We start from the raw sequence: 142807 nt of genomic DNA, 5'->3' as shown, positions 1-142807 counted from the left end.
AGACTGTCTCTTGTCAAAAACGACCGATCACGGATTGTTCCTGTCTATTGATGCTTTGAACTTAATACAGTGTGATATACCTGTCTATAAGTGCTTTTATTTATTTATCGTGTTAAAAATCATGCTATAAATTATACATTTATTAAAATATACATCACATTTAAGAAGTTACTTTCATTTAAATGGGCTTACTAGAGCGTCAATACACAATTCCGCGTGCTACGTCGAATTTCCCAGCAGGGCCCTAGCCCCTAATAGCAGTCGGCAAAATCCGTGCACAGTCCAGATATATAGTGGTCTATCCCTATTCCTGGCGGGCTCCGCCGGGACAAGAAACTGGCGGGGGGGGGCCGATTCGGCCCCCCCCCCTGAGATCTCGAGAACGAAGCAAGATAGCGACAAGCGGTAAACGGCATCGGATACGCACGGCCAAGATCTACAATTTTTACAAAGGTCATTTTCAGGTCAGGTCAAAGATGACGTCACAGGGGTCGAAAAAGTCAAAATGGCGGCACTAGATATGGAGAGAGTTTTTCTCGAATAACTTTCGAATTAGTCAAGATAAGAACAAACTAAGGGCATCATCGTGATCCTCTCGTCAATCCGCATCGAATGATATATATGTTGACCTCGAAAGGTCAAGGTCAAAGGTTGACCTCAGGTCACGTGACCTCGAGGTCATCATGTATATCATTCGATGCGTCTTGACGAGCTGAACACAATGAGACCATCCACGCGTCTGTATCTTGTTCCTGTACGGAGTTATTGGTCAAAAACCTTTGGTGACCTTTGATGACGTCACATGACCTCACAGCTGCCCAACAGCAAAACAGACCTCAAGGTAGTGAAGGTTGATCGTATATGAAGTCATGTATGGTATATGGGGCCATTCCGACCCGTTTTAGTGGTAAAAACAGGGAGTTGATTTTTCCCCCATTGACTTATAATGGGGAGGTCGCGAAATTGACCTGACCTTAGGTCACCGATATCAAAATTCCGAGATATACAAATTGCACATACTGGTACCCTAACTAAACCCTGAAGAGAAGAAATTGATCGGTCAAAAACTCTAGCTCTGGCGTGATTGCAAACTTTTCTGAGGTAGCGTCACCAAACCGCCTCTGGTGACCTGACCTGAGGTCAGATTAACTCAAAATTTTCAGACCTGTTGCGTAGAAGCCTTTTAGGAAAAGTCAGAAAATTTGAGCTTCCTAGCTCAACGCGTTTGGGAGATATACCTAACCAAAAAACCTCAGGGGGGGGGGCTCCTGAGCCCCCCCCCCCCCCCCCGCCAGGAATAGGGCTATGTCCGGACATAGGCGAATAATTTTACTTCGTGATTTATATGATGCATATTTTCCAGAATTGGAGGATCAAAAGCATGCGATAGCATGCTTTTGCATCCGGAAATTCCCATTGGTGGGTCGCTGAAAAAAAGTTCGGCCAAGCCTGTTTGTCAGTGAGTGAGTATGTGAGTATGTGAGTGAGTTTGTCCAAGCCTTTTTGGACCTGGAGTCAAAATGGGTGGACCGATCGGGACGAAAGTGGGACCGTTCGACTCGTCTCCGGCGAGGTAAACTTTTGGTACTGGCCTCGGTTCGCTCAGTGCTTCGTGGCACATGCTATTCCGCTTCAAAGTTTCGGTGACACGAAATTTTTTTGTCAAGGCTACAGGTCAACCCGAGGTCACGGACAAAGCCACACTGGCGGGACACATCGGTAACACCTTGAACCAGTTTCCAGGGGGGTCACCGTCTGCGAGGGGTGCAGGCTGCACGTGCTGGGGGCGGAAAACCGTTTTGACGTGAGGTCCTCTGGCTCAAAGAAATTTTGAGCTATCAACCTCAAAATCGGTTCAATGGTAGTCTCAGGCAAGGCCTCCAAAATAGTGCACATTTGGTTGAGCTAAACTCTGTGGTGCACGAGCTAGGTACGTGCAAGCCGATTGCACCCCTTCGTGCGTTGCCACGCCTGCAGGGTAAACGGCCGCTCTAACTGGTTCAAAACTTGCAGGTCATAAGAAGAATACATTGAGTCGTAACATTCCGGCGAGATAATATCCCAGGGGTGCAAGCTGCGCGTGCGGGGGGCGGATAACGGTTTTGACTAGGGATCCTCTGATCCCGGGAAACGTCGATCTAGCGACACAAAAGTCGGTACACTGATAGAACTAGACACACGCTACATGATGTTATGAAAATGACTGCACTGGGGTGCCTGGGACATGAACTATGCACGTGCAGTTAATTCATACCATACTGTAGGAAGATATCCGCACCAATCTCACGTGCTTCGAAGCATTTTTGGGATGTTTCGTTTGGTTTCAGGTTCAGTCCAGGCTCAGTCTGGGTTTCGGTGGTTTGGCCCGGTGTGTGCCCTCAGTACCGTTCCTCCAATTCTGGCCCAAGGCAACGCAAGAGCGCTGCCGGCATCTAGTCTGAGACACATTCATTAGGAATAGGATGACAAGCGTAAATTATACATACCGTAACCTTATTAACCATCGCACTTGTGGGGAGGGGGAGGGGGAAGGGGTCGGATAAAACCCCATGGTTTTCCGCTAATTACTCGCGCAAAAAGCGGCCGATAGCGCCGAAACTTTCGGTGCCCTCGAGATCATCAATTTTACATCTAACCTAAAAATTTCATGACTCTGACCCAACTGACCTTTGACCTGTGGCATATTTCTCGAGACCATGTTTGGCCGGAATCGCGATTCGGCGTACCTATGCCAGCTCACATTATCCGCGGTTTCCAGTCTTTTTGTGGTTTTAAACGTTCAAATATGTGAAATGATGTTGGTGCCATGCATAATGGTGGGTGTCAAGGTCACGTGAAGGTCAAGTCAAGGTCATTGACCTTTTGATGACCTTGGTTCACTTTTTCGAGTTTTAGGTACTTGTTTCTAGGGTAGTTTTTGGTGCTGATTTCGATTTTAGCAGCCATTTGAATATTTACGAAATAGTTCTGGTGCCTTCGTTCCATGTTACGAAGCTATCAGTAGTAGGTGACACTTCTATGGATGGCCGGCAGGACGCCTACTAGTTGATCTAACCTGACCTGACCCGACCTGGCCTAAATGCATAAAGACATCGTCTGTGATCAAAACTAACATGAAATTCGTGATCAGCACCCCAAAATACCCCGTAACACCCTAACTTTGCGAAGTTTCAAGAGGTCTCGATTTCCCAACTTTAGTTGGGTCATTAAACTGACTTGGAAAGTCAGCTTATGACCTTGGACTTTGAAATTGGATATATTCGGCCTCATTTCGTCATAGGCAGCACGCTTGACTTTTCCGCGAAGCTCTAGCTTGATCAGGGGCCAAACGGCTGAGCGGGGGGTCCAATTGAACCCCCTATACTATGTTGATTATGCACATTTACAGGTAAAATTCTCACCAGGACACACCAGCCAACATCTGTGCACAATCTGGCTACAATTCTACCTATGGTTTGCCCTCTACGAATAAATACGTGCTAGATCGGAAAAATCCCCACTGTGCGGCGGCGCGGCGGCGCGGCGGCCGGCGCACTGTAGGCTGGCAGCCTGAAAAAGCGCTAGAAATTCCCCCAAACTGACTGTCCGCAATATGAGCAAAATAGGTATCATTTAATCCCAAATTGATCGAAGAATGCGATTCCGATGCTAGTTTTGCCCTAAGGTCAAAATTGAGGTCGTCAGTTGTCACCAAACACAAGACAATTTAGACTCTCTGTAGGCCACCACATTTACCGATTTTAATGATGAACTTTAGTGGTAATTTATTAGTTGACCAATCGTCGTTTTGAACGAAATTTCCTGTCAGACTAGTTCAGGGCACTGTTGTTCACTGTGCCAACATCATTCTGACATATTGCATCGCTTTTCTGCAAGATAAGCTAGCTGTTTGCAAGCAGCTGCAAGACGTAATTTAAAATCATATCCAATTTTTTAATTAGACTTTTATAAAAACGTTATTTCGAGCGGCTAAAAATGAACATTTCATACTAGCCTCTGATTACTCATCTTTTGTTCCATATAGGTGCTTTGCTGCTTTTCCCTGCCACTTTTCGAGATATGCGCCAGTAAACCACAAGATGTAGGGGCAATTGTCACCTCGCCGCTCTACTGAAGGCCCGGCGCTCTTTAAAACGCTGGAAGTTGTGAAAAACAAACGCTTATAATCTAAATGAAATATATGTCCCTGAGCTCAGAATTGATCAACGCACACAATGCTGTCAACATTTCTGGGCCAAACTAAAAAAATTCAGTCATTATTAACCCCTAAACACAAGTCAGTGATAATCAACAACAACTTGCTCTTTAGCTAGACTTTTTGTGAAATGTTATTTCGAGCCGTTAAAAATGGCCATGCCATACAAACCACCAATCATCTTTCTGTCATGCCCTACTCGCAAGTTTTGCTAATGCCTGCTACTCTTCGAGGTCACGTGACCTCACTATTAAAAGTGAATGGGGAAATAAGGAAACTGTTGTTTTTGCGCATGGAATGATTTCAAACTATCTCAAGCACACGGAATCGTGATTTCGTGCACTCCTTGCAAGATCCGATGCTTTACTTTTGCATTTTTGACCTTCCGTGACGTCATTTATGACGTCACACCGGTCATAGGAGTTTCTCGTCAATAACTCATGATCAAATTGAGCCAGCGACTCGGGAAAGCCACCAATGGACTCGGGAAGACCTCCCGAATCGAATGATATGCGATACGACCTCCTTCGATTGAGTTCGTGGCCTGATGGGCTCTGAACTGACCTTGACTCGAGGTCAATACCTTAAGTTGACCTCACCCGAACAAAAAGTATACCATTCGACGCGCCTGAGCCAGGCGAACACGATGGTGCCAAAATCGCTGCTCTGCGGCCATTTTTTGCGAAATTATTTGCCAAAAACCAAACCCTACCTTGGGCTTTTCGACTTCACCTCAGAGGTTACCGGTTGACCTGGGACCTTAAAATCGGGTATCAATCGTTCCGCCTTGAAACGGCGCACACGCTTGTTTTTTCCGCGAGGCTCTAGCTCCATTAGGGGCGAAACGGCAAAAAGGGGTCGTACCAACCCTCCCCCCCCCCCTCGGCCGGCCGAGGGGGTGGGGGTCCGACAATAGGTCCGGCGAGGGTTAAGCAGCCCCACTTCGTTTTTAGCATGTTTGCTTGTCACTGAGATCAACAACTCAATCACAAATAATTTCTAGCACTTTTCCGGACCCCCGGCCCAGTGTGCGGCGCTAGCCGTTACGCGCCGCCTGAATTGTAGACTGTGCCGGGGCGGGACGGTTCCGTCTTTTCATCGCGCTCCTTACCGCTGATGATATTAGATTCGCGTCAAATTCGGTGAGAAGACTGAGAAATGTACTGGCAATCATATGGTCAAAGAATTTTCAAAATCGGCCGGTAACAACTTGAGTTATGAGTGTGTAAACACAAAATTGTGATTGCCGCGTTTCCCGCGTCGGCCGATGCCGCTTCAGCCGGCGACATCTTACCCTTAGCAGGCTTCTAACTGCCACATTTATTGTTGTATTATCTAGAAATTCACCATACATACTCACAAATGTTTGCTCTTTCGTATAGTGAAAGTTTTAAAAAATCGGCCGGTAACTTTTTGAGTTATCGGCGTGTAAGCGCAAAAAAGTCGCTAATATGGCAGATTTGAGCACATTTGACCTCATTTGACCTTGAAGATATATCATGAAATTCACACACAACAGAGTTCCCCATGGCCCCCACCTACCCTCCAAATTTCGTCTTTCTAGCTCCAGTGGGAGCTGAGATCTTAGGGGGGCGACATCCGCCCCCCCCCTTCCACTGGGCGCAGTACTCGCAACCCTTCCACTGCGCGTGTTAACCCAAGGCTGGCGAGTAAACCGGTGTTTTACGGGTATCCCTATCCGCAACCATTTTTAACCACCCTCCCAGGAGTAGTGCTAGGTCCCATTGCGGTGTAGTCGTACTTGCTCTGAGCGGATATAACCGCTGTCAGCGAACAAGTCCGCTGAGAGCAGGGACGACTACACTGCAATGGGACCTTACTAGTGCTAGTGCTAGGTCCCATTGCGGTGTAGTCGTACTTGCTCTGAGCGGATATAACCGCTGTCAGCGAACAAGTCCGCTGAGAGCAGGGACGACTACACTGCAATGGGACCTTACTGTACTCCTGGGAGGGTGGTTAAAAATGGTTGCGGATAGGTGTACCCGCAAAACACCGGTTTACTCGCGGGACTTAGGTTAAATTGTTTTCAGTGTGATCGTTCAAACGGCTAAGAAAGATCAGCCCATTAGCAAGTGGCACAGTTTTCACAGACGTTGAGGCTGTGTCACCACATTCAGTCTTGAGCGTTGATAACCAGTACAACTGCGCACGGACGGCCGTGGCCTGAGCCATCCCTTGCTGACGCCAGCTCCTTTCGATATCTCGGAATTATGGCACGAAATCAGATACGGCAGGCGACAGTGACATGGCTAGCAGCATTATCGGTAATTTTTGGTCAGGATATTTATCCATGTCCAATAGTGTGATCAATGTGTTTCCCGACATCAAATAAAAAAACTTCAAGTTTCGCCAATCCAGACTGCGCAGTGCGCACTACATTTATACCTATTGACGAGGGAGTGAGTAGATAAATTTAATTGCCCGTCAGTTTTACAGATGTCTCGCATGGAAGAAAGCCTCCAGTCTGGCAAACGTATGGAGACCTTTGAGAATCAGTGCATTTTGGAAATCTCGTAAGTATTATATATAATCGCGAAATTGAGGCGCACGTAATTAATTGCATATATCATGGCATTCTCGCTAAAGAAATAAAATCCCTGCTCAATACCCCCCCCCCCCCCCCCCCCCAAATACCGGTGACGTCTGTGCCTACTATACAACAACCGGGCAGCACCGTTTGGAAAAACGGGACCATTCGAACACCGGTCCGAGTTAAGATCTATTTACATGGCGCGGAACTATGCAGGTGTTTCACGAAGGCTGCATGTGTGAACGACATGGATAAACATGCTGTTCGCATCAAGCTACATAAAGGTAAGGCTCACCGCCTACCGAAGCGATTGCTGGATGTGTTATTAGACGGAACACTACAGGTGAGGCCACCGTTATTGCCGTTATAGATATGCATTATCGACAGAAGTCGCGGCGAAATATCATCAGACGCCGGGGTGTCCGCAATGGGGCGGCACGTGCAGGCCGTAATCAATGGGACCCGGTTTTCCTATCACGGAAAGGACTTATAGCAGTATGGCCGGAAATACACCCCGATCAGCCTCGTGTAGCATCGCTACTCATTGCTTCGGGGACCTTCCCACGAATTACTACATTTTGAAAGGGTTTGAAGATCTGCTGCTGCCCAACAATCATCTGTATGAACAAATTAGGTAATTTGGTAGCTTTTTCGACACATGCAACACGATTACATGCGTACCCGGGGACCTTACAATTTACAAAACTCTTCATTTACTTATTAGCCTCGGACTGTTTGTAAATGATATATAAAGTTTGCAAGGCTGGAGTCAGTAAATGACTGGAATGGTGGAGGAGTTAACTACTACGGGTCGACGATGCAATAGAAGAACGGTGGATGAGAGAGGGGTCATTCTGTCAAAAGAACCAGCACATGGATTGCTCAGCGCTCTCCATCAGGAGTACCTATATGTTACGAGGGACACGGTCCATCTTGTGACCTTCAAACAACTCGGGCTCAGACCCGCCCAACCGTCCTCCCCCGTTACGGGTCTGCTCTCCCCTCTCCCGCTCCCCCTCCCGCTCTCTCCGGTTGTGGCCTTGGACCTCACGCATCAGGGGATGACACCATATATCACGATTCGACACCTCTGGGACAGGTAAGTTCGTAAATCAACCAGCGTGCTGCCCGACGTTAACTGAGAGCTTTGGTAAAAAGGCAATGGCGTTTCCTGTTTGTTTGCCCACGCTGAACGCACTGGACCTGGCTGAAGTAGAAAGACAATAATTCAAACCAGACGCTCAGGGCCAGGCGTCATCATTTACCGATAGAATACAACCTAGAGGAATCGTCTGAGTTATTTGATTGACCTGCCCTTTTTGTGATAATTTGAGATGATGTGGTTAGCGATCGTGCAGATATAGGTAGTTCATTTTTTGATAGGATGACATTAGATTAATGCTGAAAGTGAACATTATGACATTGTGGATCAGTAGCGGCGGAACACCTTCAATTAATGGGGGGGGGGGGGCACTGCCGACTTTTGGTCTCATTCTTTCCATGCAACGCCCATAGGGCTAATGTTAAAATGCCCAAATCAAAGGGGGCACGGTGCCCCGGTGCCCTCCCCGTTCCGCCGCCTATGTTATGGATCCTTTGATATGTAACTGAACTTAAAGGGACCCTCCCACCTTCAAAAAAAGTTAATGAATTGGCATGAAAGTGATGTCGCTCGGTTCAGAGAGAGCGAAAACGAATGTCTACCAAATTTCATCAAAAAATATTCACCGGTTTTCAAGATATAAGACTTTTACTTTTGTTTACTTTTTGGGTTCTCCGCTATTCCTAGCGACTTTATTAGAAAGTGCGGCACTTGTTGCGCGCCAAGCGGCATATACCACCGCGTGCTACCAAACGTTTTAGTAAAAGATTTAAAATCGTTAGATCTGCGCTGACGTCAAAAATTCTAAGGGGGCATCCCAATGCATTAGCCCCTTAGAATCCGAAAACTGCAAGTTTGAAATTCGATATCTCGGAATTAAGGCATTTTTCGATGTTGTGAGTGCCATAACCGGTATTTTCAGGCCATGGCCACCAATTTGGCTATCTCAACTCAAAACTAATGTTAAGGTGGGATGGTCACTTTAAGTTTAGGGTAGACATCACAATTAATACAGTTCTGCCACAAACGATTGCGATAGATAAAGCATGTCAAATGTTCACTGTAACAAGAGTGGAAGCCTCGGTCTCGGTAGGTATATCAACTGATATACATAGATGTGGACAAACAGGTGAAACAAATGGGCGACCGCACACCTGCCGTTTTACTGTGTGATTATAACATCCGAGCGTGCCACTGCGCTGTTGGTACAGCACATGTCGACCCCTTGTTTTTGTTTATGGGGACAATAGCCGTGCGATTGGTCCTATTGTCCCCTAGTCCGCCCCGCCCGCGCCCATGGGCGGCGCCGCTGGCCGACCCCAGGTCAGCTCCGTCGGCTCGCCCTTCTCTCCCCTGTTTGTATTTGTTTAATTGATAATTGCCGTTTTTTGTGCGCGCCAATGTGTGATGAAATGTCACTAATTGCTGCCAGACCGGAAGCACGCAGGTTGATGAACCGATAGCGACGCCCTGGCAGCTACGCACAGGTGAAAATTATCGATTTTGGCGGGTTTTTGCGCGCGGCTGGCGTTTATTTGGCGCCATTAGAGGTTGGGCGGCGCGCGCGCTCGCTCGCCTGTGTCGGGACAGCTATCCGTCAGGGGGCGGTCACTCACCCGTTCGCTGGCCAGTGACAGCGGCAGGGTAGGTGGGGAGGAGCCGCGGCTGGTCACGGCAGGTCAGCGTGAGGAGGACCACTGCTGGACAGGCGAAATCGGCATAGGAGACGATTATCTTCCACACATCTAATGACAAAATTTGGATGGTGAATGATAAGCAGTTTATTTCTAATAATCAGGTGTGTGGAGCCGGAGCCGGAGCCGCCGGAGCCGGCACATTTTTGCCCGGAGCCGGAGCCGGAGACGGAGCTGCCATGACATTTCACCCGGAGCCAGAGCCGGAGCCGGAGCCGATTTTTTTTTCTCCAAAGCCGGAGCCGGAGCCGAAGCTGTTTGAAATTTCCACGGCTCCGCATCCCTGCTAATAATTATATAAACATGCATATAAAATGTTTCATATAAGATGAATGTTGTCCCCTACGCTCATTAATTGAACAATAGCATTGGATGTGTTTTTAGGGAAAGGCATAAGCCGTCGATTGGTGACCTCTATCGTGCGCCTTTAGACGTGCTTGAGGGGCACGCACCACCTTCCAAAGATACACATAATTAGCCATTTCTCTGAAATGAGGGCGTTTGACACCACCAACACCTGCTCGGCTGTACAGTTGTAGCCCCCCCCCCCCCCCCCCACCTCTGGAGCACCTGGACCCCGCGCGTGTCCTCCCAGAGATCACCTGCCCTCCTACCCCGGGGCGCCCACCTTTCGCTAACGACCCCTGTGACCTCGGTGACCCAAGAGGGGCGCGTGCAGAGCGCCCTTCCGGTGAGCGGCCACTTCCGTCCGGCGAGACGCCGCTCAAGACGAGATGATCGCCACTTATACCGGGTCTACCGGAAGCGGTGTGGAGTGCTCGGGTAGCCCGGGGGCACAGCTGACCGCCCGAGGGCTCTGCAGAGCGACGGTCACCTGCGGGCGGCCGCCGCCGGCAGCTGCACTGAGGGCAGCGTGTGCACGGGTAGCCTGAGGCGGCGCCCGAGGCCTGCAGAGTGCAGGGCCCGCATAATGCGGCGTTACGGGGCAGAATGGACGACGCTAGGTGCAGGCGCAGGTGACCGCCTTTATTGCAGGTGACCGACGCTAGCGTGAACAGCAAGCGAAAAAACGCAGGTGGTTAGGGGAGAGTGGGGAAAGATGCCCAGGCTATGTCATATATTATTCGAAAATGACGATGGGAAAGCAAAAACTTGGAGTTTCAACGAAAGCCGACATCATTTTTCTCCAAAAATATCACACTTTCGTGCCTGAAATATTAAAACTTTTTTTGCTATTAAGCATTTTCCTGAGGAAGTGAAAGGGGGCATCTTACCCCACAGGGTGGGAAAGACGCCCCCTGACGTTGGGAAAGATGCCCCCTGCACTATAAGTGACATAAATGGGCACGTGAATCGCCTGAACGAATCAGTAGTCCCTTCGAGCCTGCAGTAGACACCAAACGTCATCATAAGGGCCCTCAAAAGTATTCGTAAGGGGCTTCAGAGGTCATCGTTAGGGCCATCATAGTCCAGCGCGGCCAAACAAGCCTCCGTGGTGGCGTTCGGAGACCACTGTGGGGCTCTTATAGGTCTTCATGATGCTTGAGGGCCCTCGAGCCCATCGTGGGTACCTCCGATGCCAGTGCGGCCCGTGGGGCCAACGTGGGAGCCCTCAAAGGATGTCGTGAGGGGCCCTGGAGCCAATAATGGGGCCCACAGAGGCCGTCGTGAGGGCTCGCAGAGTCAGATGCCGCCCAAAAAGTCGCTATGTGGGCCGAGAGACCGGCATGGGGAGCACCCGACCGTACTGGACTCTCAATAGTCCCAGATCGGCTTTTGTCTACATCACAAGTATGTAATAAATGATTTGACGGGCTGTTTGAAGGACAGCCTACGGATTTAGGGGGGCGTCTTTCCCCATCAGGACAGGGGGCATCTTACCCCAAGGTACCGAAGTAACATTAAATCAGTACAATTTGTTAGCCATAAAACTACATCCTGAAACAAACTGTTTGGGACACAGTACACGCGTGCTAATGTATCATGACTATAGCAAGGGACGCAAAAATTATTTACCTTCTTTGATATTTACAATGTTCTGACACCAAAATATTTTTTGAAAGCAGCAAATAAAAAACATGCAATCATCAGCCAGCCGTTGCCCAACTGAGCTTTGCAATTTTTTGTGCAGTTAACAAGGCAGGCTTCCGCTTTACGCTAAGAACATTAATTTCTAGGTCCGATTCTTTGTTTCGCCGCTAGAGGGGGTGGGGCGTCTTTCCCACCCTGGGCATCTTACCCCACTCTCCCCTACTAATGGAAAACGGAAAACACGGACGGAAGAAGCAAGTTTTGTATTGCTAGGTGTTATTACATGGATGATAAGAGGACACAAAATGTGCTCTTATGCGAAATGACATCCCGCTGATGAACATTGAGGCTCGCAATGCCCTTTGAAGTTCGCAGTGCTGTCTGAAATTTGTGTGATGGTCTGAGGACCGTAGTGCTTGCGTTATTTTATTAGTTCTGGCTAAAGTTCCTAGCGTTTATCCAGTTGGCGAGCCGCTGGACTGTCCGCCCGGACCACGGAGAGTCGGACAAACCACGGACAGACCTGGACCACGGACAATCGGACCGGCCACGGACAATCGGACCACGAACAGTAGGACCACGGACAGTCTGCCAGGACCACGAACAGTCGGACCTACTACTGACAGTCGGATTGCGGACAGTTGGACCTGGACCACGGACTGTCCGCTCGGACCACAGACAGTCCGCCCGGACCACGGACAAACGGATGTGTTTGCTCGCCAGGTCCATTATTCGCCGGCCGTCGGCAGCACAGAGGCCAGGGTCTGAGGGGCGCGGTAGATAGCCGCCCGGCCGCTCCAATTAGGAGCTCCACCAGCGGAAATGAGCCGACAGCGTCCGTCCAAAGGAGGCCTATCGCCGCCTCATCTTGGCCGACTGTTTTTGTTCGGACGTTTCTTTCCGTCATCAGGAGGGGACGGGTGCTGCCGGTCGACGGACGAGTCATCGCAGAGCTTCCTCAGGACGGCACGGGTGATGTGGAGATGCGATGTGATGGGATATTAAATTTCTAATTGTGATGTTCGTGTGCTGGGGTGGAATGTTATATAAGATGTTGTTATGTAATGTAGCTGCCAGGTGATGACGTCGAATGACGAAGGTTTTCTTCTAAGCTTCTCAATTTATTTCATCTAATCTTATCTCATTTTCATCTCATCTCATCTCATCTCATCTGTTCTAATCTCATCTTCTCAGCGTTCAGTGTGTACCTTTGACAAGAATTACGATTGTCGTTGGCCATTGTGAGGACGAGAGACATCCCTGCCCTTCGCTCTCGCATCTCATGGAGCTCAGTAATTACGCTAAATTATCGGGCATTAATGGAGACACGACATTCCTCCCACGAGTGTTGTTCCTAATTGTGAGCGGAATGTCAAAATAAAGCATTACGTTGATAAATTAAACAAAGTAGGTACATACCATAGATGCAAACAATGCATCACACTCTTGAAACCCGTTTCTGTTTACATGCCGCAACTGCTGGTATGCATATAATCATGGCTAAGATATTACAAGAAATGTGGCGAACTCCGGAGAAAGAAGAGCTACGAAATGGTTTGATGAAAAGCTATTGCATTGCATTGGCTTCGATGTTGTGGACTGATGCTCGAAACTAATTTTCCTAATTACGAGTACCTATCATCTTGTTTTCATTTCGCATGCTATGAAAATGATTGCCTGGCAATGCTTCTTACCCGTGGTCATACACACCTAACACGCAGCAGGTCACATTTCGTCAATATGCCCTGTCTTTACAGGAACCCGTGCCTGCCCCTCCCCTCTTCCATCCTCCCCCCACCCCTCCCCCTCCTGTCCTCGAGGCACCCTCCCTTGATGACTCTCCCCCCCCCCCAGCAGTGCCGTCAGTGTGTGAGGGGGAGGAGGAGGGGATGTTTTTGCTCGGGGCCGGAGCGGTGGCCTCTCCAGGTCGTGGTGCTAAAGACCCGGTGCGTTTGGGGTGAGTAGGGACACCTTGCTGCCGCTGCCTCCGCTCGCTGCCGCCGCTCGCTGCTGCCGGTCGCTGCTGAAGGGAAGCGGGTGGCGCCAGCAGCAGCGCTGTTTTTCGGCGACGTTTTTGTTGAGAAACTGGAGCCGGAGGCAGTCCCAATATGACCCCTCTGGTGTCCGCCTGTGCCCGCAGGAAGGGAGCGAGCGGGCTGGGTGACAGTGCACGCGGTGTCACATCACCCGACAGCTATAGAGGCGGGCCCGCCCCGTGCAGACCTGCACACTTCTTCGGTTTCTCTCTGGCTGGCATCGGAAATGCAGCAAAAAGTTGGTGAATTAATTTGATATGTGCAAAAGCGCTGTCGGAAATGAATGCAAGAAACCTTCCCCCAAGCACCGTTTCAAAAATGATATAATTGGTTTATACGACAAAACATCACGGACTGAGCTGAAAATAAAACTAAGAACGATATTAAGGGCATTTTTATGTAACCATAGCCCATGCACGCGCCTGTGAAAAAGCTGACCCGTCGCGGTTAATTGAATTAATGCAATCACTGTGCACTGTGAAAGATGTGCTACGATTTTGTAACTTGTGATGGAATGAATGATATCTAATGGCTCTGGCTGAGGGGATTTATATCACTAATCTTCCAGTTTCTTGGTTCAGCCACCCCAGAAACCACCTCATCAGTCGGCGCGATTTCTATGGAGTCGGCAGTCCGTTCCGATCAATTATGGCGAGGTCTGCTGTCGGCCGAGCCATGACAAGTCACGTGCGCCATCCCGGAACGGCGTACACACTCTCAAAGGGCGGTCACTGGAGTGGAAACGGAACCACCACTTCCGGAGGTGCGCCACTGAAATTAACTTGTGAAAGCTATAACAATAGGCATGACTTATCCAAGTAGTCAAGTGTATCGCTAGGAATAGCTTTTATTGTCGTTGGGACAAATTTCCAGGTAATATCGAGTACTATTTAAAATTGATTATGCAACTCGTCTATGAAATAGTAACCGTACCTATTCTTTGTCTCATATTTTACCTTCTTCGCGTCCTTCGCTCATTCCGACAGGTCCCTGCCCTGTCTAAGTCTCCCAGTAACTGCATCGTTTGTCGTCCCTACCACATTGCTAACCACCACTTGTCTCCCTAACCTGCCTCAGCCGCTCCCTGATTTCCCTGTTGCCTCTCTTTTGTCTCACCCACTGCCTCCGTCCGGGGCCCTCTTGTGGCCGCCAGCGGGGTCCGCCGGCCCTCCTGCCGGAGTCGTCATCGAAGCGGCACGGTGGTTGGGGCGGGGGCAGCCAGCCGGCACAGACGCTCCCACGGAGGTCGCCGGGCTGTGACGCTGCCACCCACCCCTGCGCGGCCATGGACAGGTCTCGGAGGGAGCTGCCACCCACCCCTCCGCGGCCATGGGCACGATTTGGAGGAGCGCTAACGCTGCCACCCACCCCTCCGCGGCCATGGGCAGGATTTGAAGGGACCGACACGGCACCACCCACCCCCGCGCCGCCATGGGCAGGGTTTGGAGGAGCGCTAACGCTGCCACTCACCCCTCCGAAGCCATGGGTATAGACTAGAGTATGGAGCTGGGAGGGGCGTAGAAGCTGCCACCCATCCCCAGTGCGGATGTGGGCAGGGCTTGGAGTTTTATGTAAGGGGCAGACAAAGTCCGTTCTTCTCTAACCCGAGGGTAGGAAGAGCCAGTGAACCTGTCTCCCACCCTTCTGCGGCCATGGGTTGGGTTGGAGGGTCGCTGACGCTGCACGACATGGCGCCACCCATCACTCCGCGGGCCATGACCGGATGGTGGGTGAGGTGAGGTCAGTGGCTCTTCATGGCTCCTCACTCAGAGTGGGGATTGTTCAATCACGCTCATGTGCATGCGGAAAATAAGTCACTCATTTATTATTTTGCACCGATTTCATTGTCAACATGATTCTAGAGCACTGCTCAACTTGAGTGCACTGTCAGTAAAAATCAAATATTGCGAAGACACGCGTACAAGATAAAACTTGTTGATGTTTTGCTTCACTAAATGTTGTTGTAGCCATCCCAGACCCACGTTAAAAGATTGTAACTTTGACCATGCAAGCTGCATTACCCCACGAACGCTTGTCTCCATCGTCGTTAGCGAGTCAGCATTAGATCGGCAGGCACTAATGTGGCGACGCAGCGCCAGGCCAGGAGGATCCGTCGTCGCTTCACAGTCGTTGCCGCCGAGAGCAGACCAAAGCCAGGTCCAGCGCTCTGTCACTGCCCCTCAGTGCTTTGAGGTGCGAGTCCCCGGGACGTCAGAACCCCGGGACGGACGGGCGGGGCCTCGACAGGTGTGACAGAAGGGAGACAGGTCGGCCACAGGTGGTCACCGGCGCACAGTGTGGCCGAACACCAGTTTAGCGCGAATTTACTCCCAGCGCCGCTCGGATCCACTGAAAATGGTTCCCTGGTTCCAAAACTGACATTCACCCCTCGCCGGACCCATTTGATTTTCAAAATACGCAAGGGGGGGCGTATACGACCCCCGTCGCTGTTTCGCCCCTGCTGGAGCTAGAGCCTCGCGGAAAAAGAGCGTGTGCGCCGTTACGAGACACATCGACTGGTATCCGATTTTAAGGTCTCAGGTTAACCTGTGACCTCTGAGGTCAGGTTAAGTGCCCCAAGGTACGGATTCGTTTTTTATTAATAACTTCGCGAAAAAATGCCGCAGAGCCGCAATTTTGGCATCATTGTGTTCGCCTTGCTCAGATGCGTCGAATGGTGTACTTTTTCTTCGGCTGAAGTAAACTTAAGGTGTTGACCTCGGGTCAAGGTCAGGTCAGAGCCCCCAGATCACGAAGTTGGTCGAAGGAGGTCATGTAGCATATCATTCGATTCGGCAGGTCTTCCGGAGTCCATTGGTGGATTTCCCGACTCGCTAGCTCAATTTGATCGGGAGTTATTGACGAAAAAACTCTAATTACCCTAGTGACGCCATAAATGACGTCACGTAGGGCCAACAATGCAAAAGTGAAGCATCGTACCTTGCAAGAAGTGCATGAAATAACGATTTCGTGTGCTTGAGATAGTTTATTAGGCTGGAGCCTGTCCGGCCGCGCCGGCCCCGACCTTAGTCAGGTCACGCCGGGCGGCCGACTAGACATGTTTAAGGCTGAATTGACGGCAAATAGGCAAAAACTGGCAGCGGAAACTTGCTCGCTTATGTTCAGAAAGGTGCGGAGAGTTCAGCCATGCCCTATTCGTCATATCCATTTTTATCCATTTTGACATTTTTCAACTTCTTTATGAAATACTATCGTGAGACGATACACATGCAGGGCTCTTGTTCTAACTCATTAACCCTCGCCGGCACAGGCCATTTTGAGTCCTTCGACGGCACAAGGGGGGGTTGGTACGACCCCCCCCGCGTTTGGCCCCTGATCGAGCTAGAGCTTCGCGGAAAAAACGAGCGTGTTGCCCGTCACGAGAGGAAGCCGATGATACCCAATTTTAAGGTCCTAGGTCATCGGGTGACCTTCCAGGTCAGGTCAATGACCCGAAAACCGGGAAAATCGGGACCTGTTAGAAAGTCGTAAAGTGTGGCTGCTATGTGGTTTTCCGGGGTGCTGATCACGAATAACGTGTTAGTTTTGATCAGAGATGATGTCTTGAAGCATTTAGACCAGGTCGGGTCAGGTCAGGTCAGGTCAACCGGTAGGAGTTGTGACGGGTATTCGTAATACGTGTCAACCGCCTCGGACAGCTTCGTAACATGTTACGAAGGCACCAAAACTACTTCGTAAATGTTCAAATGGTTGCTAGATTCGAATTCAGCTCCAAAAACTAGCCTAGAAACATTTAAAACTCGAAAAAGTGAACCGAGGTCACCCGAGGTCACCAAAGGTCAATGCAATGACCTGACCTGACCTTCAGGTGACCTTGACACCCACCCGAATGCATGGGAGCAGCATCAAATCACATGTTTGAACGTTTGAAACCATGAAAAGCTTGCAAACGCGCGGCTAATGCGAGCCGACATGCGCCGAACCGCGATTTCGGCCAAACATGGTCACAGAAAAGAGGTCACAGGTCAAAGGTCATTAGGGTCAGGGTCATGAAATTTTCAGGGTAGGTGTAAAATTGATCAATGCGAGGGTACTGAAAGTTTCGTCGCGTCGGCCGATTTTTACGCGAGTTATTCGTGAAAAACCTTAGGGGGGGGGTTGCATCAACCCCCCCCCCCTGTGCCGGCGAAGGTTAAACTCAAAAACCATTCATTGAAAAGCTACCATGATAGTAGAAACAGCTTCATCATGAATTGTGTTATCCGGTGATATGCTATTTTCTCATATATCTTCTCGAAACTTCCGTAAAATATACATTGAAAACTGGACATATTTATCAGTACCATAGCCCGATTTCAGGAACCGGAGCGTTGGTCTACTTTCGGCAGGGATATACGTCCTCAAATGGTAAAGTGGCTTAAAAATAAGGTTCTATCCGATAACTTCAGACAATTTCCTACCCATTGATAGGTATAAGTAACAGTTTATTGTAAGTCGTTTTTTTTATTAAATTCGCGCTAATCTGGTATTCGGCAAGACCGTGCGGCGGTACGGCGGGTCCTGCGTAAACTGGGGAGTAGGACGGCGGCAGGGCGATTGGCGATGGTTTGGTCTGATAGGGATACAGTGGGGTAGTAGCGTCCGGCGGTAGAGGACTAGCCATAATTCAGAGGACCAACCACATAATTAGAGTCCTGAAAATCCGTTCAAAGAAACATAGAAATCCCTATTTGAGAACATTCGATTTTGGTCTCTGTGTAACAGAATTATATCAATTTCCATGCACAGTTTGGTAACTGCAGATCCTCTTGCTGTTTAATTGTTGCAATATGTAAATACCTGTAACCGTATGGGGAACTATGACAAGGTCCTTAAGCTCTCCATGTCCGCCGCACCAGTGCCCCTCAGAGTGTGAGCTCTGGTCGTGTGTTTCGCAGCCTCGTGTCACACGGTGCCTTCGGCTACATGATGTATTTGCTGCTGCTCGATGGAAGCCAACTTAATTGCCTGAGGCCATCAACCATGGCAGAGTAACGAGTCATAACCACTAAATATCCGTGGCAGTGGGCGACTGATTTAATTGCCCGAGACCAGATAACCAAAACCATGAGCCATAACACTTGACAATACCATGGAGGTCTTGGAAGCCTAATATCAGATCGAGTAAGGCCCTGATATCGCCCAACGTACGACCATGCAAAAGACCATGAACTAACGATCACAGCGTCTGCGTTCTGCGGTCTGCAGCCGAGCAGCGGCCGCTGCCTCAGGACAATTAGCCGGCGGCCGGCGAGCGCTGCGGCCGGCGCGGCGGGAGCAGGTGCCTGCTGTCCGCCCCAGGGCCCGGCGTGGGAGCGACCAGCGCCGTGACGAGCCAGGATGGCCGCCGGCGGCGCCGGCAGCGCTCGGCGCGCGCCGCCGCCGCACGAGTCAAGGTGGCCCCGGCCAGCCAAGTGTGACCCGACATCCGGCGGCGGCGGCCGGGCACGCGCCGCCCCCGCCCGCCGCCCCCGCCGCCGCCCGCCGCTGCCGCCGCCGGACTGTCATGGCGCCGCGTCGCCTCAGGCGCGGCAGCTGGCGGCGCAGGAGCCGCCGGCCGGTGAGTGGCCCAGGGCTGCATGGAGGCAGGCGCCCGAGTTCATGAGGAGACAGGTGGGGAAACGCGAATGAAAAAAGATGATTATCGCAGAAACAAACTGCAAATGCATGACAGCCCTAAATAAAAACGTGCAAAAAAATAAATTAAAAGCACAAACAATAATAGCGATATCCACAGGCCTAAGCATCATGCTATAAAAGTAAAACATGCGGGGGCGCAATGCTGGTCAAGATACATCTGATCACTCATTAGTCCAGGGGCGCGGGAACTACTTTCCGACTGGGGGGGGGGGGGAGCACACCATAATAGAGATCAACCTAGGGTACCCCCAAATCTAGTTTTCTCACCGGTTTTAGGCCACTTGTTTTTCATCCCTCGGCTTTTTCAACAAAAAAGAAAACATTTGCAAAAAAAGTGTGGTATTCCGTCCCAAAGCTGTGGGGGCACCGCCCCCACGGCCCCAGAGTTGGGGGGGGGGGCGAGCTGCCCCCACTGCCCCCCCCCCGGCTCCCGCGCCTATGCTCATTACCGTCCGCCAAACCACAACATATGCAGTGGCACTAAACTACGTAAGTACTCATGAGTTGACACAGTAATTATAACGATAATGAGTGCACACATTTCCTCTCCGAGCATGGACAGAACATCTAAATGTCCGCTGCTCAGCACTCCTAAATCCACGAGCTAAAGCAGACCTCATATATGCATGTAGTGCCCAGTCCACCGTCGGAACTCCTGAATTCCCGAGCTCCAGCGGACTCCTGTGGGTGGACGTTAGTGGTTGGACAATGGTCTCCTGATTCCCGGAGTTCTCAACTCGCGGCCATCACTGGTGGCGGCGCCGCGGGCCATTTCTGCACCTGCCGGTGTCCACGTGCGCCGTGCCGTGATGGCCACCGTGGGAGCCGCGGTGACTCAGGGGTCAGAGGCCGGTCACGGCGGCCGGCGGAGGTTCCCACGGCGGCTGACGCACCGACCGCACTGCGCCGCGGCGGGCGGGCCGCCGAAACCGCTCCGCTGAGCCTTCCGTGGATCCGGGCGTGATTCACGGCACGCCGACCAACAGTGACGGTTTGGTCCAACGGATGCTCGATTAACGAGAACAGTGCCCCGGAACGAGAGTTTTGGGTGGGACGCCTGCAAACACATTGTCAGCCATGGGGCGACAGCAGGCAGCGGAGCTGGCAACTGAGGTTCCGTGCTGATTATCTTATCATTACTTCTTATAGATCTGAAGAAAACTAATCCTGCACTGCTGATCATAGTCATTTTTCCCACACGCATTAGCTGTGGGTACTGGTTTCATTGGAATGTGGCCAAATAATATTCTAATCTTTATCCAGTAGCGTAGCAGACAATTTATGCTGATTGTTCTTTGTCACAGAAGTGCTATATGACGGTCAATGTAGTCGCTGCTCTTTTATTGTTACTTTTACGATGCAGATAACTACATTAGGCCAACATAGTCAATTAGGAACTATCGAACAATCGATCTCAAAGTGGAGCAGTGTTCACGATACCAATATAACGTGATCACAGGTGAACTAATTCCATTGGATTATGTGAATAATGTTTGGCAGTAAAGCCATCCTAGAAAACTCTAAACAACTCAGGCTGTTCATGTGGGTTGAATGACTCTGCTTTTCATTTCCGTGAACAAACGAAGAAAAATGAGCTGAATGTCTCGCAGTTGGAACATTATCATCTCAATTCATATAAACTTTTTGTACTTGATTTGTATCTTTTGTATTATATTTGCTTATTGCTTCAATACTTTTTAATGCGAATTCAATAAACATGGTATAATAAAATGTGATGCAAACAATACGAGCATTTACGAAGTAAGCCAACTTCTTCTACAAGTTGCGTCCTAGTTGACCTATGCAGCTCTCGCTGACACTACTTGATACCCAGCATTCCTCCTGTCTCTCTGTTGGCCGTCAGATGCGACGGACCGCGACAGTTTTAGACAATGACATATCTGAGATGACGCCCACTGCATGCGTGACGAGCCTTATTAGTACTGCAGGAGATCGGCAGCGGGGTGAGCAGATCAGTTATCTTAATGACTGATATCGGGTCAGCTAACAATCCCAGAGGCCGATGCTTGGACCGACGATTTCTGTTCACGAATCTCAAAGATGGCTACGTTGCATATTACGTATTGGGCCTTGGGTGCTGCATATTGTTCGTATCGTTACTTTCCGAGTGGTATGTGATGATATTTCAAAATAGCCATTAAAATTGCTCTCGTGTTTCTGTGGTCTAACGGCGCCATTGCTAACAAGATTTAATATATAAAACATCCATACTGGTGAGCCAGTATGGGGAGCTGCGTGGAGAAATTACCCGGCCACAGTCATGCCTTCATTGATCGCGATAATCAGATGCGACGGCTTGCAGCAACCGATTCAGGTTTGCCATGTTTGCGCAAATCGAAGGCAGGCAATTAACGGACGGCTTTTTGTTCGAGTGGTTACGGACGTCGACAGACTGACACCACCAGAGCTGTCTGGAATCGAGACATGAACTGAGAGCTACGGACGGGGAGCGGGATTCCATTTAAAGTTGGTAGCTGAGAGGATGCTAATTTGCCTAACTCATTTGCCGATGGTAGCCGAGGCTATGCATGGGCGCCTGACTTATGCGACTACCTTGGCTATAGATGACAAAGAATAAAAGATGTATCATATAACGGACTATAATAGTCGACGATGGTAAAACCATTTCAATATTTGCTAGCGATGAATATTGATGAGCTTTAGATGTGTAAAATGTGCTGCATCAGCGCTAACTCAGGAACAGGCTAACAACTTCTAAACGTATTCGCGTTGACATTTGACCCAGTATTTTATGCCAATTGCCGCAAATAAGCCAAAAGACAGACTAATCATGGCGATCCAAAGCAAACGGGTAATGCGAAATGCATTCAGACGACTAAAGAGTGGTTTTAACAAGCACAGCTCATCCAAGGCCAAGAGCGCGGCCGGGTCGGTCATTATAGCGAAGTTGTGGTCAGGTGAGGGGCCGGTCTGGGCGCGAACTACTCTGCTCACCCCATGTGACCGGTGAGCAGTGACCTTGTGACACCTGTCCGGCGCGGCCACTTGTCTCGGCGCCGCGGGGCACGGCTCAATCAGGACTCCCGCAGTGCAGCCGACGCCGGCAGCTGGCCAGCGAGAGACCTCAGACCGGCCCGGTCAGCCGGCCTGACCCGGCGCTCAGCCGGCGCCGGCGCGGTCCCCGGCCTCCCTGGGGAGTCGGCCCCTCATGGCGCTGATGAGTCTTCAGTCAGTCAGCAGGCAGTCAGCGGAAACTCGGGCCAGGCGAGCACCAGAGCTCTACAAAGTGTTGAATTTTGCTCTGTGTAGTTGAGTATGAGTATATAGCTGTAACGTAGCTTTAAAAGTATAGAAATGTTAGGATTCGTTTGAAATTTTACTGCATTTCAATACCTTGAACACACATTATAATGAGAAAAAGTACCAAACAGGACGCAGCAAACAATGCCTCTTTTGGTTTACCACCCGATCACGTCTCATTGATGGCTGCAAAAATATTTGCAATGCCCTGTTATCTAACAGTTTCATCACAACGGCTCAATTTTTGCTTTAATTTCACTGCAAAGATGAGTCACGAATACCTTGCATCTTGATTAAAAACGATCCTACGGGGAATAAACACGAGTGTCGAATGGCCGCCCATAAAACTTACTTTCTCTACGCTCGGACATGATGATGATGTGGCTGATGATGATGACCAAAAACCTTGGCTGCAGGTCGTTTGGCAGCGTGCAGTTGGCCCGGCCAGAGGGCACGGCATATGGCGACCGGACCGTCCGTCCTCGGGCCGAATCGACCCCGACTGGATCCCAGAAGAACCCCGGTCGCCGACTCCTCTGCAAAACGGCTGGGCAGCCTGACCGTGATCAGACTCAGGGAAGCTCGGTTTCGAGCGGTCCTATCCTGACTGAACTTAGGTCCGTGCAGTCAGTTACAGGCAAAACAATCGAAACCCGGTCACGCATAGCGCAAAGTTCCAGCAGGGAACTCGGACTTTGGCAGAACACATGGTTATCGTGCAATTCCAGACGATGTCAAGTGAAAACTACATGTTGCTGTCGATTCTCAACTTCCAGACGAACTACGATCAGGGGGAGGCACTCGCCTTGGCCGTATATGGGCCAGAATGTCTAACGATTTCCGCCATGTTGTGTATACCAAAGTCTTGAAAAGTTGATCACTGCAATCAAACTGCAAGCATGAAGCAGCAGCACTTTTGAGTAGTGTACCTCTCACTAAACTGCACCTCTGCTACCGTACATGCAATTTATATGTCTGGTATACACAACATGGCGGAAATCGATAGACAAAAACAAGTCACCAATGCTCCTTCCAGTATATATTAGAGTTCAGTGACTACGATAAACGAACTCCGGGTCTGTCTTACCCCAGACGGAGCCCGATCACATCATGAGACGGGCCCTGCTTTATGTAGTTGTAGGAAATGTCTCATCGGTTCCGTTTTGATGTACCCCATCGTGCGCCCTTCTGGTGCACCCCGGCCCTATGTTCATCCCCAGCCGGTCCTACAGTCGGCAGCAACAGGCGACCAATGCGCACCGTGCACCCTTTTGGTGCACATTGGCCCAAACTTTAGCCCCCACCGGTCCTACAGTCGGCAGTAACAGGTGACCAATGCGCACCGTGCACCCTGCTACGCCGTTGCATGTCGGACGTTCATTAGGAGGTCTAATTTCGACGGGCGCTAGTCCGCCGCGTCCGCGGTCTGTCGGCGGGACGAGCGGCGCCCCAGCTCCTAGACTCTCCCTCCCTCTTCCCCTCTGTCCCAGCAAGACCCGAGCGTCGACATTGTGTTTGGCAGCGGGAGGGGTGGCTGCTGCATCACGAGCTTGGCTCTCGCATGGGCTTTTTTCTGATTAAGCCATTGCAGACAGTAAAATTGTACCTAATGAATGGTGACGCAGCCATTATTTTAGATACTATCACCGGTCATCTTGCTATTATTGTTCCGTTATTTAGCATTGTCTTCCATTGTCTTACTTGGATGTTTGAATGTTTCTTTTTACTCATGCATACCAGCAGCGTGTAAATTAGCTGAATGCCGTGAATACCCACCGATGGAAGATACTCAACCCATCCACCCTTTTCGCTATGGCAGGATTACTTTCACAATGACTGAGGCTCTGCATCCTTAATGGATTCAGCTTAAGCACACCTCGCTCCAAAATTAAGTAGGTATATTCCTGATTTGGACAAGCCAACTGCTGAATACAAACATTCTTCTATTATGTTTATGTATTTTAGTCAGAATACCATTTTCTCTCTAAACATAGCCAATTTATTTTACTTATTTCAGCGTCAAAATAGCGTGAGTTAAGTAAAAGTCAAAATAGCAAGCAGGCATCAATACCAAACATGCCCGTATTTTGCTACAGGCTTACACTACTAGCAGGAGCCAGACACTTTTATTCTATTTCATGGTCATTCAGTTTTGAGGCCCAGGGTGTTTGGCGGCTGTCTATTTTGAGCTGCTCCAGCCACCACACTCGGCTCTTTTTGCATTTTGATAGTCAATTTCTGCACCAAACACACCTAGCCTTTTACGATTGCTTGGGTTTTCACCATTGTTGTACGTGCTAGCATTATAGTTGCTTAAATACATTGCTGCGCAGATAGGCACGCAGCTGAAATGCTTGTTTCCGAGAACAATTTCATTTATACACATTGCCCAGCAAACTTATCGTGGTTTGATCAAATACAGATACAGGATTAAGTGCGTGCTGTGAAATGCACATAACGTTTTTATGGTTTGGAATTGAAGTGGTAGTTTATGCATTCTGTGCGAAACAAGAAAAGTTTTATTCTTTTTTAGGATACCTAAGTATTTCAGGCTTATAAGTGATTAAAGAATGTGTGTTGAGGAATGAAAAAGATGTGGTTATCAACTCGGCTGTCAAGTGAAATGGCATTACCAAGCTGGACAGAATTGTTATACCATGTTGAACAAAACCGGACTCTTTTTGCCAGCGCGTCGCGGCTTCCAATGAGGTTTCCAGAGCGGCGTCTCGTGCCAACAGGAGCGTCTCCCATTAACATGCCCTCGGAACGGAAGTCCTTTGGAGCGTAGGACATAAACCGCTCTGGCTGGTCGTTTTTGCAGCCCGCTGAGCTCTGTAGTCTGCTGTTGAGTGGCCGGGCTCCATCTGGTCCCCCCGCTGCCCCGGGCCGCCGCGCCGACCCGACGACCGACAGACCGGCTCACAGGCCGCCACAGTTGCCACCTGTTGCCGCCCTTCCCCCTCCCCTCCCCCGTCCGACCCCTCGCGTGCCCTGGACCGGGCGGACGAGCGTACAGAAGCCAGACAGGAGCGTGCGCGGACCCCATGGGGGACCGACGCCTTCCCCTCCCTGGTGTAAAAACATTCCACCCAGGGTAGTGGCCCCGTGGAGGCAGATTCGGAGCCCACTCCCGCAATAGTTTGGAGGTAAATATGTTGTGTAGCGGGTGGTGCGCGTTTGGGAGGGGTTAGCAGTCCGGCATGCCCGCACGCCGATAGTCTGGCTATTTGATCAGCACACAGCAAACACCAGCTTGCCGCTCTAATGTTTGCCGCTGTCGATGCGTGGACTGGCACGGTAGATAGACGGGTGTCCCTCAGCGCCCTTCCGAGCGACTGGTGTCGGGTTACGTGCCGACGAACTCGGGTAAAAAGTGGGTGGTCTCCGCCCTCCCCGCCCGTCACCGTTTTCCGCTGCCGCCTGGCGTGGTAGGCTGTCCCGGGCCCGCCTGCTCGGCTCACTGCTATTCCCGGTTGCAGTCTCCGGGCGGGCTACTCTCTTACTCGGCACTGCAGTCTCCATGCTATCAAATACGACAGCTGTGAGGCGGCATCAACGGGAGGAGCGTCATACTGGCGAAAGTGCTGACCTGAAAGGACCGCTCAAGCTACACATCCTGCTCTGTCTACTCAACCGCAACATGATTGCAAATCCCTGGACATTTTATAATAAAACCAGCTATTGCAAAATACTTTATCGAATAACCGGATAATATAGAAATTGTATTATAAGTAACACCATTCGCAACATTTACGGGAACTTCACAGCTTCACAATATCAGCGACGTTATTTATCATATTTATAGCAAAACTTTGCAAAGTTTTTATAAAATTCGGAAAGGTAAGTGCTTTGTTCCAGTGAACACAAACTAATCATTCATAACAAATTCATGCTTGCGAAGTTTGCCGTATAGCTTTCATCAGCAGTTTGACAACGCCTCCCATGTCATATTCCCGCCAGCTGAACACTTCTCTCACCCTCCTGACTGTCAGAAGTTGCATACAATAGAAAAACACAATTTTAACGAATAGTGTTTGTCTATTTCAAACAACCTGCGGTTACTCCTATCCCTGAATTGGTCAGATTACCCCCTTTGTCAGTCTGTCTGGTCCGCATTGGGGCCCGAGATGACTGCATTGGTCTGAAAGCTGCAGCACAATCAAACATTTTTAGGTAAGCACTACGTGACACAAGGCAAAGAACTTGAAGAAATTTCTATGCAGCATCTTGATAGCACTTCTTTTCGCAAAAGCATTTCGCTGTTATTCCTGCAGTTGAAGACACTTTACTGCTATGACAATCCAATAGCTCACATTCAAAGACGCACTCGCTCCATAATTTCTGGCATAGTGACGAATATGATCCCATTTTTCTTGATGAGCGATTTCGTCGAAGTTCAGTTTGTCTGATCATCTTGGATATAAGGTTTCTGACCGGGCGCTCGAAGCTACCCGATCGTTTAGAAAATGGTTGACTGAGCAGACCAATTCTCCAATATCTCCCTCCACCAATCAATAAGATAGAGTAATCTAAGCTCCAATAAAAATGACCAAAATGTCGTCGCATTTGTCTGCAAGATAAATGGATAAGAAAAGAGGTCGCTGCGTCCGTCACGCAGTCGACTGTTTTTTGTTGGATCCCAAACCGGTCGGCTTCGATCGTCGAAATAATGGCACTCTAATTGGAGAGGGCACCTCCGACACAGCGGCAGGAGATGGCCCAGTGGTGGCCGTCCGGTGGCCCTACCCCGCTGGGGCGGGTGCAGGGTGGGGCGGCAGTTCCCCGTGGGTCCGACATTCCCGCGGCAGTATTTCACCTCTGCTGCCGGCTCCCCGTGCTGTGCACGCCATTAGCGTTCATCATTTTGTCGAGAGCCGTTATTTACTGGCGTCGGTCGCGGCGGTGCCGACCTTCGGCCCAAACGTTTCAATCGCCGAAACAAAACAAGACGGATGGTGTAGAAATGACCCGTATTAATGGCCACACCCGGCGCCGAGCGGTGGGTAGCGTACTCGGCGACCGGTGGCGGGTCGCGGCGGGCGGCGGCCGGTGCGGCGGCGGCGGCGGTGGTTTTTGTTTGTGTCCCAAAGACAGATTACAGTGGTGACTGCGGGTTGACAGGATCGCCACTAAATATCTCAGAGGATGGAATGCGGCTTTTTAAATCACCCGGCTACTGCTACTGGGTGTGTTTGAATGGCAAGCAGCCGGTACGAGTGTCAAAATAAAGGGAAGAAAAAAAAAAGAAAGGAGTATCAATGGAAGATACCCCTGCAATAACTTATTACGCATTCGTTCGAAGACGACCACTGTGACGTTATATGTACGTTCAGTCGTAGCGTTTACTTTTGACTGTTAGCGTCCATGTAAGAGTGAAAAGCGGTTTGTCATAGGCGTTACAAATGTTGAATTTAACATTAATTTATTGTAAGAAGTCATGTTTGCGAGGTTGAGATCAATTTGCCGCATAGGTGATCACTGCAGGTGCTGTGAAAAATGATATTCCTGTTTCGATAATCATTTTCACGTGACCTTTCGTGTGAAAGGCTGCATTTTCCCACGAGATGTTCCCTCAAATATTATGTAACTGAGCTCCCAAAAAATGGCACCGCAGCATGCCTCGTCAATATCTAAACCTATTCAAAATATTTGCAGAAAATTGTGTGGTTATGATAGCCGTAACTTTTCTACTGTTTCAATTACTGTTTCATCTTGATGGTTAAACCATTTGAACTTTAATTTGCACCAGTGTTTCATAAAAGATTATTTCAGGCATATTTCAGTCCATGATCAGTCCACGACGCTCAGCCCCAGATGGGATGTCTCTGTCGCTTGTCCTCTGAGCCAGCCAGCTCAGCCAGTTATTCAGTGACATTTTATGACAGGTGAAGGGTAGGGGAATCCGTGGGACATGTCTCCGTCAAGGGAAAAAGGGGAGAGGTATACCAGTGGTGAAAGATAGATGCATCTGATACTTCGTCGACAACCCTCATGCACTACTGTCCCGTCAATGCCTTTGCCCACTGCCCGCTCATACTCTAGATCTAAAGATAACATCGATCACTCGCATGAAAAGTTGGAATAAATTAGCAGAATGGCATTAGTAATCTTCATACGTCAGCAATTAATCGCGCAGTGTCACCACTTCTAGTGCTCTTCTGAAGCTGGCTGTCGGGTATTTGAGCAATCCTATCCGACAGTGCGATATGATGGCAATGACCGTAATTCCTTTGTTTTGTTTGAACTTTGACTAATCGGCTCGGATATAGATCTGGCACGATAGTTGATTGTATTGATTGGAAGTGGAATCACTCTTGACGTGGAGTAGGGTCTCGCATCTTCTCATCAACGACTTGTAAGTACCCCGCGTTCTCTGCGTAAAACAAAGGGCATCTGCGTCTAAATGCTGTCGCTCTATGCTGTGTTCTACCCCTCGAAATGATGTATTCTATTTTGTTATTGTATAGCCTTGGTTTTGGAAAGAATGGCCCAGGAAATTTAGAACGAACTAGTGCAAGTCAACGGCACTGTAAAATTTTCAATGACTCACTGAGCTAGCGTCTCTGAAATAAGAAACATCAGAGTGTTCTTCATTACAGGGCATTGGTAGTATTATGGCACCTTTTGGAAACTGGTTCGTCACTTCAGAGTTTTGTTGTTAAGGAATGAAAAATATGAGGCAAGACATATGGCTTCAAACTTATATGACATCTAATATTGAAGCAAATACACCGATACAAATGACATTATTCCTACTAGCGAGGAACAGCTTATCCCAGTATAAGGAAAACATTTTTTCACCATGTTATGGCATTGTCCGTCTCTCCAACGGGGTTGACCCTGAGCCCTCGGCCGGTCGGGGCGGGGCTTGGCACGGTGCCAGCCGACCGGACGGGGTACCGGGGTAGGCCAGGGGACGCCACCGGAGGCCACAGCTCATGAATACGACTGGCAGCGGCCCGGTAGCCAGCTGACACCGGCGCGAAGCGAGTGACGATTCCGGGCAGTGGGAGGTCACCGACGAGCTGTCGAGGGACCTTTGCAAAGGACACCACTGGACAGGGGTATGGTGTACCAAAATGAATGTTTGCAAAGTAAATAATGTCAGAACTTCAGGAAATTGAGGAGTTCGACCATATGGTTGATAAGTCGAGCTCAAGCAATTAAACGGCTGACTAAGATTCAGGATCAGGGCTGCAGCAATCTATCTTTTTTTCGAAGTTCTAGCAGAAGCTCCAGCCATATGCTGAAAATATGTGTTAGAACGAAGCATTAATTTATTTGATATTGACACTGTTTATGATATTTATGTATAGCAGCGATTTACAAACTATCCCCTTTTTTAACGCATTTTATTGTAAAGTTATGTTAGTTTGCTTATGGTTTGTACTATTTACCGGTAAACGGTAGACATTAATGTTTTAGATTCATTGTTTCTTTGTCTGAATTTATGACGACACGCTATCATTGCCATTTATCGCTTGGTGTTGTTGACAGTTGCTTTTACTGTAGACTCATTGCGTGCATAGGTCATGCTGACAACAAATGAGAGAAAATGAACTGCCCCATTAAATTTCTAGGCACAATTGCATTCCCTTTCTCAGAAGGACATGCTTACCTATGCCTCAGTGTTTTTTTTTTCTGTGGATATTGCATAATAACTCTTATTGAACGAAAATGTCGGGTGAAATGTTATCAACCAAAAGATATCCTTTTGTTACAAAGAGTCTGAAGAATTTTAGTAAAGATGACTAAAAGTGCAAACAACAAACAACTTTATTTATAAAATGTTTATTGCTGTATCCAGGCGAGACACATAAAACAAAACGAGCATGTATAAAAATACAAACACCTTCAAAGTATTTTACATGAGCCGTCAATCATTTTACAAAGCAGTCATCGAGCATGCATGCGCCAAGCGTATCATTACAAAAGGCCCCTCATAACACTTCACAGCTATCTCAGCATTTTAACAGAAAAACATTTCTCACAATCTTAACGAGATCATATCAAACACCAATGTCAGGAAAAGATTGTAACACACAAACATGCATAAACAACTGATCACAGCATCCGAATACGAATGCCCCATTTCTTTGCTCCCCTCCCGGGCTGCTGAAATTTTCCCATACGACGCCATCCGGTCCCCGTCCACCAAGTGGCAGGGGCGCGGAAACTACTTTCAGACTGGGGGGGGCACACCATGATAGAGATCAGCCTAGGGTACCCCCAAATTTAGTTTTCTCGCCGGTTTTAGGCCACTTATTTTTCATCCCTTGGTTTTTTCAACAAAAAAGAAAACATTTGCAAAAAAGTGCGATATTCCGTCTTAAAGTTGTGGGGGCACCGCCTCCACGGCCCTAAAGTTAGGGGGGTAAGCTGCCCCCACTGCCCCCCCCGGTTCCCGCGCCCATGCGGCAAGTGGAAAGGAGACGTACGTCTCCACCCTCTCGGTTGCAGTGTGTCGCGTGTCTAGTAGGACCGTTGGCGAGTTGGGCTTCCTCAGATGCTCCTCGAGGCTCGGACCGAGCACCGGGCACTCAGATCACCCACCACCTGCCGATCAGAGAAACTCGCCGTTACGTCGAGTCGTTTTTGCCGCCGTCACCGCCGGCACAATTAATCGACGGCTCGGCTGACACCCGTTCAAAAGGGTTACACCAATTATATCAGATCCATCGACGTCGACACGAGCCAGTTATTAATGGGATCAAGTCACCACTCGAGACGGGAGTGTGGTGTAGAAACGTCTGTAGAAGGCCCACCTGCCCGCCTCGGGGAAGGGAGGGAGATGTCCTATTGACATACTGTCGAAAGGGTTGACTTGAGGTCACTGACACCTAATCCGGGATAGGTTTAATTACCTGGTCATTCGTCAGCAGCCGGGACAGAGCCTCCAACTGTCCACGATGTCCGAGAGAAGCCGGTGATGCTCGATCAGTGACGTAGCCATGTAGTATGACGTCTCACTGGCGTCGGATGTCGGCGCCCGGCCGCCAAAATGTGTCGGATGCAGTTCCGGCGGTGAAGGGCCGAGCGGAAACTCCGTAATTGACTAGATCCCTGTGGGAAAACGATAGACAAAACATCACACCGCGTGCTATGGCGTATGTTTCACCCAATTAACATTTGTCAACTGGTTCTGGTAGCGTTATTTGAAACTTGTCGCTCCTCGCCAATGACTTTCATCTGTGTCGGTCTGACCGTGCGAACCGCGACCAGTTGCGGCGGTGGGCTGCCCCCGACCCTACCGGTACCGAACAGTGCCCCGGTAACCGTTCGTCGCGGCCTCGATAGCTCCCATTTGAAACGGCGGCCGGGCCCGACCGTCTAGGCGGCGACGATGAATGTCCCCGTCCGGTCCCTTCTGACATTCGTCCGGCGAGCAATGAAAGGGACTCGGAGACCCAACCGGCACAAAGGCTCTGATTATAAAAAATCAAAATGGAGGACCGACGAAAAATGCGTCTGGCTTCGGCAGGTACCGACAGGTATTTCACGTGAGATTTACTGTGCCTCAGACTGAATGGGTGTCTTAAATAGTTCAATGGCTGACCAGTGGAGCTGCATAATGACAAGAACGGCACTACCCGTCCACGCCATAGTTACCAATATGACGAATTTCGGCCCGCGACCAATCTTATTCAGCTTTCCCGTCCATGAATCATTTGAACGGCCGCGGTGGTGAACGCCCATGGAAGGGAGGGACGAATCATTCGCCACAATTTCAGCACGTTACTCAGGTGGTTCACAGGTAGTTATTGGCATTGGCGCCCGCTTGACTCAGCCTGCAGTGAGGCATTGGCACAGGACTTTTGACTCCCACGAGTCACGGTCACGAGTGACTCGAGTCTGAAGGCTGTAGCGGAGGGAGAGACCCGACTCCCCTGAGCAGCGAGCGGGCGCGTCCGGCGCCGGCGGCGAGCGTGTCCGAGGGCACAGAGCCGCCGGAAGCCAGGGTTCCCACGGCTAGACGATGACCGGAGCCCGAGTGGCAGTGCCGAGAGGCCAGTTCCGGCCCCCCTGACCACGACCCGTGACGGAGGGGGGGGATGATCACCGACCGGCAGTGGCTGCTCACTCAGCCCGGCCCATCCATCCCCCTTCCTCAATCGGCGGCGCTGCACTCCCTCACAAAACGGATGGACGATCGACCACCAACATCCGACCCGAGCCAATCTTCCCAGGCACTACATTTTACGAAGGTGATGATGGGATAAGTAATACCTAGAATAATATAAATAGCACTGCAGCTAGGTGGAGCTTATTTACGTCACTGATCGCACTAAAAGATAAGCCAGGATTAAGCGATTGAGTCAGTCTCACCTGATGCCGACGGGTGTTCAGGCGCCGGCTGTCACTGGCTGGTCTGCCACCAGGCAATAGCATCCAGTAGCTCCTCGTCCTCCGGGCTGAGGTCCGGCTCCGGCTCCTGACAGCTGAGCTCCTCTCGGAACGCATACTCGGCGGTCATCTGCCCCGTCGGAGTCGGCGACGGCGTGTCTGGACAGGGGTGAGCGGCGCCGAGCGGGTACCCCATCGACTCCGACAGACCCACGCCGCTGTCCACGCTGGCCAGGCTGGAAGGGGTGAGTGTCAGCGGTGACGGCTGACAGGCGACCGGTGAGCTCTGCGGGGTCAGGTAGCCACCCGACTGGTCATCGTGAGCGGGCAGGTAGCCAGGCGGGCTGAGGTAGCCGGTCATCTGGGTCGACACGGAGGGGCTGCCTTCCGTGGGCGGCAGGTACCCGCTGAAGGCTGTCTCCGCCGGCGGGGTCGGGTAGGACGGTGAAGGCTGCTGCTGCGGCGTCAGGCGGCCCTCGGCGTGCTCCTCCAGTTGTCGCTGCAGGCTCTGGATGTACTCCATCGCGCGGCGCAGGGTGTCCACCTTGCTCAGCTTCTTGTTCTTGGCCGCGCCCGGGATGTGGTTCCTCAGGGCCGTGAAGCCGTGGTTGACCTGCTTCACGCGGTTCCTCTCGCGGGCGTTTCGGCGGAGGACGTTGGTCGGCTGTGGAGACGGTACGTAGGAGGAGTACGCACCCCGACGCTTCACGTTTCGTCCTGGAGGGGGTGGCAGAGGCCGACGCGGTCCGCGGGTTGGGTCAGACCGTGACCCGACCGGCGCAGGTGCCAGCAGAACGCACGCGGTAGCCGGCTTTTGGGGGCTGGGCCGAATGGGGACCGTGCCGGTGGTAGACATGATAATAGGACTTTTCTAGTGGAGACCGACTTTTTTAGATCCGTCGATTTTTCTCTTGGTATTCTCAGGATTCCCACGATGTCACGATGTTCTCAGCAGGAATCTTCAGTTCCCGTGGGAAATATCGCCTGTTGACCTCTGACCGCCCGCGCCACACGCCACGCGCCGATGAGTGGAGCGCTACTGGCGGCGCGCCGGCACGCCAGGTCTACTTGTACCCTGGTGATTGGCGACGCTCCGCCCCGCGGCGCGCGCGAGGCACGCGGCGCGGGTTGTGCGGCGCGCGCCCGGCGTGCGCCGACTCTGCCCGTGCCGGCCGCCACTCTGAGAGATGCCAGTTGTGGAGGATTGATTGCAAATGCAGCTAGGATACTGTTATGACAAAAGCTATATGCCTTTGATAATCCCCTGTCACTATTGTTAAAGTCGATCGGCAGAAACTAATGGAACATTGTCAACAGTTCCATGAAAACCGATTCACGTCAATGGCCCTCACTGCTCGTTTCAAGTTGTTCAGCTAAAAACACTTACTTACGTTTTACTTTGATTATTACCCAAATTATCACGCTTAGTTGCTGTGGGAAGCAGCCTGTGTCTTACCTAGTCACATTCTGTTCGAGTGGGTATAATCTTTTCTTGTGTCGCACAGGCTGCCATATTTAGCGAGATAAGAAGAAGGCCAGCAGCTGCAATCGAGGTATTCTGCCCTGCCCCCCCTCCTTCCCCTCCCCCTGCAGATGGAAGGGGAGAGCCGCCTGCAGCTCCAGTCCCTTGCAGATAGATAAGGAGTTCCGTATTGAGAATTTATTGCGGAGTCTTCGAGTGTCGCGCGTATCACCAACGATACTTAAAATGGCAGACGTAATTAACCATATGCTAGTAGCGCGGCATTCCATTGTCTGGTGGGATTTGGGAGACAGAAAAAAAATGATAATTTGCTGATAGTAGCTACGTTTCCATGGCACAAGTTAAGCCGATTTTGCAAAAATGGATTTGCTCCATCATAGCATTTAGGCATTATTTAAAAATGTAAACATAGGATTAGGTGTTAGCGAAAACCATATATACGCTTATTTTTTGCATTAGGTCAATAGTATCCGAGAAAAACGCACGTGATTTTTTTTTTCTAAATCGACGACGTGTCATGGAAACGTAGTGAGTATGTCGTACACTTTTATCTCATTAGATAGATAGAAAATGGCATGTTATTGCTTGTCTAGCCATGGAAAGCGGTACTGAGGTCCAGCCACCGTCACCACTGTATGTAGTGTAGACACATACCTACACACACACACAGGGCTGGCCCGAGCCCCGCATTGCTGTTTTTAATACAGTCAGATGCTTATTCCTCAGTAAAGAGGGACCAGGGAAGGGGTGATAACTGACCACACAGATGGGACTCATTCCCTACTCTTCGTCGATGTCCGGTGTGGTAAAAAAAACTGGCCACGTAGATGTCGTCCGATTCTTAACCTTATTCCTGTTTCGCTGTAATCAAATTATGTCCGCCGGGGCCCAAAGGGAGGCGCAGATGGCTGATAGGAGGAGGGGAAGCGGAGCGGGAGGGGGGGGGGGGCAAAAGGGGCTCATGCCTATACCTACGGCCATCGGTAGAGCAGGAGCAGTGGCGTGCAATCCATGCAGTGACATCCCGACATCCGGTACCGTTACTTGGCAAGCCGGCAAATAGATATGTGGAATGATGGCACTTACCACGTGTCGTTCGCTTTGTCTTGTCTTGTTAGATACCTATTGCTATAGTTCTACTATGACAGTGTTGATTGCTGATATTGCCCTTCGTGTGGAACTAGCAATGCAACAACTGCGACCGGACGCATTAATGCAATCACATCAACATCACAGACTAGCATTTAGCTGGACAGCGTAAATATAATGCAAATGCGCGATAAACGAATGCATTTGTGTAACGATTGTTGTAAACGTCCATCCGTCTATCTATTTTGACATATCCCAACAAACTAATAAAGCATTTACGGTATACGTCGTGTAGATTTAAATGAGCTGATTTCATCATCACTAGTATCACACTACATCCGTGTCTTGTTGTTCTATTGTATGCTTTAATGGGCAATGCAGCGTCGCGCGTCCCCAGTCCTGCAGCGTGTTTTCCAGCGCGAGGCCCATGCTGAGGCACGCTTGCACTCTGGTCAGTTGTAGTATTGTTTCCAGGAAGGAGCTGATGGGATCGACTTTGTGGTGGCGTCTCTGAATTCACAGAATATGCAGCGTGACTGGCGCAGAGGGAAGGAATGAAATGGAAGGTTTGAGCGTTTAGAGGGGGTCCAGAATTTCATTATGATACAAGCATAATAGCAATGCCGCACCCAAGGCGATAAATACCGCCGCACCGACAATATCCACTACTGTGAAAATAAAACAGTTTTTCGCCATTCTGGAAGTTTTCATTGACGCCAATCGGTGAATATTTCCGGCGGCACCCAGCAGCGCGGGCGACACGCTCATAGTGTCAAATAACGGGATTTATGTGTGTTACAACCGTGAAACAGCTTGTAATGGTATTCCTGATTTAAAGTTCGAACCTTTTGAGGTGCACCATTTCCGGAACTTTTGTTAAAAGCGTGACTTGTCAGATACGTTTTCAGTCACGGAAACTGACAACAAATGACGGCAGGATTCCCTATCGTAACAATATTGTCATATTGTGACATAAACATTCAGCTTGGCACAATCACAAGCCATTTGTAGACACCTACATAGTCGCGTTCTGGCGGAAATCAGTTTCAATGGCTCCCGGGTGGTAGAAGATGGTGAAAACGAAATGAATGATGCACTAACAAAATTATTCACATATATCAGAATTCACTTAAATGGCGGAAAACATGTGGAAATTGTTTAAAATGCCATGACATGTAGTCGCCAATGGTCACAGAGCAGCAAAGTTGGGCTAGATTAATAGGATACAAACGTCTTTAGAACTCAATGGCCAACGATACCGTGAGGGATATTCTTCTGGTTATACAACAGTAGTTACGGACCATCACCGATGTTTCCCTGATAACGGTAAACTACACCACAGTCCTGACTACATGAGATCCCCACCCATTAACATGCTAACCATTTCCGGAATAACATAAATTTGTACCTAACAATACGTGGTTCGATTGTTTCTTTCGACCCTTAAACAATGCTTAGCGTGTGAAGCGAACAGAAAAGACGAGCTTCACGTAGCCCTTGTCAAACAGCTGCTACAATTTGATTTGACGTTGCCTAAACAATGGACAAACATGCGTCGTGAAATATATTAGATATATATGAAAGGGTGATCCCATGTACTGAGTCGGACAGGGGGATTTTGAATCGTGACTTATTATCGAAGATGGTTCAGTTAAAGGGACCCTCCCACCTTCAAAAAAGTTAATGAATTGGCATGAAAGTGATGTCGCTCGGTTCAGAAAGAGCAAAAACGAATATCTACCAAATTTCATCGAAAAATATTCACCGGTTTTCAAGATATTAGACTTTTACTTTTGTTTACTTTTTGGGATCTCCGCTGTTCCTAGCGACTTTATTTGAAAGTGCGGCATTTGCTGCGCGCAAAGCAGCATATACCACCGCGTGCTACCAAACGTTTTAGTAAAATATTTAAAATCGTTAGATCTCCGCTGACGTCACAAATTCTAAGGGGGCATACCAATACATTAGCCCCTTAGAATCCGAAAACTGCAAGTTTGAAATTCGATATCTCCGAATTAAAGCATTTTTCGATGTTGTGAGTGCCCAAACCGGTATTTTCAGGCCATGGCCACCAATTTGGCTATCTCAACTCAAATCTAATGTTAAGGTGGGAGGGTCCCTTTAACAAAAACATCCAGAGCATGCATAGGGGAGAGTTGGGCAAAGCGGCCACCCATGGTTTTAGCCCTCCACAGCTGGCGTCCGCTACAGTTTATGGTTGCCAATTATACTTCTCTTCGCCGTTGTTCGAATGAGCCAGGCCAGGGTTTCCGGCCTATCGCCATCGTTCTGTGATACATGGAAAAGTATTTCTCGCCAGGTTACCGACTATTTTAACTATTTTTAAATGTTATTCATTCCATAACCGTTTAGAATTTTATTTAAGCGCTCTCGTTCATGCATTGTGTGGTTATCGTATACGTCTGTTGCCAATTTTCATGCATTTTGCCCCACTAGTAGCTGGGCTGGAATATCTTTGTCTCAGACGGTATGCTCGGGGCAAAGTGTCCAGCTCCGAATTGGCCATAAGTTGTTTCCATCTGGACAACAAACGTTATTGCTATTGAAATATATCGTCATGCATTCATGTCGGCCACTTTTCGGTTCCGTAAGTTGCCAAAATAATGCAAAAATGTTTTTCATGAATGTCCTTTTTTTGCTTACCTACAGATGGGAAGATCGCAGAAACGTTCATCCTCGTTTAAACCTTGTCACAATCAAATATCCTATAGTCGCACATGAGGCAACTATTCTGTTTCTCATATCGGGACTTAGAGTTCGCCGGTGGCCGCTTTGCCCCGGGGTGTGGTGCAAATTGGCCAACATGCATTGGTTCAAAGTTTTGCCAATATCTCCCATATGTGAACGACTTTGGAAATGAAACGCAGTTGAAATAAAAGGCAATGTTATAGGGATCACATTGGTATATAAAGAATCTTTCCAGAGACCGGTCCAAGCCGGTCCCGTAGCTCAGTTGGTTAGAGCGTTGGACTCCGCGTGGTGAGAGCACGCGTTCCCGGTTATAACAGTCCGGGTTCGAAGCGCGACGGGCGATCGACATTTATGGGCCTCCTGACAGGTATGGTTGCGGTTGGTGGCAGGCCGTAGCCAGGCGAAGTCAGCGAGGGGACCGGCCGTGCGCGGCTTTGTGCGCACGTTAAACTTTGTACTCTAAATTCTGCCATAGAATCGGAATTGCGCGATCGGAGGGTAGAGGGCAGGGTCATCGCAACAAGCTTCGCTTAGCGGTGGTTCTGTCCTTGTGAATCCTTCCCATCAAAAGGTTCGGACAAAATTTATAAAAAAGAGGCGGATCTAGCTCAGAGTTTTTTTTTGGGGGGGGGGGGGCAAACCATAACAATTTATCGATTCTTTCCATGCCTCGTCCATAGGCGTAATGTTAAAATTATGCCGTTTGGGGGGGGGGGGCAAATGCCCATTTTGCCCCCCCTGGATCCGCCACTGAATCTTTCCACCTTTTAAAAATGAAGTATCAGCATCGTAAGAAGCGTTAGGGTGGCCACTTTGCCCCCATCTCCCCTAGTTACATCTACAAAGTCTTGCAAGTCCTGACTAAACAACTGATCCAAACCTACACCATTATAGCTGGGTTTATGAAGACTAAAAGCCTTGAGTACCTAGTTATGTGTCGAGTTTGCTTTCACCCTGATCAAAGTGTTTTTAGTGAAACTCATAATGCATTCTCACAAACCAAAGGAAAAATAACTTTTTTACTGCTACTCATATTTATTGAAGCTGCTATGTTGATTTTGATTAAGTTTAATTAATTATGAATGAGATGACAAAAGACTGCATAAAAACACTTGAAACATCCCGAGGAGTGCAGTATAGATCGTGTTACTCAACATAGTGTATCGCGTTACTTTACATACGTGTTACATCACATAGATCGTGTTACTTTGCATCGTGAATGGTGAGGATGTCTAGAAACAGTAAGTTTTTACTTTTATTCCATTACATTTTGCAATGAGCAAAAAATCTACATTTTAAAAGAATTGCACAATCCCTCATTTGTGACACAAAAATGCCAACAATGTTGCCAGCATATGCCAAGGTGCATATAATCTTCTCTTGGAAGAACGGGTTCGGAATTTCGCCTGGCCGAGTCAATACTGGTGGGTGATAATTATAGCACTAACCTGCCACTCTGAGCGGTCAGCTGGTGTAATTACCGCTAACTCAGTTAGTGGTGTTCACGATGCAAATTGACTCAAAGGAGCCGACAGCCTGCGGCCAGCGACAACCACAGCCCGGCAGACGCTTCATTGGCTCGTCAGCATAATTTGGGAGCCCGTTTTAGCCCAGTGAATACCGAACTGCGCTCAGCGCGCGGGGAAGATACGCTGCACACGTACCGACAGAGCCACCCACAACCGTACAGAACTTATATATAATATAATAAAAAGACGACCTTCGTGACCGGCACGGCCGTAAATAACTACTGCTGACGTAATGGACGCAAATTTAGTAGCCTGCTCTCATAATCCAATGGCTTTGCTTTTCAACACATCATTGCGGATTTTCAACACAATTTTCAATACTTTTTCAACGCAACTTCTGTGGACGTAATGGACGCACAACACATTTTTCAACACATTTTCAACACAACTACTGCGGACGTAATGGACACACATTTCGCGGCCTGCTCTCATAATCCAATAGCTTTGCTTTTCAACACATCATTGCGGATTTTCAGCACAATTTTCAATACTTTTTCAACACAACTACTGCGGACGTAATGGACGCACAACACATTTTTCAGCACATTTTCAGCACAGCTACTGCGGAAGTAAGTAATCTCATAATCCAATGGCTTTGTTTTTCAGCACATCATTTTGTGTAATCACATAAATAACTGGAACTCAATTTCAACGCTAATTGTGTGCATAATCAGATGACCATTAATAGCTTTAATCAACTAATCTCCCTGTTGATTGACAAAACAAAATATTAAGATTTTTAAATGTAACCGCTAAAAATGTGAAGAAATTGGTAGCTAAAGCTTGTGCAAACACTAAACAATCAACATGCTTCGGAGGTATCCAGCAAATGATTTACATGGTTTACTTTCAGTATTGTCCGAGTATGATTATGAATGTCCTCCGCATAACGTTTTTTTTTTTTGTAGAGAGGTGGTCAGCCGTCAGTTCCAGCTTCCTCACTCTCACATGCTGAAACTGTCAAGCATATGGGAAATCTATGCCGATATACGCCTTCGTGGAGGACTGTTATTACCCATTAGCTCCTAATAAAACCTAGTAAATGTTCATATATCCAAAACCAGGTGTTTTATTACTCTACAGTTATTCTTGTAACATTTTGCCACAGACTACTAAAACAAGTTTATAAAAATTAGGCAGAAACTTACAGGATGACATTTTGTATTTCTGTCACTGGTTCTGACGGAGTTGTCTTATAACGCAAAGTAATTGAAACGGTAAACCACTCCACTATTATTAATTTTCTTTTATGTTTCAAATTGATCCATTTGGACGCCTGAATAGACAGCATGTGAATATTTGCATAAAATAGCTACATTTTTCCAATGAATGTTTATCAGAATTGCAAACAAGCTTCCAAATTGCACCGCCTTCAGGTCGTCCATTATAGTCTGGGAAATTGTAAACCAGATCACTCGCCGGTGCCGACATGCAGTGGCACCTGAGATCATCTCAAGGTGCGAATATATCAGTAGATAAATATCTACAAATCGCTGCCAATCGCCGCTAAGTGGTTCTGTTTAATTAGTCTGTCGGCTGGCGGCGGCCGGCGGCGCGGTGCCGGCGGCCGGTGGCCAGGCCGGTGGCACGGTGCTCACACCTGCTCCTTGGCGGCTCGTGCCGACCGAAAGGGGCGGGACGGCCACGCTAATGAGCTGGCGAGAGGCTGTCGGAGGACGGCCACGATCGGAGCCGACAGATTTGTGGAACTGAGCTCTCCGTTTCGACAGCGCCGCCGTCCTAATAGAGTCATTTCGACCGGTACTGGGAACGTGTGCGCCTCGAGAGGCCGACGTTATGGGACCTAATGATAGAGGCTCCATCTGTGAATGTGCTAAGTTGTGTTAGTATTCGCAAAAATCTGCAAATGGGGGATGTTGCGATGCATCTGGTTCTTATTAGTTATTCATGGGTCATTTGGCGAGCCTCTGCGGTTAGACCGGTGCAAGAAACGACGCTGCTGAATGCTGCTCGGCGATTTAACATTCCCTTGTGTTTTCCCACTTATTGAGGCTCCGGTTCCTTGGGTTCAGCCGAGACCGAAGCTTACGGAAAGTGCAAACCATTTTTATCCAGATCAAGAACAAGTATCACTCCTTGGCTAGAAACACGGAATTCTCTCCTCAGTAACCGAAGGTTTGTTGTCAATAGCTAACCCTATTAGTGGCAGGCTCCTGGAGTACCCCTATTAGTGGCAGGGGGGGCTGTTTACGACCCCCCCTTGATATCTCGAGATCTAACGGGCCGATTTTCAAAATTCAAACGGCATTCGATTTCGCTCAACAAGATCTACATTTCTAAAAAAATGTCAATAGGGGGTAGAGGGGGGTAAAAACGGGCAAATTGCAGATACATTTTAGACTGTTTATCACGGCCAGGTTTCTGAACCAATCTTAACGCAACTTTTGCCGATCGATAGAGAATGAACCAGGAATTCACATGGATCCTAAAAATATGCATTTTCAAAAATCATAGGCGGATACAGATAATTGAGATTGGGGGTACACAAAAAGTAAAGTAAATAAGGTTTTTGTTGGTACTGTTTCTAAAAAGGGTGGCAATGGTCTTGTTATGTTACAATTTTCTTATGAGAGAACGACTAAAATTGTATTGGTCATGCATAGGCGGTGTCAGGGCACCTATGTTGGGAGGTAAAAAATAACCCCCCTTTTTGGACGCCTGGATCCGCCTATTATAGCAAAACGTGTCAAAAGAGGATGCACAATAACTTTGTATATGTTATCACATGATACCTTTCATTCACTGTTCGTAAAACTGGTGCAGCATCGTGATCTTCGCCCAAATGACTCGCTTCACGAATAGGACCCCCAATTCCCAGTGCTCTGGAGCCGCCCCTGGTAAAGTTATGAACTTGAAATTTTCAGGGAATGTGCCCAATTTAGTTTTAGGAAAAGTCAGAAAATTTCAGCATCGTAGCTTCAACGGTTTCGGAGATATTCCCGAAAAACCTGAGGGGTGGATAAAAACAACCCCCCTGCCACTAATAGCCCCCGGTTAACCCGCGCCCCGTTGGGCTCTGCCGAGCAACGCGCCCCGTTGGGGGGGGGGGGCATTTTGGCCCCTAAGATCTCGAGAACCACGCAACCTAGCGACAAGCGGCAAACGGTGTTGGATAGCCCTATCAGGGAACTACCTTGTGACCCAATTTTATTGACCTAGGTCAAACCGATGACGTCACAGGTCAGGTCAAAGGTCCAGTTTTCACCGTTTACAGGCATTTCAAGAAATGCGTTGTAAAATCGAGTAAAATGCATTTCATTGAAAATCATCGATGGGGAAATGTTCTTCAAACACATATTTTGCTATTTGAGGTCACTGATACCAGGTCAGGTCACAGAGGTCAGGTCACTGGGGGGTCACAATATGAAAGTGTCGTGTGATGCATGTTTTATGGTCCATTTTACATGACAAATGCGATTATGTGGGTCAGGCAGCCTTTGGGGCCAGATTAGGTCACGTTTTGGTCAAGTTCAGGTCAAGGTCAGGTCAAGGTCAGGTCAAATTAGGTCAAATTTAAAAATGATATTTTTGCATAAAATGGGTATCGAATCGATGCAGCTCGTCACGGGGAGTTCAATGGTGGTCTTTGTTTTGCCGTACGTGGTCTAGAATCGCTAAAAATTGAGTTCAACAATTTGACGTCATCATTTTTGAACAGTTTTTTCGCTGTAACTTGGCCAAAAAACGAGATATCGATCCGAAATTTGGTATGTTTATAGAAGAGCGCAGGGACTATCACATATTTTCCAGTTTTTTCGAAATTCGGAATTTTGTTATTTTTTTTCTAAGTTTTTCTAAGAAACTCAATTTTTTAATTTTTTGGGGGTCAAAAACCCACAATTTTTGTAAATCCGAGATAGCAGTTTTGTAGCGCCGCTTTTTGTCTACTAGACCATATAAAGAACTTTGAAATTGCTTGGTAACTGTAGATTTGGTGAGCGTTTCAAGATTGCATGTTTTTTGCTCATTTTTGCTCGAACATGACCTCAGTTTGACCTCAATAACTTCTGACCTAAGGTGACCTAAGACTTGAAATTTTGTGTGAAGGTGTCAAATTGATGCCCGGGAAGGTACTGAAAATTTGGCGGCGCTGCGCGCCGCCGTTTTTCTTGCTATTCAGGAAAAACCACAGGGGGGCCAAAATGGCCCCCCAACGGGGCGAGGGTTTAAAACACTATTCTTTAGAATTGTGTTTTTCTATTGAAAAACAAAATCTGAGTTCCCTGACAATTTGGCAAAAGCTGCCTGAGATAAGCAAGATGGAAGTTCATAACTAATTGGAACTCTCTTGGAAGCTAATGACCATTAATTTCCCAGAACGAGGCATCTGAGTTTCTTCGTGGACGCGTAAAATTTATTTCCTGAAATAGCGTGAGAAAGGGCACATACTCAATATTTTGACATTATGCAACGCCTTGTTAACCTTAATTTGCAGGTAAATATCATTTTGCATTCTCCATGCACCGCTGAAATAACTGAGGGTCAACTCAGTTTTTGAACAGGCTTGGGCATTTCATACACGCTTGGACTTTTAAAGTAAATGTCAGCAGAGCTATTCCGGAAGGTGAAGATTGGCATCAGCTCGTTATAAAGCCTACATGCTGTATACAGAATTATTTGCATGCCTATATAGCATGGGTACAGAGTAACTACAGACACTACTGGTATCTGCGGTACAGGCTGTTGATCACGGGTCGTACTCAGCTCACGATGACTCCTAGTGAAAATGTCATTATCCAATATGTTGTCAGAAAAATGTTAGCATACATTATGTATTCTTCCAAAAGTGACACTCATATAGATTTCCCGTTATGCATGGGTAAATTATGCCAAACATTGTAATAGTAAATTTTGATGTGCCAATTACCATGCGTCATCTTCCTATGCCCTGTCTTGCTGCAAGTTTCAGCAGCCTCAGTCCCCTCCCCCCCCCCCCCCCCTGCGTCGGCACGCCGCGACACCAGTCTGCCGTCACTCTCAGACAGTCTGCATATTTTATTTTGACATTTGCGGTCTGTTATTCTGAAAATTCGGCATCCATCGGTGATACACGCTGGTTAGACGGACCAGCCGCCTGTGAAGATTAGAGACGCCGCCGGACTGGGGCGCACCGACCACAGACACACGCCGATGCTGCCCCCTCCCCCTTCCCCCCCCCCCCCCTGCGTCGGCACGCCGCGACACCAGCTGCCCAGAAATCCCCGTCGATGGCAGGTGGTGACGAGTCCGATCAGAACTGGTCGGCCGGCCACCGCGGTCGGCTCAACTCGGAGCTTTCCAGAGCCAGTGATCAGTGATTGAGCGTCCCGTGTACCGGCCGGAGGAGACATTGCGCAAAACAGTGGCACTTAAACGGTACTAATATTGATTAAAGACTATTAATTAGAAGGATTAGTTCGCTATAGCTTGTTGAGGACTATCGTGTTCGGATGGTGATCAATTACAAGTTGCAGTGTGACACTAATATATTGTTAGCAAGACTGCGAACAGCGAGCGAGGCGCTGCCGGGGCTGAATAAGAAAGGAATGCAACGCGCGCGATGCAACAAGGAAATGTGACACCCCAGTGCAAGTGTAAAGCGCAGATCATGAAATCTACATCTCGGTCGCGGAATCTCATGAAGTTTAGAGTTCATGAGCATCCATGTAAACGTGCACATCGCACACAGTCAGTCCGACGCACTGGCCTTAAGAAACTGCGGCTACACTCAGTGAACCACAGACTTGTTCCTGTCATGTCAGGAGTTTGACGCATCGTGCACACCGCACTGGATGTGAGCAGGGATCGAAACAGGTCACAACCTCCAGTGTCCCATTCTTCAAAAGTACCTACAAACTGAAGTTCAGGACGGAAATGCCATTTAAATCACCACTTAACGAAGATAAAGAGGAATTTAACAAATGAAAGCAACAGAAGAGAGAGGGAAGGCAAATTTTAATCAAATTCCAAAGTGAACATAGCATCAAATCCCTCTTTCCCACTACTTCAAAACAGCATTTTCGATCTTGAGAGATAACTTTGGGCTGCATATTTTGCCTTCCGAGACTAAAGAACGTTGTATGTGCGATGTCTGCAAACGTGCAACGGGCTTGTTGCATAAACATTAATCTGTTCTGATGAGCACATGCATCGTAAGTACGGCGAACACACCACTAAAACGCCAGTCGAGCTCTCCGCGGCACGTGCTCGTTCGTTACGACAGACACAACCCGATCTGCGGAGAAGTATGTTCAAGCATGTGTCGATGAGTGTCTAATTCAATAGTTAGGGACCTAAGAAGCCCGCTGATGGATAACCACCGAGCAGTGACCATTTTTGGTTGTGCTTATCTCAAATATGTGGTTTTAGCTACCTCGCAATGCTGTTTATTTGGGACAGCACGTTTGGCAACAGGCATTCGATCTTTGTTTCGCTTATGTTAACGAGCACGGTCGTGCTACAATGAAATCGTGCATAGTTTTCGCTGGTTTCATTAGTCTTGCAAAGACGAGTCAGAATCTCTTGCAGTTGATCTTATTGCAAAATGGTGTTAGCGGAACATGGCTTCTACACATTTACAATGAACTATAATGAGAAAGTGCGACAGAACGATAAGTGCAAACTGCGGTAGATGAAAAGATCAGCTCACAATACAACGGTAGCCACTGAGCTTCGGTTTACTGTGGATAACGTTTCAAAAATAGTGACCTAGTGCATGTGGAATTGGAATCATGGAATCAACTATTGCATTCATAGATTAGATCTTATGACAACGGTACAGTAGGAGAAGCGTGGGACCTGCCGACCGCCTTTTGGGACGCTGGTGAGTGGTGGAACATGGGTGGGACCACCACCATGGTCGGCCCCCAAACAGGAACCCTCGCCGCTGCAGGGGGGGGGGGGGGGACAATAGTCCGGTATCCGCGCTGCCGCCAGCTGTCGGATTATGCTGTGACCACCACTGCATACTACACTATCGCGGAGAGGCGACGGCCTCGTCCCGTGTTTCTTTAGCGCGCTCTCACGACCGAAACTTTTGTCCGAGCGTTTTGACTCAATCTCATCATGAAATCAACCATCACCAGTCGACGTCTAGCTTTCCCTTCAGCGATGGCTATTTTTGCTAACTATGTGTACTGCTGAGTTGGCATGAGCGTCAGTGAGGCTAATGACCTGCCTCTGAATTTAACTTGGTAAGCAACTATCTGGAAAGAGATATTCATTGAACAACGCAAATGTATACCAATCAAGTTTTGTTCCAGTTTTGATCTACAGCTTTCAAATTCAATTTATCGTTTAGAGTGGTTTAGTGTGTAAAAATATTCTCAAAATCAATGACATGCCACACTATTTTTGAAACGGTGCCTATTGGGATTGTTTTTTTTTTTCTGGGGTTGACGTAATAGCTTTTTTCACGACGGCTATCTGGTACACATTAAGTTCACATTTGGTGCTGATTTGGTTAAATTAGGTCCATTGTGTTTCTTGGTAGCTGTCAGATAGGTTTACATAATTGCTTATATGCCTGATTTTTTTTTTCTCAAAATACCTACCCCATTATTTTCGATCAAAATGTTTAAAAAAATCATGATATGAAGATATTTGTTGTAAAAGAGATTTTAGTGAGATTTGGTCGAATCAGGTGCATTTCGCCAGCTAGCCCGTCGTGAAAACGGCTAACTATAATCGCATCAATTTTTCCCATTCACAGTGACATGCTTTTTGCATTTGCAAATTTGCAAATACCTATCTAACATTTCAAAAGCCGACTAAGGAATCGGAAATAGCCACGTATGTGCCTAGTTAATAGAGATGTCAATCGGATACCAACTGTTTGGCATACCGATACCAAACCAACGCCAACTTGGTGTTTGGTATTTCAATCCTTTTTTTGTATTTTGTTGGTATTGTGGATCCTCGCTAATGATATAAGAGGCTGAAAAATTTCGCAAAAAGTTGGTATTTCCCTGATATTCTCAACTTGGTTCGGTTTCGATATTTTCCCATTGCTTGGGTTGACATTTGGTTTGGTATCGTTATCCTGATTTTCTGTAATTGACATCACTAGCGCCTAAGTAGCATTTATTTTTGTGTTTGTCTGAAACGCTGCCTGAAAAAGACCTCTTTCTAACAAAGGGCCTTAAACCGCGCCCCACGGGGGGCCTACAGAGACACCCCCCGGTTTTCTGCAACATCTTCTAAACCGCTAAATGTATCAACACCAAACTTTCATTGCCTTTGGAGTTTGGATGCATAATTTTACACCTTGTGTCTGAAGAAAAGAAACAAAAGCGTAGCTACCATAGGTCGGCCGGAAATGAAGTCAGAGTGAGGTCATGTTCGGCCGATTTTGATGCAAAACATTGAACTACGGCAATCACTCTCAAGAGCTCAGCTTTTAAAGCTAGATCCAATTTCTTTGCCTGATAGGACTCAGAATATGCACAATGCTATCCAATTGCTATCTCAGATTTTCAAAACTTTGAACTTTTTCATATAGAAACTCGTAAACGGTAAAGCCCTATCCGTTTACGTGCCCAGCAGGGTTGTGCTCGACTAAAAAAAATTTACCGACTCGACTCATCATTCAACGTCAGAATGCCCTGACTCAACTCTGACTCAAACAAGGAGCTGATTTTTTTCCCTTGACTCGACTCATGACTCAAGCGGCTCAATGAAAATATGAGTTGACTCAAACTTGACTCAAATTTTTTGTTGAGTCAAGTGCGTTGACTCAAAATTGACTCAGATAAAAAAGTTGTTGAGCGGGGGGGGGGGTAAAAAAAAATCCGGCAGCAGGGCCAGACCCAAGTTGTTAAGCGGGGGAGAATGATAAACTTATACTATATATTGTTTCTAGAAAGTTGAGTCAGGTGACTCATGTTCCTAAATGTTTTTGACTCAACTCAATGTCAAAAGTTATTTTACTGACTCAACTCTGACTCAACTCAACACCTTAATATTTTTGTCCGACTCAACTCTGACTCAACTCAACAGCTCAACATTTTGTCCGACTCGACTCAAATCTGACTCATTTGAGTCAGAGTTGAGTCAAATTTCTGACTCGACTCATGAGTCAAGCACAACCCTGGTGCCCAGAGCGTATGTGAAGCGGTCTTAGGCAAAAATTCCGGCAGGCGGCTGTTTTTCTGTTGGTAAAGTTGGCCTCTGATCTTCTTCGCCGGCGGCCAGAGCCCAAAATGTGAACAAGCCAAACCATTGATGATTGTTACTTTGACCTGACCTGTGACGTCATCGGTGACCACGAGGTAAATAAAATTAGGCTTCGCCCGACAGCTTTTGCGTGGCTATTAGACGGCGTTTAGACGGCTATTAGACGGCGAGTTTTGACAATCGGTCCAGTAGTTTCGGAGTTAGGAGGGGGGACTATGAATAGCCACCCCCCCATCTAGGGTGTGTTATAGAAATAACCCAGTGAGGCGTGGATTCAATTTTTCTTTGCTCAGTTTGATTTGTACCATTGTTATAGTGAAACAAGGTAACTATACATCCACATCGCGTACCAGCATAAACTAAGATCGTTATGTAACTTCACTTGGGCTCAACAGAAATAGCATCCTACTACAAAAACAACACTTACCTACATCATAAGCCCGTTTCATCCAAAACATCAATTTTAACATGAATTGCGCATGTTTCTTCGTGTGAAGACACTAATCTGTCCTTTCAAGGCGTTTTGTATGTAGCTACAACGATAATCTGTGAGCTTTATGAGTACAATTGGCGGCCAACACGATTGATAGCGCTGAAGTCATGTTGGTGTCGTTTTTATGACAGATTTGTCTTGCGATAAGTATAGTCGGTATGATCAGCGATCAGTTATCCGACTCTGCAGGCAGTGGACAGGCCATGTTGCAGTCGCCCCACTTTGGCCAAGACCACACGGAGGCGAGACGGAACTAGCATGGTTCGCTGGCTGTTTTTGAGGGACCACCATGCAATGGCAGTGCGCGAAAAATTAGAGCTTTCCCGAGTGAGCAGATGGTGAGATTTGAGGACAAAGTACGGAGATGTGCCTCTTGCGCCTCCCCCAAGCCAATTATATGGGTCTTTAAAAGCTTAAGAATCTCCTACGTCTTTTATGAGCTTTTAGTCAGTCTATCTAGGCTTTTGAGCTTTTCCTTTTCAGCATTGCTGCCTAGAATTTTCAGGTATTCTAAAATGGGTCATTCCAGTTGAACGAAATACGCATCACCAATAGGTATAAAATCTGTTCTTGTGACCCCGTAACCGATGGTCGGCCGTATGACAACCCATCGTTATGGACCAAAGTCAGGTGTCAGTCACCGTATGAAAAAATGCATCCATATTGCGCAACCCGCCGTTTACTCCTGAGACGCCCTAAGATGCGGCTGACCGACTGGCGTGCGGCTCAAAACCAAGATTAGCAAAACCTCAAATGTGGAGAGCGTGCCGGCGGTTTTCGAATTGGATAAGTCAAACAGACGTGTGGCACGTGCCCCGTGGCTAATCCGCTCCGGAGGGAGGCAGGTGTGCTCCAAAGATGGATTGTCATTGGCCAATACTGGGTGGTAGGGGCAGCTGGACTGAGGGCAGGGAAAATGAAAAAGGTATACAGATCTAAGCTTCCTTCGGGGTTACTTGAGGTAAAAGTGAGTAACGGAGGCATTTCTCACGAATTAGATGTAAACGAAGGTTGTGGTAGGTACAGTGCCTTTTTGCGATGGTATTTCACAAATGACTAATTATTTTAATTATAAGTCAATCCTAAGCATAAATCAATCGCAGTTCTTCGAAATAAACAATTTAGCATCTATACCTATGTGATAATAATGAGGATTGGCCCTTAGGTACGTATGCAAATGTTTCTGAAATAAATACCAATCAGAATAGCACACAGTTCTCAGATTACTATGCAGGTATGTCAGTAATGCGCCGGTGTATTAGCTATCACTGCAAACAGAAAAATAATCCTAGAATTCACTTAGAGTGGCGAACTGTCTTTTTAAGATGATGCACCGGCCACCCAAGAAGCGATAATGATTAGGTCTTGTAAAACCAGCACGTTACGACTTACTCAGCTCACAAGAAACTGTGCCAGCACGCGAGGTATGCTGTCGGTATAACACCGCAAGCAACTATCCGCTCTCAATTTCAAACTGGCTTCCGGGAACATTTGTTCAACGGTCCATTCGTGCGCACGCCGCACAGGACGAAGCTCATCGATGACCATTGAGTGGCTGTCGTTCACTTAAGCGGCAAAGGCACGTAACTTCACCAGAGGCCAATGACCTGCAGCGCATAGGGCCAAATCGTGTTGACTGGGCAGTTGCTGCTTTGCAATTGGCTTCAATCTGTTTGGTTTGGTAGACTCTCAGTCGCTCTAAGCAGCGTTTTCTTTCAACATTCTGACCAAATGCTGACAAAGGTACTGTTCAAGATAAGCATTTTTGCACGGAATGACGCTTTTTAAGTCTCACAAGATGAAGTTGTCAGCGAAATTGAACCATTTGTCCAAAGTGACGCTTGACAGCTACACGGTTTGTCACTGCGTGGAGGAACGTTGCATCATTACCTGCTAAAGCGGTACCAATGAACACCGAATTGGCATATAAGACTGCTGTCAATCAAGATATTTAATACCGGTGCTTGCATAAGCCAGATATCGTAAACTGCAAACCAGAGTAACCAGTCATGGGTATGTACAAGGCAGCCTGCGTTGTTGGCTTGTAATTCGGGCACTTAACCCTCGCCCTGGCAGGGTTAAGTGCATCAACCTTAGGGGGGTTGATGCAATCCCCACTAAGGTTTTTCAAAGATAGCGCAAAAACGGCGGCGCGCAGCGCCGCCAAATTTGGCACAGCCATGGGGCAACCTTTTTACATATGACCTGAAAATGTCAGGTCCGGGCGACCTTGGGTCAGGTCACCAGGTCAGAAAAACCGGTGAAAGGTCATGGTCAAATTTCAATTTTCTTTTTGCACCTGTCCAACTCACAGTTTTTGACTGATTTCCTTCAAACTTTCATGATGTGCTTAGCTCACCGAGTTGTATAACATATAGGTCGGGTTTTTTATGTCACTGACCTGAGGTCAGTTAGAGGTCATTACGTCGTAATGTTAAGCCTATGGGAAAATACTAAATTCGGAAAATACTGGAGATATCAGCTTCGTTCTATCACTTTTGTGCTTTGAAACCACAGTACTTAACAGCAGGTTACTTGGTGCTTCTTTGTTTGGTGTACTTATCCATGGGTCAGGTCAAATGAGGTCAACTGAGGTCAACTGACGTTTTTGCCAATAAATTGGCACATAAAAAGTCATGCTGGAAAAGTCATGCTGGATATCAAATGAGTAGCATTCTTGAAATAAGCGCGCTTCCTTGATGCTTTCACTACTGAGTTTATTTATAGAAAGCTGTCTACAAAGCTGACAAAAACTGTTTCATGCGAACTATCATTACCTCAGGTAGACAAAACGTTTGGTACCTACTGCGCGAAATTTTTAATTCATTTATCGTAATAGAAGCCTAAATTCAGTACACAATGGAATTATATGTCAAACGATGCTGGATAATATTCGCTGTTCAGTGTAACTTTTCTCCGAAAGAGGCGAGGTATATTTCCTAATTGACTTTTACATTAAAAAGAGGTCACAAAGTTGACCTGAACCTAGGTCAGAGACGTAGAAAATCCAAAGGTACATTCCATAGGGCATATCACCCCTATCAATTGTCGAAAGAAGCAAAACAATTGTTTACGTTGGGGGACGAGCGAGCAAGCCAGGAGCAAGCATTTGCTTCCTTGGATGAGGTCGTTGGTCAGTCACTGACGAGACGTGACCTGACCAATGAGTATGGGCTGAAACTTTCACGTTATGTGCAAAAAAAAGTACATAGGGTGCTCTATGAGTGGTATGTCCGAGAAAAAAATAGGGAGATGCTTGAACCTCCCCCTCCCCTCCCGCCACCCCGACCTTCATGGCCACTGATGTAAGACCCAGGAATGTGTGGAGCTCTGAAAGTAAAGCGATGGGTAAACGAGGGTGTGGGTAATCCTAAGGTTTTATCAAAGTGTTCAACAACCATATCACATTCGCTTCTGTTCACAGTCTTTAATCATTTCTGCCGATCCATGACACCTTCAAACCCCACTAACACCATCCAAATCAACACCAACACTCACAACAACACTGATAGCCTGCAATCATCAGCGCCATGGGGCTGGCCAGCTAGTTTCCAATAACCGATCCATGTCTCGAGATTCGACCAAATCGCATTATTTGTGCTAAGTTCAGCCTTGGCACCGATTGGTGAATGTCGTTCCTGTCGCGTGCCGTATGGGGTGAGGGGCTGAGGGGATCCTCCGGTTACCTATGTCTGGTTCAACTGCAGCACCCATCGCCACTGGTTTCAGGCCCTCACCCACCAACTGGCCGACGGACTCCGACGCACCGGTCAAACCGTGTTCCTAGCGCAGTCGACACCGGCTTAGACGTGTAATCGGTATCGGCTGCGGTCGAACCGTCTTCAGACGGCAGAACCCCGGCAATCACAGGTGTCGTGTTTCTATGACAACGAACGCTTCAGCGGCGGATCGCGGTGGAATGAAAAATAACTAACGGCTTTAGCGTTCGTGGCACGTATAGTATAGTGATTGCCTCATTGCGGTTTTAGCGTAAAGCCCCGTATTTAGTGGCGTCTTCTGGCTCAGAGTGGTCCCAGCAAATAAACTGCGGATCAGATGCGATACAAAAACGCTGGTCCAGACAAATCGCCGTCAATGCACGCAGGATGCACTGACATCTCGCTTATTCGGCCCTTATTGATAAACATCCCGTTATTCGTCACTTTATAACTATATACCATACTAGAAAATAATGCACCGAAAGTTGGATAACGTTAAGAGTCTTCGATTGCCTAGCTAAAGAGCAGTGATAGATGACAGAAAATAAATGAAAACGAGATATTACGGTGGGTAGTGGTATGCAATTGCAAATCAGCGAGTCGGCTCGTATTGCCTTTCGATTCCAATGATGCATAATCACAGCAATAAGCAAAGCATCGATGGTGTGGAATGATTATATAAGCCTCATAGCAGCACAACATTTCATTGCACGATCGTTTTGGAATAATGAGCACTCTTAATCATTTAATGAGCCACGTTGGTCAGTGCTTGGAATCAAGAAGGCGACGATAGGTAGGTAAGTGACAATGGCAGAATCATGTATCTATTTATCTTTATCTCAAAATCTAAAATTACCCTCACTTATACATGTTGCAATTTATCATTAGTTAGAATTTTAGAACAAACAATAATTTGACGATGTATTCATCATCAATCTTCGATCTGTCAAGAGATCACCATGCAGCATTGACAATGGACTGATGAATACAATTACTGTACGTCACTGCTATTAAAAGATGTGGAGATCAGATAGTGTCCAAATATTCACATTTAATGTCATTTGCATGTAAAACCACAGCTGAGATTATATCTACCACTTATTACAGCACAAATCAAATGCTAGTCATTGACAGTGGCATCGTTTAAAATTCTGTAGCTGCACTGCACCTACTTAATATGATGGTATTCATGCAATCCTTGTGCAATGTTATCAGCCGGTAAAGTCTTTGTACTCTCTGAAATGTGGTATTCCAGGCAAGAACGAATACGTTGTTCTTTATTCCGAAGTGAGGTGAAGTTATGCTGATGCGGCAATGGCTTCATTAAAATAATATGCATAGACATGCAAATATGCAGGATTTAGGCATACATGGTTTCTACTTGACCTGGCACCCATGATTGCAATTTGTGCGCACCATCAAATGGCAGGGGGGGGGGGGCACTCTTATACCGACCACTCTCCCACATATGCACACTCTAAATGGGTTTCTTGCCACAGTGTAACGAAGTGCGTAGGGGCGTTTTAAAAATTGTCGACAAATGTCTCGGTTATTTTTATTGATGCAAACGAAATTATAGCAATTTCTAGGGCAGAAAGTTAGCGACGAGATGACTATAAATGGGTATGGTCAAGGCTAAAAAGGCTATGCTATCGTCATGAAAATCCTGAAAAGCCGTCATGATCATAAAGTAAATGTATTTATTTTATCGTTTTGTCCATGTCTTCTCCAGTAAATTATAAGTAAGCATCTTCGATACAGCGTGCCTTGAGCCATACCACCTCCATAGCGTAGGTGATATTCTGCTCCAGGCCTGGCACAGCCCACTCGGGCCGCTGCAGTGGGTTCGGCTCCGACCAGAACAGGTAGAACCCCAGCTCCTGCAGCGCCAGCAGCGATCGGTAGACCTCCCGGTAGAACGTCACATGCTGCTCCGCCGGCTGGTGGTCCATGAAATGCAGCTCTACTCCTAGTTGTTCTACGTTCTCTGCCAGCACGGAGCGCGCGTCGAGCTCAGCCTGTTGTTGGAACACTGCCCACTCGCCGTCCTCCACATCCAGCTTCAGGTAGTGGATGACACTCTGTCTGTGACCCAGCCGGTCAACCAGCGTCTCCAGAGTTCTAAGCTGTGCGTCAGAGTTCTCTAAGACACCGTCCCGCCCACCGATACCGTACTGGTGAAACGAAACGTCACCGGCGCCAGCCGAGTCGTTTGGAGCGGGGATAGTCGGATCGAATGCGTGCACAGTGCAGCCGAACGCCTCCATATCCCAGTCGAACGACCAGTCGATGCTGATGCCGAACGAGTAGACTAGGCAGCCGTCGGAGGTGAGCAGTGAGAGCTCGGGGTCCAGACAGACGTACTTGTGTCCGTCCACATACGCCGCCGAACGATCTCGGATCTGAATGAACAGAGGGGAGATTACGGCCAGTCTGCTCCGAAATAAATGACACATTGAAAATAGTGCCTACGGGCATCTAAACAAAACGCTAAAAAGCAGCAAAATGATACCTTCCGATGAGGAAAAGTATCAAGTGGGGATCATTCTATACTTAAAGGGACACTCCCACCTTAACATTAGTTTTGAGTTGAGATAGCCAAATTGGTGGCCATGGCCTGCAAATACCGGTTTGGGTACTCACAACATCGACAAACGCTTTAATTCGGAGATATGGAATTTCAAACTTGCAGTTTTCGGATTCTAAGGGGCTAGTGCATTGGTATGCCCCCTTAGAATTTGTGACGTCAGCGGAGATCTAACGATTTTTAAATCTTTTACTAAAACGTTTGGTAGCACGCGGTGGTATATGCTGCTTTGCGCGCAACAAATGCCGCACTTTCAAATAAAGTCGCTAGGAACAGCGGAGATCCCAAAAAGTAAACAAAAGTAAAAGTCTAATATCTTGAAAACCGGTGAATATTTTTCGATGAAATTTGGTGGATATTCGTTTTCACTCTTTCTGAACCGAGCGACATCACTTTCGTGCCAATTCATTAACTTTTTTGAAGGTGGGAGGGTCCCTTTAATTCCCGGGATTTGGGAATAGCCTAAGCATAAAGTAATTGCATGCCCATAACGGAATATAGCCCACTGCGGCTATTTGATACAACCTCTGAAGAGGAAAACTTACGGGAATCCCGCCGAACTTAAGTTTCTTCTGACATGTACGTGGATCCGGCCTGGTGAGATACATCAGCAGGTCGGCCAGCATAGTGTGGTCCTCGGGCGACATCGGAGGCAGCCTTCGCACGGCCATGTCGGGCCGGCAGGGCGACCCCAGTGCTCTGGCGGCGAGATAGAGAGACGGAGAGCTGTAGGTGGCGTGGGGGTTCCATCTACTGGCGGTGAACTTTGCGGTGAACGGTCAGTCACCCGGCGCTTCGGTTCCACGTTCCTCGACGTATTGTATTGACCTAGGAGTAGCTACCTTGGTATGTACCTAAGGTTTGTCCTCCGCGATTTGACATGTGTTGACGAGAAACCCGCTTCATTCTTGAATAAAACATTGGTGATTATGAATAGAATAGGCAATAAACTATTACGAGAAAATAAGGTAAAACGTCTACCTATTATGTTTCGACATTTTTGTATGTATACACCCATGGACCATGGGTCAAGTCATTCGTTGAACTGGGTCTTAAGTCTTAACCCGCGCCCCGTAGGGGGCCGAAACGGCCCCCCTGTCCTTTTCCGTCGATATCTCCTAAACGGCTGGAGATATCGCCACCAAACTTTCAGGACCTCTCCGGGCATCAATTTTACACATTGTGACCACAAATTTATCCAGAGGCTCTGATAGGTTGGCCACAAATGACGTCAGAATGACGTCATGTTCTGTCATTTTCAACCGAAAAAAGACCTTCGCGAGAAGACCTGTCAGGCCTACAACTTTGAAGATACAGAAAAATGATCAGACATACCTAAAAGGTGTAGAATTGACAGGGCTACAAAACTGCTATCTCGGATTTTTGAAGCTTTTGAGTTTTGACCCCCAAAAATCAAAAAAGATTTTTTTATATATTTGCCAAAAAATCCAAAAAGTTTTTTGAGTTAAAAAAAAAACGGAATATAGGTATGTGATAGTACTTAGGTACCGTCTTCTATCTACATACCAAATTTAAGATCAATGCCTCGTTTTTTGGCCAAGTTATAGCGAAAAAAACTGCTCAAAAATGATAACGTCAAATTTTCAAACTCAATTTTTGGCAATTCTAGACATCGTAGAGCAAAACAAAGAAGACCACCATTAGACTCCCCGTGACGAGCTGCATCGAATCGATACCCATTTTATGCAAAAATATCAACTTTGAAATTTGACCTAATTTGACCTGACCTTGACCTGACCTTCACCAAAACGTGACCTAGGCTGGCCCCAAAGGCTGCCTAACCCACATAATCGCATTTGACATGTAAAATGGACCATAAAACATGTATCACACGACACTTTCATATTGTGACCCCCGGTGACCTGACCTCGCTGTGACCTGACCTGGTATCAGTGACCTCAGATAGCAAAGTATGTGTTTGACGAACAATTTACCATCGATGGTTTTCAATAAATTACCAATTTACTCGATTTCACAACACATTTCTTGAAATGCCTGTGAGCGGTGAAAATCTGACCTTTGACCTGACCTGTGACGTCATCGGTTTGACCTAGGTCAATAAAATTTGGTCACAAGGTAAGGTAGTTCCCGGTTGGGGCTATCGAACGCCGTTTGAATTTTGAAAATCGGCCGGTAAATTTCCAAGATCTTAGGGGAGGGGGGGCCGAAACGGCCCCCCCCCACGGGTGGTAGGGTCCGCCGTTTGCCCTACGGGGCGCGAGTTAAATTGTAACACCCTACGAAACAAATATATATAGGTACCTACTGCCGAGTTCCTCAGGAAATCATCAAGCGACATGTAACCGAATGCATACGATAGTAAAATTGTAATTATAATTCTCACCTGGCGCCAGCGTTGGTCGGTGCTGGTCGACGAGTTAGCACCACAAACAGCAACACACCGTGGAATAGCAGCCCCACGGAGAGCCACGACAGCAGCGGCCAGCGACGCCAACGTCGGCACGGCATCTGACCTTGACCCGTGACCGGCGGGTCACACCTGACCTCAACTGACCCGCACCGTCCGGCCTCTTCGGCCCCAGTTGGTGGCTTGATTTCACAACAATTTCCCCTTTCCTATTCCGATCTACTCACAGCAGCGAGCGTCTGGCATGCTGTATTGGTTGTGACTGGCGGCATCCTCTCCGCATCTCCGGCCGCCGATCCCGACCGCTGCGCGTCCCTTCGGTCACAAAAACCACCGCCTCGGGGTCCGCCGGCCGGCAGCGGGTGAGGAGCTCCAGCGGCTAGCATGGCTCTGCAGTCTGCAGAGCCACGCGACTGCAGTGGCTCTATCATGGCCACTGGCCAGGTAGAGAGGGAGATGTTACGCTTATGTAACCTTTTGTCCGTGATTAGTCTTAATGCTCGCGTTGTGTTTTCGGATAAAAGATAAAGCTTCCGTTGGCTTTTTATTGCGCTAAGCCAAATGTAGGTAATATACATAGAATGTGGTTAGTTCAGAATCAATTCGAATCAAGGGGTACGATTTTCCCAGCTGTTTCGAAGATGGTGAGCTAAGGTGACCTCGGTGACCTGCAAAAGTCAACTTAACGTTTTCGCCTATTGCAGCCATTCTATACCTACCTAACTCAGAAACTTTTGGGCCGATCGAGACGAAAAAATTACCAGCCGATTCAGCCTATGCGGCTTCAAAAATCGTTTCCAATGTGGTGACCTAAGATGACCTCGGTGACCTTGGGAGGTCACATGACCGTTGTCGCCTATGGCAGCCATTCTATAAATCTGGAACCACTAGGCTGATCAAGGCGAAAACACCACCAGTCGATTCAGCGTATGCGAATTCATCAGCGGTGTTGAATAGGTATGGTGACCTCTGATGACCTCAGTGACTTCGAAAGTCGAAACGTCCACTTAACATTTTCACCTATTGCAGCCATTTATAACTCAGAAGTCAGAAGCCACAGTCTGGTCACCAAGGTCACTGTAGGTCACCACATCCGAACGGACTGATGAAATCGCATACGCTGAATCGAATGGTCGCGTTTTCGTCTCGATCGGCCCAGAGCCAGAGGGTCCTGGGTTATGGAATGGCTGCCATAGGCGACAATGGTCATGTGACCTCCCAAGATAACCGAGGTCACCTGTGGTCATCATTTTCGAATTGGATGTTGAAATTGCATACGCTGAATCGACTGAGTGGTGCTTTTGTTTCGATCAGCCCGGTGGCTCCTGAGTTATAGAGTGGCTGCAAATAGCAAATTGGCCTTTTAAGGTCACCGAGGTCACCTGAGGTCACCATATTCGATTAGATAAGATGAAATCGCATGCGCTGAATCGACTGGTGGTGTTTTCATCTCGATCAGCCCAGTAGTTCCCGAGTTATAGAATGGCTAGATTAGGCGTTATTGCCAGGTTGACATTTTGAGATCACTGAGGTCACCTGAGGTCACTATCTTTTAAAAGGCTGATAAAATTGCACCTTCTGATTTGAATGATGTTTAGTTTGTCCAGATCAGTTCAGTGGTTCCTAAGTTATAGCATGGTTGCAAGGGTGGCGGTCGAATAGTGTCGTCCACCGCTTTTGATGTGCAAAAATATTTACGGATCCGTGCGTCAAAAATGACGCGTGCGTCAGGAAGTTCCGTTGCGTTGCGTTGCGTTCGGACACGCCTAAGAGCTGGACTTTTTGATGACGTCTTCGGGTGACGTCATGTCGTGTGTGACGTTTCGTGAGCAGGTAAGGAAAAGTCACCACCGCTGGCGAACATTTAGTGCGGTAAATGGCAAACACAAATGCTGCGCAGAAAAAACAAATGTGTAACTTCAGACAACATTCGTTCGGACGACAATGTGATGTCAAGGCGAATCAAGAAGTTCTTCATGCGATTGTTAGTTATCTGTCGTGCTAACTTATTAGCAGTTGAGTTGTGAAATGTATTATCAAAATCAATGTTTATTGAACGCAGATTCAGTTTATTTTCAGATGTACCTAGGTACCCTTACACTTCACTCATCTCAAGCTGTTCAAACACCCTTGACAAAGTCGATTAAGATGAAACGTTGGGTATAATTTATACTGTGTTTTCTCTGCATTATTAACATATTCATCATATATACAATATAAGGGCCACATGCTTTTTACAGGGAGACATGTCAGACAGCCCAGTAGGATGAGGCTTCGTCAAGCGTCATTTTTAGCAAAGCTTTTCTTGCTTAAAATCCAGTCTGCAAAACATGGCAGGGCTTACACTTTGGCTTACACTTGACTCCCAGCTGTTTTGTCTTTGCTATGCGATGTTAAACATATAAAACATCTTACTATTCATGTATGCGCCATGACTCATGTAATCTTTTCACAGCCAACACGCTCCTAATGTACTGGGAATGTGGGGAGTGCAGCAGCATCAGTGCAGCACCAATGGTCAGATGCGAAGGCTGTGATAAATGGTACCACTTCCGTTGCGCGGGACTGTCTAAGGAGCCAGGTAAGCGCAAATGTTTTCTGTCTCAGTCTTTTTGTTGCAGCTATAGTGATCAATGAAATATTTTCTGCACTGTTCAGCCAAACATGTATTTCAAACAATCTGCTTCCCAACCAAGGGCGTCGCCACAGGGGGGGGGGGGACGGAGGGGATCTCGTCCCTCCACTTTTTAAAATTTTTAACATTACGCCTATGGCGTTGCATGGAAAGAATCAACTTGAAATGGTCCGAGCCCCTCCAAAATGGTCAATGTCCCCTCCAGTCGTCGCACCGTGGCGTCGCCCCTGTTTCCAACTACACAGATTTAGTCAAACAATGTGCCAATATGGAATTTTCAGGTTCAGTTGAATGAAATAGGAACAATGATAATTGTAGATTACGTATACCTGCAAGAGAGGAAAACAGAATACATTGTATTGCTTGTCCTTCACCGATACTGTTATTTTTCCATTTCTAGAAACACCGACATGGCGATGCAGGTGGTACTGCCTGGTGAGGCCGCGGTCTCCGGAATCGCCTGCAGACGAAGTCACCTGGCGTCCATCTGCACATCACTTGCAGAAGTGAGGCCTGCTGACAGCGTCTGGCAGTGTCGGCAACGTGCCAGACAGCTATCTGGAGTCCTGCTCACCGCAGGTCGCCGACAGGAGGGGCGACGCATCGTCTCCGAGGTCGCCTCAGCATCAGTGAGACCCCACTGGCCGTCTTCTTAGGCTTCAACTAGATTGCGAACAACCTATGCTGAGACAACGCCCATGACGTGTGATCCGGTACCGCTACCGCACTGCGTGCCTGTGCCCGCCGTGAGCCGCTAGTGCATGGGTTCGACCATGAGAATGTGTGTTTATGTTGCTTTTACTATTGTTTATACGTTGAAGTGACGAATTGTTTATTTTTCGCAAGCCTCCGCTGTCCGGTTGCCTGCAGCTCCATGCAACGTCAGCTGTACTGTTGTTTTAATGTTGTCTCTCCGCTCAGCTGTACTGTTGCCTCTCCGCTCATAACAACCTATGCTGAGACAACGCCCATGACGTGTGATCCGGTACCGCTACCGCACTGCGTGCCTGTACCCGTCGCAAGCCTCCGCTGTCCGGTTGCCTGCAGCTCCATGCAACGCCAGCTGTACTGTTGTTTTAATGTTGTCTCTCCGCTCAGCTGTACTGTTGCCTCTCCGCTCATAACAACCTATGCTGAGACAACGCCCATGACGTGTGATCCGGTACCGCTACCACACTGCGTGCCTGTGCCCGCCGTGAGCCGCTAGTGCATGGGTACGACCATGAGAATATGTGTTTATGTTGCTTTTTATACTATTGTTTATACGTTGAAGTGACGAATTGTTTATTTTTCGCAAGCCTCCGCTGTCCGGTTGCCTGCAGCTCCATGCAACGCCAGCTGTACTGTTGTTTTAATGTTGTCTCTCCGCTCAGCTGTACTGTTGCCTCTCCGCTCATATATGACACCCTCTATATGAATGGCACTACTGATTGTCACACCCACTGTCCGTATTGTCCGTAGTGGTGTCTACGCCCATGTTAATACAGCGTGCAGAATCCAGATTCTATTGAGGAGAGTTGAGCCAAGTCACCATAGGCTCGGGAAGAGAGCAACGTGGAGGCCCACTGCCCCTTCCCCGGCCCCCACTGGGGGCGCCAGCCACTCCAACTTTTGACTGGATGTCAAGAGCGTCGCCACGAGGGGAACGAGTCGCCGGCCAGCCAAGGTAGCCAACGGCGTGTGAAGGTTGCCTGACCTCGAGGAAACTGAGATGGCACCAACGGAGGTTTTGTTAAGTAGGCGACCAAAATTCGAGCGGCAGCAACCTGGGCACCTTCACAGGGAATATGACCGGGGGAATATGACCCAATATCCCCCGTAAATATGTGCCTCGGAAGGGAGACCCAACCATAAAACTCGCCGTATCTTATCCACTATTTTTCGAACAGGTCCATAGATTTCCGTCCTCAAAAGTGCGGGGATATTCCCCAGTGTTTGAGTTGGATGGGACTATCGTGGCGTTTACACCGACAGGAGATTCCCATTGCCGGCTGTGGGAAATTTGGATATCAATGGAATCAAAATCTTATCGATCGATGAAGAACTAAATTACCCCGACCCGGAGAGCGTCTTTGGAATCAAAGCAGTAGCACATGACGCAAGACTTCAGGCAAATGAATCCTTCTCGTCTGAAATAAAACATTTGTGTATTGATAAGCACGTTTTATAAGCAATGGTAGCAAGATTCTTCATGTATTTGGTTTTAGTGATAATTTAGTAGCAGATACTTACCGTCGCATTTCGTTTTTTTAATTAATAATTTATATTGTCAGAACTAGCAACATATCTCTTCACTCAACAATAATTACAAAAATGAAAAAGAAATGATAAATTGCTCATATTTTGGTGAAACTAAAAATTAATTCAGCACATATTTTTTTTACAGCGTTGAAGTCCAGCTCCAAAGGACAGCTGACGATCGTAGCCGAGCAGGCTGTTTGGTACTTCTTCACTACTTCTTAGAAGTACCCGTTAGTACCGATCATGTCTCACATAATAAGCTATTGGAACAAAAATATCCATATTCTCCAAATTATTCTCCTTTCACACTTTAAATAAATACTTTTGAAATGCATTTACCAATTAATTTCACAAAAACGGCTTAAAATTTTACAACGTCAAAATACTTATTCCAATTTCCACCATGAAACCACCACTATATTACTTGCTTACAGAACCGTGCGCACAGTGCGCGCAGTTTTATCGTGACGTCAGAGGGTGCTTCCTCAGTGGCGCCCCCTGGCGGGGAACGCGTGCAAAAAGTCCAGCTCTTAGGCATGTCCGTTGCGTTCGTTGTTGCCGTTGCGTGCTTCATTCAATTCCACTGTTTGAGTTTTCAAAGACAAGTTTGTGTGTGAGTAAATTCTGAGTGTTTTGCTTGCTAGGGTGAGTTAACATTTATTTGATTTTTGTGACTGTGTTTTTGAAATATGTTCGCTCGAGGTTTGAGTCATTGCATAGTTTTGGGCTATTGCTTTTGGGCAGGGGCGTCGCCACGGATTTTTGAGTGGGGGGGTCGGGTTTCTAGTCTTCACCCGATGGGTAGGGGTGTTTTTTTTTTTTGCCACACTTCCCAGTTTTGTGCGTGCGTATGTGTGTGTGCGCGTGTAACAAATCGGCGCGCAGCGCCGCGAAATTTGGTATAACCTATTAGGTAGGTTTACCTACCTACATCACTTGCGTAAAAATTATCACTGATCACTTTAACCCTCGCCCGCACATGGGGGGGGGGTTGCCACCCCCCCCCCCCAGGTAGTCTTTCCGCTCTGCACTCAACATTTTTAGCGCTAGAACGCTGATTTTTCGTATAGCTGCTCCTCTATCCTTTCTGGATGTCCACTGAAAATTTCAAGTTTCTGTGATTTTTGGTTTCGGAGATATGACCTTGTTTTTCAGGTCATGTCATGACCCAAATGGCCAATTCTCAACATCTTGCGTTTGCCATGGGTCTTGCGAGCTTTTGACACCCTGATTTCGGCCTTTTTTGCCAGTATTACCTCCCACCTATCATGGAACATGTTGTTCGACGATGTACAGGGGTCAAGGTCAGGGTCAAGGTCAACCTAGGTCATCTAAGATAATTGCGTTTTAGGCAAGCTGAATTTACTTTTTTTGAATTTTTTTGACTGCATTTTTGGTAAAAGCTTCTCAGAGCATGATTTCATGTAATATGGACCCAAAAACAATCGGTGCACACATCAGTATACACACAGACACACACAGACATACAAACACATATAATTGACCTTGACCTAACTTGGCCTGAAATGACCTCAGCCGCAAAATTCTGGTCGGGTAGTGTGACAAAGAGGTTCTAGCTGGCCTGGCACCAGAAAACAGCATCGTCATCGGTATTTGATAAGCAGCGCAATTGATATCCAACGGTGACCCAAAACAGCAACATTTTTTAGTTTGACCTGACCTGGAAGGTCAATGACTGACCTGAGAAGGTAAAACTGGGTATCATTGGATTCGTCTCTTCCCAAAGAATCTTTTTGGTCTTTACCGCTAAGCTCTATCTCCAACAGGAACGAAATGGCGCGGGGGGTGGCAACCCCCCCCCCCCCATGTGCGTTCTAGGATGGGAAAATGGCATGTGCGGGCGAGGGTTAAGGTCAGGTCGCCATGTCAAGTTCAGTTATACATGGTATACCTCTATCAAACTTTTCCCTCTCGCCATTTTTGTAGCTTTTCTCCCATAACTTCGAAATTTGGTACACTGTATACCCAATGTAAGGGGTTATAGGTATGTGTCAGCAATTCATGATTCTGAGGATTTACATCGATCTGGAGGCAGGTCAAATACGTGACCTCATCATAAGAAAATAATGAGAAATTAGAAAAAGCACGAATGCCTCCTGCTTTCAAAAAGTTCGTCAGAAACGCAAAATATCTTTGGAGCCATGACAAATCAGCTCATCATTGCCAGGGACAGGGTGCAACTTATGGCGAGTGATGACTCGAAAGGTCATTAGTGGAAATGTCCATCGATGGCCACCAGCATTTTTTTTCTACAACTTTTGACGAAGACGCGGTAGAGCGATGACAGCACCTGGAAGGTGTTCACTGTTCAGCTCAACAACACGGATCCATTCATATGCAGCAGGAGGTCCTTTTTCGATCAGGACATAACGTCGACCTGAGGTCGTTTTAACGTTAATTCTGAATGGTCAAATTTTAACTCATGTGACACGTCTCAAAGAGATAAACACGGTGGTGACAAGACAACATATGTAAATACCATACAAATTCACGGAATCTTAAGTTATTGCAAAGCAAATGTTTCGGCAGAATCTGTCTAGTTAGCTGTTTGCCTTCTATGGGCAAAACATAGATTTGAGATGAAATCTGACGCGAAGCTAGCGAAAGAGCGTTGAAAGAGCTATCGAATATGCTTTCTGCTTCACTGTAGCCCTTCTATTGGTGGGTTCCCAGTCGCTAACGTATAACGTATACTAAAGTAACGCTGAGGTATGCTTTCGACCCCTGATCGATCTAGAGGTTTGCAGAAAAAAGAGCATGCTGCCCGTGGCGAGAGAAAGCCGATGATACCCATTTACAAGGTTTCGGGTCATCTCAGGACTCAGGTCATCGCCAATAAGTAGGGAAACTCGGGACCTGCTAGAACTTTGTGAATGTAAGTTGTGATGGTTTTTCGAGGTTCTGATTACGAATGTTATCTTAGTTTTGAACGAAGATGATGACTCCATGCATTTGGGGTAGATCAGGTCAGGTCAGATCGACCAGTACCGAATAGTGGATGACCACCACCGATTGCTTCCTAACATGTTATATGGATAAGCAACACAACTACTTCTTAAATGTTCACATGGGCGCTAAGTTCAAAATCAGCTCCAAAAACTATCCTATACCTAAATTAAAAGCATGTTATGAAAAAGTGAACCAAGGTCATCTTTATTTTAATCAGGGATATCGATTTATTTTTAAGTAGGTGATTAACTCGAGCGCACCGGAAGTTTCGTTGCAATCGGCTGACGGCTCCTTTTTGCGCGACTTCTTTGCGAAAGCCCGAGACGGCTTCATCTGACTCCCTTTCCCCTACTTGTGCACTGTACAGCTAGTTGTGACGGTAGCCATAGGGCTGAGGCTAGTTTGTAGTTTTGTAGTTAGGTACTGATCCGACGAATCGACTGCGACCATTTTTTTTTTAAACGATCAGACGAACGCTCGGGGCAGTTTTGGCGCGTCCAATCCTTTGAGGGATAAAAAGGTACTAGAATGGTGGCTACTTAAAAGTAGGTATTGTTGTGCTGGTGTTCCCCGCCCACAGCTAATTGAACTTTAGGTAATTGGCTAATTGGCTTTAGGGAGCTCTTGAAGCGATTCTGAATCTGATGTATTTGTTGGTGTTGCTGACGCCTGCTTCACTGACATAAAAGCTAAAAAAGCATACTCAGCATCGCAAAAAGTGGGGGGGTCGACACCCCCAGTTTTCAAGAGTGGGGGGGGGGGGGGGTCACGACCCCCCCGACCCCCCCGTCGGCGACGCCCCTGCTTTTGGGAGTGTCAGTCTGAGTCTGAATTATCATTATGGGAGGGGCCTGGAATTTTGATCAGTTTCTGGTGTGTGGAGTGCTTATTTTTTGGAGGTTTTTGGGAGCCAAACATAGCTAGTAGACAGTAGTTACTATAAGTTAGTAGTAGTAGAGTGTCAGTGAATGGTCATGACGAGAAGGGCCAGAAATTTTGATCAATTTCTATGCTAAATTACACGGACTATGGAGTGCATATTTTTTAAAAAGGTAATTGAGAGCTAAAAAGTTGGTGATGTCTACTATGCAGTAAATGTTTATTTGATATGTGACTGCATTTTTGATACAGGTATGAAGTAAGGTTTCACATGCTCATAGGTAGGTCATAGCAGTCTATGATTTTTTAGGGCTGTTATATTGGAGTGTTTGGATTCTTGGAATGAGATGGGAGTGGGGGCCTGGAATGGCAATCAATTTCTAAGGTATGGAATACCTTAGGCTGACCCAGCCTCCAGGCTCCATCTTACAGATATGGGGAAATTCAAGATGAAAAATTGTCCGTACCCATTGATACCCATAGGAAATTCACCAAGTTTCAAACTTCTATAAGATCAAGTGTAGGAATGAATAATGACAGAATCATTAAGTTTTTAGAGGCTCTATAAACCAGGTTCACGATCCGTGATCTGGCTCCACTACGTGATTTTTTCGTGTGATTTTGCGATAATGCGAAATTGCATGATGTTTAGTATAGGCACTTCCGCAGTGTGGCTCAGCTCAGCGCATCCGTATACTCTAGATGAACATTTGTTGACATTGCCAAGGGCATCGCATTCTCGCATTGTCGCAAAATGGCCGCAAAATGGCACGGAAAATCGCGTAGTGGAGCCTGGGCGTTAGCGGTGAGCACCCGGTGTGCAGCTGAGACTTGAGAGACTGTGATCGACTCCCAGCGTGTCAGGTCGTCGTGTCCCGGGGTGGTAGCTGGGAACGGGTGGGCGTCTCGGGCACGGGCGCGCGCCATCTCCACGGCGTGGCGCCTGATCGCTCCGCGGCCAGGTGGACACTGGACAGCCACCCGTGCTTGGTCCTCAGTTGCGACCTCCGCCGTCAGGAAGTGTGCAGCCTCCCTATCTCTCCATCTCCTAGTCCAGTATCCATCAGCCCCCTGTGCCATATCGCTCCCCAGCCCCCACTTCTCTCAGCTGACCTACCCTCCCTCTCCTCCGGCAGAAGATGTCGAGCCTACAGCCTGGTGGGCAGCGGCCGCCGTCGCGCGCCTCGCACGCGTCACGCACCTCTGAGGTGTCGCGTGGAGCGCAGTCGCTCTACTCAGTGGGCTCGGTACACTCGGTGCGGTCCACGGTGAGGTCCACTGTGCCGCTCACGGCCCAGGCTGACACGTGGAAGCCGCCGGTGCTCAAGAAGGCGCTTTTCACGTCCATCCCGAAGGCGTCCAACATTACTGCCATCTACTCAATCGTGAGTGTTGTGGTGGGCGGGCGGGGGGGGGGGGGGACGGGGATTTTAGTGATGTGTTTGTGTGGCTGCTCGTCTTTTGTTTATCTGTTTGGTTCTGTAATCTGTTAGAAAGTTGTTTGCAATGAGAGGGTTTACCTCGCTTATTGTATCCTCGTTCATCTCGAACTGGAAGCAGCTTATTCATGGATAGCATGGCTATGAGGTGATCCATTGTCTTTTTGTCTCTTTTGTTTCTATTTAGCATCTTGATGCTCAAATCAGACTTAACCTTTCTCTGACCTCACTGACCTCTTGCACCCCATCTTTGCACCAACAGTTGCAGGCGCTGTTCACAATGATGACGGCGGTGTTTGACGCCTATGTGCTGATCGAGGCCGAGCCCGGCAAGGACCATTTCGGCTACTACGTCATTTCGTTCGAGTTTGTGTACGCCGGCAACCAGCACGGTGAGTGGCGACGCACCGTCTTGGTTGGTGTGATGGCGATGATCTCTCGTCGCCGAAACAATGTGATGTTTATTAACGATGCCTGCTAAAAGCATCGTTAAAGCCCCGGTCACACATACACGACGCACGGCCCGCGCACCAAAAATTCATTCATTTAGGTCAGTGCGTCGTCCTGCGCTATGCATTCGTTACTCGTTCGTCGAGTGCGCTGGGCCAACGGTATCATGCGTCGTCATTCGTTGCGTGCGTCGACAATTTTTGTGCATGCTCAAAAATGTGCGTTGAGCTCGACGCACGAAGACGAACGCCAGACACACGCGGAACGCGTTGGGCCAGCGCCAGATACACGCGGAACACACGCTGGGTATTCGTTGTGTGCTCGTCGGCTGATGCGTAGCGAATACCTAGCGCGGACATAGCGTGCCTCTAACGCATGTCTAACGGATACGCATAGACTATAAAGGCGTGATAAACAAGAGCTGAACGAGTATGTAGCGCGCACAGCGTTCGTCTGGCGTATGTCTATGGTCCCGCCCTACCTCCTCATTTCTACTTCTACCCTAATGGGTAAACTCTTCTACGTCATTGCTGCATAGTGCATAGGCTCCTTTCAATTCCTCCTGCTCTTGATGCCAGAATTTAGTGGTTTTCTTCGTGCAGGTCGCCTTTCGTCCCTTTGCCTTGGGAGGCATCTTGATATCCCTTCAAATTCCATGGAGGGCCGATGAGGATGTGCCCTCCTTGGCGTCCTAGTCCTACTGATATGACAACAGGCAAGACGGACCACTGCGCCGCTGCAAAGTGAAGTTCGCTGACTGTGCGTTGAATGTGCGGTGTACGCGCGATCCATGCGTCCCGTGCGCTAGCAAGCCGCTGTGCATCCGTTGTGTGTGCGCACTTTATGCGCTCTGTATTCGCTGTGTAGGTGCCCTGTACACGCCCGGCGCGCTGGCAAAGCGCTTGCAGCGCGTTGTGCATTCGTTGTAAAGCTGCTATTTCCTGCTGACTCTTGACAAAAGTTGGTCACACATCAACGCACGACGACGCACTGGTCTTTTTGCAATGTGCCGGCCTGCGCCGGCCGTACGTCATGTATGTGTGACCGGGCCTTAATACACCGTATGCCTGCTAAAAGCCTTTGTAGGAACATCCACTATCGGGACTAGCTGAAAGCGCACCAATTGTAAAATGAAGTAGAATATATGCTTATAACGCAAAGTATGCTTGCATATTGAGCTGCAAAAGTGTACGTTGGATTATCGTTCTCATCTCTTGAGAGATGTTTTTATTGTCGGATACGGCTGAGCCAGTGTTCACATTGCATCGTTCGTTTTGCGTTAACCCATATATGCATGAATTAATTTTTTGTCGAGTATTTGTATGAAACTTTCTAGCATTGTTAAACAACATGTTACTAAGCTGCTGACATCAACTGTTTCGTTTTTACATTTAGTGCTTGCCTGATATGCTCGTTCAAAGTGACGTACAAAAATGTACGTCTATGCCAGGTGTCAACAAGACAATTGTGACGTCTGCCGCCGCCGTCCTAAAATAATACATCCGATATCCCTAATACAATGCTAACGTCTTTCGTACTTCAGAAGCGATGTATGAGGGATGGGTTGGGGTGGGGATGGGGTTGTGGAGGGGGTAGGGTGACGTCATGTCATCGTTAACCTGGGCGAGGGGAATAACTTGTGTTGTATGGTCAAATATGATGTATGATATGTTGTGTTGCATTAGAGACCCTTGGAAATGGTAGTTACAATTCATACGTTGAATTAGGAAATAGATGTAGATCATGTATGATGAAAATAAGGAAATTTGCACGCAGCTGACCACGCAGACTGACCTCGTCCACGCAGCTGACGCGTCGGTCGTCGTAATGGCACCACCTGTCCCGTGCCACACTGTACACGTCAGACACTGTCCCGAGCGCGTGGCCCCGCTGTAATGACTAAAGACGGCCATCAGCCGGACGTAAAGTCGCCGGCATGGTCAACGGAGCAGAGCGACTGGTCGCCCTCGACTTAGAACTCGGAGAGGTGCGTCTGTCCAGGGGCGTCGGCCGGCTCTTCCTTCCCCAGTGACGGCATGATGGCCTCTTGGAGCTCGTGATCCTCGACCACGTCCATCCAGCGGATAACAGCCGCACTGCAGCCGTTGTTGGCAGTCGTAAATGCTTCGATGGTCTGATTGGACTTCTTCTTGAAGGCGTTGATGTCGGTGAACTTGTTCGCATTCAGAAGGCGATTCCCTCACATGGTACCCGTGCCATGGAACTGGCGCTTCTGGATCTCTGCTGCAAAACCGATCATCAGGGTCAAGCTTGGTGCTGCTTTGGAAGTGACATACCTACATCCATAATCATCCCGAACCGGTTGAGCCGGTGGGTGCGACCAGTTACGGGCTCAGTTACGTCTTTACGGCTCAGTTACGTCAGTTACGGCTCAGACCAGTTACGTCAGGCGGGCTGGGTCAGCATTCTCTTCGTCGCTAGACTCTTCGTTTGTGTCGACGCGAACTTCCGGCGGCTCTAGGACGACGACCGTGACATCGGCGACTCGACTTCGCTCCTCGATGCCATCCAGAACAGGGCTGCGGAGTCGGAGTCGGAGTCGAAGTCGGTCGGAGTCGACAATTCTGACCGGAGTCGGAGTCGGATTCGATTTTGGAAACCGGAGACGGAGTCGGAGTCAGAATCACCGACAAACCCATCGACTCCGCTGACCTGGCAGGGCTGCTGAGTCGGGAGTCGGAGTTGGAGTCGGTCGGAGTCGATAGTTCTACCCGGAGTCGGAGTCGGAGTCGGAGTCGGAGTCACTGAAAATCCATCGACTCCCGCAGCCCTGATCCAGAACATCGTTCAGGCTCACATTTGCCATCAAACCAAAGCATAAACGGGTTTGATGTTTGGAAAACAAAATGTAACGGATATGCATAGACGTACATTATTGTACGTGCGTTTTTGTGAAACGTACTATTTTTGGATTCGCTTGGTAAGCAAAATTAGCATTATAATGACACCACTCATGAAGTTAGGGTCATGCTTGAGCAGATTGCTGGCAACGAAAGCTAATCCGGGAAAAGCACTTAACTATAATTAAGAACACTTGGCTCACCCTGGGTCGAGCGTCTGAGCGGGTGAAAATCTTCCCGTTGCGGCATCAACAAACCGAATGTCTTAAACTCAACACTGAATGCATTGGAACCGTGTTTTTTGGTATTCACCTGACGGCTAACAATGTAAATGATTTAGAACGACCGCGTTTGATGGCTCATTAGCTCTATTTCTATAAAGATGGCACACATTGGTCAACTCAAATTGACGTACATTTATGTACGTCTATGCATATATGGGTTAAACTAAGGAAGCTGACAGTCTCTTTGTCATCTCTTTCATGCTAGCCCTGAAAATTGTACTTGAGCACTTGCCACTTGGTATGTCCCAGTCCATTCTCGATAGACCGTCAAGTGTTTCTCCACGGCGCGCCTTTTCTCTCTCGTCGGCCATGACTGATGGCAGCCTGCTCCCGTCCTTAGTACCCCTAGTCACTGATTGCTGACGCCCACCGGCCACCACCCTGTGTGACCTCTGACCCCGCCCTCCTATGTGCCCATTTCAAACAACGCTGACTGCTGCTGTCTGTGTATTGCAGTGCGCAAGTGTCTGATCACGTTCGCCGTGTTCAGTTTCCTGTTCGCGGCGGCGCTGCTCATCATCAGCGTTCTGCTCGTACAGGCCCTCAGAAAGGTGGGTATTGACTGTTGAGTCAGCTAGACAAATGGACAGGTAATCGGGCAGACACCATCGTATCCGAGCCGTGGCATTTCTGTTTTTGTTGAAAGGCTATGAAGTTCCAAGAGTCGTAAGAAGAGGCGCAATATGCCATATACAGTATGCTTGATGACGTCTCATCCATTCGCATTCCACAGTGAGTGACAGTTTGCACAGTAACTGTAACCTTCTACATACATAGCTCGCCTTCGTCCCTGCTTGCTTCTCACTCGTGACTCTTTCCTCCTTTTTTGCAGGAGAGTGAGAAGGAGATCCGTCCGTGGCTGCTTATCATGTTTTTCCACACCAGCTGGCGGCTGTTCGCGCTGGTATTCGGCTCGCTGGTCAACGACCTCTACTTCGCCTACCACGGCCTCATGTGCTTCCTCTGGTCGGTGATGATCCTGCTGAACGTCTACGGCTGGCTGGTCGTCTGGTCCTTCTTCAACGAGCTCACCGAGGTCTCCAAGCTGGAGGACATCGCACACCTGAAGGTGAGGCACAACACTGACTCTGTTTTCCTCAGGCAAGTTCGTCTTGGGAAACACTTTGGTGCATGGTGAAGATATTGACAACCTGTTCAGTGGACAGTGTTCAATAATCAAGTCAATCTGGAGAGCCGTCAACTGCGTTGTTTGGTGGGCGTACGGAGCGGACGTTGCAGACGCATGCGTGGGTGGACCCCGCAGTACATTCGCAGCTGTTGGTTCCTTCTTCGTCTGTCGATGACTCCTATATGGAGACTTTGGAGAGTCCGCCGAAAATAAGCCGGGAACCGCGGCTCGTCGGTGATGACCACTCGGTCGCTGACTCTGTCCCTGCCACTGCCTCCTCCCCTGTATATCCGTTAACGTGTATCTGTTAATGATCGGTGATTTTGTGTTGCCCCTCACACGCAGCTAGCCAGTCGGGCCGCCAGCCGGGCGTCGACGCGCAGCGTAAGTCGACTTGCCACTAGTTATTAGTTGTCTAAATCCCCTTCCCATTTTTAAGTCTATATTAACCCTCGCCGGCCGAGGGGGGCGGGTGCCGCCCCCCCCCATATGTTTTTTCGCGATAGCTCCGAACACGCTGGCGATAGAGAGCTGAAACTTGGCATACCTGACCTTTGATTCAAGCCAGATCTTTTGACACCAACCGCATTTTTGGGTCAGGTCAGGTCACTGACCTATGACGTCATAAGTGAACCTCTGCAGTCTGCACGGTCTTCAGATGTCGCAACTTCGCAACGCCCTCACTGCCAGAGGAGATGTCACAGGGAAATGAAACTTGCAGGATCTAGTATCCATTATGAGTCTCACAAGTTGTATATCTCGGATTTTTCCTAAAGGTCATATGAGGTCAGGTCATTTTCGTGACCTCACCATTATAAGTCAATGGGGAAAAATGAAAACTGCTATTCTGGCGCCGGGAACGATCTCCAACTATCTCAAGCACACAGAATCGTGATTTGATGCACTCCTTGCAAGGTTAGATGCGTCACTTTTGCAATGTTGACCTTGCGTGACGTCATTTATGACGTCATCAAGGTCATATTAGTTTTTCGTCAATAACTCCCGATCAAATTGAGCTAGCGAGTCTGGAAAGCCACCAATGGACTCAGGAAGACCTGCCGAATCGAATGATATGCGATATGACCTCTTTCGACCAACTTCGTGACCTGGGGGTGCTGACCTGACCTTGACCTGAGGTCGACACCCTAAGTCGACCTGACCCGAACAAAAAGTATATCATTCGACGCGCCTGAGCGAGACGAACACGATGCTGCCAAAATCGCGGCTCTGCGGCCGTTTTTTGCGAAGTTATTCACCAAAAACTGAACCGTACCTTGGGGCACTTGACCTGACCTCAGAGGTCACCGGTTGACCTAGGACCTTAAAATCGGGTACCAATCTCTGCGTCTCGTAACGGCGCACACGCTCGTTTTTTTTCCGCGACGCGCTAGTTCCACCAGGGGCGAAACGACGAGGGGGGTCGTACCCGCTCCCCCCCTCGGCCGGCGCGTATGTAGAAAACAAATATGTAGGTCCGGCGAGGGTTAAGTCTTACTCGAGTGCGTAAGTTTGACGGTAATGGCGCAATGTTTGTCAGTTGTCACTCAGTGATTATGAATAGCATTCTCTCATAACACGGTTTGCTAAAATGAAAATTAATGGAAAGCAGCACCCCCAACGCTCAGTTAATGTACTTGATAAAAATGTTGTAACGGCAATATCAAGTTCGCGAGCCTGCTTGGCGTGCTCCTAAGTTACGGCTGCTGCTTATTTTTTATCATATCTGGTGGCCCTTTCAGCAGCGACGCTTATTAAGTTTTACATTTACCTGGAGTAGTAGCTCCTCCGGTCTATGATAACTCTCTTTCCTGTGGTGACCCCTCTAACCCCCTTCGATAACGCCCCTCCAGCAGCGCCCCCTCAGTGACGCATCCCGCGGGTCTCGGCCGGCGGACGACCCGTCCCCGACTGGCTCGGTCCCTCCGGCCGTGGACCCGCCGGCCGCCTCCCCCAGCCTCGCCAGCATACCCGAGCTAGACTCGGTCGTGTGAGACGGCGTGACCTGAGGACTGACGTGAGCGTCTGCTCGTGCTGTTCGTGCTGTGCTGCACCGCCTGGCTGTTACACGGTGCACTCGTAAAAAGAGCACATGTTGCACACATGTTGACAATGGCACTACTCTTATTAGGGGAAGTTGGGGCAATGCCGGAGTTGGGGCAAAGCCGAAATTCGAGATATTTCGAAAACCGTACGACATGGATGCCACCTGTCAGTGATGCTCTGAAGCTTAAGTGACTACCAATTATCGCATGTTTGTTACCAGTCGTCATTCGGAATACTTCGGCTGTGAGGGCGCCAAGAGCGTTTTCAAGGTACGTTTCCTTTGTACTACATGCGTCTTCGAAGCTGCATTTCCTACTCATTATGCTACCGTTTGTCTGGCCAATTCGGTCAAGTAATCTTCAGCACGTCTTTGCATAAGTGTGCTGCCTATTTGAAATTTATACAGCACGTTGAAAAGTTATGGGCCTGCAAATGAAAGTATGGCTGGCTGGGGTAATGCCGAAAACGTGCAATTACGCGCGTTAAAGCACGCTACGTGAACTTTACCGCTGTAGAATAGCAACGCGTATTTTTAGTCACACAAATTACACTTTTAACCGACACAACGGCCTGTTACCATAAGGAATGATTTACCTGGCCTTTTCTTATTATATTACACAATTATAACTTCCAGTGTGCACCAAGCGTCCTCAAGCTCTTAAAACGCGTGTCAGCTTTGACGAATTCCGGATAAAATTTGAGATAAAATAGCAAAACATCAATTTCGGCATTCCCGTAGATCATTTCTCCCATCTTCGGCTTTCCCCGCAGTCCGGGGCAACGCCGAAAAAGTCACTTCTTTGATATTTTTAGTTTGTGCGCATAACGGTATGCGAATTCATCAAATGCGCCTGGTATGTTTGAAAGGCAAAAGACTGGCCTCTCGAATGACGCCAACAAGAATAGCTTATGTTGTCTACCTTGCGTGCTACGGGCGTCAGAAAAAAAGTATTCGGCGTTCCCCCAACTTCCCCTACTGAACGTGGTTATGACGATTATGACCTCAGGAAGTAAATATTTTTTATGCTGCATGATTTTATATTCGCCCATCTATGGAAGACGATATTTACGCAAACATTTTAATCCAAGAAGGTTTTCGCTTTTTACATTGATGCAATAGCCCTATTGGCTGCTGCATAATTATTTGCTCACCAGTGGCTACAGCAATATGTAAATACATCTTTTTTTGGCGCAAAATGCCCCAGTTATAGCACTTCGTGCCCGAGAAGTCATATCAAACAGCATTGACGTTTTCTTTTTCTTCACCATTGGCAGCACTCATTTTTTGAAGCCACCATATTTTCAGAGGGCGCAAGCCGACCAGGAGTAGCCGCATGGCCCAGCCCTGGCACTTTTTCCTCGGTGTTGTGTGATTTCGCTTTCAATATATCTGAAGAGGAAGTTTCAGTCGATGTCTTATCCGGTAGCGTAGGTACGCGGAAAATCTGACCGTTTTATCTTTGAAGCGCACGCTGCTGACCGCTGAACTTCAATGTATTGTGAATGCTATTTATCCTGATGCTGTGGGCATGGGTCAATGTTCAGATGATGTGTCCTACAAATGGAGAGGAAAATGTTGCTGTCTACTGTCAATTTTCTCGACAGCGTTAGATTGCTTAGTTCAAAGTTCCGCCCTAGTCCACCAGACGTCGCTGTGTATGATAAATTGCATTTCGTCGTCCGCTCACTGTCAGATGAATCAACAGCGGAGGTCCCCGCTTCGTGTATCGTTTGTGCCATATCTGACATAACTTTGTCCAATCTTTAGCAAGGGAACAACACCATGAGATCCCTGCATTTTGTGTGCTGTTGGGCTGCTTCAGCTGAGACACTACGTCGCCCTCTGGCCTCTGTTAGGTGAACTCATCAAGTGTCTGCAATGTATGTGTTTTGCTGCGTTGTGTGCCCTGTGATGCCGTGTCCGATAGAACACTCCTATGTCGTCATCTACTGCTGATGGACATAATATCAGGTTGCTGCCTTGCGTGTGTTGTGTCGTATGCCGTATGATTTCACGTCTGACATTTCGTCTCTCTCCACCTTCAGATGGGCACCATGACATCGCTGAACCACACCCAGTACTCGCACACGCCATCAGTGAGCATCCAGCCGTCATCGCGACCCATCACCCCGCACAGCTATGGCGGTCACAGCGCGGCCGTCTGAGACGCAGCGGTACCCCAAACCCTGTCTGGATGGCTCCCGTTGGGCTGCCGTAACCAGCGGCCACAGTGCGGCCGTCTGAGACTTGGCGGTACCAAACCCTGTCTGGATGGCTGCCGGTACCCCGCATAGTGGCCACGCAACAGAGACCCAACAGTACCGAACCCTGTCTGAACTAACGGCAATCGTCAATCGTCACACCGTATAGCTACTGAGCAATATCCCTGCGAAGCAAAACTGTAGCTTATGCCACTGAGCATTTGTCATGCGAAGCAAAGCTATGGCTGCTGCCTTCTGATCTACGTCTACATCGCTAGGGCCCTACGTGAGCTGAAGCGCCCGCCCAAAAAGGAACAGTGGTCTGCGTAGTTACGTCGCTAGTAACAGCTACTGGTATTGATCATGTGGCTTTGGCAGAATGGCTCATAGCCTCGGAGTGTCGGTTAAACATCGGTCTTCTGGGTAGCCGACTGCTGTGGAGGCGTCGGTGTATATGAAGTTTGTCTTTGGTGATTAGTGATTACTGGGACCTTGGAGAACGTTTGGGAGATGAAGTGACCGTATTCTGGCTGACGCTGGTGAGTACGGTAATCATGGTCTTGGACATGTGGATTTAGTCGAGGGAGAGTCGGAGACCCTTCAGTTTTGGACCGGAGTGTCCTACAACTAAATTATGGACGCTTTGTGTCTCCTGTTTGGCGTTGTCGTTCGTGCTGTAACTGTCATCCGTCCATGTTGTGATCGTGAAACATATTTTTGTACATGAGGTTTTCCTCGAGCTGTAGGAGAGATTCTGAACGGAAAATGGGGCAGCTGGAGTCATCAGCTGTCTACACTAATGGACAATAACGAAACTTTCATTGGTTTGATACTTGAACTTTACGGCCGCGTATAGTTTATGGCAGTTGTTTAGCCAGCTTTGCTATTTTTCATCTGCACATTGTTCATTTGACACTAGCTTGAATCATGTAGATCTGAATGCATCATTTCCATGCTGTCTTCTCGTTAGTTTTTGCGCAGCTTACTGTGTATCCCCTCTATAGTAATATATTTTTATATGAAATCGCTCGCACATCGAACGGTTGGTTCTCTAATTTTCGACTGTTCGAGCTTTTACACTTTTCTGTTGTTTAGGATAATGTCGTTAGAATTTGCATGCATATTGGATCTCGAACATCGCTCGACTTGTTCATTTTTGCAGCTATAGAGGTCCAAAACCACGCACATAGTGTTAGAACTAGCATAGCTTTGTGTTGCACCGGTGATTTTTTCACGTTTTTACTGCCCTAGATAGTTTCGCTGATGTGTTGTGTAAATATAGTCCTATGGTTTAGAGGTGGCATACGAGTGTGTGCACATCTCGCTCCGAGCAGCACTGTTATCGTGCTATCTCTGCTTTTTATCTGTTATCTGTAGCTAATGTTCTTTTAATTGCTGCCTGTGGCGGAGGTGGTCCTCGTTCGCAGCACTAGCCATCGTCATTTATAATCTGCCCCTGTTCGACTCGATGGTAGGCTTACTGTAAGTTGCTGCTGTTTGGAATTCCGGCCGTATGCATGCATGTAACGGTTCTTTCCATTGCTCTGTAATGCGCTAGCAACCGTGCAGCTCGTCAGTACGTCATGCCTGTTGATGGTGTTCAAGCATTATCCGTCCACATCGTAGCTCAACTGTGCATTTTGCCGGCCGTCTTGTAACTTAGCAGTAAGCTGTGTTCGTTTTAAGCCCAGCCCCGCCTATAGCGAATGAAAATTGGCTTGCGCTGATCAAGAACGGCATTCCTAAACAGCTCCGCTCGAGTATCTATGAAACTATTCCGTCCAAGTTGATGTGTCTGGCCTGGCCAGCAGACGTCTGTTTCGTCTGCCGTCCTCTGTCCTACCTGTTTGTTTTCTATGTATCGCTGACGGAGGCCCCGTACTTACTGTATACAACGACGTCATTCCAATACACTGCTGAGTGTAGATGGATGCTTTGGATTGGACCGAACAGGAGGCGTGGCAATGTGTGGCTGGGGCCGCGGGGTGGTTACAGCTGGGATGATAGCCGAACGCTGACACCTGAACCTCTGTAGCCGGGCTGATGTCATCAACAGGGACAGACTTCTAGTATGGTTCTCACGACTGCTACAGCCCAGCATTGACACGTAAGTTACCGGCCGAGAGGCTTCTTTGGCGCCGGCACCAATGCTGCGCAACTTATGCTTCCTATCCTATCCCATCCCAGACACTAGCATGCTCGGGGATCAGGACGGTGCCCTAATCACCTTCATATGATCAATCGATATCAGTAAAGTCCAACCTACCTTTGCTGTGCTGATGAACGTGACTCTGACTTGTGTACGGCCTGCTCACCCCTCCCACCCCTCCCCTTGAATGAGAAAAAAAAATGAAACGGATCCAACTACGTTGTGCGGCGTCCTGCTGCGTAACGCTGGCTGAAGAGTCCGGAATAACTAGCACCCCTCAACTTGCAGCAAGAAGCTTCGAGAGTCGGAGAGTTTCAGTCTTGCCTTGGGTCATATCCAGAAAGCCATGTCCTGCCGATGGGACCTGCACGCACCACGGGTTCATTGACTGGCCCTCGGGCTGCCCATCTCCCGTGGCATGCGACCAGTATGACGCAATTTTCCCTCAGCTGTGCGTGGATCAGCTGGGGCGGTGCCATCCCCCTCCCCCTCCCCTCCGATGTGGAGGGGGGGGGGGGGCGGCCGCGCTCTTGCCAAGGTCGTCACCGAGCGAGGGCTCGCCGGGCGACAGCCAATGGGCGGCCGCCGAGCGCTACGGCTGAATTTCGTGTGCTCTGTGTGCCTTCAGGCCATGTCGCGCCGGTATTGAGTCACTATTGGCGGCCGCTGTCTGGCTTTGGACGGCCGGCGCTTCAGAGGCGGCGGCATTCGAGTAGCAGGCGGCGGTCCGGAGCGGCGCGAGAGGGCTCGGGCCAACCGTCGCTGGCGGCGCTTCTACTCAGGTCCGACTCTTCAAGCTCAGGTAAGAAATACTCAACCCTATTGCCCATTTTACTGTCTTGATTTGTCCATTTACGTGCCCCAGCAATGGCGAATGGCGTGTCCCACTTGCCATGCCACCGCCTGTGCGATTACGCAACTGTACAGTGTAGTGGAGGCCATGACTGTGCGAAGGCTGTCTGCCGGCGGGGGCCGTTCACGGATGTTACACCCTTCCTCCTTCTGAATGGGGAACTGACGTGGGGAGGGGTACCGATGGACTTCCGGGATGAGACCACAAGGCCGCGGGTTGGGGTAGAGTGCCTGTGTAGCATGCTTCGATGGACGGTGTCATGTCGACTGCCTTATGAATGTCTGTCATTGCCGGAGCCTGGACACTGGGAATTCCTCACTAGATGAGGCCTGGTGGCCTGTGTGACTGATCAGAGTGAAAGTTGGTCTGGCCCTGGAATCCACGCTCTTCCCCTCCCCATCAGCCTGGCGGAAGCCCGGAGGCCGGGGCATTCCGACGGCACATTTTGTAGTCTCCTTTTACAGTCCTAAGTCCTAACTACAAACCCAAAAGCTATGATTGCGGCGCATTGGGTTTACCGTTTCAGTTTGGCCGTACCTAGCTAAGAAAGAAGCTTTTCTGTTGGATTTGCGGTGCAAAACACGGACGAGCGGTGTTTTGTATGCGTCGCGTTGTTCTAGCTCGTCTCGTATCACGCCTTTCCTCCAGAACGCATTTTATGCAAATTTCAGTATGTCGTGTAGTGCTCGGGACACAGGTGTTTGGTCTAATGTCTCGAAAGCCCGGGCCTTGTCGGCTGTCGCGAGCCGCGGTATCGCGAACACAGCAGGACGACTGCGGTGTTTGGCTGGAGTCTCAGCGACCGAAACTTCCGGGTTGCAATGTGTTGACCGCTGCTCCAAATTGCTCCATCCTGCATTCCAATGGTATCCCGTGATGTTTGAACTCGTGATTTGCACACACTGGCTCTCATTGCGAAACTGCTGGCGGGGCTGCGCGGGGTTGCCGTCCTCCGGTCCTTGCTCCAGTTTCGATCTTATCTGCTTGAGAGAGTCCCGAATGACCTATGGTGGTCAAACACTGCCAGCCAGACACTCGAACACAGCTGTATAATACTATCCTCTTGGTGCTGTCCAACTGGAAGCCGTCTAGTGGCCGTTGTCCGTTTAGACACTGCCCGCTGCCCGGTCTTCTTCCGTTTACACTGTCTGGTGTGACCATGTTGTGTCGCTGTCCAGTCCCATACTGCTGAACCGCGTCCGGCCACTGTTTTATCTGGTCCAGCATTTCCTCCAGCTGCTATCCAGTCCGATGTTGCTAGTTGGATGTTCCAGTCAGACAGCCCTCTGTCCGGTCTGACACTGGTCTGTCTAGTGTCTGGTCTGTCATTCTGTCTCTGCCCAGTCCGGTATTGTCCCTCCAACTGTTGTACGGTCCATTGCGTCCGATCAGGCACTGTTCTCTGTTCGGTTAGGTACCGTGCCCTGTGGGATACTGTTCCGTTAGGTGCCGTGTTCGACTCTTCCTTTTCATTTGCTTCCCTGTCGGGCCGGAAGACAAATGTTTGTTCACTGTTTACTGTTCAGTCACCGGCTAGTCGTTGAATATCCCACTCATGCGTTGTCCTCTGTCTATATATTTTTCTTCAAGTTGAGAAAGTTGGAGCTCAATTTGAAATAAAGATATAATTCAGTTTGAATTGCATTTTTTTCAAATTGAAGTATCGCATATTTTTCAAATTGATCTACAACTTAAAAAAAAAAATGAAGGAAAAGGGTGTAGTGTTCACTCTTGTCCAGTCTACTCAGCCCGATGTTGACCGTGTCCGGTCAAATGCTACCTGCTGTCTGGTCCATTGCTGTCCACTACCGTCTGTCTGCCTCCCGGTCCGTTATTGTCGGCTTCCCGAATCAATACTGCCCAAAGAATGCGTTTCTCTTCACTTTCTTCTGTCAGTGCTGTCTTCGCGTTTGTGAACCTTCGTTTCACCTTTGTTTGTGAATGCGAGTTCTCAAGGTAATTTTTATACGACTTATGATTATCCAAACTCCAAAGTGGTTAAATTTGTGTATTTTGTAACATTTGTCAAAAGTCGTTTCCTGAGATATATAGTTTAACGTTAATGCACGATGCGATGACAATATTCTAAGTCACATTATAAACTCCCAGACCTATTGATAATGTGTTTTAGCACGCCACGCACGTCCAGTGATATTATCCTAACCGATGGCATTGATTTGTTGCAGTGGGATCGTGCAATGGCTGCCAACCAGTCTAGGGGCAAGGTCATCCAGGCCTACAAGAACGTAAGTAAGACGGAAGTGACCGCGATGTAGAGATTGCTACCCGTCCAGCGCTGCGCTCTGAATGAATCATGGCTGCGCCAGTGCAGTGTGTGCGTGCGTGTTAATTTAGCGAGAGTGACTGAGCATGTGCGGGGTTGGACGATGTTTGAACATCCACAGGAATGTTGTAGCTGGTGTCTGTTTGAAGTGACGTGAAGGACGATATGGCCTCGCTATCTCTGCCGGCCTCTCGAGTGATAGGCTGATAACAGAGGTGCAGCCGCACTGGGGAGGGCTCGACGTCTGATAAGCTGAATGGGGTAAAAGGAAAAGGCGGTGCGGGATAAGCCGGTCAGATCGAAGGGCGAGCGGTATGGATCGGGAAGTCCCGGCTGCGATAATTTCAGTATACTTGATGTTGACCTTGTGGTCAGTGGTCTGAGTCGGGGATCAATCTATTTGTTACTTCAGACCTAAATCCCGAGTTGTATGTCCATTCAATGAGACCGCCAAATGACAATGTTTTGACATTAGTTATCCTGGCTTTTTTCCTTTCAGTTGACACTTCGGTTATCGGTATATCTCCGGTGTTTGTGTTATTCGTGCTGTCCCTGTGCCACTTTGGGCTGGCACTGGAGTTCCTTTCCTCTGAGGTCGCTGTCATACGATGATTTATACCAGATTTATACTGCCCTTGTTATGTCATAGTGTTACGTACGGAACTCCCGTTTTTGCGGGACTAACGATTACAACTTTTTAGGTTCCGCTAGTTTTTATTAAACGACACAGTCTGACTGCCGACGTCTGTTCCCAATTGTGAGCCGTCAGCCGACATTCTGTAGCTGTCCACGAACCATTTGTTACGGCGCAGAGGTCACTGAAGTTCATGCTCATGGACATGGAGGCATTCAAGGCCCAAAGGGTATTGAGACGTTCCGAAAACACCTTAGTATTGTCTACATAAGGTACTGAGGATGTGAAGTAGCTAAGCATCCGTACCATCAATCCCATCAATAAGAAGTATTAAATCCCACCAATTAGAAGTAAGCATCCCATTTATGGACTCGACATTTCAACCCATTAAGGGAAGGGAGAACCGACTATGCTCTCGGTCGTTTCAAAATCGTAATGCAAGCTCAAATTTTTCGACTCCTGGCACGACCTCCGCAGTTTTCCACGACCTCGCTGACCTGACTTAACATAGAAGCATGACGTCCTGTCGCCCATCCGTGGGGTTTCCGCTCTGACGGCAGCTCTCCCGCCCACCCGTTCTGCCTCGAGGCGCTCTGTGACCTTGGAAGGGGTCCAGCCCCCCCCCCCAGCCCGCCTGGTGACGCCGCCGGCTGAGTTTCACGGTCATGGGAGCTCCCCCCGCCCCGGCCATGCTGCGGGGGGGTGGCAGACAACGCCCGTTTTCCGGATGGGTCTTCAAAGGGACCGACAAGGGGGTTAAATAACGACTAGTTATGTAAGGATGGAAGGGGGAGCTGTTACTGCAAATGGGACGTGGATGAGAAACTAGAAGAGAAGCCGTAAGGTCAAAGCTCTTTAGGAGTGCTATTTTGTTTTCTTATTATTTGCTATATTCAGCGGTAACCGGATCCCCTGCGTCGTAATTCGCAGTAGTTCGTCTCACTGCGACGAGGAAACGTATTTTTGGTCCATTTTTGGTGCCCTTTTATAGCCGCGACTCGTGAGCGACTTGAACACAAATAGCTCTGGGAGTTAGGGTAAGGGCGGGTAAGAGTACGCGGGCGATAAGAGTACGCATCAGCTGTTTCGGTTGCTTAGCAACGCGGGTTTGTCGAGTTCATGAAGTGACATGAAGCCGCCAGTGCGTGCTTGTCACCAACGGAACGTGGGCGTTGAGCGGCGACGCTGTTGAGTTTAAGGCGATGAATATTATTTTCGAGCGTTATGATATTATTATGGTATGGTACAATAATTTTGATACTTGGCAGTTGAGATAAGGTACATTTCCGTGATTGTTGTGGGAAACTTGTGAGGTTATCTGGGGAAATACTGTGCAGTGCAATATTCTGTTTGTGAAGTTTTGCACAACGTTTCGGGGTTGTTTTGTGCGCGAATTGCATGTACGGTAAGAGGACGCACTGTTCAGGAGAGTAAGAGTACGCAGAATTATACATTAAATCGAATATACAGAAATATAGAATTATTAATCTATCTCTCAATGACGTTTGTTTTGTAGGTATATCATCAATGGAGCACTGTGATGCAGATGCGTACCCGAAATTCTTCCAAATACGAGTTATTCTCCCTTTTGATTGTGCATTTTTTTAAGAAACACACGACATGGTTATTTCCTGATTTATAGACTTGAAGGATTTATTTTATGTTTTTCTTTTTGGATACTAGAGTTAACTTAAATGCCTTCTGAGTTTTAAGTTAAGCATTTGGACAGTACAAGCTGCATAGGTGTGTATTCATATGCTTGCGTACTCCACCCGCCTGGCGTGCGTATTCTTACACACCCCATATGGTAAGAGTATAACGCAACTGCAGCGGTTCAGAAAATGTCAGTTTTAGACCACTTCCATTTACGCTGAAGGATCGTTGCCCCATGGGTTGATGGCTAATTCAATGAACTTTAATATTCCCTATTTGCGATTTCTTTCCTTCAAACATTAAACAAATGAGAGCAGTGGCGGCGGAAGGTATTCTAGGATAGGGGTGCAAACGATATTGAAGCGCCCCTTCCCACTGGGCGCCCCTTACCATATACACGGTTGTAGTAACACAAACAGTGAAGAGACGTTTGACATATTGTGGTATGACAGTTTGACGTTTGTGAAAAGCGATAATGTGAACACATATATATTGCACAAACCGGTTTCGATATCACTTCATCAGTGTGCAAATATATAAATAAAACACTCAAAATACAAAACGGAGACGAAATAGGTGCCTATTTCACCTATTTCGTCTCCGTTTTGTATTTTGAGTGTTTTATTTATATATTTGCACACTGATGAAGTGATATCGAAACCGGTTTGTGCAATATATATGTGTTCACATTATCGCTTTTCACAGACGTTTGACAATGTGTTGTACCTGTTAATACGTTCAGATTCAGAATTACAGTTTTTATGTAACGAGAAATACTTAGATTCCATAGCGTAAATGTAACCTTCATAATGTTCGTTTAGAAACAACCTCATCACCATATCATAAGATTCTCCGAATAAGGCATATCGAAAAGAGTTCCACGGTTCCAATACCTTCGTGTGGACTAGTGAATAAGGCGCCGAATCCATAACACTAACTCGGTGACGGAGAACTGCAGGCCGGTAAGCAGCATGCCGCCTGGGCTGCACTGCACTATTGCATTCAGTGGTGTCATCAGTATCACGTCAGCCCTTCGGAACGGACATCCTGGCTCAATGTCATCAGGTTTATGGTGGGAGTAGCAGGTTTGTGACGCCCCAGTGAAATAAATGCCGCCTTTCAACACCGATAGGAGCCCGAAATGAATGAATACAGGCAATCAACGCTGGTAGGTGTCCCAGCGAAATGAATGCATCTATTACCACCCAGAGGTGCCCCCCATTTCAAACTAATACAACGGCGACGCCTCCACACCGATAGGGGCCCATCCCAGGGGAACGGAATAAATGCCGCCCCCTCAGTGCCGGGCGCCCCAGGAGAATGAATGTTACACATCAACACCAATATGCCTCCCAGTGAAATGAATTATGAATGTCGCCTTTCGACGCCGGTAGGCGCCCCAGACACCAGTGGATTTACTGCCGCCTTAAAACACCGATAGGCACCTCAGTGAAGCGAATGCCGGCCTATACCACCGATAAGCGCCCCGGATGAATAAATACCACCCGTCAACGCCGATAGGCGCCTCAGTGAAATTAATGCCGCCCCAATCTCCGATAGGCGCCCCAGGTGATACATGTCGCCCATCAACACCAACGGGCGCCCCATTGAAATGAATACCGCCCTTCAACATTGGCAGACGCCCCAGTGGAATGAATGCCGCCCCACAATGCCGATGGCCGTCCCTGCACTGGAAAATCAGTTTCGCCCCTATACAGGCGCCCATAGAAGTTTGCAAAGTGCTATTCCTGGTCATAATCATCTCCCCAGTAAAAAAAAAAAAAAACGCAAAATACGCCCCAGCACTAGGGGTGTAACCGCCCATACGGAGAGTGCAATTTTACAGGCCCCAATCTCGGACCTCCCTTAACATTTATATGTTGTAAATGGCAAACCGCCCCCGAGAAATGTTACACAAACTAATTTCCTCTCGCATATCGGCCATCAGGCGCCCCTTTTTGTCGCATGGAGCCTGCAACGCTATAAGCCCTCATATGTTCGTGCATTGGCGTTCGGAGGCGTCAATTCATTTTTTTTTCACGCCTTCAAAGACGTCTCCATAAATGTTTCTTTTTCGTCCCACACACAGGCGCCCCTCTTTCGCATGCAGGCGCCCCTCTTCCGCATGGCGCGCTTCTCGAGTGGCTGCGCCCTCCTAGCCTTTGTCCTTTATCGCCTGGCAATATTATATTCTACAGGGTCGGCAGCATCTGCCTTTGTTTCAGATGATGCCCTCCACTCTTCAGCATATCAAAAGATACTTTTCCCACGTCATTGCCACCCTCTTCGTGTCACAAGTGCCTTTATCAGTTGCGGTATCGCACTGCTCAGCTTTATGGCTGCCGCACCTCTTAACTTCCTGCCTCCTCTACAGATTTTCGAGGTGCCCCTTTCCATAGCTTTAGGGTGCAGCTGCCCCCCTTGCCCCCCTGCTTCCGCCGCCACTGAATGAGAGCAAGAAATCCACTAAGTGCGTACTCTTATACGACTTCACCCTACTCGATAGGTCTGCTTAACGCCCTAAAAGCAGGCCTAAAGCCTAAGCTACACTAGCATGAATTCCGACGTTTTTTCGGTTTCTGCGGGATTTCGGTTCGCGTCGTCAAGTTTGCCTCATAGCGAATGCATTGCGCAAGCTACACTACCAGTCTGGCGTCCCGTGGAACGAAAACCCGCAAAAACCGACGAGTCGGAACCGAAAAAAGTTCACAGCTCTGAACTTTTTTTCGGTTTCTGCGGGATTTCGTTTTAGTGATGAATGATTAGAAGTGATTGTTGCTAATAATATTGTGATGATGGAACAGGTTCAAATGTGAATAATGAAAATGGTGTAATTCATGATTTAAAAAAGACAAGATGTGTTTCAAAACTCATCATTCTACTTCAAATATGATAATTGTAATTAAGCTGACAGATGATTATGATCGAAAATATATTTGCAAAACCTTTAAAACAATTATTTAATTATAATTTTGTTAAAACACGATAACATTTAACATAAATAATTAATTAATTTGATCACTTATCCATCACTATGCTATTAAACAACACCGTCCACGCGGCGGCCGCCCGGAACGAAAAAAACGCAGAAACCGTAAAAACGCGGAAACCGAAATCACGCAAAAACCGAAAAAACGCTGATAGTGTAGCCTGAGCTTAAACGCTTCAGAAGCTGGCCTTACACACTAAAATGAAAACGAACGTCTAGATAGTAAGTATTGACCCCTTGAACGAAAATTAATTTCTGAGATGAACGTTTTTATTTTACGTTACCTATAGGCATACAGTGATGTTTCCTGGTGTCGCCTCCCCCTCCCCCTTCCCCTCACACATTGGTTGACCATTTTTACCGCTATTTGTTGTGCTGTTTTCAAGCAGAGCAGCACAATCCTGGGACCTGGGTTGTCTCATGGCAGGTGCATCGCAAGGTGCATCGTCTGTTGACTACTGTAGTGCTTAGGCTCTATCTTGGGCTCTACGTCAATGCGATAATTTCCGGATTACCTATATGTTATACATTAGTCGTCAGCATACCAAATTTGGACCTAACAGCGGTAAATCAATAAAACGAGTCGCACGAATGCTTTATACGTCTGTCATGTCCGTCCCTAGTGTGTATTTCGCTGTGCCCCACCCGTAGTTTTTGTTTCTTTGTCCAGGTTTCTTTGTCCCATGATATTTTGCCCGTCGCCCATGTTTTTGCCTCACATTATTTGCCTTTTTGTTTGTATGCACGGTTATGTCAGAACTCGAGGTATGTAGCCATGGACGTCTGCCTGCCAGTGTGTATTCCCATGTGCCTTTCTGTGACCTTGTTTTGACCGCTATCCCCGCCTGAAGGAATCCTTGTGTTGGGCCTGGCGCCGGGCTGACGGGTATCGCCAACTAATTGTCCGGCCAAGCACAGTAACTGCAGTTATACAGCGTTTGGTGTGGCATTTCATAGTGCCTGCAGTGCGAGTCTTGCATGGAATATATTCCATTATTTGCCGCTTATTTTAAGATAAATATTTGCTGATTATTACCACCTTGCATTTCACCAAGTAAATTTTGTTTTTACGGTCGTTAGCGGAACGGTAATGGTGGGCGTGGCTGCCTGAGGGATCTGGTTTTGGCCCTGTGTTTAGTGCAAATTACCCTGGATGAAACCTCGTACTCCTGCACTATGTAGCCTTCTTCCTCGTTATCCCAGGAGTTCACATGGTGCGAAGCAGTTACGTGCACCACCGAGGCAAGGATATGACATAAACTGAGCCCTTACATAACCGCCGAAACGACCCCTCTTTCTTCGTAACCGGCTCGCGTGCCAGCAACGTAACCTTGGGACGCTGGAGGCCATCTCTGAGGTGACCAGGGGCTGCTGGGCTGGACTCCTGTCCTCCTGCAGATGGCTGGCAGGGGAGGGGAACAAATGTGGCGATGCGGCACGCCCATGACGTGGGATGGCGGCAGCCAGCCAGCCTTTGGTGGAAGGGATGTGGAGGGTCGGTGTGTCATCGTAGCTTTGGTCAATAGTCCGAGGCTCTGAAGGGTCGCTTTACGCTCGGAAGGGTCGATGTTGTCCGTGTCGGCATACCGGACCGTAAGTTTTTGTCCCCTCGGTCCCGGTCAACCGGTATAAACCAGCTGCATCCAGATATCGTCCGGTCGACTGAACTCTGTGTTTGGATGGTGTCAGGGCGTCGGTCTTGGTGGCTTGAGAGACATCGCAGACAACCTTTTTTGTGGGTTGAGGCCTTACACACCAACCGGGAATGTTTTGATTTTGCTCTCTGTCGTCGTTAGCACGCGCTGATACTTTGTTCCAACGATTCGCGTTACTTTAGCATTCTCGTGGTCTGCAGCCCAGCCCAACCCATGAAAGGTGGAACGGTTTGCGCAGTGTATTGGCAACTTAGGGTGGTTTACCGGGCGCCTTGGTGGCTTGACTGTTGGAATCAACGTTTAGATCGTCCAGCGGCCTAATTTTATTTCACAATGAATACAGTGAGAAAAATACCATAACCCTTACCCTGTGTGGCATGTTTCGTGCTGAAACCCAAAATGTGCGCCATATTTTTACTGTTTTTTTTTCCTCCGGCAGTTGCTGCATCTGGGCAAGAACTACCCCAAGGGCTACAACCACTTCCGCGACACCCTGCGCGCGGCGTTCGAGAAGAACAAGGCCGTGGAGGACCCGGAGCAGATCCGCCAGCTGCTCGGCAAGTGCGACAACATCGCCAAGGAGCTGCAGACCCTCTACATGCTGCGTCAGTACCGCAACGTCAACAAGCACTGCACCAGGGAGTACCCCAAGAAACAACGCTTCTCCAACTGAGAAGGGAGTCACTCGAGGTGGCGAGGACACGCAGAAGAGCATGGAGGTTAACAAGATCACCCGGGGTGGGACGGGAAGTGAGAGCTGGATGATGATGATACACCGTCTGGATTCGAGTTGATGTTCGGACTGGACTATTGCGAGGCTGCGCTGTTACGCGCATCTATTATCAATAAGCAAGTGTTTAAAAGACAACGGTCTTCTAAGAGAATTCGAGGCGTTTTATGTGTATGATGCTGTGCGGATGTCATTATGTGAATCATGTGTACTTATGAGGTGGGTCGTAATCAGGGGGGTACGCTCCCGCTGTTTAGCATTACGAAAAATGGTGACAGACGTTTGTGGAGGATTGTCGACGAACTCTTGTTCCGCGAGCAGTACTTACACGCTAGCGGAAAATTCACCAATCAGCGCTCGGCAGTACTCGGCGCTGATTGGTCCGACGCTCGTGACGAAATTGTGGGGGACCGCAGTTATTCTCTATGGACCCGAATAGGCTTTTGGATTTCGGAGGAGTTTCTTTAAAACTATATGCTGATTGGAGCTGTTTTCGAGTTGAAATATATTTCATATGACTGTTAGCTATATAATGACACCATAAAATCATGATTTTAATAAATATTACCGATGTAATATCGGCCGAAAAGACATGCTGTCATGGCACGGACTGCCCTGCGGCTGATGTGGGGCCCCTAGTGCCAGCGTATGGTAATAATGGGTTGACGAAGGGTTATTGGAGAAACTTAGAGCCCCATCAGCATTCAGTAGAGGGTCATCAGAGGCCGGGAATGTCCATCAGAGGTCTGAGTAGGCCTGTCATAGGGGCATACATGACACATCATGGCCCATGGGTCAATGTAGATCCATTAGGGGCCGTTGAAGGGCCATCATTGTTCAGCATGGGCTCGCAATTACCTCTGATGGGCATATGCCGTGCCCCGATGGACTAACGCTGGCCCCTGATGAACCATCACCAGCCCCTGATAGGTCTACAAAGCCCCCTGCTGGTTCCAAATTGGTCACTGATATGCCGAAATGGGCCACTGAGAAACCCGTACAACATCCCCTGACTGCACCTGCTGGACCAGTGCCGTCCCCTCATGGGCCCACCACAGCTCTTGAATGACCTTTTCAAGTCCCCTGAAGTGCCTTTATTGGCCTAAATGGCCCCTGATTGACTTATGTGGTCCCTATTGGTCCTATATGGCCCCCATGAGCCCTCAAGACAGCCTTACATTATATGCCACTGGGCCCTGTTGGGTCAGCACCGGCCCCTGATAGGCTTGCACTGGACCCACCGGGCCTATACCGACCCATGAAGGGCCTATGTCGAGCCCTCATGGACCTCCGATGACCACACGCCGGCATGTGTGGCCCCATCAGCAGTGGTCCGTCTATCCCATGTGCTTACGGTCTTTTTGGCCGATGTGACACCGGTAGTATATAGAAATGTTATGATTAAATGTCGTTATTACACAGTCAAAAGTCACAGAAAGAATATCCAAGCTCAAAAATTGCCTCAAACCCAACAAAAACTGGTATAAATCCTGTAGTAATGCAAAAAGTCCAGTACACTCAGATGCCTCTATTCACACCCGTACCCGCTCGTGTCCCGGAGCGCACTGCCCGGCTTCACCACATTAGCCTAGATCATACCTCTGTACACGTCATATCACGTCATATCACGTCATTCTGAACCCTAGACAAAGGCTGATCAATTTCTCCCTCCGCCGACTCACCGTCGCCATAAGACCCTGGCTCGCAATACGACGCGCACCATCATCGCTCGAACCACGCAATGACTAAGACACAGACTACACCTCACCCTGATCCTCAAGATCATCACTTCCGCTGCTGCTGTTTAACGCATCAATCGGCACCACGTGGCCGAAGAAGTCAGGCGGCCGCCGATTACGCTGACCTCGGCGCACCACCCTTTCGCCGCTGTCGCTCTCAGACCGGCCGCATTCACCACCCGCATCATCAGCCTCCTCCACCGGGCGCCCCGGCGCGCCATCGCCCTCATAACCGAATGTCATGACGATCGGGGACCCGGCACGGTCCTCCTCCGCTTCCTGTGGGCCCCCGCTGCCCCGGTCGGGGGTCCGAGGGCCTGCTGCTGGTCCCCCGGTGTCACCGCAGTGGCGGAGGTCTCTGATGTGCCAAGGCACGCCGCCCACTTCAACCACCTGCGGCGACACCACGCCAGACACCGTTCCTCGAACCGACCGCTCGGTGCAGCGGGTGCCCGGCCGCCTCACCCACACGGCGTCCCCCACCTGGAAGTCGCCCTCCCGCCGGGCTGGCGGCCGTCCTATCACGGCCTCCTCGGACGCTCCGGCGGTAGCTCTTTGTCTCACGGCGTCCCTCACAGGGTAGCGGTAGATGCCGTTGGCGGGCGCCTCAGCCGCCGTCCCGCCGTCACGGGGCGTGATATTGTACAGGTGCACGGCCTCTCCGATGCCACACTTCTTCCGCGCCGCGATCACTTTGACACTGCGGTGGTTCCGCTCCACGATGGAGTTCCCGCTGGGGCGATGCACTGCGCGGAAACGCAGCAGCACTCCCCAGCGGGCAGCGAAAGCGGCGAACTGACGACTGCGGAAAGCGGTGTCGTTGTCCGCCAGAAGCTCAGCCGGTGCGCCTCGCTCCGCGAACACTTGTTCGAGTTCACTCGTGACTGTCGCCGCGTCCGACCGCCGCAGCAGCCTCCACACACAAAACCGTGACGGGCCACAGTCTATCACCGACAAGTAGGACTGACCACCGTAGTGCGTGACATCGATGGCCAGCCGGTCCCACGTCCCCTCCACAGCCAGCGACCCGTGCCTCCAGGTCACCGGCGCCGGGTCAACCGCGCGGCAGACGTCACAGGCCGTCACCACTTCCCTGACCACTTTCCGGGAAATCGACGATGACACATCCCGACGCGCGAAATACAGCGTTCGTCGGACACCCGGGTGACCCGCCCTGACATGTACGTCAGTGACGGCCTGTCGGAAGTCCACGGTAACGGCGCCGCCGCCGTCTCCCACTTCCGATCCAACCACTGCCGCTGCTGCCACTGGCTGTCCATCGCTCGGCCGCTGGTCCGCTGGCTGCGAGTCCTGACGCAACCACAGGGACGGCACTCGGGTCAGCGTGTCCGAACGGTTCTGAGACGAGCGGACTAGAGACACGGTGAGAGAAATGCCCAGCTCTGCGACCAGCTGCCTGATGACGTCGACCCGCCGGCGGATAAGCATCTCTCCATGTGCCTTGGTTCGCAGTCTCGCGCGCCCGCTCAGAGCGTCGCTGACCCACCGGTGAACAGTGGCGGAGTCCGTCTTCAGCTCGATGGTCTTCATGTCCCACGCCAGGGCCAGGTTGATGCCCCGCACGGCGGCGTCGAGCTCCGCCATGTTGATGTGGGTGGCCTCGTCCCGGCGGAGCCAGCACGCGTCCTCGATGACGTCACCTCCCTCGCTCTCCAGCACGACGCCGGCGGCTATCGAGCTGGCGTCCGTCCACAGTACGGCGCGGTGCCCAGTCACGCACCACTGCCCACGGGCCGGGTCCTCGCTCGCCAGTCGCTCAGCCACGTGCTTCAGCTGTTCCCGCAGGGCCGCGTCGTGTGTGACGTCATCCCACCCGCGTGTGAGAGAGTTGACACGACGCTTCAGCCACGCTGTCGCTGGTCTCAGCCAACCGCAGACCGGCAGGTGCGCCACGATACGACCACACCATGAAAACACGGAGCGCCGCGTCATTGCCGCGGGCGGTGAGCCGACTGGGTTGTCACGCCTCCAGGCCAGCCCACCCCCGACTGGCTCCACACGCAGTCCCAGCAGCCGCGCTCCGTCCGCAGCCCGCTCCGGCGGCTTACACTGGAGCCCATAGCTCGCGAAGTGGGCGATCACGCGCTCCGCGCTCACCACGTCCTCATTGACGCACAGATCGTCGACGTACGGTATGACGGCGCCCTGCATCACTGGGTCCTGTTGCAGCACCGTCCGCACCACCGCCTTCATGATGAGAGGCGCGACGTTGAGCCCGAATCCGACACGGGTAAGAGCGTACCTTTGGCCATCAATCACGACTGTCTGAAACGGCCACAGCCGACGATCGGTCCTGAGCTGCAAGTACGCCCTCTTCAGGTCGACGACGGCGACGTTGGCCCCGTGCCGCCGCCATTTCCTCAGCGTGTCGGCACATACGTCAGCGTCGGCCGTGTGTGCCTCCACATGGCTGTTGAGCTCGCGGCAGTCTAAGACTGGTCGTACTTTAGTCTTGTTCTGCTGTTCAACAGCCATGAGAGGGATCAGCCCGCGCGGCGGCCCGTCCACCGTCTCGTCGTACGGCTCCAGCCAGCCGTTGTCGATCCATGTACGGAGTTCAGCATCAAACTCCTGCCGTGCCTCGGCCGGCACGCCGTACTGGGGGACACCGTTCCTCAGGCACCCTGGCTCCGCCCCGTTCCGCCACTTCCACGCCACCGTCCAGTGTTGACTTTTCGCGTCATAAGTGACCGTGAAGTCTCGCTCTTCCACGGTCAACGCCGGGGGCGTCACGGCGCTGCATCGCGGCGGCACCCCTCCCGGGCCCGGCACGGCCACGTCGGGCCTCTCGCTGGCACCGAACACCACATCGTCCGCCGCCCGCACTGTCACCCCGCCCAGCGCCGCGATGCCGGTCATCCCCACCAGCATATCCACGCCCAGTGGTTTGTCCGGCACTACCACGGCGCTGAGCGTCACCGCGGGCCCGCCGCTCTTCAGCTGAACCGCCACCTCCGTTACTCCGCTGCTTGGCAGCCGGGACCCGTTGACGGCCATTACAGTCACGCCGCACCGTCTCCAGCTCGCGCAGCACGACTCGTGGATGATGGTGCAGCTGCAGCCCGAGTCGATAACAGCCACTCTGCGCTGCCCATTCACCAGCAGCTGCACCGTCGGTAGCGCGCCTCTTACTCTTGGGCTGCCCGAGAGGAGGTTGGCGCAGACACCGCCTCTCCTGACGCGTTTCCCGGCATCCGTTCCGGGCAGCGTGCCGCGGCGTGTCCTGGCTGCTCGCACCGGAAACAGATGATGTCCGCTCTCCTCTCCGCCCGGCAGTCACGAGCGAAGTGACCGGCTCGACCGCAGCGGTAACACCGTGATGACGCCGGCGTGTGGCGGGAACGGGCCGGCGCAGCGGCGGCAGCGGCTGCAGCGACGGCATTCTCTGCCATCAGCGCCCGAGCCCGCTCCACCAGCTCGGCCAGCGTCAGGCTCTCCATGCGGCAGCCGGCCCTCAAGGTATGCCTCGCCGCATCCGGGAGACCGGCCACGAAGCCGCACATCAGCGCCGTGTCGCCGAGCCCGCCGAACAGGGAGGCCAGCCGCCGCAGGTCTGCCAGGTAGACGTCGACGCTCTCGCCGACACGAAGTCTTCTCGCCGTGAACTCCTCGTACGCCTGGAACTTATCCACAGCGAACGCCCGCAGCAGGGCAGCTTTGACGGCAGAGTACTGCAGCTTCTCCTCGGGCTTCAGCTGCTGGTAGACGCTGAAGGCTCCGCCGGTCAACCGCAGGGGGACGACGGTTTGAATGTCGGACACTCCGCGCAGCTGACAGACGAGCTCCGTCTTATCCAGCCACTCTTCCACAGAGGCGTTACCGCCATCGAACTCGGGGATTAGCCGCATGTCCAGCGCCGAACTTGCCACAGCGCTTTCCTGTGACATGGTTGCCGGAATAGCTTGTAGTAATGCAAAAAGTCCAGTACACTCAGATGCCTCTATTCACACCCGTACCCGCTCGTGTCCCGGAGCGCACTGCCCGGCTTCACCACATTAGCCTAGATCATACCTCTGTACACGTCATATCACGTCATATCACGTCATTCTGAACCCTAGACAAAGGCTGATCAATTTCTCCCTCCGCCGACTCACCGTCGCCATAAGACCCTGGCTCGCAATACGACGCGCACCATCATCGCTCGAACCACGCAATGACTAAGACACAGACTACAAATCCCCTTCAAAAGCCGTAAGTCTATGAAACGCCATAGGGGAATAGCTACAGTCCCCCACAATTTCGTCACGAGCATCGGGCCAATCAGCGTCGAGTATTGCCGAACGCCGATTGGGCGATTTCCGCTAGCCTGTAAATGCTGCTTGCGGATATAGTTTTGAACAAGTGAGGGTCGCGGCTACTAATTATCGCTTGTCACCACTTTTTCGTCGGGAACGTTCTACCTGGTTTATATAGCCTTGGTCGTAATGGTCAGCATCAACTCTAAACAGCGATGTTAGATTGAAGTAACGATGTGCGAGGCATTGGAAGTTCCCAGTGGAGTAATCTGGATGTGTCCTAGCTACCGCTCTGGCACTTGAGGGCTGTGAAGGTGTACCGAAGAAGGAAGCCTTGAATGAGTAGGTGTGGAGAATGTCACTTCTTGCCTTTATGTCTTTGTATGCCAGTGATGTGCTGGTCTGTGAGGTCGCTTGTAGCAGGTGACAGACAATGTATCGTGTCGAAATGTAAGTGTATATATGAGGGGTGCATATCTTTTAAACTAACCTTTTCAACGGAAGGGTGCCTGGACGGCGCTTGTCGTAGCGGTCGGTGCGTCTGAGGGGCGTCGTCCCCCGCAGACCGCCGTAGGGGTGGCTATCATAGCGCTATTCCGCGAGCGAACATTGTACAATATGCTTTACTCTGTGCTAGAGTGGCTGTGTGGCTAGGGTTGGCCAGTTTGAGACGGTGGCTCCGCGGATTCAGTTGATATTTTCATCCCCATTCAGACGCGTGCTTCGTCCGCTCCATCACCGTTTAGCCGAAACAAATCATGCGCGGTATATAGTGAACGCTCCAAGAGCCTGATTGATATGGAAGAGCCGCGTCTGCCGTGGGGCAAGCCATGAGCCGTGTTCTGGAAATGGTGTGTGTTTGCTCCAATGGCAACTCATTGCAACTCAGGTACAGGGTGAGGCGCTGTTGTGGATGTTCACTCGAAGACTGTCATTGCGTGCGGTGGTGTAAATATGTCTATATTCTAGAAAATAATAAAACATTTTGTAAAAACGCTCTTTAAACTGGTCTTGCAGGGGAGCCGCAGCGCCAACATTACCTTGTTACTATATTGCGTAGGCACTACGCATCCCCTTAGCGCTTATCGTACCGATGTCAAGAGCGAGCTAGCCATTTTTACGATCGAGTTCTGCACTACCGTCTACCACTGCTCATGCACTGGATTGTGACGTCATTTAGTCTGTATACATACGTCAGCACGACTTGCACAATATGGGTGTGTTCACTGGCTCGCAGGGCAGTGGTAACCAGATGCATTCGACGCGATGCCGTGCATGGTATGTGGTATATATCGTGTAACCCGAAAGCAGCGATGACGTCAGTAGGATAAAGGTCATGTCACGGTACGGATGCACTGCGATTGGGCTTGCAACAGGAGCGGCTGGACCGCCTGGACCTCGCCCTAGGTTTCGACACAGCCGCTGGGGTCAGATCCACATCGCCCTGATAGCCACAGATAACCTGTCATGGACCTCGGGCCACTAAAACAGCTTTCCACTGCCTCACTCCTCAGAACTCTTATTCGCCACACCAGATACGGATCGCTAGCTCGGGCATCAGGTCCATAAAGCAGCTTTTCGCTGCCTCAGGACCCTGACTAGCCAGGTACGGACCTAATGGCGCTGGGCCTGCCACCTTCAGCAGAGTAGTGGACCCTGGGACTGAGCCCCAGCTAGGTCCTCCTAGTCTTATACTCCTCTTGGTCCTCCTAGACCCGAAATGCAGCTTCCGAAGACCCTCGGGATCAAAATGCAGCCGCCTACGTCCCTCAGGCCCCCAATTCAGCAGTCTATGGTCCTAAGCAGCCTTTCACGGGCCTCAGGTCCGTAATATGTACAGACTACAGTTCTCATGGCCCTCGGATTCCTGGCATTATCAGCCACGACCACAGGTCGCCGACAGCCCGCCATGCTAGCCTTCAGGCCCCAGACACCGACAGTCACGGATCAAGTGCGTCGCGCCCGGCGGCGCCACCGCTGGCAGTTTTTTTTGTGCCGCTTTTTGTCGCATTCGCAGTCCCGCCCCGTTCCTGTGGTGCTCTTTGTCGTTCCGCTGGGACAGGGGCCCAACAGGGGGCGGAGCGGAGCGGGGCGGGGCTTCACCGAGTGCCATGCCAGGTCATTCCTCGAGTCAAGAGCGTAGCGTGAACATATTTGGCGATGTGGGAGAACGACCGGCTGTTATGTGGCCAAAGGAGCGCGATGACCCTGAGTCTTATGCCATTCTGATGTAATGTTGGCGACCGTCCCAGTTCAGACTGCGTTCTACTCAGAAGCGTGAAAGACGAGTGTTTTAGAAACAGCCGTAATGGGACAGAGTCAGCGACCATGTCGGACATTGGCAGTGGTAGCTCTTACTCATGGCGAGCTTATTCCGTTTTAGACATGCAATGAAGAAACCGCACACGAAATAGGTAACACGGCGAATTCGTGACGGTTTCAGCTCCGCTCGAGATTCAGTTTTGTACCGGCAGTCGAACGATATGTCAATCATTAGGCCAATTTGTTTTCTGTAGTTACTCCTCCCTTCAAGCCACAAAGGCAATTGGCGAACGCCGGAACGGCTACAACCGTCACCCTTTTGCCTGGCACTATGACGCTTTGTTCTCCCATTGAACCTAATTGAGGGTATGGCATCTTTATCACCTTATTGAGTCGCTAACGGATATGCCCCACATCAGAGCGCCGTTGATTCAGACACCCTACCTTACTACGCCGCGCTGGCACGCAGCGCGGTCCTTTGACCGGGCGGCGCCGGGCGCCCCGGGCTATTTCGGTTAGCCGTGTGACCGGCCGGCCGTTCTCGCCTCTGATTGGTCGGCGCCGCCTGGCAGGCTATTCTGGCCCGCGGGGCCCGCATACCACCGGAGACACCCGCACGGCGCATCTCTCATCCGGCCGACGCACTCGGCTGTCACTGATATGTGACCGGGGACCACGAGTGTCCGACGTGCACTCCCGATCGCGCTACAGCGATTTAACAGTCACAAGGGACTTTGGTAGCTTTACGCTACTTCGCGTACGATCCCATTCATTCCCTCCAATGCCAAAGTGTAGGGATATTTGGTACTGCCAATAAATACAACACGCAAGCATACCGCAGCATCACATCTATCAACAAGCGCTTCAACAAACACAAACCTGAAACAGGTAACAAGTGTATTCAACCATGTAAGAAAACGGCTAAAGCCTTGCTCGTCATAGTAGACAGCGCAGCCGGGTGCTCCGCCCACTGCGCGAGCCTCACTGCGACGCGTCTGTGCTCTGCATCTTCGAGCACACACGCTGGATGCCGGTGCGGACAAGGCACAGCGCGAGCGACCACCACAAGGCACCAGACAGAGGCAGATGGGGCGCCGCGTACAGCGGAGACGGCCAGCGGATACCGAGCGCAAAGACGGTCAATGTGTTTCAACACCGAAAGGCAAGGCTCCGATCTCCGCTGTTCGGACTTAACGGTCACAGGCATTTGCAGGTATGTAATACAAAAGCCTCATAAGGTTGAAATAACTCAAGTGAAATCAAGATAGTCGTTTCTGTGGTTAACAGCACATGAAGCTGGGTTGACATTATCTGCGATAAGGTCGGTTTTAACGATGAAACATAACTTGGTTGGTAAGGTTGGTTTGTTAAATATTCTGTAATACATCATACACGAAGAAGTACAAAACAACACAGCGTATGTAAGTAAAGTATAAGAACATGATCATGCACTTGTCTTTAGGCACGACTTAAACACGATTTAAGCACAACCTGGCTGAATAGAATCACCTTTGATTTTACAGCTTTCATTGAAACAAAGCAATCACTTATCTATCGCCAGACATTATCGTAGCGAATTGTTCGTAAGCAAAGCGAGCACCAGACAACCCAATTCTCCTCATGTAACACCAATAGGATGGCACATACCGGGGGTGACCCCTGTGGGACCCCTCACTCGATCGGCGAGATTCTGCAGTCTATAGACCTCACTTCAGGCGGTCTCTACAAGCCACTATCGTTCGATCGACCACAGAACAGGTAAGGAAGAACAGGTGTTACTCAAAGCAACCGGTACAAACACTGGCGGAGCTGGACACTCGCACAATCTCGAGACATTTCAGAGATGGTTTAGCGCTGTTTTGGTACAGTAAGGTACCAGTACAGAGAGCGTTTGCTGCAAAGACAAGCGGAAACAACTGCCTGCTTCCGTGAATCTCATCGGTCAGCCCCCTCAAGCAGGTACGATAGTAAAAACTACACCCTTCTTCCCCAGAAATAAAGGCATTTATCTTAAAAATAGCATTCACGAAGTACCATACTTTCAAATCGACCGACTATCCAGACTAATATCACCAGAAAGTATCTACAACGTACGATGAATTACTTTGTAACTCTGGGTCATGGAAGACATTTTAATTGGGTTAACATTAATTTAGAACAGACGTTGAATCGCTCTCAATAAAGCGAAGGTACTCAATGCGACAGCAATCCTGTAGTCAATGAGGTAGGCAGACGCCTTCAAAGCAACAGTTGCGGTAGAAACCGACAGTCGTGCAACACGAAGGCGCTGGAGCTCGTAAAACCAACCCATTAGAAAAAAGGTTCAACAATGTTATTTTTTTCAGATTTAAATACTGGCATTTACTTACTACGAAACAGTTGTTCATTTGTTATTGAACTGGAAAACGGAATATTTCGATGTCGTAGAAAAGATAGCCGTTTTATGAAGCTGAGGCTAATGAAAAATAAGTGATGAAGTGACGAACTCTTATGTGCAATGTGCATGTATGATGTCATAAAACATCGATTTGCCTGCTTGATAACAAGCACGATTCGGTTTTCTCAGCATTATGATCGCTGAAAGATGCACATTTGCCTGGTGTTTTGACATCTTGCCGATATCAATTGTCTCAAAAACACTGAAACATTCCGCTCAATTTAGCCACCAACTGAGCTGAATTTAACTGAGCTATCGGCCATAAAAAGCCGATAGCCAATCTCATCGTATGCAATCTCCAATCTCTAACGGGAGCTAATTTCAAATCACGTCGGCAGGCGACATGGGCTCGTCTCAGTTGGGCAGTGCTACGACAGGACGGCGAGGCCAGGGGACACAGTCCCTAAGGCAATCGGAAGATATAACGCAAGGCACTTGATAGTTTCGCTAAACTAACCACTTTTAGTGGTACGGGACACCTAAGTATGAAACACTTATACCACAGTCCGAAAATATGCACACATGTACACACAACAGCTAACACGTTGAACGTGCATAGTCACTAGTAGAAAGCTACTCTATAGCTGATCAAATAACATAACAAGTACACTTGCATTGGTCTTGTAACACTAGAAAAGCACGGATGCAAATAGTGGCTATTGTATAATCAAATCGTGCAAAACTGAAGAGTATTATCGTTAGATAAAACAAATATACACGTGTTAATTTCAACAAGAGGAGATACTAACAAAACTAGAACGGCGTCTGGATCAGACACAGCGAACTAATGAGAGTGCAGGTATTTTGTTCTAAGGCGATCGTGATTCGTACCCATCTACGAACTACCTCCAGTGGGCAGCTGATCTACCGTTTTCAAGCACACGCTGTCAGATCGAGCGTTCATCTTCGATCACCAGAGTGCACAATCTATGTGGCTCTGGTTTGCGAGAGGTCGGATTAACCACTTCCTCCTCGACTGGACAAATTGCTCTCACGACGCGCCCAACAGGGCAGAGCCGACATTCGTCAACCAACGAAACCTTTGCCGGACTAAAGGTAAGGCATGGGTGTGCTCGTTAGCGCCGTACTTCCCTTTCGGATACGACTTCTTCTGCCTTGCAAACGGTAGAGGTGACGTGTGCATGACCACCAATCATCAGTTAGATGCTTCCTGTCTTGCCCACTGCAGCAGTAGTGCAGACGTGTCAACGAGCGCGGGACCTCCCATGAAGAGACGACGGTACTCTCCACCAGGCAGATGACAGAGGCCACCTCCCACCAGGTACACGCCTCCCTCTGCCCGGCCCACGGCACAACAGACCTGTTCGTCACGCCCAACTTCCTATCACGAGACACCTCCCTCGGCCTGATTGACGGTCGAGTACGCGTGTCTGTGTGCTCCCGTCGACACGGGCGCCACGGTGGGTGGCACTCGCCGGCTCCGGCGGGCCAGGAGAGGCGGCGGCGGCTCCAGACATTCGATGCCGACCCAGCGGCGCTGATGCAGCACGCTGGCCACCCGCAGCAGCTGTGAAACAAAGGGGAGGTCAGAAGGGTCAGAGTGCCAGTGAGTCGACTCAGGTGCAGAAGGGTGGTGGGCTAGTGCACTCAGACAAGAGACAAACAATGGCACCTGCACTCGGCATTGGCTGTGCGCAGTCTGATACACCGTTGGTAAATTCTTAGTTACGCGGCTTATGTCCTGGCATTTCTGATAAATGTGATTAGACCAAATGCGTTGGTGCTATAATCTTCAACGAGCTGTCATCGAGTGAGAAGCGATTAGTCAATGAAATCAGTTTATGTGATTTACAAGAGTTAATAGCAGACAATGCTGATTCTGACAAAGGCCAGGATATTAGCAAGGACAATTACAGCGTACTTGTATCCCTCATACCACATTCAATTTGTCACTCATTTCCGTTCTCCTTATCCGGCCCGGTGTCATCCCAATCCAGCTCTTTGTGACGCCCAGCCCCGCCCATTGCGCAATAAAGACTCGATATGCGGCGCAGTCGGTCCAGTCAGGACAATTACGTAACCGACACTTGCAGTGCGCGGTGCAACGGCCGACGCACCGGCCGAGCAACACGCCGTTACAACATTCAGTCGACATGCTGGCGGTCGCCCAACGTAGGACAGACTGCGCTGACATTCACATTCCACAATCACGATTTTGAGGTAGTTGGTTGGAAAATGGGATGCTACGACATGCCAGCAATCATCATGTTCCCAACTAGGACTTCCAAGACAGAACTGGGCGGAAAAGACGACTCAATTGGATCTACTATGTCAACTCTAACTGGGTCAACACTCAACTGGTGTGTAAAGGGATCGGAGCAGGTTTGACAAAACAGTGTTTCATGCATCTGCAGAGAAAGTGAATTTCACTTTTAATGCGTCTAAGCAAACATCTTATACGGGGAGCATTGTCCACTCATTTCATCCACCTCGTAAATATCTTTGTACATTACATGCCGGAGCGGACACCAGCATTTTCGTTACGACACTAACTAGACTGACACCATGACAAACAACATGAGTCCCGGAGACAAGTAGGAAGTCAACCAACCGTCGATCAAACAAGCAAAATAAGCCAGGAAGTGGAAGGACTCCAATGCAGGGACGTTACAACAGTCGGGGTAGCGACCCGACCGCCAGAAAAGCAACCAACAAAGGATATCTACAAGGGACAAACTCCAGACTAAACAGAAGCAAACAACACACATTGAGAACACGAACCTGCCCCTTGTGCTAGGCCCTCATCGCCTCTGCAGCCTCGTCATACGGTTTGACGACACCACAGTGCACCTAGAAGCGGACACGGGTACGCCGTCAGCAGCGCCGCTCTGGTGGCCCCAAAAGATACTACTACTTTTGATCCTCCACCAGCAGATGGGATGCAGTGAGGGCAAAACGAGCTTTCTGTAGATGCGTCCGCGTCTATGCAAGGATAAATCCGTTTATGCCACACCCTGATAGCGAACAACTTCCGCTGGTTATCCCGGAAAGTGATGCTAGTGAATGGCTGGGATAAAAACAAACAAAACACCTGACCACGGGCAGCTAGCCTACAGGCAGTCGCTAGCAGGACATTGCGGTAAAAGTCACAACCATACACGCGGTCCCCACCCATTTGTTCGGCGCCAGATGGTGCATCAACCAGCGGAGACACCTTTTCTACAACCGTATTTAATCAAATAATAAATGATATTGCAACATCCAGCATGGAGAAGTCAGTTAACTATACCAAACCAATCGTCAAAGACTCAGTCGAGCCCCCGCCGCCCCACACCCTCCTTGTCGTTAGCTCCCTCCAGTTGTGCGAGCACGTACCTTGGGTTTTTCGACGGTGACCAGCCGAAACTCGTAGACAAACGTGAGCAGGAAGACGGAGAAGAGCAGTCCGACGGCCCACTCGGAGGCCGTGCTGCACACGTGGTACTCCCAGCCGTGGCTCGGCATGCCCCACTCGCTGTCCGGTATCTCTGCAGGGAAGGTGGGGTAAGGTAAGGTAAGGTTGGGTAAGGTCAGGGGTGTCGTTTTCCGAAAATGATTGGTAGTGCCCAAAGGCGGCGGCTGGCCATGTATGACGGGGCTTACAAGGTACGGTACCCCCAAATCTGCCTTTCTCATCGGATTTCGGCCACTTATTTTTCGCCCTGGTCATTGACAAGACTAACCGAAATCTAAAAAAAAAAAAACTTTGGAAATCTGGGTCCACACCGGACGCCATGCACAAAACGTGCAGTTATATAGGCAATAGTGTCGGAGGAATGCACGCCATTCTGAAAGAGGCCCACATCGACTTAAAGGTAGTGTGCCAGCTTTCTTGGATCGTATGGAGTTAATGGCCCAGATAAGGAGAACCGGATTTTTAGAACTTATCCATATCTTCAAAACTCATGGAAACGTCTTAAATTCTTCAAATTTTGAGTACCCCAGTGCGAAATTCGCCCCGACGGGTTGTCGGTCGTACCCCAACCACATTTCACACCACTATGAACAATAAATGCACACACTGAAACAGGGGCGGTCGCAGACTTGGAGTTTGGGGGGGGCCAACTTGTCAAAGGGGCCCCTGCGCTGACCCGGGGGGCCCGGTGCTAGCTTAAAGGGGCCCACGGACGTAGTGCACGGGTGCAGAAATCCAGGCCATGGCCGATGAAGCGGGGGGGGGGGGGGGCTAGTGAGCGGCACCCGAGAGGAGGCTCATTGCGAAATGCGAGCTTTGAGGGCGTACCATGTCGAAAAGGTACCGATAAGTGCATTTTGAAACATTGATATTGTCAATAATTCACGCAACTGTGAATGGACTACCGCAAAAGTAAAGGCGGCGCGGCTAACTTTGCCATTTTCTAAGATAATCGTGCTAGAACTTTTGACAGTGGGTCATCGGTATCTGTTCACTGTTCAATCACATGTGTTCCGTTTCATCTTTTTTTTTTTTACTTGAGCACAAATGTAAGTTTTGAAGGCCATTACAGTAGCCAATACTTCGGAAGATGGATAGTGGGCAAAATATCCTAAATTTGTCGTGCTGCATGGAAAGTAGTGTTGCTGAGAAAAGGGGGTTTTGTTCCAGATTACTGTGGATGCAGAATACATTGTCTGCACCCACTGCAGAATTATTGTTGGTGCAACTGCGCCCACTGCACCCATGGTTCCTACACTTATGGGCCCATCGATAGCGCTTCGGCGATACCTATCGCCTAGAGGCTGCAATGGAGCCCTTAGAGTACGGTGTCAGACCCCCAGAGGCCGGCGTTGGACCCAAGGGTCAGCGAAGGGCCTGAAAGGCCCCGGTAGGGCCCCAGAGGCTGATGTGGGCCTTCAGAGGCAAGTGCGTGACGCCCAAAGGTAAGGCTTGAGCCCCCCCCCCAGAGAACATAATAGGGCCATCAAAGGCCGGTGTGGGACCTTTAGAGGCTGGTTTGGGCCCATAGGGGCCAGTTTAGGGCCATCAGAGACCAGTACAGGGCCTGCAAAGGGCAGTTTGAGACCATCAGAGACCGAATTGGGCACTCAAAGGCTAATGTGGGTCCTTACAGGCCAGCATGGAGCCCTCAGAGGTTACCGTGGGCAGGGCTGCGGAGTCGATGGATTTTCGGCGACTCCGACTCCGACTCCGACTCCGGCTTTCAAAAACCAGCTCCGACTCCGACTCCGACTCCGGGCAGAATTGTCGACTCCGACCGACTCCAACTCCCGACTCCGACTCCGCAGACCTAGCAGGGCTGCGGAGTCGACAGATTTTCGGTGACTCCGACTCCGACTCCGGCTCGGGTTTCTAAAATCGACTCCGACTCCGACTCCGACTCCGGTCACAACTGTCGACTCCGACCGACTCCGACTCCGACTCCGACTCCAACTCCGCAGCCCTGACCGTGGGGCTCTAAAAGACCGACATGGGCCGGCGTTGGACCCCAGAGGCCAGTAGAGGGCCGTCAAAGGCCAAGATGGGCCCTCAGAGACCGATGCGGGCCCTTAGAGGCCGGCATCGGGTCTTCAGAATCCAGTGTGGGGGGCCCTCAGAGGCTAATGTGAGCCATTACAGGCCAGCATGGGGCCCTCAAAGGTCAGAATAGGACCCTAAAAGACCGGCATGGGCCGGTGTTGGACCCCAGAGGCCAGCGGAGGGTCCTCAAAGGCCAAGATGGGCCCTCAGACGCCGATGCGGGCCCTGAGCGACCGGCATCGGGTCTTCAGAAGCCCGTGCGGGCCCTCAGAGACTAAGGTGGGTCCTTACAGGCCAGTACGGGCCCTCAGAGGTCAGTGTGGGGCCCTAAAAGACCGGCATGGGCCGGCGTTGGACCCCAGAGGCCAACAGAAGGCCCTCAAAGTCCAAGATGGGCCCTCATAAGCCGATGCTGACCCTTAGAGGCCGGCATCGGGTCTTATGAATCCAGGGGGCCTCAAAGGCTAATGTGAGCCCTTACAGGCCAGCATGGGGCCCTCAAAGGTCAGAATGGGACCCTAAAAGACTGGCATTGGCCGGTGTTGGACCCCAGAGGCCAGCAGAGGGCCCTCAAAAGCCAAGATGGGCCCTCAGAGGATGATGCGGGCCCTTAGATGCCGGCATCGGGTCTTCAGAATACAGTGCGGGGCCCACAAAGGCTAATGTGTGTCCTTACAGACCAGCATGGGGCCCTCAGAGGTCAGTGTGGGGCCCTAAAAGACCGGCATGGGCCGGCGTTGAACCCCAGAGGCCAGCGGAGGGCCCTCAAAGGCTAAGATGGGCCCTCAGACGCTGATGCGGGCCCTGAGCGGCCGGCATTGGGTCTTCAGAATCCAGTGCGGGGGCCCTCAGAGGCTAATGTGGGTCCTTACAGGCCAGCATGGGGCCCTCAGAGGTCAGTGTGGGGCCCTAAAAGGCCGGCATGGGCCGGCGTTGGACACCAGAGACCAGCCGCGGAGGGCCCTCAAAGGCCAAGATGGGCCCCCAGAGGCCGATGCGGGCTCTTAGAGGCCGGCATCGTGTCTTCAGAATCCAGTGCGGGGGCCCTCAGAGGCTAATGTTGGTCCTTACAGGCCAGCCAGCATGGGGTCCTCAGAGGTCAGTGTGGGGCCCTAAAAGGCCGGCACGGGCCGGCGTTGGACATCAGAAACCAGCGGAGGGCCCTCAAAGGCCAAGATGGGCCCCCAGAGGCCGATGCGGGCTCTTAGAGGCCGGCATCGGGTCTTCAGAATTCAGTGCGGGGCCCTCAGAGACACTTAAAGTCTAGTCTTGGGACTCGGAGACAGAAATGAGGCCACCAGCAGGCGCGGATACAAGGGGGGGGGGGCATGGGGGCCATGGCCCCCCCCTTGGCCGATTTTTTTCAAAAATAAAATAAAAAGTTAAAAAGCTGAAAAGGGGGCCTCCTGAAAATAAAGTGGCCGAAATCCGATGAGTTTTTTTTTAACCTACCCACTTAGTTATTTCTTAGAAGACTGGCTGAGAAGACTTCTTTGTTAGAAGATTGGTAAAGCTTTTCATAACTTGGAGGTCTCTTATACTCACAGAGATGCCCACTTTTACAGGGCCTCCTAACCTGCACAGAGGGCCTCCAAGCCTGTACAGATGTCCTAACAAACACAAAATCTCTTAGCCTACACAGAGGCCTCCACTCGCATCCGAACAAAGGGCCTCCTAGCCAACACAGAGGGCCTCCTAACTCACACAGAAGGTCTCCTATTCTGCACAGAGGGACTCCAAGCCTGCACAGATATCCTCTTCGCCAACACAGGACCTCTTAATCTCCACAGAGGGCCTCCACTCGCATCCACACAAAGGGTCTCCAAGTCTGTACTGAGGGCCTGCGCTCGCATCTGCACAGAGGGCCTCCTAGCTATCACAGAGGGCTTCCTAGTTCACATACAAGGCCTCCTAGCAGGGGCGGATCCAGGGGGGGGGCGATAGGGACTATAGCGTCCCCCCGGGCGACTTTCTCATTTTCTTTTTTTTTGCAAAAAAAGCATGATAGGGGGCCCCCAAAAATAAAGTGGACGAAATCCAGGCTTAAACTTTTGGGGGTAGGTAGGGCCCCCATCGATGGGGGGCCCCCGATTCGGAATAGCCCCTCCCTTGGCAAAATGCTGGATCCGCCCCTGGCCACCAGAGGCCGGTGTGAGGCTCTCAGACGCCGGTTGGGCCCTTGAGGCCGGTGTAGGGGCCCTCAAAGGCCAGTGGAGGGCCCTCAGAGGTCAATGTGGGTCCTCAGCGGTCAATGTGGACGCTTGACCGCCACTGAAGGGCCCTCAGAGGTCAGTGTAGGACCCTCAAAGACTGGTATGGGAGCTGTTACTAGCTGGCGTGGGTTTCTCGAGCCTCGTGACAATCGAATACGGGCCAGGGCCCCATACGGCCATGGGGGCCCATCGGTTGTTTGGGGGGGGCCAAATGATATGATGGCCCCCCCTGATTTGGCTTTGGGGGGGGGCCATGGCCCTGATGGCCCCCCCCCCTGCGACCGCCACTGCACTGAAATCGCTATTACCGATATGCTCATCCAATCAAGTTTCGATAAACCCGTTCATCATCATCTCCTGCGGTTTCGAACACGCCTGTTAGGTGGCTTCTGATGCTCGTCGAGGTCGGAATTTCCAAATACGCGTGGTGCGTCGGGCCGCGCGCTCTGACTTTGGCCAAGAAAAATGCGTCAGCTGATCATTGTCATTTCTGCCACTTGCGTGTGGTGAAATGGGGTCATAACTTATAAGACGGCTTTTTCATATCAATTATTTTACATAAAATCATAATTCAAACCATAAATAATGTTCGACAGCCAAATAAAAGAAACAATACCAATACGGGCTTACAGTTTAAGGCTCGTCATTGTGTTGTCTACGATTAGACAGCTGATAACTCATTCCCGTACGTCGTATGGTCGTAACACTATAATGACCTTCGCTTATTGTCACAAGTGCGCCGCATTCGCGATTGCTGCCCGACGCCTGTTTGCAGGTGAGCCCACTACAGTTGTTATACATATCTAAAAACCGAAAAACTTTTAGGCGAAAAAGGCAATATTCCAGGCCCATTTTTGATTTTTTTTTGCGATATTAGGTAAAAACAGAAGCTTCTTATCCTAGGAAAAATAAAATGGGAAATCTTTCAAAGGTGGCACACTACCTTTAAAAGGACGGCTGTGCTGAAAGGGGACAGGAACAGCTTTGAGGGCCCAAGCCGACTAAAAAAGACGGCTGCGGGGCCAGGAACGGTTTTGAAGACCCACGCCAATTGAAGGGTTCGACAACTAACGAGGACTGGAAACACAACGATAGTTAGAAAGACCTGCTTGCCAAAATAAAAGGATGACAGTACGAGGGGCGTTCAGAAAGCTACGGGCCCGACCATGAAGGAGCAGAGAGATACAGCATCGACTCATTAGACCAAAAAGTTCATTTATTCAAATAAACACCGTTAAGACAAACACATTTCGCGCAGCGCTTCGCGAGAGCCCTCAAGGCCTCCATAACCAAGTGGGTTTTGGACCCATCCTGCACGTCCAAGACGGCTGATTTCGTCTCCCTGCTGTTAGCGAGGTTGCCGCTGCTAATTTTCTTATGTTGGGGAAGAGGTGGCAACCACTAACCAGAGCGTGCACAGGGGCGGATCCAAGGGGGGGGGGTCACATGGGTCATGGCCCCCCCCTTGAGGCCCGGGGGCCCAAAGACCTGCCAGGGGCACCACCGGCCTATCAGGGGTATCACAGTCCTGACAGGGGCACCACAGGACCGCCAAGGGCACCACAGGCCTAGCAGGGACACCACGGGCCTGGTGCCCCTGGGCCCTGACAGGACTGTAACGCCCCTGACAAGCCTGAAGTGTCCCCGGCAGGCACGTGGTGCCCCTGACAGGCCTAGGGCGCCCCTGCAAGGCCGGTGGTGCCCCTGGCAGGCCTGTGGTGTCCATGGCAGGCCTGTGGTGCCCTTGCTAGGCCTCTGGTGCCCCTGACAGGCTTGTAATGCCCCTGGAAGGACTGTGGTGCCCCTGGGCCCTGACAAGCCTGAGGTGCCCCTGACAGGCCAGTGGTGCCCTTGCTAGGCCTGTGGTGCCCCTGGCAGGCCTCTGGTGCCCCTGACAGGCTTGCGGTGCCCTTGGAAGGACTGTGGTGTCCCTGGGCCCTGACAAGCCTGAGGTGCCCCTGACAGGCCCGTGGTTCCCTTGTTGGGCCTGTGGTGCCCCTGGCAGGCCTCTGGTGCCCTTGCTAGGCCGCTGGTGCCCCTGGCAGACCTCTGGTGCCCTTGCTAGGCCGCTGGTACCCCTACGCCCGGAGAGGACTGGTGCCCCTGAAAAGTCTGAAGTGCCCCTCGGCAGACCCGTGGTGACCCTGACAGGCCCAAGGTGCCCCTGCGAGGCCGGTGGTGCCCCTAGCAGACCTCTGGTGCCCCTGGCAGGTCTGTGGTGCCCCTGGCAGGTCTGTGGCGCCCCTGGCAGACCTGTGTTGACTGGTGCCCCTGCTAGGTCGCTGGTGCCCCTCACAGACCTGTGGTGCCCCTGGGCCTTGATAAGCTTGAGATGCCTGGCTATGACAGGCGGCTCGTGGTGCCCCTGATAGACCAGTGGTGCCCTTGCTAGGCCTGCAGTGCCCCTGGCAGGCCTCTGGTGCCCCTGCTACCCCTGCGCCCGGAGAGGACTATGGTGCCCCTGCAAAGCCTGAAGTGCCTCTCGACAGGCCCGTGGTGCCCCTGTGCCTTGACAGGCCCAAGTTACCCCTGCGAGGTCGGTGGTGCTCCTGGCAGGTTTCTGGTGCCCCTGGCAGGCCTCTGGTGCCCCTGGCAGGCCTGTGGTGCCCCTGGAAGGACTGTGGTGCCCCTGCCCCTAGGGGTGCTCATTGGCCCAACAGGCCCGTTGTGCCCCTGACAGGCCTGTCGTGTATACTTGCTAGACCTGCGGTGCCCCTGCTTCCTGGCAGGACTGTGGTGCCCCTGGCGGGCCTGTGGCGCCCCTACAAGGCCGTAGGTGCCCCTGGCAGGTTTGTGGTGTCCCTGGAAGGACTTTGGTGCCCCTGACAAGCCTGAAGTGTCAAGGACAGACCCTTTAGACGCCAGGGTCAAGTTCGTCGGACTGACAACGATTTGCTTACCTGATAACGTTCCTGGTAAGTACTCATTACTCAGCGTCCACAACATATATACACATAGCACATTCATATATACTTGCTTACAATTGGTAAATGTGGTTGTGGCTAAGAGTTAAGATACTAACTAAAAAAAATTAAAAGAAAAAAAAAACTGAAAATGGGGGCACCACCAAAATGAAGTGGACGAAATCCGTTGAGTTTTTAATTTTGGGTATAGGTAGGGGCACCACTTCGATTCATGACCCTCCCCTTGGAGTTTTCCTGGATCCGCCCCTGAGCGTGCAAGGTTCGGAGAGAAAAAAGTGGATGCGACAACAACTCGAAGCTCATCGCTTCACTGTTCGTCATCCCGCCCATGTAAGCAGGTGCGTGATCGCGGATCAGGTGCACACTTTACGTCAGCTTCCCTATAGCCTCTCCTCGATGTTTATCGAATGGACGCACATCATCAATTGTGTGCCCCTGTTTTGGAAAGTTGACGAGCGGAGGGGGGTCGCATCGACCCCTCCCCCCTGCCAGGCCGTGTTATGAAAAATTCCCAGGGCGATGGTTAACGCTTGGTGCCTTTTCTGCACTAACTACTATGAAACGAATCACTGCTCTCTTCTGGGCGTCGCCCATCCTATCCGAAATGGCGAACTATGCTACGAATAGAAGCCCGAATCAATCACAGAAGAGAATTAATGGCCACTTACTTAATTTGCGTAAGTGGACATCCCAATAACACATCATTTAACACACCGCCTTGCAGGCCAAAATTCCAACTCCTTCATTGTTCGGCCCGAAACTTTTTGAACGCCCCTCGTAGTTACGAGCTTCAGTTTTCGGGGTCTGATGCGGTAATGACCTGGCGTTGAACCCTGGGGAATCAGGCTGCATCACCCACTCAAATCATTATACCTATTGCCTAATCTGGAGCACCGCGGCACCTTCCGAAGTCGGTGTAGGGCCTCCAGCGGCTGGTGTGGAGACGGATCGGGGTCTATTAGGGGCGGTCGCGTGGTATGCGGGACTCAGAGGCAGTTATGGACCTCTATAACCAATTGCGTTTTCGAGCCTCTTAAAATCCATTAAGGACCGGAGTCCTAGACACGTGAAACCTCATTGTCAGCTACATGCACCTACTGTGGCTAGAACCTTATTTATGTACTTGCATTTGTGCTTATTTAATATTTGCTTATCTGTTTATTTTGATTTTTATCAACTGATAAGTGATTAAAGATTGGTAGGGCTCAGCGAACATTGGTAGGGCCCAAATAAACATTGGTAAGGCTTGGGCCCTACCAGGCCTATACAAAACGACGCCCCTGACTATTGTGAAACTTGGTAGGTAGGTATAGGTAGGTAGGTACCACATAACTTGAAATTACTTGACGTAATGACAAGATGTGGAAAGTGAAAATGATACCTAGGTATTGATGGAAATTTATGGACTTAGGTACGCTACAAGAAGATTGAATTGGTCAACCAATCCAAATTCAATCTACTTGTGGAGTAAGTCTATAGATTTTCATCAATAGTTACCACTTACCATTGAAGTTACTTGCTATCATGTTGATTTTATACATAAGAACCTCATTCATTTTATTTATATGACATGTTTGAATGCAATTTTCTCAATAAGTGAAAAAAAAATGTTGGTAGTGCTCAACAACACATTGGTAGTGCTCAGCTGAACATTGGTAGTGCTCGGGCACTCCCAGGCCTATACAAAACGACGCCCCTGGGTAAGGTAAAGTTGGGTAAAGTAAGGTTGGGTAAGGTAAGGTTGGGTAAGGTAAGGTGGTCAGGTAAGGTGGTCAGGTGGTAAGGTTAAGTGGTAAGGTAAGTAAGGTGGTAAAGTAAGGACTAAGGGAAGGTGGCAAGAGGAGGGTAGTCATTACCTATACTCCGTTACAGTAACTACGTGGGGTGAATGAAAAGTTTTGAGCCTAACACAGTTACAGGTGACGCAGGTTAATGAAAATTTGGTCACACATTTTGCCACTATTTTTAGGTGTGTACACCAAGTTTTGAAGTCCTAGTCCTTTCCGTTTCGTTTTTAGAGCCCGTTAAAGTGAAGAAGATTACGCGTTCGGTGAAAAGGAAGAAAATCGAGAACCGAGCTTTTATAAAGTATTGCGATTCCAAAGCCAGGCCTTCATCTGAAATTAAAAAGGACCTCAAATTAAACTTATTGGTTGTGGCCCATCATACGACACTGTTAAGGTTTCAGAGCTGCTAATTTCAAGCAGGGCAGGAACAGCGTCCAAAATGAACAAATATCAAAAACGCCCTAGAATGTGACAAAATCCGAAAACATTGACCCTGCTCTTGGGGTGTGGATGCTAGATCCAAGACTGTGAGCTCATCAGATAGCGGTAAGAATGGACATCTCCCAGGAGCAAGCTGGCGACATTCTTACCAATGGGCATGACTTGAGAAAGGTCTCTGCTCATTGGGCCTCTCGGCTTTTTGCTGCAGAGCACGGCGAGAGATGTGTAATGACATCTGGCGCTAGTTGAAGCAGATTCTGAGAATTCAAAGTCACTTTTCGCTACCGATGATAAACTGTGGGTGTTTCACTTCAATCCAGCATGGGAAGAACAGTGGAGTCAGTGAAAGAACGTCTCTACTCTAATCTGAAAAAATAAATGTCAGAGTCACAACAAAGAGGAAACTGTTCCGTAATTGGGAAAATAAATGAGGTGTCTTGCAAGTGCACTTCTTTTCAAAGGGTCTTACTGTAATTGGGCGTTACTAGGATGACCCACTGATGCACTTATGTTAGAAAATCAGGAAGATCAGAAGGGCAATGCTGACAAAATTGCTCGTGTTTCACCAGGACAATAAATCGGGGTATTTTTCACTGGTTGCAATGTTAACAATCAATTACTGAGCCTTCCAATGTATCCCAAATTGAATCTCTTAACCAGCATTGACATCCTTAGGGTGTCTATTTCTTTCTAAGCCTAAAGAAAAAACTGACTGGATGACGCTTCACAAAAAATAATGACGTCATTGACACCGCGAGCACTTATCCAAAATAGCATGATTCAAGGCGCTAAAAAAGTGAGGAAAAAAGTGTTAGGACTTCACAATTTGGTGTCCACCCATATCAATAGTGGCAAAATATGTGACCAAAGTTTCATTAATCTGCGTCTCCTGTAACTATGTTAGGCTCAAAACTTTTCATTCACCCTACGTATATCTACCATCACATACCGTTACACTGTTGCCTCAGGACCGTCACATATCGTATTACCGATCATATCGTCACGCCAGTGTAACATTAGCGCCACAGAACTCTTACGTCACGTCCATATCACACTATACATACATCCATCAAACGGATAATTATCACACAGACACAACCACCACTATCGCCAGAACCAGATACAAAAAGCGTCCCTAACAGGGCATCATCAGCATAACCATAAACAATGGAACAAGGCGTGCATTCATTGTTAGCGTCTTGAGTAACAAAGACGCTCTGTCTTGGACGGGCAAAGCAAATACATACCGTAACAAATACCATAAGCATCGAACGTCTTACTGCCAGAAGAGCCTGATCTATCTGAGACACATTGAAGCAGCTGGGCATGTCAACCATCACTCATCTACAACGCATCACGCTATCTGACATCTTTCCGACTGACATCTCTCCGCGCCGCGCCGTTGCACCCACCTGACGCGTTGCACGCCTTGATTGAGTTGGTGAGTCGGTGGCTGAACTCGGCCGGCGTGGCTGCGGCGCACACCCAGCCGCTGATAAAGAGCACCGAGCATAGCACGGCTATGAGCAGGCGCACCCAGGTCAGCCACGGACGCGTCATGTCCGGCCGCGTACGGTACGTGATCGGCACCTGGGGAATGGTTAGAAATACATCAGAGAAGGTTCTGACCATACTAGCACAGCTCAGCATGGCTCAAGCAAATCAATTTGTGACAGAACAGCTCAACCAGCTCAGTATAGCGCTCTTCCCTCAGATACTGGCACAAATTGGGCTCTGCTATGACTTTGGGCAACTGATAAAGATTCTAGCGTAGATCCTGGTTAAACAATTACCAGCACTTAGCATCAATTAATCCGGTGAATAACTCAAGCTAGATCTTCAAAACAGGATAAGAAGACGGCGTTACTGTACCTCATTACCCACATCCAGGTTATCTCCGAAGGCACACAGTCCTGACGCCCAGTTCCTCCTATCACAAGTCAGAGCTACACTATCGGCTCGCCATTGCTTAATTCCATCGCTCACATCCCTCCCGACACCAGCTTTATCTCCACTCACCTGGATCCAGCAGTAGAACACGCCGAGGAAGAAGGCCAGCATGGCGCCCAGCAGGTGCATGCCCAGCGCGTTGGTCACCTGGAAGTTGCCCACGATGCTGATACCCACAGCGCCGCTCATGCCACACACGGCGCCGGCCACGTTCAGCCAGCGCTCCCAGCGGGCGCGCATGTGACCACAGCTGTAGTAGTCCTCCACCAGGCTGTACCGCACGTACACAGTGAGGCCCACTGAAAACGGGAGAAATGGTGAGATTCAATGCAACGGGACGAAGACTGAAGAGACCTACTGTAACAAGGCAAGTTGGAGAGGGTAATGAGGCCCACTGCAACATGAAATATTGACTCAGTGCAAAGGGGCAGACGAAGAGACTTGACTGCAGCAGGACAGACGGTGACTGGCATGAACACTAGATGAGACTTGATGTAATGAAGTAATCTATGGGACCCTCTGCAACGGGACGAAGGGCAAAACTATCACAACGACGTACTGGCTCAATGCAAGGCAAACTTCAATAAAACCTCAATTGGATAAGAGCGCGAGTGGGGTGGAAACCAGACATGAAAGAAAGCAGGTGAATGCAGAGAGGTTGCGAATAAGCGAGGGAGGAGAACCATCGTCAAGTGACCGATCAGCAGGTGACCATGCCGTCACTCACGCAGCACTGCCGTCATGTTGAGCATCTGTCCGAATATACAGGACTCTGGCGGACAGGCGCCTCCGTCGCTGATGTAAGGGAAGTCCGGCTTCACGTGGTCCAGTTGGACGGCAATGGTGTATCTGAAGGAGGCAGAGCGGCGGTCAGCAGACAGTTGGTAGGTCAGCACAGAGCACAGTCCGACAATCCGAGCACTGACATTCAGTGGAGCGGTAATGTAGAGAAGGGGTGGCATGAAATGCCTTCTAGCTGACACACAGAAACTGTTAACTGAGGCTGGTGGGAAGACACGGCAACAACTCTCTTCTAAGCTTCAAAGGGGCTAGAAAGTACAATGCTCTATTATTTCAAATTAAAATTAGATAGTGATCAGGAAATTCCATACAAAAATGGATCGAACGCATTATCAATATGTTAAGTGTTGTGACATATTGAGTGGAAAAAAGTTCAAACTAAACGAATCAAAAGTCCATCAGAAATAATACCCTATGCCACCAGTTGTTGACGCCGACCTGGCTCTGCCATATCACGGGCGGGGCACACGGGGTAAATACCACACAGCTAAAGGGCGTGGCTCCCAGTAACCAGACCTTGGCTGCGAGACATGACCGCTGGCAAGGTAAAACACGACAGGGCGTAACCGTGCGGTGAGCTTATGACAACTCGGTCACGGATCACGAAACAACTCACGACATACCAGTGAAAGCAGCTTGTCAGCGGGAAAGCGTTATCATATCTGCAGAGCGGCATATTAAAATACGAGCAAGTAGCGCGGGAGATGACATACTTTATAACGCAGCTACCACCCAAAATGTTTTACAACGAATCTGTCTAAAAGACATCGAGATGCTCTCTAAGTGTCTCCGTGTGATCGACGCCAACTCACGTGGTGAAAAACGTTACGATGAAGCCAAGGAACACCGACAGGGGCAGCAGGTACAGGTGTTTCCATAGCCGCATCTTGTGACAGCTGAAACAGATAGGTGGCGGGGTCAGCGGCCGTTAGACAACAGGCAGCAAAGGAGTGGCGTGATGAACACTCACTTCATGACATGTCGAGTATTTAACGTTAATTGTTAATAGGGACTTTACTCCATAAGAGACGTTTCGGGTCAAGCTTTGTGAAACGTATTACATTACAATGCCAGGGTATTTCCTAACCCCGATTACGATACACTGACGAAGTAATGTAACACCCTGTGAAGGCTCCGTCACGAAAAGATTCTTATCGAGCGAAACCCTAATTCATAGTTCACGTAATGAAAACGAATATCCAGCTAGCGGTGCTCTCGGTATCACGATACCGGCCATGCCTCTGAACAACACGGCATCTGAATGTTCGTTTTAGCTAAGACTACTGCACTGGGACTGGGGAGCTCATTCCTGCAGGAAACAGCGGCTCGGATCGCTGGAAGCTATAACTAGAGACTGCTCACAGCCGATTGCACAGCACCCGGCCCATGACGGAACGAGACTTACAATGCAAACAAAGCCATCAATAGCGAATGTCGAAGTGCAGGGAACATAAATAAACACACTGAGTGCAGCGGGGGGATGTGAGAGCTCTGAATGCATCAGTTAGCAGTTTCAGAGAACGGCGGAGCTAAGAATGTCTGCCGGGAATCCGGGAGTTTACGGGTCTTTGAGACATGAGATGGTACATATTTTTGCAGGTTTGTTCAACGAAGCAGGCCCAAACCAGGCTTGTCAAGTACCGCCTGAGGATTTCAATGATGCCAAGCACGGGCTTGTCAGGAGGGAATCAGCTTGGATTTAGTCCACATATATTTGAATCGTACACAATGTATCTGAATATTGTCCTTATCAGAATACGCACAGCTTTTCCACCATCGCTGCACGATTGGATCAGTATTCAGTTCCGTTACCGCCCCCCGGTTGGACGGTTATCACAGAGTCTGTGGCGTGTGCCAGCTCCCAGCTGCACTGCGTGCCAGCAGGGACGCCGGTTGACCCGGCCCATCCGGCCGGCCGCCGGCGGGGCTCGTCTGCTGCCGCCTGCCAGGGCGGTGTTTGGCAGCTGAGTCGATCCATTACCGGGCGCTGAGTCAGGCCGCTCCGTGCCTCATTCACAGGCGGCCCGCACCGGCTGGGTCGGGTTCGGTCACGGCCACTCAGATAGACAGAGCGACACAAACTGGGTGGGTCACGGGCAGAACGGCAGGCGGGTCAGAGAATCCCAACAAGGAACAAAGGAATGGTCATCCTCAGCAGCCAAAAAATAATAAGCATCGTAATTCAAAATGTCTCCCACAATGGCTTCAGCTTGCTTCGTTGAGCATCATTGACAATATGACAGCACCCGCGCAGTTAGAACTCCGAAAATCCAACTGTGAGCGGCGTCGGTGTCCTACTAAGCACGGCTTCGCTGGATTAGTGCCAGCGCCTGCCTGCTCTGTGTATTTGGCTGCTGCTGATCTGGTCGACCCGGTGCCCCTCCCCGTGCCGACAGAAGGAACTGAGCCGAATTCCACCCGACATACCGGGCTCGGTGGCACAATAGGTACTAACGGTTACAGGCACTATCAGCGTTACCAGCTCTGTTAACCGAGCCTCGGACGAACGAGGACAAAACAGGTGCTATGACGTGCTCTCTTTGAGAATAATCCACCACGTATGACGTCATCAAATTCAAAATGGTCCCATTGCATGCAATAATAGGGTCATAATCGTATGGTAATCGCAGGCGATTAAAGATCAAAAGTAGGGCAATATGTAAATCCACGTAACACGTTAGCAGCTGCCTGAATCCGGGAACCCCGCTAGAAACCAGAGGGACAAAACCTGGGTCGCGGGCAATGCACCCACTGCAGTCCTACAGTGATTCGCCACACTCAAAGTCAGTGTCCCAAAATTGAGTTTTGTCATGGGTGTCAGAGGGGAAAAATACCCACCAAAATGGGGGGAGGTAGAAAACTGCTGATTCGATGAGATCTAAAAGGAGTGAGAAACAACAAAAACATGTATTTTATTCTAGGGTGTAGAATGTTTGATGCTAAACCTGGCATCCACACAACTGCTTCTGGTAAATAATCCTAAGTTTTCTTGGTTGGGAGTGGACAATTATTCTGAAATATTGGTGGTATGAGTGAAAAATGAATTTAATTTGGATGTCGTTTCCCACCCAAATCGACAAATTTTGGGACATTGCTCAAAGTCGTCCCAACACGTCGCAGCCTTCAGCCGGTTGAACGCCCTTCCGCAGCTAAGGACTTCGTGGGCACGATTCCAGGAAGGACACCTCACAAACGGCGACGATGAATGCGGCGAGACTAAGCAGCTCGGGTCATCAGATTCACCACCACCGACTCGGTGACAGTAGGACGGACAGATGACAGCCAGATGACAGCCAGGTGACACCTCAGGTGACAGCTCGGCGCGGCTCTGTCAGACAGGTGGAAGCCGACGGACAGCGGTGGCTCGGACCGACGGGGAGTCTCACGCCGAGTGGGACCGCCCGGCGGGGACACGCCGGTGTTAGCACAGAGGGCAGAGGTCACGGACGACAGCCAGGCTTGTTAGTCGCCTGACGGCCCGGCCCGGCGGCAGAGCCAAGAATTCCCAGGTTGGGTCACAGCTGGGTGACAGGCGCGGTTGGTTGGCCACCACAGGTTTCACATCACGAGTCATGTCACAGTTTGCGTCACGGCTCCCTTCACGACACGTGTCACGGCCACCGTCACGGGCCAACTCACGGTACCGTCACGGCTGACAGTAGTGAATGCGAAGGGGAGAGGTCTCATTTAGCGCATGTCGTCTGCCTCCAATGCCTTCTCACTCTGCCGGGGCCGCCAACGGCCGAGACCCGTGGGCACAGCGCCGAGAAGCCGCCAAACGAGCCTTACCGGCCGAGGGATGTCAGTGTCCCAAGAACGAGCGTATTCGTTAAGTTTTTGACGACCGAATTGTCGTTTCCTGTCTAACCTAGTGTCACACGTGTCTTGGTTCTGACGTTCTAAGCTCATCTATCACACGGTCCGGAATGTTGGAATACATAAGCGTGTCAAAAAAAGAGTGGAAAAATAATGATGATGATGATTAGTTTGGCGGTAGGCACCGGACTAATACAGGACATGACATCCATTCTAAATATCGCTATCGTGTAAACTTAAAAAGCGACTTTAGCAGAGGGCAATGAAGACATCTCAGGACCGAGTGATCCGTCACTCACTGTCCGACACGAGGCTGACGGCACACTTTGTGTACGGCCGTCGATCTTCGGGACCTCAGCTGGGAGCTGGGTCTTGGCCAGGACAAACCTGATGGCTGGCACAGGTCGCACGGGCTTCGAGAGCTCGCGTGCACTGTGCCACCGTTGCTGGCTCACGGGGGAGGGGGACTACTGGGAATGTCATGCACCATGCTGTTGCCAGGGCGCCCACAGGTGTGTAAATACACTGCAGGCCGTAAAAATGTCTCGACGGTGGCGTTCACAAGTGTGGATCTACGCCGGGTTGTTAGATTCGTAAATGCATATGTGCACATAAAATAAATACTGAGAGATGGTACCGTCGATTACAGGTGAGCGACTGCACAATATCACTCTCTTATAAACGTGCACTCTGTCCTCTGTTTTGAATTATGTGATGCCGAGCCATCACATTCCATCTGTACAAATTTGAACCAAATCAGAGTAACCTGGCCACTCAATGAGACCCGGTAACCCAGAGAACCGGTTCGGCCATTGACAATACGCCGTGGCCTGTACCGGTTGGGTCGCGGTAGTGCAGTTTCCTCGTACTCACTCAGTCGCCGGTGTCGGCTTCACCTCAGCCATCGCCGCTCCGTTGGTAGGGGAGGCGCGTCACACACCCTCTCTCCCAGCCTCACGCACTCTACCCTGGCACCGGGCCCAATGGGAGTCTCAGGCTGCGCTCGGTAGCGGAGGTGGAGCGCACTGCGGAATGGACACCGGTCAGGCCAGTCCCGGGCAGACAGGAATCTGACTGAGCCGACAGCCGCTGCCTCGATCCTGTCCGGCACACGACAGCACGGCGCTCGGAGCTGCACGCGCACGGAGTCTTGACCGGTCTAGCACTGACTGGTTGTGCTCACTGATCACTGATCAGTGCTCCTCACTCCTCAGGGTTCACTGATATCCGGGTCTTGTTTTCTAACAGCTGTTCACTGTTCAGTCGTGCTCAGCGCTCACTGCTCACCAATATTCCTCACCGCTGACCAGTCCCGTTCACTGCTGGCTGTTCTCAGTCCACTGACTGGTCCTGTTCTGACCGGGTCCTGCCCACCGACGACCGGTCCCTGTCGACGCTGATTCGCCCACGCAGTGCCGATAGCTCCGTGTCGGTCACAGCACCGTCGGCTACTCACTGGGAGGGGAATGCGGCCGCAGCCACGTCCGTCCTGTGTCTGGTGAGGTCAGGAAGCCAGCCGCCGTGCTCGCGAATATGTCGACGCCGAGGTCACGGAGTACGTGATCACAAGATGAGGTCGCCGGGGCACTGGGGGAGCAGGCAGTGATCTGACCCGACTGAGAAGGCGGTACAATTCACACCGACCAGACACCGCGAGAGGCACTAAACCACAGACGGCGGCCGGCGGCGGTGAGCGGCCTTCAGACACGGCGAACGACGCCCACACTCGGTCCGGCAGCACACCGACTGAGCAGCGGCTGCGGGCCGGCGGGCGGCCGGCCGGCCGCTCCGCCGACGGCCTCTGATCAATGACGTCACCGCAGAGACGGCGATCCAATGACGTCACCCACCAGATGCCCGGAGACTGACAGACCGGTCGGAGACGAGGGGTCTGTTCCAGTCGCACTTCCTAACGCCTCTAAACTCCTCCAAGAGCAAGATAGAGGAGGTTGGAGCAGGACCCTCCTTGGCTTTGTACGGGCTAGATCTGCCACTGGAACAGGGAAGCAATCTTGGAGGAGTTTAGAGGTATTAGGAAGTGCGACTGGAACAGACCCGAGGAGCTGACCGACATAGGAGTCGGGGAGATACCGGCTGACCCGACTACGGAGATGAGAGACACGTGTCGACTGAATGCAGGGGCCGGCAGACGAAAAGGAGCCGACACCAAACTGGGAGTCAGGAGAGGAACCAAACTGGCTATCACAGCAGAGAATAAAAGACCCCGGAGCGGGTTGAACGGCTGGTCTCACAAGACAGATGATGGAAACCAGCAAACATTCACCGCACCAGGCCTATGATTGATAAGGGAAGCCCAAACATACTAAACTAGCAACCGGGGATAAAACGTATCCGAATAAACATAGGCGATAACATACATATGCAATGCATACCACAGAAAACATCCTTTGGAACTTGAAATCATAACACATTCCAAAATTCAACACATGACAAACCAAATAGCGTTGCATGCATCAATCAGTTTGATGATTGATGACTACGTTTGATTGATGTAGACTACGTTTGCGGGTATTTTAGCTTGGGCCATTCCAAGAGCATTGAGCAAGAAGAGCCCAGCAAGAGCCCCCAGGGTTGGCTCCGCTAGTCCACGTCACCTATTGCCATTGCGGCCTGCCCGGCTCGGCGTCCCCGTGCTGTATGTGTGGGCGGTGTACCGTCCGGCCAGCCGGGCTGAGAGCGGGCGGCACCGGATGGTGACAGTACCAAACGGCGCCCCTCCCCTCCCCTCACCTCCCCACCGCGCGCACCGGTCCCTATCGGTGAGTTGGGGACCGGCACTCACCCCCCCCCCCCTCCACCGCACCGCGCCCAGCGGCACCTTATCGGTGGACCCATGACCGATCTGACCTCCCCCCCCCTCCTCCCCCCCCCCCCTCCGCACTGACACCTATCGCCTATCGGTGACCTAAGGATCGGAACTGACCCTCACCTCCCCTCCCCACCGCGCCGGTTCCTATCGTTGAATGTTCCTACCTCGCGTCGGTCCATATATGGTGAACTGAGCCTGAGGGCCGGAACTGATCCCGACCCCACACTGCCACTACCGCGCACCAGCCTATATTGGTGAACAAAAAAGACCGGAGCTAACCTCGAGCACCAACCATCGGCTGACCTTATCAGCATTGGACAATATCTCCAGTCATACCCAACGACTGCTGCATGGACCAGGCGACACAACCTGTCTGCAGTGGAATGGCTTTTCCATGCTTTTAGAGCATCCTTACAGTTACTAAAATACTAAATATATCAATTTAGTGCTATCTGCAGTTTTCACGACAATACAGCTGTCCCACAGGCGCCCGTGGGCGGCCATAAGTCCGATTATTACTTATGCGCACATGCTGAGCCGAAGCATTAGGTGCACATATGACAGTAATCAGGGGCGAGACTTCACTGTTATTGGACGGATGGTCGAAACTCATACATACTCGTATAACCGAAATTTGCCAGACAGGATGCCACGTTGGTGCAGCAGGGTTTGCTGTGGTTCACAGAGACTCACAACGTATGAGAGGCAGGTAAGCACATACAGCACCTTCTGTCCACCTTGGGCCGTTTCCATGGCTACATAGCGGTCCAGCCAGCTACATGAAAACCCACCAATCCAGTCGATTAAACTGCTATCGATTTAACAAACCACCTGAGAGCGGCCAAATCGCTCGGAGACGCATCGACACCGAGCGGAGGCATGTCAGCTGCCGACAGCCAAAATCGAGACATGTCGACCGTCACGCAAACCAAGCGAAATATATCGACTGCCGACAGTTTACAACGGAGACATGTCAGTTTATGACATCGAACGACGAAAAGAGACATGTCTGATGACGGGCAGCACCATCGAACGGAGACGTGTTACCCGGCTCCTTACGGTTGTGACAGGGATATCGCTCACCACATGAGCGCACAGGCATAATCGAGGGAAAACTTATCGCCGTCGCTCGGCAAACCGGAACCGTCATTTTTCCGACCAGCAAACCGGAACCGTACTTTCCTGGCATCTAGCGACGCTCACCTTGAAGTTAATCCTGAGGCTGTTGAACTTCAGAGTTCAGACAAACAATGGTGATGAGGGAAAGTGGATAGCCCCTTGCCCGTCTCCTGTCGTAACTATGAAAACCAGGGAGAGCATTGATCAGAGTACGATACCGTTCATCTCGACGTTTTATATGAGTCAGGCAGCTCACAGCGAGAAGGTAGAAAAACGCTAAGAAACTATCATCAAGAGCCTCCATACTGATTACGAAGTCGATCCCACAGCGCATTGGGTGGGGGCATTGACCATTGTTGGCTCAACGGTCATTGGCGAGTGACCAGCTTCGAGTCACTCGTCATTTGATATACAAGCTTCCTGTTGGGGATAATTGTGGCTAGTGCAGTAGCTGCGGCCAGTATGAGTTAGTTGAGTGGGACAAATGGCATCAGAAGTCTCCGAAGTTGTCACCGATTAATCCTCCCCCCAAAAATTGTTGAATTAGACGGTGGGGTCAGTGGGCAGTGGTAGGGAGTTCGCAACATGCTCCGATTAGCGCAAGCTTTCACTGCCAGTTAGTCCATTCAAGCCAATAAAACAAAGCCATGGAAAAAAGCTCATTGCTTATACCTCAAAACTACAAAAAAGGCAGTGTCCTAAAATTATATTTTGGCATGCAGGTGTCGGAGTGGGAATTCCCTCACTACAAAGAACGCTGGAAGACTGAGAGTGGAAATTTGTCAGTCAGAAAGATACAAAAAAGAGCGAAAAAAACAGGGATCATCAATTTGTGTGTGAATGTTGTACGATGTGTCCAACAGGACAGGTCGACCAGCCCCCCCCCCCCCCCAAGTCCCAATGCATCCGGCTACGGGTGTGCTCCCTTAGGAGCTGCGGTGCGCTCCAATGGGAGCCGCCCGCATGGAATAAAGTCCAGCCCGGAACAGGGGTTGTGGCGTGGGGAGAAGCAGAAGGATTTGAATGACTTTAGATGTGAACGACGAAACGGGTGTTAAAAGAGCTATTAACTACGCTTTTCCTAGGCAATGTAGCTCTAAACATTTCCGAGTTATGCGGTGGTTTGTTAAAAGTTGTCTAAATTGGACCTGAAAATTGTCGAAATTCGACCTTGGATGACCTCTGTGACCTGACCTTTGACCTGATCCAAAAAGTGACCGGAGTAATTTCGTAATTATTGTTTAGGTACAGGGACCCGCAGTTGCTACTGTACACATATATTACCAATTTAGAATTGCGCTATTATTTGCTAAGTGCTGGCCATTGGAGAAAGGAAATGTAGCGCAAAGTATGGAGGAATAACACATGTTTGCTCCTAGGACGTATGCTTTGTATAATTCCTCTTACCGCAACAGATATTCTTCCAAAACTACAATCGTGCTATTTTTCCGCGCCGGTTGCCTCCCCAGAGCCCGTCCTTGGTATCGCCTATAGCTTCCGTTCCCGCTACGTGAATGAAAGTCACGTGACTACTACAGGTTTGCGCTCAGTACTAACACACCTAGCCCGAGAGCCGGTCCGTAGCGGGGAGGGGTAGAACGCCTGAGCTCCAGCGCAGTGGAGGTGGTGGCCCGTATCATAAAGAGGCAGCCGTAAGCAGAACTACAATTGCCGCAGTATAAGATTATGATCAAGTTTTCTTTAAATGTATTGATTGATAAGAAAGTGCAATGCTTATCCGATATAATAAAACGGTGTCCAAGACCTTGGAAGAACTATAAAACATATTCAGCAACGTATAAATTTCTGATACAGGCCATGACCTTTCACCTTGCCTCCGGGGAGGACCGCTCAGGAAGCCACATACCGAACGAATCGAGGCCTCGCAGCGCGGCGGCAGACGGGGTGGATAAACCATCGCCAGATCTTTCGGTTACTTATGTTTCCAGAAGGAGGGGGAGGGGTGAGGGCTGTTTTCAACCCACTCACCAATCCTTTCCTTATTAACTTATAGCTTACCGAAAAAATGCATGCAACACAATGGTGGCCGTCACGAGATGTAGCGAAGAGTGCCTCAGCCACACCGGTTTTGAGTAAACTTTAAGCATTGGAATTCAGGCCAGTGATCCTGAAGCATTATTTTATTTTTGTCGTGCATAAGCTGGGATGACGTGGTCCAAGTTAATTGCGAAGAAACGGTTTTAGTTTCAGAACATTTATGAGGCCAGTCGCGCCAAATAGTTATACGTTTGTTGTAAAATGTCAAATAGAATGTTGACGTGCTATCAAGATGATGGAATTTATTTGACACAAGAAGTCAAAAAAGTGACATCGTTAGTCATCCTGCATACCTATAAATCGATTCGTCACCTTGGTTCGAGCTCAATTGTTCCTTTCGCGGATGATCGGTTTCGTTTTCTTTCTTTTTTTTTGGGGGGGGGGGAGGACAGTTTATGAGCCAGTAACCACCCTCCCCAGTCCCCCAAACAACAATTGTTGACAAATACTGTGATGGCCTAAAAAATGCCCTCAATTGTGTTACGTAGGGCAGAATGAGGTAAGTTGAGCCGCTTTTTGTTTTTCGTAAGCTACAGGCTAAATTACTGATCATTTTTCTGCGTTTACGGGTTGGACGGACAGAGTGGTCATTTGCGCATGTAATGGTGGCCAGAAATGTTTCATACCGCTTATTTTTGTACTGAAAGGCTACGTCAAAAATGATCTTGCACGTTGCTCATCTTACCCCATGGGCGGGGTAAGTTGAGACACGTCGTGGGGAAAGTTGAGCATGGATAGAAAAAGCGAGCCTCTTCTTTTCCCGGGCGCGGCGAAGAGTGGGCTCTTTTATTCACTCCATGGCATACATACTTATCGCAGTTTTTTCCTCCATCAAAAAGTGACTGTTTAAGCCTTCCAATAACTCGTCAAGTTTTCTATCACGGAAGAAATCATTTTATCCTTCAGATAATCTGCAAATCACTTACAACTTGTGTAATCAACAAAGAAAAACAATTTCTTACCATTTTTATACAGCAGAAACAAGCGCAGATCAGCTTGGTTTTCGACAGCGGAGACAACAGTGGCTTATCCGGCTCATCTTCCCCCAGGTGAAAGTGGCTCATCTTGCCCCACCCGTGGCCATTTTCGATTAATGACACCCGCTAAGGAAAATAACCATGCACAGCAGATAACAACCATCTCATTTTAAAGGCAAAACATGTCTTAGTTATCAGGGGCGATACCACATGTTACCGGGTGCTGAGCGTGAGAACGTTGCCGTCTCACGTGAAAGACTGCAGCATCGTAAGCGAATGGCACCTGGAAGCTCAAGTTAATTAGCGTCATAGGAGCTGAGAAACATGGGGTGGCTAAACTTGCCCCTTGGCTCATCTTACCTCACTCTCCCCTATTTGGGGCTCTCAACCTTGATTTGTTAAAGTTATTTGTCTGTTCATTATAAAAGCTGTCAAAGTTGCCGTATCATTTAACTTTTATTGAGTTTGTATTTCACACTTAGGTATCTAAAATGAACAATTTTGTCACTGGCTTCTTTTATTAATGGAATTGGATGGTCGCATGAATGAACGAATGAATAGCTCCATTTGAGCATCAGCTGAAATCAATCCTAAAATTTAATCTACCAGTCTGCAACGAAAAAGTTTAAAAACCAGTGCAAGTTAGGTGCAGTTTCTAATCTATGCCGTTTTTTATTAAGTGTCTGATAGCTCCTTAATCTTGAGCCGCTTCTCTCACGATTCATTTTATGTGGTGCTTCTTACATTGTTCAAGAAGTTATAGTATTCGAGCTCGTTGGTCTTAAAAACTGCTATCGAAGTAAATTAAAGTGCTTCGAGCTTCGGCACCTAAAAGCCAATCGATATTTAACCCTCACCCATTTAGGCATTTCTTTTCAGCGTCTTACATGTAGCGGAGGGGCGTAGAAACCCTCAGCCATTCGGCCCTTGATAAAAAGAGCCAGAGCTTCGCTGAAAAATAAAAAAAGAGCGAGCTGCTCATGACGAGAGAAAACCGATGATTTGAGGGTCCTGGTCATCGCTGACAAGAAAAATCCAATTATTTTTTATGTCCTGGTCAATGCTGAGATCCTAGGTCACTGGTTGACCTCCCAGATCAGGTTGATAACCCAAAAGCACGGAAAATTGGGTCCTGCTAGAATTTCTACAAGTGAAGTTTTCTGGGACTTGGCTTGCTTCTGACTCCGAATTTGCACTTGTTTTGATCAAAGATGATGTATCAAAGCATTTGGGGTAGGACGGGTCACGCCAGATCACCCATTAGGCGTTCTGCCGGCTTTCCATAGAATGTTAACCAGCACTTACAGCCTTGCAACATATTGCATAGGCACTATAACTGATACCTAAGTAAGTATGCCTAGTTTTCAAATGCTAAAATGGGTGCTAAATTTCAAACCAACACTTCCTAAAAACCACAGTAAAAAGGGGTAAATTTAAGGAAGTTAACCGAGATCATTTCAAGTAAATGACCTTAATCTGAGTTTCACGCAGGGGCGGATCCAGGAAAACTCCAAGGGGAGGGTCATGAATCGAAGTGGTGCCCCTACCTATACCCAAAATTAAAAACTCAACGGATTTCGTCCACTTCATTTTGGTGGTGCCCCCATTTTCAGTTTTTTTATTTTTTATTTTTAGTCAGTATCTTACCTCTTAGCCACAACCACATTTACCAATTGTAAGCAAGTATATATGAATGTGCTATGTGTATATATGTTGTGGACGCTGAGTAATGAGTACTTACCAGGAACGTTATCAGGTAAGCAAATCGTTGTCAATCCGACGAACTTGACCCTGGCGTCTAAAGGGTCTGTCCTTGACACTTCAGGCTTGTCAGGGGCACCAAAGTCCTTCCAGGGACACCACAAACCTGTCAGGGGCACCTACGGCCTTGCAGGGGCGCCACAGGCCCGCCAGGGGCACCACAGGCCTGCCAGGAAGCAGGGGCACCACAGGTCTAGCAAGTATACACGACAGGCCTGTCAGGGGCACAACGGGCCTGTTGGGCCCATGAGCACCCCTAGGGGCAGGGGCACCACAGTCCTTCCAGGGGCACCGCAGGCCTGTGAGGGGCACCAGCGGCCTAGCAGGGGCACCAGTCAACACAGGCCTGCCAGGGGCACCACAGACCTGCCAGGGGCACCAGAGGCCTGCCAGGAGCACCACCGACCTCGCAGGGGTAACTTGGGCCTGTCAGGGCCCAGGGGCACCACGGGCCTGTCGAGAGGCACTTCAGGCTTTTCAGGGGCACCATAGTCCTCTCAGGGCGCAGGGGTAGCAGGGGCACCAGAGGCCTGCCAGGGGCACTACAGGCCTAGCAAGGGCACCACTGGTCTATCAGGGGCACCACGAGCCTGTCATAGCCAGGCATCTCAGGCTTGTCAAGGCCCAGCAGCACCACAGGTCTGTGAGGGGCACCAGCGACCTAGCAGGGGCACCAGTCAACACAGGTCTGCCAGGGGCGCCACAGACCTGCCAGGGGCACCACAGACCTGCCAGGGGCACCAGAGGCCTGCCAGGGGCACCACCGGCCTCGCAGGGGCACCTTGGGCCTGTCAGGGGCACGACGGGCCTGCCGAGGGGCACTTCAGACTTTTCAGGGGCACCAGTCCTCTCCGGGCGCAGGGGCACCAGAGGCCTCTCAGGGGCACCAGCGGCCTAGCAAGGGCACCAGAGGCCTAGCAAGGGCACCAGAGGCCTGCCAGGGGCACCAGCGGCCTAGCAAGGGCACCAGAGGCCTGCCAGAGGCACCACAGGCCTAACAAGGGCACCACGGGCCTGTCAGGGGCACCTCAGGCTTGTCAGAGCCCAGGGACACCACAGTCCTTCCAAGGGCACCGCAAGCCTGTCAGGGGCACCAGAGGCCTGCCAGGGGCACCACAGGCCTAGCAAGGGCACCTCTGGCCTGTCAGGGGCACCTCAGGCTTGTCAGGGCCCAGGGGCACCACAGTCCTTCCAGGGGCATTACAAGCCTGTCAGGGGCACCAGAGGCCTAGCAAGGGCACCACAGGCCTACCATGGACACCACAGGCCTGCCAGGGGCACCACCGGCCTTGCAGGGGCGCCTCAGGCCTGTCAGGGGCACCACGTGCCTGCCGGGGACACTTCAGGCTTGTCAGGGGCGTTACAGTACTGTCAGGGCCCAGGGGCACCAGGCCCGTGGTGTCCCTGCTAGGCCTGTGGTGCCCCTGGCGGTCCTGTGGTGCCCCTGTCAGGACTGTGATACCCCTGATAGGCCGGTGGTGCCCCTGGAAGGTCTTTGGGCCCCCGGGCCTCAAGGGGGGGGGGGCATGACCCATGTGACCCCCCCCCCCTTGGATCCGCCCCTGGTTTCACGTGACCTTGGAACCCACAACAATCAATGAGACAAACATTAGATAGTATATTTCACATGTTGTCACGTTGCTAATCACGAAACGACTATGGAAACACACAGAAGATGTGCGCTGACTTTCAATTGCTATTCTGGCCTGCCATAATCTTGAGAAAAATAATCACAGGTTAAAGATATTTTGGTTCAGGGATTTAAAATTCTCAGACAAGATGCAAAAAATGATAAGGGCTATTTAATTTTCCGGGAAGTTGTAAAATTGATTAACTCCAGGGCACCAAAGAATCGTCGCAATCCTTCGCTTTGCCTCGATTTATTGGTGAAAAACAGGGGGCGCGGTCTACTTACCTCTACTTATATGTGTGGTGAGGGCTAATATTCATTTTATCTGTGTTGATGAATGTGCAACAATTTCTACATGAACTGAGACCAGTCCATATGAGTATGTTCTTCTCACGGATAATGACAATATAAAGACAATGCGAATAAAACCAAACGTTTCGGACAACAACGTGCCTTCGTCAGTGGAGAAAAATAAGTGTATAGGTTTAACATCGCTGAGAACTAAATGCGGCACCGTCTCGGTCTGGCCAGCCGGGTTGCCGATAAAATACACAAATGTTTATAAGCTTCCATGATGTGCTTAAAAAACTGCTGAAAATATATCTTAAAAATGAAGATAACTACTTCATCGATTTTATCGAAAGAAAACATGTATGCCTAATTACTTATTTCTTGCCACTGACGGAGGCACTTTTTGTGTGAAACGTCTGGTTTTATTCGTATTGTTATTTATTGTCATTTCCTGTGAGAAAAAAGGATAACTCTTCAGTTAGTAACCATAACAGCGAAACGGCTTATTGTAACACAATTCACTATATATACGAATCCTATCCTATTTACAAAATTTTAAAAAGATACAGCTTATACAGCTTGAGCATACAATTTTTTCTGCATTAAGATAATATTCATTTATCTCCACAGAATATGGTAAATTAGTGCTGCTGAAGTTCGCTTTCGAAGAGTCTCCTTCAGGCATTTCATAGCTCTCGTGCCATTTTGGATCACGGAACATGGCTGGGCGCAGGACAGGTCGTCTGCGAGCTTGGACGGACCACGTGACCACCTCCTCCACTCCCGCTCACTCCCGTCCCCTTCCCCAGCAGGGCGTCCGATCTAACCGCGCCCCAGGCAGTCGGCACGGTCCGACCCTCCCCATGGTCGAGCCACGGCCCGGTGCCGCCTGAGTTTGTGCCGGGTGCAAAACTGGAGCAGTAACTAGCGCCGGAACTAGTAGTCAGCACGACCATCGTCAGATGGCAGGAGTAAATGGAATAAGCGATTCCAGGTTTCAGAAGGAATGGGGCAGGAAAAGGCGCTGAAAACAGTGTTTTGCTGATACAGCCATAAAAAGTTCACTGAATTAGGAGAGCAGCACATCAGTTTAAAGCCCTTCAGATGGTGGTTTTAATAAGCACACAATCATTTCCCAATGCGCCTCCAACGGTGTCACAGGCCAAGAATACGCTGAAATACTAGTGTGTACAGAAGCAACTGCGGGTCCCTGTACCTAGGCTCTTTCGAACGTTGCTTTTGCCGTGCTGGTACGTGGCCCAGAAGCCGAGTTAGAAGAGCACTGACCGAAAGAGGGGGCGCGGGTGCTACCACAGAGTTTTTTTGCGACAGCTCGAAACACGTCGGCAACAGAGAGCTGAAACTGGGCATAGGTACCTGACCTTTGATTTGATGCAAACCGGGCCTTGTGACACCAACTGCGTTTTCACGGGGGGGGGGGCTCTGTTCGTCTAGGACCCTCTGTTACCCTCAGAGGGACCCTCTGATGGCCTCTGAAGACTATCACACTGGCCTCAAAGGGCCCTCTGGGTACCTGATAGAGCCCTCTGTTTTATCTCCAAGGACCCTTTTTTACCTCAAAAGGTCCTCTTTGACTTCAGATGGCCTTATGTTGGTCTAATAAGGCCCTGGTGGCCTGAAACAGCCCTCATATCATCTAAGGTGACCCCCTGTTTGCCTTAGAGAAGAGATCCCTCCGGGTGCCTGAGAGGGCCCTGATTGTGTCCCAAAGGGCCCTTTGTTGGCCTCATAAGGCCTTTCAGTGGCCTAAAAAAGTCCTCTGATACTATAGTCCCAAAGGGCCCTCTGTTCGACTCAGAGGACCCTCTTTGTCCTCAGAGTGCCTGTTGACCGACCTCAAAGTGCCCATAGTAGACCGACATAGCCTTCATAGGTATCACCTCAGAGGGCCCTCTGTTGGAACTCAAATGGCCTTCTCAGAGTGTTCCGACTGCCCTCTGGGGTGATGCCCGAGAGGGCTCTCTGTTTCACTCAGAGGGTCTTCTGCTGACCTCCGACTTCCGAGGGCCCTTTGATTTTCAGAGGGCCCTCTTTGAGGTGGATGAGAAGGCCCTATGTCCGCCTCAGAGGGCCCTTTGGTGGTTTCAGACTTCAGAGGGCCCTATTTTGACATCAGAGGGACTCTCTGTGGCCTCCGAGATCCCTTTTTGATCTCAAAGGGCCCACTGTTCGCCTCAGAGGGCCCTTGATTCGCCTAAGAGGGTCCTCCATTCGCCTTAGAGGGCCCTCTGGTGACCTCAGAGGACCCTATTTATGCATCAGAGGGCCAGCTTTGAGTTTTGACCTCATATTGATCTTTTTAACTCCTTGTGGTTTCTAAGGGGGCTCTCTGGCCTCTGTTTGCCTCAGAGGGCCCTCTATTTGCCTAAAAGGACCCTAGATTCGCCTGAAGGGGCCCTCCGATGACCTCCAAGGACCCTCTTTGATCTCAGAGGGCCTGATACATCATAGGGCTCATGGTGGCCTGACATAACCCTCATGTCACCTCAGAGGGCCCTCCAGTGGCCTCAGAGGGCACTTTATGGCCTTTGAAGGCCCTCTAATCACCTTAGAGGACCCTCTTTGATCTCAAAAGGCCCTCTTGAGGTGTCTGAGAGGGCCCTTTGTTCACCTCAGGGCTCAGAGGGCCCTCTGGTGACCTCCAGGGACCACCTTTGATCTAAGAGGACTGTCTGTTGGCCTCATAGGACACCTTGTGGCCTGGAAATGACCCACATACCTCATGGGGCCTTCTGTTTGTTTTAAGGGGCCCTCTGTGGCCTGAGAGGGCCCTGTGTACCTGTGATTGCCCTCTGTGCCTGAAAGCGCCCCCGGTGTGCCTGAGAGGGCCCTCGGTGTGCCTAAGAGGGCCCTTGGTGTACCTGAGAGGGCCCTCTGTGCCTGAGAGGGCCCTCAATGTGCCTGAGAGGGCCCTCTGGAGGGCCCTCTGTGTGCCTGAAAAGATCCTGTTCATTCCCAAGGGCCCTATGTTTACTTCACAAGGTCCCTCATTGGCCTAAAGGTGCCATCTGATAGTCCTCAAATGGCCCCTAAAAGAGTCCCCAATACTTTTCAGTACCTATGTGAAAAAAAAAAATGGGAAGTGGTCAAAAGGGCCCTCGAAGTCATTTCATTTTTTCTGAGTAAATAACTCATTTCTAGGCTCCAGGGGGGTCCTAGGACCCAAGGATCCCCATGGATATGCTACTGCATAGGTACCAGACACAATGACATGATACATTTTGTGCAAAGCTGATGAGAAATGTGGCACCAACCAAAACCAATATCTACTAATGACTAATGAGGTCAAATATTTATTTCAAGGTTCAATTAATTCTATAAGTTGCATTCCTTATCCTTCAAAGCACTTAAGTCAGTTCAAGGCAATCAGTTATTCTCGTCTCGGATTCAGCAATTTGCCCAAAGGAAACTAACCGTAAAATACATCAAGTTGCTAATCCAAACCATGGAACTTGAGCATGAGGACATAAATAAATTCACAGAAATATGGATGCAGCTTTGTTTTGAGAACGGCTGGTATAGATTATCTTCTTCTTCTTCTTTGTGGGTTAGGGCGCGCAGCCGTCAGGCCCTAGCGTCCAACTTCTTCGTTTCTTGCATTCAACTGTCTGATCTTCCACGATGTAGTGTCGGGGTTGGTAGGTACTAAGCGGTAACTAAGCAGGGTTGTGGGTAGCCGGAAAAGGAAAAAAACCTAGGGAAGGACAAATGCCAGGGGAGGACATTGCCGGGGAAGGATTAAGCCAGAAGGAACAGACCTGAGTAGCAGTGTTGGTGTTAGTTTGATTGGGCAGCAATCTACAAAATGATGAAAGAAAGATCAATACTCTTCTAGTCAGAGTGTTACCAGGTAATCAGAGAAAGAGAGAGCGAGAGAAATTCAGACCACTCTACGAGCTAGCTATATATACTACCAATACTAAAATAAAGTAGAGAAGAGAAAACACGAACCACAGAGGACATGTGCTCAGAGCTGGTATAGATTAGAAGCAACATACCTGTTGATGTTAGCCACGTTGTGCGCCATGTTCGCCGCCACGCAAAATTCAATCAATCAGAGGGATCTGCGGGGGCTGACGTCTGCACAGGACTCCAGTACGTTAGTCCATACGGCAAAGATGCATATCTTCAGGCCCACGCACAAAATTTGAGCTTTCACAAACTGAAACGACACCGATTACATCACAACATCCCCTCCATAACCCACGCCTCTCCTTTCACACACATGACCTTGAAACTGGCCCATTTGTTTTGTTTTCAACCCGAACATCACCCGAACATTATTCTTCTTTCCCTCGCTAGCCTCATTTCAAGGATTTCAAGAGCCGCTCTAAAGCCGACTTCTAAACCCGTCAAAGCCAAGCATTCAGCATTGCATTCATAGAAATAAAGATTGCATTCGTCTTGGCTCGAGAACCGCCTGGCGCCTACTTACATTACACTATGCAACAAAAAATGAAAAAATTTCTGTTCCTGGAAAGCGACCGAATTTTTCTTATTCATTGGGTCCTATTATAACCGAAATGGGCATTAGTTTTGATCTGAAAATGCTTTTCCGGTTTTCAGAGACGATTTTCGATTTTTGGCCCCGAAATTCGGTTTTTGGCCCACCGTGTCCGATGTAATTGAGTAATCGACTCGCGGTAACTTTCATCGCCTTTCCTATGCCACAAGCTTTCGAATGATATCTGGTTTTGCATATTTGCGTGCAAAAATAACGTCATAAATCTATGTTAAAGTAAGAAAATGTTGAAACTTTGTAAAAATTTGACATTTTTTCGATTTCATTTCAAAATAGAGGAAAAACTAAAGGCCCCATCCAAATTCTGAGCCCAGTTCCTTGAAGAGCATTCAATTTCCGTTCGGAAGGTACCTTTTTAGTGCATTTTATCGGATTCCTGTGGCGTCCAGATTGAGTTAACCTAAACACATATCCTAAGTCATATCACATAGCATTAACCTGATAACGTATGTTAACGCCATAGGATCAACGAGGGGTCAACTGAGGTCATTTTGTTGACCCCTTGTGACCTCGGGTCACACGCAGGAACTTACTTTTGAGCAGTCCTGTCGCTCAGAATCTTGATCTGTTGGGGGCCCGTTTTTCAAGTGACTCAATCTGGACGCCACAGTAAACCGATAAAATGCACTAAAATAGTACCTTCCGAACGGAAATTGAATGCTCTTCAAGGAACTGGGCTCAGAATTTGGATAGGGCCTTTAGTTTTTTCTCTATTTTGAAATTAAATCGAAAAAAATGTCAAATTTTTACAAAATTTCAATATTTTCTTACTTTAACATAGATTTATGACGTTATTTTTACACGCAAATATGCAAAACCGGATATCATTCGAAAGCTTGTGGCATAGGAAGGGCGATGAAAGTTACCGCGAGTCGATTACTCAATTACACCGGACACAGTGGGCCAAAAACCGAATTTCGGGGCCAAAAATCGAAAATCGTCTCTGAAAACCGGAAAAGCATTTTCAGATCAAAACAAATGCCCATTTCGGTTATAATGGGACCCAATGAGTCCAAAAAATCGGTCGTTACTCAGGAACAAAATGACTGTTGCATAGTGTTATCAATGGGCAATGGCATAAGGCAATCGTCAAAGGTCCGAGTCCCTGGTAAACCGAAGCGTTGAATCATTTACCACCCGATTTGATGTCTATTAAATATCGTATAGACAGTCTATACGATATTTTTTCATAATATGCGGTTTACCGATTAGTGCAAAAAGGCCGCATAGTTCATCGATCGATGCCTGTCAAAGAAGTAATGCATTTAAGCCACCAAATCGACCCCGGTCAGATGTTTTTGCCGTCCCAAACCATGCACTCGCCCTCGGACTTTCTCGTGTCCCAACAGGACCTTCTCGGCCCCCCTGACCTAGGCTTTCCCAAACTGCTGCTTGGGGACTGATGAATATCCAATCAGCATTAAGATTTGCTGCTCTTTTTTTGTAAACGTGGCCCTTTTAAAATAAGAATATTTGATATGTTTTTGACAGCAATCACGATTGCTTTCTTGTATGCCTTTTTATGCCTTTTTTGCGACACCTGAACCGTTGACCCAAACTGCGCGCGCCTGACGTTACGCAGATACATCGCAGTACACAGTACAGTTTTCTGAAGAGAACGAGCATCCTACCAAAGGCAAATCTGTCAAAATGGACCGAAATGAAAAAGTATGGCAGCTACCGGTGCCGCCGCTTCCGTGGCGCCGTTCTTTAACGCAGAACTCATCAAAGCGTATGCACTCACTTTGAACCACACAAACATCTCTACGGCGTCACTCACCTAAACGCATTCAGCAGTGTTCATAATATTGGTTTATTCTGCGCTCATAAGGCCGGGCTGTAGCGCTGCAGCCCTTTGTACAGTATATACACGGACAATGATATATGTATATATGAATAGACGTTCTCGGTTCTGGCTACATCTGGTCGCCGGCGGGGCGTTTTATCACGCAGTACAGCGCTGCTCGCCGCCACGACGCCGAGCGGGGATAGGACCTCTCCGTCCAGTATGTGGAAACCGCGACGGATCCGGGCCCGGTACGGATACGGATACGGGTCCGTACCCGGCGGCGGCAGTGGTAGTCTCCAGTACGAGGTGGAATGACGTGGCGATCACCCGACACGGGCGACCGCACAGTGTAACATTTCAACAATATATGATACGATATCGGCGCTCAACAAGCTAACAGTTCGATCACAACAGTAAGCCGCGGCCACGGCGGCGGCGGCAGTCCTCCAATGACGTCACGGCACCCCAATGACGTCACAGGCACCGCTCACGGCAGGTACTCCACGTAGTTTTCCGGTACGAGGCCGGGGTTACCGTTGAGCGTTCCTTCTAGCCAGCCGGGTTCTCTCGAGGGCCGCACTGGAAGCAGACCAGACAGGAAAGTCAGAGAAAGATGGCGACACAGCCCGGACGAACGAGATGACATACATAACCACACAGACTCAGGTGGAGCCTACCCAAAGGGATATGCAGCAAAAAGCTAGGTGCAAAACAATGTGGCGTTGTCCATTGAGTTTAAATGTCGAAAGCGTATACGAGACATAGCTTCTCAGCGCATACAGAGCGGACAAACTGATTACTGACACGGGCCACGCTCTCATCATTCGCCATGACCAATACAAATTCTGATCATCTGTGACCTTGTCTTTTAGTTAGAGACGCGAAGCGCTGACCTTGGGGCCTGCGGCCGTCAAGTCATTCATCACTGGTCAGACGGGCAAAAACTGTGCCACTGGCGTGTCATAAGCCTTGAACCAGGGCCAGGAAAAGACGCACATAGATACCTCTTCTAAGTGAATATGATGCTGGTTTTCGGTAAAGACTGCCAAAAATTTCATGCAAAGTGAAACATAGACATCCACATCCGTAGAAACGGAGCCACTAAACTTAACTAATAACCATTAGAAAAGAGAGAGAGAATATGGAGAAAGCATTGCAGTGCCCTCACCATTATTGATGATCTGGTTGGGTTCGAAGGAGAGCTCCGATTCGTTCTCGCCCATGCACGCGTACAGTGTTCGTACTCGCCTGTGAACAAAGGTGTGCACACATCAGAACATGACATGATGCCGCCTGCTGCCGGGTCCACGCAGACACCAGCGTAATATGATTTGAGTGTTAGCAGTGTTGGTGTGAGAAGTACACCGACAGAATTGCGATATCGCATATTGCTCTACATGTAACTGCACAAAATATCACCGAAGTAAAGCTTATGACATTGGTGTTATGACAATACATTGGACATTCGCAGCGTTTGGCAAGGCCTGAACTTGATGTTGACTTTCACAATGCACAGCACGAAACAGTCGTCGATTCGTATGCAAGAAGACACAGAAAACGCAGTGGAGATTAAACACGCAGTCAATAATGCACAGCAACGCATTCATCGAACTTTGTCAGATATGCACGGAGCGCGCATTGCCTGTCTTGACGTGCAAATGAGATGAATTTGACTCAGCGATAGCCGATAACCATAACAAATAAATACATACAATATTTTACTCATCAGATGCATGCAGATACACATATTTTACAGTAGCTAGCCATGGAGCAGTTCGTCAGGGTACGTCCTCAGCACGATATCGAAACAAGACATTGCTATCGGAGCTCCTTATCAGCTCGGCACGAGTGTCATTGTGAAAACCACTTGAAACTAGGGAAGAGAGTCTTTGGGTCCAAAGATGAATCTCAATCCAACCCCTCAGGGGGCCGGTCCATTCGATTGGTGCAGGGATGATGAAACTTAGATTGAAACGTTTGCCCACACCACGCCCTACATCAGATGCAGCGTCTGACTACCACATCCTGTTCAGTGTTCAGTGTCCATCCCATTCGAATTTCGAGCTCCGGCTGACGAAGGAAGTTTGCCAGCTGTGGCTTCCGTCAGCGCTGATACTGCAGCATAGCGGCATCTGAGACCAAATGTACAGTCACCAGCAGTTGCTACCCATCACCCCCGGACGGCGGGGGAGCAAGCTACCACCGCCCCTGCGAGACTAGCGCCGCCATGCGCCGAGAAGTGGAAACACCACGTGACTGAGGCCACGTGAGGGCAGGGTCACGTGATGGAGGGGCGGAGCATAGTAGCTTTTGCGCCCGACACTAACTGAAATGCGGCGCTGTGATTGGGCGCCTTAGCATGAATGAAGCCCCGGCGCCAGAATCAGCCGTTTGCCTTATATGGAAAGTGAGCCTTTGCGTTTCACTGTTCTATATTGGTTTGAGAGCCACGGCACCATACGAATTGTGAGCCCCTTTGAGCGGGTCACCGCCCGAGGCACTGAGGCGACGGCTGTGCCGGGCAAAGTCTCGCCTGGTGGGAGAGGTGGGCCAGGGAAAGTGCGATCGAGCAGCCACTGGGACGTGGATTGGTATTATCCAACCGCGACAAACGATGTCAGCAGCCTCTTCTCGTGTCATAGACAGTGTCTATGACACGAAAAGCTAGACAGACAACGTGGGCAGTGCCCAATCAAAAGCTACTAAACGATCCAGTTAAGAAGTTGGCGAGGTAGCCAGACCAAATAAAAAGTTTTTAATTCGATTTTGGTTGACAAGTGACATACAAGCCCGCTGTGATGGACCAAAAAAAGGAGCTGAACAGTCCATACAACTTCTAAAAAGCTCAACGGTTTAAAAATTCAAAAATTAAATGTTAAAATTCAGCCTGCATGTTTAAACTCTGGTCCGGCGCTGACAGGAAGCTTATATTGCCACTTGCAATTCCACTACGTTGTAATATAACCAAGGGTTCTGTGAGAGCAGCAACTGAAAGCCCCGTTGAGGGGGAGGGCGGCGCGAAACGGCCCCCTCTCTCCTTTTCAGTCGATATCTCCTAAAGTATAGCAAATGTCGCCACCAACCTTTCAAGACCCCTCCGGGCATCATTTTTACACCTTGTGACCAAATTTTTCCAGAGCTCTTATGAAAGGTTAGTCACAAATGACGTCAGAGGGATGCCATGTTCTGTCATTTTCGACCCAATAAAAGGTTTAGCGGGAAGCGCTGTCACGCTTACAGTTTTGAAGATAACGAAAAATATTCAAGATAAAAAAGATGTAAAATAAACAGCGCTACCAAACTGCTAACTCTTATTTCCAAACAAAAATTGATTTTGACCATTAAAACAAAACTATAGAAGTATAACACCTCGAAAATACCAACAACTTTAAAAATGAAAACTGAAATATATGTTATAAAACTATCTGCTCTAGATATGCCAAACTAAACCTTCGATAGCTCCATCTCTAGCAAAGTTTTGGCAAAAAAAAAAACTACTCAAAATTTATTACGTAAAATTTTCAAATTCAATTTTTAGCCGTCACAGAACACACAAAGCAAGCCAAAGGCCACCATTGGATTTCCTGTGATCAGCTGCATCGAATAGAGACCCCTTTTGTGCAAAATATCAACTTTGAAATTTGACCTTCTTTGACCTGACCTTGACCTGACTTCCACCAGAATATAATCTAAACTGGCCCCAATGGCCGTCTAGCTCACACCATTGAATTTTAAATGTAAAATTGGCCATAAAACATGTATCACACGACCCTAGCATAGTTGGGTTCATATTGTGACCCTTAGTGACCTGACCTCTGTGAAATGACCTGGCATCAATGACCTCTTTAGGCAACATATGTATTAGACAACCAACGCTCCATCGATGTTTTTCGATAACATGCCTTTTATTTGATGTGTTAACTGACTGTAACGCATTCCTTAGACTAAATCGGTGAAAAAATGCGACCTTTGACCTGACTTGTGACGTCATGGGCTGCACCTAGGTCAACGAAACCTGGTAACAAGGTAGTTACCTGGTGGGGCTATCAAACGCTCTTTGAATGTTTAAAATCGGTCGGTAACTTTCCGAGATCTCAGGTGGAGGGTGAAACGGCTGCAACACCCGATCAGGTGGTAGGGTCCGCCAATAGCCCAAGAGGGCGCGGAATATTTATTCACTCATACAGTGTCATTTATATTGAGAACACCTTTCTCAGCCATGACATGGTCCTCTCGTAATAGAACGAGATGAGGAGTGTTTTCACGCCTCCTTATGCACGGCTCTAAGTGTCATTGAGCTATCAACTGTCAGCGGTTTTCGGACAATGAAGTTCTTAGTTCTTACTGAATCCAATTTTATTTCAAACGATTGTCACTGTGTAAGTTTTCTTCTTATACGTTTTTGAAAAAAACGCTGAAGAAGTCTTTGATAGACGAAACCAGTCCGCTTATTCTTTTTCTAATTGTTTTTTGAATATATTCGTAGACTACTGGCTCTTTACTACAAAATTTGAGAATGTTTGGTATTACTTTGACCCGAACGATGTGCAGCTGAATTTTCCCTCTTGAATGATTATGGACAGCTCGCGCTCAACCTAAACTACCGACAAGCAGAAGAAAATCCGATACAAGCCTACCTAAATCCTCTCACCTTATTCAACCGTTGAAACGTTAAAGGCATTTGTTCAGTCCGAGTCGCTATGTCGACCACCCGCGCCGTGCTGGGGGGGGGGAGGGGCGTTTTTACGCCCTTCCCCCTCAGGTTTTTCGCGAATATCTAAAAATACGGCGACGCGACGCGTAGCGTCATTCAAGGTCAGGTCACCAGGTAACGTCAAGTGACCTTACCTCAGAAAAAAAATTCGAAAGCTCGTTGTAGCTACACCGACTGAGCGATCACTTTAAAACTTTCAGTGCTTGATTGGGTGCGTATTATTTAGGCCAGGGTTCATAATGTCCAGGGCATGATGTGTCCAGTGCTCGAAATGGCCAGTGCCTTGAATTGGCCAGTGTTCATATTGTCCAGGGATTACATGGTCCAGATGTGGCCAACTGGCTGCAGATAGGGTAAATTCAAAGAGACCAGGGTTCATAATGTCCAGGGCACGATGTGTCCAGTGCTCGAAATGGCCAGGGTTCATAATGTCCAGGGCACGATGTGTCCAGTGTTCGAAATGGCCAGGGTTCATAATGTCCAGGGCACGATATGCCCAGTGTTCAAAATGGCCAGTGCCTTGAATGGGCCAGAGTTCATAGTGTCCAGGGATTACATAGTCCACCCAACCCAACCAAACCTAACCTATCCTAACCTAACCTAACCTAACCTAACCTAACCTAACCTAACCTAACCTAACCTAACCTAACCTAACCTAAGGTAATGATGTTTGCCTACCGGGGATAAGGAAATAGTTTCTCGCATGAATAGATTGCAAGCAATAGTAAATCAAATATTTTTAGGTTAAGTGGTTATGCATCAGGCTCTCTCCTAAGGCATTGCCTTCGGCACTGCACTGCTTCGCATTGAGCTGGTTCCGTGTTTTTTACATAATGACGTCACTTTCAGTGACTATGTAATCCCTGGACACTATGAACTCTGGCCTATTCAAGGCACTGGCCATTTTGAACACTGGACAC

General features: G+C 49.4%; 7 protein-coding genes and 2 long non-coding RNA genes across 14 annotated transcripts; 3 read left to right on the top strand and 6 right to left on the bottom strand.

Annotated features, from left to right (window-relative positions):
• Window positions 1-30327: 30327 nt before the first annotated feature.
• LOC122363712 (achaete-scute homolog 1-like) lies at window positions 30328-33884 on the bottom strand. The gene is made up of 3 exons (XM_043333258.1): window positions 32819-33884; window positions 31357-31555; window positions 30328-31048 (listed from the first exon to the last, which is right to left on the bottom strand). The coding sequence occupies exon 1, from the start codon at window positions 33690-33692 to the stop codon at window positions 32850-32852; it is 843 nt and encodes a 280-aa protein (XP_043189193.1). The 5' UTR covers window positions 33693-33884; the 3' UTR covers window positions 30328-31048; window positions 31357-31555; window positions 32819-32849.
• A 20831-nt stretch (window positions 33885-54715) lies between these two features.
• LOC122363710 (methyltransferase-like protein 24) lies at window positions 54716-56366 on the bottom strand. The gene is made up of 2 exons (XM_043333257.1): window positions 56168-56366; window positions 54716-55437 (listed from the first exon to the last, which is right to left on the bottom strand). Exons 1-2 carry the CDS (start codon window positions 56291-56293, stop codon window positions 54772-54774), a joined length of 792 nt encoding a protein of 263 aa, XP_043189192.1. The 5' UTR covers window positions 56294-56366; the 3' UTR covers window positions 54716-54771.
• A 3560-nt stretch (window positions 56367-59926) lies between these two features.
• Window positions 59927-62149, top strand: LOC122363711. The gene is made up of 3 exons (XR_006253414.1): window positions 59927-59995; window positions 60467-60592; window positions 61047-62149. It is a non-coding gene; the product is annotated as an uncharacterized LOC122363711 (long non-coding RNA).
• A 1272-nt stretch (window positions 62150-63421) lies between these two features.
• LOC122363709 lies at window positions 63422-79069 on the top strand. 3 transcript variants are annotated; one of them, XM_043333256.1, is made up of 7 exons: window positions 63435-63532; window positions 67873-68121; window positions 68438-68567; window positions 72227-72321; window positions 72603-72839; window positions 76989-77117; window positions 77262-79069. In XM_043333256.1, exons 2-6 carry the CDS (start codon window positions 67876-67878, stop codon window positions 77106-77108), a joined length of 828 nt encoding a protein of 275 aa, XP_043189191.1. In that variant the 5' UTR covers window positions 63435-63532; window positions 67873-67875; the 3' UTR covers window positions 77109-77117; window positions 77262-79069. The 3 variants fall into 3 exon arrangements, with proteins under 3 accessions (XP_043189189.1, XP_043189191.1, XP_043189188.1); XM_043333254.1 differs by having other exon boundaries at window positions 63422-63532; window positions 76989-79069; XM_043333253.1 differs by having other exon boundaries at window positions 67876-68121; window positions 76989-79069.
• Window positions 79070-79926: 857 nt separating this feature from the next.
• LOC122363708 (electron transfer flavoprotein regulatory factor 1-like) lies at window positions 79927-90682 on the top strand. The gene is made up of 3 exons (XM_043333252.1): window positions 79927-80095; window positions 82333-82392; window positions 89801-90682. The coding sequence occupies exons 2-3, from the start codon at window positions 82345-82347 to the stop codon at window positions 90032-90034; spliced, it is 282 nt and encodes a 93-aa protein (XP_043189187.1). The 5' UTR covers window positions 79927-80095; window positions 82333-82344; the 3' UTR covers window positions 90035-90682.
• A 1166-nt stretch (window positions 90683-91848) lies between these two features.
• On the bottom strand, window positions 91849-94848 carry LOC122363704. The gene has a single exon (XM_043333245.1). It carries the CDS (start codon window positions 94846-94848, stop codon window positions 91849-91851), a length of 3000 nt encoding a protein of 999 aa, XP_043189180.1.
• Window positions 94849-94966: 118 nt separating this feature from the next.
• Window positions 94967-95738, bottom strand: LOC122363707. Its single transcript, XM_043333251.1, has 2 exons — window positions 95067-95738; window positions 94967-94994 (listed from the first exon to the last, which is right to left on the bottom strand). The coding sequence occupies exons 1-2, from the start codon at window positions 95736-95738 to the stop codon at window positions 94980-94982; spliced, it is 687 nt and encodes a 228-aa protein (XP_043189186.1). The 3' UTR covers window positions 94967-94979.
• Window positions 95739-99228: 3490 nt separating this feature from the next.
• On the bottom strand, window positions 99229-135157 carry LOC122363706 (DNA damage-regulated autophagy modulator protein 2-like). Of its 4 annotated transcripts, none has more exons than XM_043333250.1 (8): window positions 134861-135157; window positions 117172-117255; window positions 116286-116407; window positions 115628-115857; window positions 115021-115198; window positions 104122-104273; window positions 103528-103596; window positions 99229-102313 (listed from the first exon to the last, which is right to left on the bottom strand). In XM_043333250.1, exons 1-7 carry the CDS (start codon window positions 134887-134889, stop codon window positions 103540-103542), a joined length of 852 nt encoding a protein of 283 aa, XP_043189185.1. In that variant the 5' UTR covers window positions 134890-135157; the 3' UTR covers window positions 99229-102313; window positions 103528-103539. The 4 variants fall into 4 exon arrangements, with proteins under 4 accessions (XP_043189185.1, XP_043189184.1, XP_043189183.1 ...); XM_043333249.1 differs by lacking the exon at window positions 134861-135157 and adding an exon at window positions 121049-121886; XM_043333248.1 differs by lacking the exon at window positions 103528-103596.
• A 2020-nt stretch (window positions 135158-137177) lies between these two features.
• On the bottom strand, window positions 137178-139321 carry LOC122363705. The gene is made up of 2 exons (XR_006253413.1): window positions 138342-139321; window positions 137178-137752 (listed from the first exon to the last, which is right to left on the bottom strand). It is a non-coding gene; the product is annotated as an uncharacterized LOC122363705 (long non-coding RNA).
• Window positions 139322-142807: the final 3486 nt, after the last annotated feature.

This window comes from Amphibalanus amphitrite, unplaced genomic scaffold (genome assembly GCF_019059575.1).
Source record: "Amphibalanus amphitrite isolate SeventyFive unplaced genomic scaffold, NRLGWU_Aamphi_draft 000636F_arrow, whole genome shotgun sequence".
In the NCBI taxonomy this organism is placed as follows: Eukaryota; Metazoa; Arthropoda; class Thecostraca; order Balanomorpha; family Balanidae; genus Amphibalanus; species Amphibalanus amphitrite.
The sequence above is the reverse complement of the archived record's forward strand: the minus strand, read 5'-3'. Positions and strand labels throughout refer to the sequence as shown.

What these genes read in the sequence shown, in the direction of transcription:
- LOC122363704 (XM_043333245.1), bottom strand. Translation starts at nt 94,848, where the DNA reads ATGGCCGTCAACGGGTCCCGGCTGCCAAGCAGCGGAGTAACGGAGGTG.
- LOC122363710 (XM_043333257.1), bottom strand. Translation starts at nt 56,293, where the DNA reads ATGGCCGTGCGAAGGCTGCCTCCGATGTCGCCCGAGGACCACACTATG. An exon ending in TTAAGTTCGGCGGGATTCCC is followed by an intron (nt 55,438 to 56,167) that starts GTAAGTTTTCCT and finishes CTGTTCATTCAG; the next exon opens with ATCCGAGATCGTTCGGCGGC.
- LOC122363709 (XM_043333254.1), top strand. Translation starts at nt 67,876, where the DNA reads ATGTCGAGCCTACAGCCTGGTGGGCAGCGGCCGCCGTCGCGCGCCTCG. An exon ending in GTACGCCGGCAACCAGCACG is followed by an intron (nt 68,568 to 72,226) that starts GTGAGTGGCGAC and finishes TGTGTATTGCAG; the next exon opens with TGCGCAAGTGTCTGATCACG. An exon ending in AGGACATCGCACACCTGAAG is followed by an intron (nt 72,840 to 76,988) that starts GTGAGGCACAAC and finishes CTCCACCTTCAG; the next exon opens with ATGGGCACCATGACATCGCT.
- LOC122363708 (XM_043333252.1), top strand. Translation starts at nt 82,345, where the DNA reads ATGGCTGCCAACCAGTCTAGGGGCAAGGTCATCCAGGCCTACAAGAAC. An exon ending in TCATCCAGGCCTACAAGAAC is followed by an intron (nt 82,393 to 89,800) that starts GTAAGTAAGACG and finishes TTCCTCCGGCAG; the next exon opens with TTGCTGCATCTGGGCAAGAA.
- LOC122363712 (XM_043333258.1), bottom strand. Translation starts at nt 33,692, where the DNA reads ATGTCTACCACCGGCACGGTCCCCATTCGGCCCAGCCCCCAAAAGCCG.
- LOC122363707 (XM_043333251.1), bottom strand. Translation starts at nt 95,738, where the DNA reads ATGTCACAGGAAAGCGCTGTGGCAAGTTCGGCGCTGGACATGCGGCTA.
- LOC122363706 (XM_043333247.1), bottom strand. Translation starts at nt 121,080, where the DNA reads ATGGCTGAGGTGAAGCCGACACCGGCGACTGA. An exon ending in ATCGTAACGTTTTTCACCAC is followed by an intron (nt 116,408 to 117,171) that starts GTGAGTTGGCGT and finishes TGCCTCCTTCAG; the next exon opens with ATACACCATTGCCGTCCAAC. An exon ending in CAACATGACGGCAGTGCTGC is followed by an intron (nt 115,858 to 116,285) that starts GTGAGTGACGGC and finishes TCCCGTTTTCAG; the next exon opens with TGGGCCTCACTGTGTACGTG.